Here is a 144,179-nt window from a genome sequence, read left to right as displayed (position 1 = left end):
GGGAAGCCAATCTTTTTATCTGGGTTTCAGATAACTACACAGAATTAAGAAAATATTTAATTTAAAAATGGATGTTTTGCCTTTGATTCTGAAAAGGAATCAGTTGTGGATTTTGTTTTCATTTATATTCTGATGTTTGGATGTTTTGTTAATTGAAATTCTAAAATGAGATAAGGGAAGCATCTAGCATGTTAATTTACTTTTTAGGTATTATTTTATATTGTTTAATCAAATATTTGAGGAATGACAATGATCTTGAATTGAAAGTCTAATGTTACCAGTGTGACACGTACAGTACATGCACCCTATACAACACATGCTCTGCTGAGGCTGCAGTAAAGTGGAGGAATCAGCTCCTCAGCTTTTTCTTCCAAATGAACAAAAAATATGTTTAAGTCCCAGCTGTTAGTTGTTAACTGTGACAATGTCAAGACTGTTCTTGTGTCTTTTCACCCACTAGGTCTGTTGTCCGTCTTGCCGCCAGTCTCTTAACTAAGCTAGTGGACAGCCTTGCCCCCAGTATTACTAGTGTTTTAGTGCATGGCAAGCAGGTAAGTGGACACACAGACAGCAGGGCCTCAGTAGTAACTGTCCCTTCTGTCAAATGATTTTTAGAAAAATGGCATGTCAGGACAATGATTTTAATGTTCACTGATTAGAAAAATGAAATTATAAATATATGATTATTAGCTCCTCATGCTGTCATCCTATGGGAGTTACTTAGCTGAGTTGCATGCTCCTATTCCTCATCACAGCTCGCCTCCACTGTGTGTACCTCAGCTGTAATTGTAGTGAGGCTGCAAGCGTGACCTGCATGACCACTAGAATCCCAATATGCACCGTGTCCACGTGTCTAGACACGCTCCATGAGCTGATTGATATATTGTGACCCGGGACTTTGTCTGATGCCGCTCCCTCATCCAACTTATCGCTGGATGAGTTTCGGCGCATCATTTCCTGTCAAGTGTTATTCAGAGATTAGCCTCCTCTCAAGAGTGTCAGTTATCTCGCCTCATTTTTACCCTTCTCAACAGTTTTAGGCATTTCATTATGCCAAAGTAGCTCAAGGTGTGAATCTGCATATAGATTGCCTACCGGAGGGAATGCTCCCCCTCAACATGATTGGAAAAGCTGATTTCAAATTTGAGATGGCTGTCTCCCACTGCTTACAATAGCAGCTCAGTTGGAAGAAGTAAGAGGCACCACCCCATTTAAGGCAATTCTGATTCAGGTTTGTGCTGGATTTCATCAGCTGAAGGCAAGGATAAAAGTGTGTCCTCTCATCGGGAAGATTGCTGAGGTGTAATTTTCATGAGATGGCTTTCACAAGGAACAAAACACAAAAGAGTAATCTTGGGATCAGTAATTTTTCCTTCTCACTTTTATGTGACTCTGGGAGAGGAGGCCAATTTCAGAGTTTTGCAACAAAGATACTTGTAGAGATTGTACCTCAGAGGAAGTGCTGTGTGCACATGCAGGTCTATGCATGTGCATGTGTCAGAACAAGTGTGATGTGCTGCTGAGGATTTTCTAACTCTATGTGGGTTTGGTGTGTGCTCTTTTTCCCTGTGTGTGTGTATGTATGTGTGTGTGTGTGTGTGTGTGTGTGTGTGTGTGCGTATGTGTGCGTATGTGTGCGTGTGTGTGCGTGTGTGTGTGTGTGCTAATGCCTGTAACCACCAGGTGACCCTTGGCCTATTCGGGCATGAAGAGGAGGTGATCTCCAACCCACTGTCGCCAGGGGTGATCCAGGGAATCATTTACAAGAAGTGCTCCCCTCAGGGTGGGGAGCGGGAGGCTGTTCTTCAGCAGGAGCTGGTCATCCACATCGGATGGATTATCTCCAACAACCCAGAGCTGTTCAGCGGCATGATCCAGATCAGAGTCGGGTAGGACAAAGTCAGGCTGCAGTGGTGCCCGACAACTCTTGTACGTTTAGTCAAGCAAGGTGGATTCATGCAGGATGTGCTCATGGCTCAACAAAACATGAAGCACCCAACACATATGAGCATCAGCCCTCAGTTCAGTTTCTTCTGTTACCCAATCAAAACATCAGGAACTCGTAGCTGTCAAATATCTGTGTCCATACCAATGAGCTCTGATGTTGGTTCTTACTCTAAATGAACAACAGAGCAGACTGAGATTTTTCAGAATTTGATTATTTTCTTTGTCTCAGATATAAATCAGCTCTTATTTGGAGATCACTGAATTCTGACCTGTTTCTCCTAAACCTCCCCTTCAGGAGAAATAAGGAGCAAAAGAGGAGATCAAGATCTGAGAAATCAGTCCCGTCCAGTCTGAGAATGACAGATGAAACTGAGGAAAAGCAGGAGATCTTGTGCTGTGCTTACAGGCTCATTTATAAGCCAGTCAAGTTTCTTTTAGGATCTTACTGTTGTCTTAAGAGCTGATTATTTCAGACAAGGTCAGAGCAGTGAGAGAAAAAAAAGACAATCTTAAGTTCTTAGGATTTGAGGAATTGATCTTAAAATGAGCACAACTGTGTTTAGGAGAAATAGGCTTGACAAAGTAGGGATCTTATTTTTTAATTTTCCTTTCCTCCGGGTTCAGACGTGGGTCTGAGAACACTGTCAGGAAAATAAAACCATGTTGGAAGAAGTGTTGTGAGGTTAGTTACAGTGTTGCATTTAAACTATGAACTATTCATATAAAAAAGTTCAGTTTGACAAACAACTCTCTGCTGTTTTCAAATGTCACCTAAATAATCCTCACGCTGTGAAGCGATGCTGGAAACAGGGACACATGAAAGCATTTTGATCATGTTCTTTAAAGGTGGTGAGCACCTTGAAGTCACAGTTAAATGGAAGTTAGAGCGAGTGTGTGACCTTGTGTGTACTGTGTTGCTCAGATGGATCGTCCAGGCCATGAAACATGAGCTGAAGATCCGGGCAGGAGACATGCCCCCCCAGGACATCTACCAACTGTCCCCCAGCGACATCAAGCAGCTCCTGCTGGATGTACTGCAGCCGCAGCACACTGGCAGGTACTCTTCAAACACTCTTTCTCTTTACCAAGAACATTATCCGTTTCTGTCATCCCTGTCGCCTCACAAACCCGTCATGTCTTTATCTTAATGCTTTTACTTGATGCATATTTTTTATTTTTAATTGTCTTATCTGCTGCGCTATGTTGTCTACTTCCATATCTGATTATCTGCTGCTGCCGCAACCCAATTTCCCCACGGGAATTATTAAAGTTATATCTTATCTCGTCTAATCTAATACACATTGGCTGCACGGACAATATCCTCTAGCACACTGGCTATCAACACTGTGTTTCGCCTGTCTTTAAGAATTGTTTCAACACTTTCACCCTCGTCTCGCCTCAGGTCTTGGCTGAACCGGCGTCAGATTGATGGCTCTCTGAACAGGACCCCTCTGGGCTTTTATGATCGTATGTGGCAGATCCTGGAGAGGACCCCCAACGGTATCATGGTGGCCGGGACTTACCTCCCACAGGTACCTCCCTCCCCTGACACTGCTGCAGGATAAATTCTTTGACCAGCACAGGTTAAAGGTGACACTGAGTACCATGTGCCACTGTACAAACAGCTTCGGGTATAGAAAGCTGTACGACGTTGCTTGTTTCAGACCAACGCAGTTGTCATTTTCCCGCCCAGCACCACCATTATTTAAATATTGAATACAGTTACGTTTATCTGAGTGGCCATGGGCGTGTTGGTCTTAAAATGAGGTGTGGTCAGGTGCGTTGTTGGCGCATTGCTATCTTGAGGCAGCGAGATTGTACAATTGACCAACAAAAATCTGGTCTTAAGTCAGTGTGCTGTTGTTTTAAAGGCACATTGTCAAGAGAGTAATACACAACTACAAACACGGGTGCACAGAGCGCATACACTCTGCCTGTTACACACAAGCAGAGTGTATTGAAAATGCATTTAGATGTTTGGATAAGTCGGGAGGAACATTAGAAAACAGCCTCAGAAGGTGGCAGCGTTCTCTGTGACATGTTGTGTGTTGTGCAGTGTTGTCATGCGTCATGGATGTCTCTTACATGAGGCTGTGCAGAGAGGCGTTCTCTCTGACTACCTGGTAAATCATAATCACCAGTCATCACCTAAATTTGTCCATAGTTTCATAACATATAAAATATTTCCAGTGTTGTGATTGGTGCTGTTGCATGTAAAGCTGTGCACAGTGAGCAATCCACCGAGGTGCAAGCGCACCTGGCTTTTAAAGGGAATGGGAGATGACACTCTGATTGGCTTATTGGATGTTTTGCCCAAAACACTGACCCATGAATAATAAACAGATTAATTACAACCATTCTGAAGCGTGGCCTGGTGCAGCAACTGTTTTTTTCACCATTAAAATAACAAAAGTGATATGGACATGCCCTGAATGCAGTTGCACTTCAAACCATGTGCTTTGAACTGAGCCTGAAGAGTGTTTCCCCCATTTCCCAAGTAAGTATCCCAGATAAAGTGCTTGACAGGTGTCTGCTTCATAATAACTGAACTTCATCTGTACTTCATTTTTGACTTGCCAAACAAAAAAATTACACACACTGTTCACCAGATAGCCGAGTGATCAAGGCTCATACCACATGGGTGCATATGCTCTAAGCAGGCGAGTCCCTGGTTTGTCTCCCAGCCAGCTGGATTCTTTACTGCATGTCATTCCCCTTCTCTCTGTCCCAATTCCTGCCACACTTCATATCCTAACTCATAATAAAGGCACAGAATGCCACTGACACTGTTTATTAATTTATTGGTGAGTAGGATTTGCCAAATACTTGTGAACTGTATCCACTTTGGTTCTAATACCTTGTAAAACAGGACAAAGTTATGATGCCTGATGATACATTTATACTGTCCACAAACACACCGGGGATGTCCACAGTGATCGTCAATTACAGCACCCAGCCGCCGACATAGCTTTTTTTTTATCGTGTCTCCGTAGCAACCCACGCTGTCCGACATGACCATGTATGAGATGAACTTCTCTCTGCTGGTGGAGGACACGCTGAAGAGCATTGTCCTGCCTGAGTACAGACAAATCATAGTGGAGGTAAACACACAAACACACACACACAGAAGGAGCAGAATCAATCAATAGCTTAAATCATAAGAGACGTGTATTGATTTTTAATCAACATAACACTGACTTTATTTATGCAAAATCACATATATCTGTTTAAGCAGTGCAGCTTGTCCAGAACCACTCACCCAGAGTGAGTCAGTAGCAGATCTCTACTGGCTGTGTGTCCTCGTGATTAAAAGATCAGCTTTAAAAACTCTATTGCTGATATTGTTGTTGTTTAGTTTGTAGTTTCTGGCAGCCTTGTTATGTCTCCATTGTTTGAGTAGCTGTTGATGGTGGTGTCCATCGTGCTGGAGAGAAATCCGGAGCTGGAGTTTGGTGACAAGGTGGATCTGGACAGTCTGGTGAAGGAAGCCTTCAATGATTTCCAGAGGGATCGCAGCTGCTTTGAAGGCATAGAGAAACAGGTAGAAGGTTTTTCCACGAGGCTGTCGGGTTAACTGATATTATAACACTTTCTCCGCTGAACACGACCTGTCTACCTCAAAATTATCTCATCACCTCTCTAAATTGATGTGCTACCAAACTGAACCGAGCTTCCGTTCCGGCTATACACTGATAATTTAGTGAAGGGGTTAGTTTAATTAAATGGTGTTTAAAAGGCCAGGACTGCCATTTTCCAATTCAGTAGAGCCTTATTAGATTTGTGAGATTAAATGCTTCTGCATAGCCTCAAATTCCAAAAAAGCATATTCACACCTGCAGACTTTGATTCATTTACTACTAAATAGCATTTTCTAAGATGTTTCCTTGTCTGTGGCTCTGTTTTGTTTGTCCCAGGATGATATGGAGGCTTTCTACAACACACCAGCAGTGGGGAAGAGAGGCACCTCCAGCTATCTGAGCAAGGCTGTCATGATCCAGTTGCTGCAAGGGGATGTCAAGCCCTGCAAGGACGACCCGTGCTCTGTTAGTTAGATTTACAATGCTTTGACCCCTGATCCCAGCCCTCTGCAGTGCAGTCATGAAATTCTCCACAAGGACTACGGTGTCCATCAAATGTATTCAGAAGATAAACTCTAACCTCTGCAGTCCTCCTTCAGCACTTCACCCACTCTTGCCAGCTACGTTTTTGCTTGAATTTTGCCCTAACAACAGCAGAAGGTGTAAACAGAGGCTTCAGCTGTGGTGCATGATTACATCTGTGGTTTGCTCCAGGCATTAAAATGCATCCACAGTCATGCTTAAAAACAAAATGTTAATCATTGGGGGAAAAACTCATGAATCACCAGAGACCAATTTGTTTATTTATACACATCTTTGTTTTGTCAGGTGTCTGGCTCTCAACAGTATTTTTCATCTAAGTAAAGGTTTTAATAGCGTTATTTTTGATAAAATACCACATAACCAGTAAATATTGATACACTGTTCTCCCAGCCCTTATCTGGATACCATAGATTAGCGTGTCTGCACTTTGTTCCAGGGGTCAATAAACTCAGTAGTAATACCTCAGTGGCACCTAGAAGCTTACTTTATCTCTACACATCTGTTTTTTGTTGAGTGCAGTCCTGACTGTGTTGTGCAGGTTTTAATAAGGTCATTAATAACCATTTGCCAGTTAGCTAGTTAACCACTGTTATCTTAGCCGCTCGGCTGTGAAAAGTATTTTCCTAAAAAACATCAAAATGAAAACTAATTGAGGGAAAAGCCACACAGGTGGTAATAGTTTGTGGTTAGCTTAACTTAGCTAAGCATAAAAACAGTAAACAAGGGGAAACAGCTGGCCCGGCTGTGTGCAAAGGTAAAAAGGGATGTTAAATTAAGCTCACCTGCTGTAGCAGCATACAGATGAGGGTGGTATCAATCTTCTCATCTACTTCTCTGTTAGAAAGTGAATCAGCATGTTTCTCAATTTTCGGGAAAGAAATCCATTTTAAATGTTCTGTGTTCTGTGTCAGGTATTTAGAAATAATGCCCCTAAGAACCAGACTCAGACATAACCGTTCATACCTCACCAGCAGTGACAGACATAGCATTTTGATGTGCATGAAAGAGTGAATCAGTCAGAACCAGGTCATCTTGTATCATGAGAGATGTTGGTACACTTGGCTCCCAGGGGCCTGAAGCATGTGTAGCTTATTACCTGAAACAGAAAGTGGTTAATTCCGGCATTATTTCATATGATCTCTAAAAATAAATGTATGGATCTTCATCGAAGCACAACTTGGCCTTGTAAACCTCGCTCAGACTATCTGCATATCTTTGGCATTAGACGGTTTGAGAACCACTGAACAAAATATAAAATTGAGATTTTTTTTTTTAGTGTGTAATTATTCTGCTCAAAATCCACACATGTCAGAGTTAGGTGTTTGTCGTACTGTGTTGAGTTTCTCTTATAAGAACGCTGTGTCCTCTTTGCATGCACAGTCTGCTGCATGACAATAGATGCTGTACTGTTTGCCACTACCATCGTGAGGGTTTTCTCTGAATGTTTTAGGCGACAAAATAGAGTTTCTGAGAGGTCTGTTTTGCACAATAGGGCTCTGCATGACAATGACTGCTGCTCATCTGAAGTCTTGGGAGCGAGGACCCTGTTTTGTTGAATGTGGGCAACAGAGAAGACGGCTGTACTCCTAGATAGAGATGATGAAAGACTCATTCTGACTTATTTTAAAGTGTGCCTCTCTGAATACCGTCACTGTGATCACTATTCCCCACCTTGCTGCTGTGTGTGTGTGACAAGGAGTATTTCAAACTCAGTACTGTAGCTTCAAAGAATAAAGTTATCATGGAAACTACAGACGTGTCACTTTACTATCAGCTTCAGAAACTGGATTTGTGGATGTGTATGTAAATAAGTGCGGTTTGCATTATGCAGCAGCTTCTGGAACATCTTCTCTCCCCTTGTATCCCACAGTTATGTGACTATCAAACACAGACATATAATTACTGCACATAAAGCAAAAAATCTCCTGCTCCTCAGCTAAAACTGCAGCAGAAATGGAGCATGACTGCCACGGCCCTGTAGGGTGTGTTTGGCATTTGTATCGGATCCTACCAGTTACACCCACTTATGTTGCCTGAACCCCTTATCAATCTGCATCTAACCACCGAGGCTGTATGTGCTGCAACGCTGACTGACTGACTGGCAGAGAGAGGTGGGCGAGAGCCAGAGGAGAAGATAAATGAGCTCTGCTTTGCGCTCAATATATTCAAATCAACCTGCATGCTGGTGAAAGGAGCTCTTGCCTGTCTTGTTGAATAAATCTCTTCTTCACCGAGACAAATCCAAACAAAATTTGTTTGTCTCAACATTAAGCAGGGGGTATGAAAAAGGGTTTGAGTTGTTTTCATATTTATGTTTTATTTCACTTTTATATGTTTGTGTCCCGTTTTCTTCTGATTTTAGAGATTTCCTCTCACACACTAAAGTGAAATTCCACTAACTTTACATATAAAAGTTACTGGTCATGATCAGAGGTGGTCAAACTACACAACTCCATTACTTGAGATAAGATATAGATACTCTTGGTCAAATATTACTCCAATTACTTGAGTAGGAGTACTGGAGAACTTGCTTTAAAAAAAAAAACTAAATTATTTTAAAATATCCTACATTTTCTAATGTGGACTCATTGTTGTATTGTTCCACAGAGCATTTACAGAACCTAACAACTCTGAAACTACGTACTGATTGCACAGACTTACTTGTAGAAGCTGTAGAATAAAAAGCTTGTAAAATAAAATACAAATGACAACTACTGAAATCAAAGAAACGCTAGAAATCTCAACAACATGCTTTCTCTTGGATATCTAATTTCTGTAGACAGTGGTGAGGTTTGGTCCTTTAATTTTAAAACTTTAAAACTTTCTGTAATTCTAGAAATTCAGATAAGCCTGTGGTGAAGCTTCTGTCTCATCTTTATGTAACGTAGCCATCGTTAGGCCAATGTTCAAGATGAGCTGTTGAATAATGCAGCAGCACAACATGACTGATGGCTGTGACTGTTTTTTTTCTCCTGTAACAAACACAGTGTATGTTCTGTCACATTTTAACATTTTAATTTATTGTTAAATGTTGAGGTGTCAAAAGTACAACATTTGTCTTTCAAATGTAGTGGGGTAAAAGTGGAGTACAAGTTAAAAAAAAATACTCAAGCACAGATACTCAAAAATTAAACTTAAGTACAGTACAGTAAATATACTTAAATGCTGTACTGTTTAGAGTGGGAACCATAAAAGTCTGGATATCTTGACTTCTGCTGCTTGTGACAGTTGTTTTTTTAATCTCTCAATTGTGAGTCCATTTCATGAAAGTGCCAGTGATGTGAGTTACCTCTTTATTTACATTAAAGTCCTGACTACTTCATCATATTTTAAAAAGCATTCAGATGCAATAAAATACAATAAGATACAACGAAAATAAGTGATTATGTCCCTGATGTAACATATTTCTGCTGAAGACATGTAGCCTGACAGTTTAAGAGTTTATACTTTATCAGTCCACCAGGAGGCAGCAGAGTTCAAGAAATGGAGCTGATGTGGTCTCAGGCCTCTGAGATATTTAATTTGCACTAAATAAATCATTATAATTACTGAAGATAAGTCCATGATCTGTCTCTATATAACCAGAATACCCTGGCTCCATTATGCAGAAAAGTTTTGTTTTTTTTCCTTATCTTCTCACAGTTTGCTATTACGCCTCTAAAGTCAGTTATCGAATCAGATATGTGGTTTGTAAATGGATAAAAACATGACAAAAGCGTGGTGCAGAGAAAAACATGAGTTATCTCACACAGATACTGATCAGTGGATAAATCCTGAAATCATTAAAAACAACCACACATTTCTCTGTGCTGCTCACAGTCAACACACCGCACCTCAGAACGGAGGTCATCTTTCACCCCAGCCTGCTTTGTTATTTTCTGACACGGGGACACAAGGGGACACAAGGTCACACAAACAAGTGGGAGCTGCTGTTTGGCCGAATAAGGAGGGACCAACCAGCACTATGCAGCACAAAGATAACAGGTTTTAGTGGACTTACAATATTTTATGACAGGACTGTGGCAAATAAAATAAAAAGAGAACCACAAAACTGATTGTTAGATTAGATTTGACAAGACAGGCTGACAAGACAGGTTCAGCCAGCTAATCAGTGAAATAAGAGGTAGGACCGAGGTTTCACGGTGATAGATATATAAACCACAAATGTGGGGAATCATATGCTTATCTTGTCGCTCTTTATGCTGCTTTCTTTCCTTTTCTGACACACACACACACACATTGTCATATATACACACATGCCACAACAGTGCAACAACCACACATCCCCCTGGAAGCGTGTTGTCAACATGGAGATAACTGTTAAACAGCCCAACACAGATGACACACTTATACTTTATGCCCTGACTGATTGTTGAGCACAGTCTTCCCACATCTGCATCTCTATCGCTCCTCCTGCCATGATACAGCAGGACATCTGCCGCCTCCTCCCGTGGCGTTACCTGGCTTTGAGATGTGGGTGATAGATAAAAGCAGATAAAACAACATAATAATGTGTTCAGTCTGCAGACAGCCAACCACCGGGGAATTTCTACAGCTGATCCACAGGTGGTCGCTGTCCACATATATCATCAGTCAACATAAAACGCTTTGTGTCTCCTTGGATACATTTTAGCCATGTTGGTGGTGTGAGATAAAATATCTCAAAAACTGTGGGCTGAACCCTCATGACTTTTGTAACGTCCTGATTGTTCCTGTAGCAGCATTTTTGATTTTGAGTGAAATGTCTCAACAACTGTTGGATCAGTTGCCAAGAAAAATTTGCTAGACACAGTAATGTCCCATTCAGGTTTGTCATAACTTTGGTGACCCGCTTACTTTTCATCTAGCACCACCATCAGGTCAAAATTTCAATTTGTGCAATACTTTCGCAAAACTTCTCACATTCTCACTAGCTTCAGTTGGGCTCAACAATTAATTGAAATATTATTGAATATGGCCAAGTGCAATATCCAAATCGCAGGAGGTGTCATTTTTTGATGAAGGTGAGATGTGTCACAACATTCCATAAATGAAGCATTTTGGTGCCACAGAGATGCCCTGGACTACAAATCATAATCTCCAGCACAAAGGAACATGCTTGTCTGGTACAGACCCGACAAACATCACATCAACATCATTTTTATATTTTTTTCAGTCACAATGAAATTCAAAAATGACCATTCCAACTGAAATCATGACTCATATCGCAAATGCCATATCTGCCAAAATAATTGCAATATGATTTTTATTTTTTTTTTATATTGTGCAGGCCTATAGCTTCAGCCAACTTTCTGTTTCTGATTAGCATGCTAACATGCTAAAGTAAGACTGTGATACTAGAAGATCTTGCTGACATGTTAACATACGGACATTAGCATAGCATAATGACTAAGCCTACAGTCTCACAGCTGCTAGCATTGTTGAGGACTGCCAGGGTCAAGCTTTGCCATGTTGTCGTTGACGCTGATGTTGAAAAAAGCGTTTATAGTTGTTTCGAACGGTCACAGGAGAAAGCTGGGTGAAAAACCAGTGTTCATAGAAAGATGGAGAACATAATATTGATTTTAAATATGCGGTAACAGTGCACATTTTCACAGTCTCTCCTGAACAACACTCACAGTGTTGCACTGTAAACACAAAACGTGACAGGAATAGTTGCGAGCTTGGGAGTGATTTTCAGACACCACTTGCTGTCTCACTCACTCAATCCTGAATGAGGTGAAAGTTACAGACATTGTTGGACGTGGACCCACTGACTCTGACATCAGAAAGGTTTGGGGGGAGGGGGTTTCTGAAACTATTCAACCATTCAACAAACAATTCTAATGAACTATACTGGCCTCTTTCTTCTTGTTTTGAGCAGTAAGCTCATACATGATCATTCTGTGGTTGGAAGAATAATAGGTTAGGATAGCCTTGACCTTTGACCTCCTTAACATTAGTTGCTTGTAATATGAAACACTTTTGTTGCAGTGATTCAAAAGGACTCTTGATTGTTGATACAAGCACAGTCACCACAGCAGCTAAAGATGACATTGTATTAATTTGTGCACAGATTGTCTTCTGAAGGACAGCGGGACAGCAGTGCATTGTGGCCCCTCAAAACAGTTTGCTTGTGCTATGACACACTGGTGCTGCTGTGGTCCCATAACTCAGTGTCTGTCATCAAGAGAGCCAAGGTGACACACATCTATCAACATCTCATATCAGAAATGGCATCGAGCCCAGACACACACGCACAGACCTTGACTGGTAAGCCATATTTTCTCTCTAATCATGCTTGAACTAATGTACGACATGAGACAATAAAAGTACTTCACATTGTTGAGCTACGCATAGCGTAGAATACTGATTTCAACATCAGTCCATTAAATTAGCTCAAAACATTTGAGCTGATGGCTTTACTGAACCCTACAATTTGAATCATTACCAGAAAGAAGAGGTGTTGTGGGAACATGATGGGATAAATAGCAAGGTGTGTGATGTGATCAAAACCTGTGTAGAATAATGGTGATGGTGTTCGATCCCAGTGCTCAGGTGTAGGTTCTGGGGGAATTGAAGCCTGTTTCCCTCTTGATATGTTTTATCTGACTCTAACCTTCACTCTAACCAGTCTTATCTTGTGGTGTTTAACAGATGTTGGTTTTTGTCCTCAATAGAATAGAAATGTAACTAACTTTACATAAAATACCATAAGTAGGGCAAATGAAGTTCAGATTTACAGATGCTGTTGCCCTCTGAGAGTGGAACATGTGACCAAATGTGAGCAAATTTGCTCTGTGGAGGCACCACATTCAATACCAACACTCTAGTGTTTTGGGACTCCATAACAAACATACTTAGCTGCATATTTGGGCACAAATCCATTGGCTAATTAAAAGGAAACAAGCTCAGTGCCACTTTCAAGCTTGTCGCCCATTTTCTGTGAGAAGGCTGCCCAAATTAAAGTATCAAAAGCAACTATATCAATTGCTTTTTCACAATTGCTAATAATTCCCGACATGCAGATTGAGCTACAATGACGTCACGCAGATAACCGCTCAGTCTCATACATTTCATTTTCTCCCATAAAGAAGCACAATCAGCTCCCATTGATTCTCTCGACAGTTATTTCAAGCCTGACTGCCATTCTGAGCAGTTCACTTATAAACACCAGTTTGTTATAGGTATTTTGTGCATTATAACATGTGCATGCTTGTGTTGATAATGATGATTATTACCATGACGATGAATACTCACCTCTTGTACAGCTTATTACTGAACAAGGCCTCTGATTGATAAATGAATGCTGTTGATGGGAGAATGAGCAACGAATCGTAGAACAAACATTATGTGATAGATGGTTACACACTTTCCAGGGAGTGGGAACGTGGTCTCAGACTGTATATTCTCATGCACCATTATACTGAATGAACCAGGGGTTATACACATGCACAGAAGTGTGAGTAAAGTGAAGATGACATGAGTTACCTCCCTGAAAACAAAGTCTGTTCAGTCAGCTAACGGGTGAAATAAGAGGTATGATGGAGGTATTATGGTGACAGATAAATGAACTGCAAATGTGGGGAAAAGCCTCTGAGATGAGTTGGTTTGTTTATAAAACAAACAGAAAAAGTTTGGTTTTATTCCAGAAGCTGCAAGACTTATAACAGCCGATGTGAAATAGCTAGTTTACTTTATAAATCTTAATAAGTGCACATTTTTGCCATAATGTCTCTGCTTATCTCCTTTGTGTCTCTCTTTTTTCATGCTAACATTTGCTAATTAGCACTAAACACAAAGTACAGCTGAGGCTGATAGGGATGCCGTTATTTCTACAGGCATTTGATCATAAAACAAAGTTTGGAAATGTTGACCAGATGATGGCGCCAGAAGAGGAATCAGAGGATCAAAGCTATTTCAGTTCATCCTCTTGGGAACATCAATGTCTTTACCAAATTTCATTACAAACCATTACAACCAATTATTAAGCTTAGTCTGGACCAAACTGGTTGATCAGCGGTGCCATTCACAGTTTGACTAAAAGCTGCCTTAAACAAACTTTTTGTGTCAGATTTTATCTTATTTGCAGTGTGTGTGTGTGTGTGTGTGTGTGTGTGTGCATTAATGGTTGCTAAATGTAAAAGGGAGTGTGTGAGATTAATGACAGGGATAACAGATCCTTCCATTCACGTACTCCCTGTCTCCCTTCTCTGTGTCTTTAAGGAGGCAACTGTAGGTGAGATTAATATGAACATACAAGCAGCACCTTTCAGTCTGGACACTTCCCAGACAAGTGTTACCCTTCCTGGGGAAATTTGACCCAAGCGAGGGTTAATGCTTTCTGCACATTGAGAGAGGAGGATGGGAGGAGGTGAGGAAGGAAGGTGGAGAAAGATGGAGATGAGGACATGGAAGAAGAGATGTAGAAGACGGAAATGTAAGAGAAGGTGGCAGACACCCAGTATGACAGAAGGATGATGCAGGGTGACAGGACTTTTGAAAGAGTAGGAGAAGGAAATGAGGAAAGAAAGAGGAGGAGGATGTTAAGGACATTTATGTCCAACCTCCTGCTGTGTCTGTATCTCAGGAGCAGCAGTGGGTCAGGCCCGAAGGCGATGGGAAATCTGCAAGGAGACTGGGGGAAGAACCACAGCCCCTGACCCTGTCAGATAGAAACCCCTCGCAGCGGGAGGTTGACAGAGAGGAAATGGGAGAGAAGAACAAGAGTGAATTCAAGCCAGACAGAAGCCTGGAAAGAAACCCGGCCTGCCCCTCTGTGAGTCGGGGAGGATGTGGTGAACACAAGGGAATGCTACAGTAAATTTTATGATGAAGAGGAGAGGAGAACAAGACACCCTGAGATATGGGGGAGGAATCTAATTCTATAGCGTTTTTCTTCAATGTTGAATTACTGCTGTAGCAGAATGCAATAAAAGGTACTGCCCTCTTATGTGCAGTGCTTTTGTTTGAGGGTTCCTTCATTCACCAACTTACTCTATATTCCTCTAAACAGACACAAAGCCCAGTTATAAGTTCAATTCAGGTCTTCTGGAAGGTCTTGGAGTTCAGGGTTCAGCGTTTTGCTAAAAGGCTTTTTGGCAGTGATGCTCCTTCTATGTCTTTGTTCAAACATGCTACTGCACTGACTTTTCTTACTCAGATAGATATACAAAAATAGTTTTATTGAATTTATCAAAGAAGAATCCTGAAAGTCTATCAGACCAAACCCTGTTTGTGATGCCATGTCATTTTGCAACTTCAGATCTATTGAGGACCAGTCAGTTTTGGAACATGAGCTCTATTTAACTGTACATTTTCAATGTCATAATTTTAGGTAAAGATAGGTTGAAAATAAAAATCATGTATGAAAATTTAAATGTGAACTTCAAATCATATGTGCAATTTGGACACTTTGTAACTTGTGAAACTTAAAGTTGTACTCATTAATAATTAAGAATATTTTTATATTAACATGTTTATGTGTAATGTTAAAGTTGTTGCTTGTATTGACAAATTCACAGAGAATTCTCTGCAGTTCCTCTTTGATCTATAAGCAATTTAGTTAGGTTTGCTGGCACACGAATCAACAGCTTTGGTTCGTTTACAGCCACAGGAAGCAGATGTTTTCAGCCGAGAAAAAAAAAAAAAAAATCTGATAGGTCCAGTGTAAACTCCCTGCCCAGCAGCAAACAGCAGACAGACAGAGTCAGGGAAAAGCTGGTCAGTGGAGCCTTTAGCAGCTAAAGACCCAGATATTTCCCTCAGGAATTAGTCAAGAAAAAAAAAAAAAACAGAGGTAAAAGAAAAGCAAACACTGGACTTAACATCTGCCAGGTGGCTAGAAACACTTGATTTTTCAAATGAATGTAAATGTTGCTGCATGTCTTCTCAACACAGTAGGCAATTGTTAATATGTTTGATATTAATTTTACAAAGTGATAAATGTGTCTTTGTTGTGTGTTGGGTTCCTAAGTTTGTCTCTGACTGGCTGTAAAAAAGGTTAATGAAAAGTAAAAGTAAATCTCACATATATACTAAATGAAAATCAACATGTTTTCGCAAGCACACATACTACAATATATTAGATGTATACAGAGGAGACCTTTGCCTTCTTTTACTGAACCTTCACCTCCTTCTATGTGCACGCTGGCTCTGCTACATTAAATAACCGGTGCAAAGCCCACAGAGCAGTTGCTTTACTTGCTGTGGCACACATCTGAAAAAAGGGCAGCTGAACTGTCACCTTTTCCAGAGGTAAAATAGCTGAGGTTGCCCTCTGACCCATGAGGTTAAATGCAGCGTTACAAATACAGTATGTCTCCAGAGGAAAAGAAAACAGTATGGCAACATTAGTTCAGAGTTCAAGCCTTATACATTTCAAAAGCAATAGCAAATCTTTTATTCAGTGTTATAATTCATTTATTTTTTATCAAAAGTAAGAAATATAGAAGAGAGAAAAATGCAATTCCACTTATTTATAATGCAGACTAGTTTTACAAATCCTTGCTAAGAATATAATGTCAGTCACTTTAAAAAAGGAAAGACTCAGTATTTTAAATCTTTAAAGTAATAGTATCAGATAAACAACAAAGATGAGAAGAGTTTTTTGCGCCAGAGTCTGGTGTGCCCTGCAGGCAGAGTCCAGTTGAATGTGCACACAGTGGGAGTGGTTCTGAAACGAGGGATACTGTTCCCCCCTCACCCTGACCGTGCAGTGAGTCTGCCCTATAAATCCTTCTCACCCTGGGGCAGGATGGGCTGTCTGCCAAGCTATCTGTCTTCCACAATGCCCACTAGGAGGGTGACAAGCTGCTTCAAACAGCGTCACATCTGCTGGTGTCATGTTGATGCTTGACCAACACAGCTGATTATACCTCTTTTACCTTCACTTCCCCTCTTCTTCACGTCACCTTTATCTCTGCCTGTCAGTGCATCCATTTGTCTGGATCTGACTGGCTGTCTGTCCCTCTGCTGCATTGTCTGGCTCCTCAACTCACTGTATATATTTCTGTTTGAGTTGAGATATGATAACGTTTTACTGATCTCTGTCCGTAAACTGAGTCAAGCAGTGGCAAAAGTAACAGTGGGGAACAGAGAAAAAGGGATAAGAAGAGGATACAACATGAGTCAAATACAGGTGCTGTGCAATAAAATGCTATTCAATACAATACCCCTAATAAATACCATTCAGACATTTTGAATTTTGAATTCTTTATGCATGTAGCTTATTTAGGTATCCATCTCATGAATATTATTCAGATTTTAAAGCTATAAATTCCTTATTTCTCCTAACGCCTTCACTTCATCCCTCTGGATGAAACCACCATTTAAATGCCTCAGGTCTAAGATCTCAAATCTCTCGTGTTGTGTGTCTATTCTGCAGCTGACCCAGCCTCTCTGACTCAGCCCATGGTGGCCAATAAAATATCTAAGAGATCCTTAAAGCAGTGTGTAAATATACCCTGCCTTTATATTTATATAAGGTTTATCTCCTAGCAGTACCAAAGCAGGTCACAAGATGGGGATAGACAGCAACAAACTGACAAAGGCAGATAACTGCACCCTATAACAGTTTCATATTGCATGCTGTCTCACACAGTCATATAATAAAACAAACATTGATAAGTTTAGGAACATAGACATACACTTATAGGCAAAAGACAGAAAATATACAAATAAAAAATCGTGTGATACTGAAATATGATCAGTGGTGTGAACAAAGCTGAGTTTATACATGTGGATATGATTGTTGAATTTCTGTTCTATGCCAGTGTGTAAATATGTGGGAAAACAATCAACGCTGTTTTCAGTAATGACCTCACCTGTAAACAAACTGGACAACAAGCCATCCCTTGTGGACTCTGCTCTACTGAAACATCTCTAAATATTTTAGTTTGAAGACTTTATAACACACAGAAAATATCACTGCATATTATGTTATTGCAACATTTCAGAGAGAGAAAGTCCTTTTTGCATAACCTGCTCTCAACTAAACTCAACTCAACAGCTCCACTCAAAATCAGGAACTCCTGTGTCGATTTTCCACAAAAGCTCAAAACCAACAAGAAATAAGCCTACAATGGAGACAGCTGGAAGATCAAAAATGCAATGGTACTGTATAAAAATGTTGTCAGTTTTGATTTCTATAATTAACCTACCTCATTTTGCTATGTCATGAATTGCTGGTATGCCAAATGGCTTGATTTTGCACATTATTACAGAAACAACAACGAACATGAGGATAGACATACTCCAAGTGTAAACATGACCTGATTGAAAGCCAGCAGAGCATATCTGAGCACAACTATATCAATAAATGATTAATGATAAATGATGATATATGCTGATGATGATGATATTTTTTGTGAAGCTGTTTATAAAGGCATGTCCAAATTTTTTGCCCTTTACTCTACCCCAGATCACCCTTTGATATTTTATATTGTGTTATTGAATTATATATACTTAAGAAAAAACAGATGATCTCTGCAAGTCTCCAAACCGACAGAAGAGGAGGGGTGGGTCCAGTTTAGGGACCTCAGAATTGCATCTCTGCTTTGTTCAGATGAGGTGATCTTCTGGCTTCATCATACCATAATCTGCAGCATGCACGAAGACAGTTTGCAGCTGCGTATGAAGCAGCTGAGACAAGAGTCAATACCTCCAAATCTGAGGCCTCAATTATGCTTTCTAGTGGACACGCACATGGACAGCTGTGGACACCTCGGATTTGTAGTTGTTGTTATTATACCTCTTTCTAGTCGGCTTGGAGTCTACTTGGACGAGCACATGTGCAGCTGGGGCAGTTGTAGTGGTAGTGGCTGTATGGACTAGAACAAGTCCTTGTGGACGCAACAAATTTTAGGGTACATGGACATCTGAAACGAAGTTTACATAATGTGGACCCGAGCACACCCTCATGTACTCATGGATGTGAAAAGTACAATACCAGCTTAAAGTCATGGTTCTCAGCTGGAAAATGCTGGATTGGTTCCTTTGGGTTGGGAATGACTTGCTGCTTCAAGTGAAGGAGTTTCTATGGGTCTTTGATGAAGGTAAAATGTAGTCTGAGATCACGACCACATGTCACTGAAATTAATTTCTTTAGTAAGGTGGCTGGGCTCAGCCTTAGAGGTAATCCCGCTGAGCCAATTGAGGGGGTTCGAGCATCTGATCATGGTGCCTCTTGGGTGCCTTCCAATGGATGTTTTCCAGGCATATCCAACTGTCAGGAGACCCTGGGGTAGAGTACTCTGGAGAGACTATATAAAGCTCATCTGGCCTTGGAATGCCTCAGGACCCTCAGGAGGTCCTGTAAACATTGCTGGGGAGAGGAACATCTCAACTGCCTTGCTTGACCTACTGCCACCACAATCCAACACCAGATAAGCAGCAGATAATGGATGAATGGATAGAGGATTGTACACCATTAGTTCTTCTCATGAAAGACCGCTCACAAAATCAGCATTGAAGGCACTGTACCACAGGGCTCAGACCTTGGCGCCCGATTATTTAATTAGTAAATGCTCTAACTGAAGGCTGTCATAACCAAGTATAGCATTTTTTCTCTTTTGATACCTGGATTCGCTCATTACCCACAATAGCAAAAACACTGGCTAAGGTACAAGTGTCATGGAAATGACAGTAATGAAACACCTTCTTTGAAGTTTTCCAACATAAAATATTTGAAGTGTTATCTGATCAGTCTCTTTTCCCACGGCACAAATAGCACTGAAACATGGTTCTGAGACATTGCTGATATTTCAGAACCATGTAAAGAGCTGTTTGTTGTGGATTGTCAAAAGATTTTTTAATTAGATTTCAAACACACATGGGACACTTTAGACAAGGTGATAAAAAACTTAAAACTGTGAACGCTCAAGCTAGTTTTCTTGCTAAATAGTTAGTTCAGCTTTTACTATTGTGTTACATAACTTGTTTGCTGTATAGAGTTTAGAAATAAACTCGACAGTGAACCTGAACTGATGTTTTTCTTTGGTCAAATTAATGAAAAATGACTTCTCTCCACAGTGAATCCTTGGAAATGAGAAAACACACCAAATTTGCATCTCTTGCAGCCTGAACATTTTAAGTACTTTAACTTCCTGGTCCTGTGCACCCTGAGAATTGTCAGCTGCTAATTGGTTCTTTAGTGTGTATCAAAAGCGTAGCTGCTGTATGTGTGCTCTAATAACGGCTTCATTATACACTGGGTCTTTGCAGTTCACTTTTGTTGGCTTACAAAGCACTGTTTGCCAACAAGGGTGGCCTTGAGGCAGCGGCACTGCTATGAATAACTGATTAAAGGGCCATGTTTACACTTGGGTTGTATGGTTGCCTGTACACTGCCAATACTGTGCAGCTTTTTAATGAAACTAAAAATTACTATACCGCTCAGTGAAATTGATTGAAATTTTTTTTTACCCTCCAGTTCTGCTAATTAGAAATAATTTGAGATAATGTGCGGTTCTTTTTCAGAAGCTTGAATAAAAAGAATTCCTCTATACTGCTCCCACAAAAAGGAGCTGCAACAGTGCCGAGCATTACCAGAGAGTGATGTTTGAGTTTTCCTATGCACAAGGTCATATATTCATTGATAAAAAATGTTTGCCAAGACTCAGCCTTGTGGTAGTGTAATAATGGTAGTTGTAATTGCTGTAACAGCCAGACATGAGTGTTACACATGATTGGTGATGCTGAGCCTTGACGGATGTACAGATGACAGCTAGAGATGTTTTTGAGACTGTAACCTAATGGTGTAGATTGCAATCATTTGCAGAATAACCTGTATGTGTGTGTGAATATAAATGCGTAAATAGTCTTTCTGTACCTGACATGACCTGCAGTTTTAACTGCAGCCACTCACAATCCAGCACTCCTCCTGGGGCGGTGAAAAAGTACAGACACATATTGTCACAGGCTAATGGTGGCTAACATGAGGAGAACCACCTGCTGGGAATAAACATAATCTACTGGCAGGAAGCTAATCGCCTCCTCAAATGAGCTCCAGTTGGAATTTATAAATAGGATTAATGAAGACCAACTCAGATAATGAGCCTGTTGAGTTTTGTCTCTATTTTGTGTGGAAAATCTTACAGGATGTGTACAAGTCAGAGATGTGCATGTTTTTATGTTTCCTTGTCAGTCGTATTGTGTCTTGTTGTGTTGAAGTTCTGCAACTGTCTCTCATTTGTAATCCAACATGGCCGACTGTTCACCAGTTTAACAACAGCTAATGGTTCCTGTGTGCTTTGATGTCCATGAACGTGCTCATTTTTTGGTGAATGTGAACATGCTCCAGAAAGTTGTGATAACGCACCAAAAAGCTGCCAAAACAACATCAGAAGAAGAAGTGCACCAGAGGATTTATGCATCCAATGTCTAGTGCTGGCAATTCAAACAACGCAGCTCCTGCTACAGCTGAAGCCAGTTTGTATGAACATTTGAAGGACTTTTATGAACAAATCAGTGCAGCTTTCAAAGGAAAAAAAAAAATAATGCAAATTCTTCCTGCCAGGTCTGAAAAAACATGTCAGAATATCAGCCACATCAGTCACAATTTGAAATGACACATTGAGTTGAAGGACCTGACTAGTCTTTTGAAGTATCTGTGAGTGAATAACGATTACAAGAAAGGGTGAGACCATGAGGCAACAGCTGCAACGTTCCTCCACCTGAGTCAAACTCATATACAGCATATACACATAAAACATAGATTCACATTGTTTTTTCTCGGGTTTTAAAGGTACTCTGAACTCTGAATGTAATTTTATAGTAGTAAACAGTCATTGATTTAGTTTGTGAAGCTGCAGTGATTTACGGCTGTGGATAGATGGGTAGGAGGAGGTTTGACTGAAAAAGAATTTTAAAAACTGGAAGAAATGAATGTGAATTAGTTTATTTTGATCTGTGTGAACTGAACTTTGAGGAAGCTCTTCTGAGGTATGAACTTACACAACACTGGCTGTGTGTAGATTTGTGGTGTGCGCCTGTTTATCTCGACACTCGGGGCAGACGAGGGGAATTCTCTTATCCGAAGGGGATGTGGACAACCACAGAACGTCACACTTAAATTTGATGGTTTCTCAGATCATGTTTCTCATTCATGAAACAGTGAAACCTTCAGATTATTTTATTTTAAACGTGCTGCCTGGGAAAGAAATTGAAAACACAGCGTGCATCACACGTGAGAAGAAAAATGTATAAATTAAAACACTACATAATAAAAAATTAGCAATGTCATTATGAGCAACCTATCCATGTTTCCTTATGTTTATGTTGCTCCTGTTTTAACTCTGCTGTCAGGACGGATGGCTGCTATATTTATGTATGTGTATTGAAATGTTTGCTTGTATGTATGTGCTAAAAATGTGCAGCACATATCAGCCTCTGTGGTGTGATGGGGTAAATGATGGAGATTGGAGAGATTGGAGCCTGCATGTGTGCGTGTGTGTGTGTGTTTGTGTGAGATGATGAAAATTGCATGGTTTGATGCTTGGTGTGCGGGTGTGTGGGAGGATGTGAGCGGTCATGCTTGCCAGAGCACCCTCAATCCATGTAACCTCTCACTGTTGGCTCTCCACCTTCAGCACAACTTTTACATACAATATCTATTCCACGTCTCCAAGACCAAGGACTTTGCAAAGGCTCATTATTGTATCTGTTCTTTGCTAAAGAAAATTAGCAGCAGACCCGGAGCGAGGGTTATGAGTCTGGGCGTTAACACTCCTTCTGAACAGATTGATCATTAACAAAACCTGCTGTAAAACAGAGTGTAAACACTCATTACCCCAAGCGATGATTGAGTCATAATTTTCACAGGGATTTGAAGAGATATTAGGTGGAAGTCTGGCATATTTAAACTCAATCCCTGGTTACAGTGAGAATAAATCTGTAAAATTTTCTAAACTCTCGGCTGCACACATACACACGAACACACACGAACACACAGACACTACAAAGTGTTCGCCATCAAGCGCCAGCATGCCTTCATGTATACAGTAATTTAATAAGGGTTGCTGCAGGCGGCAGCTTAGCTGAAAGGAAGGACGCTGATTTGGAAGAAAATTCCTTGTTGTGTTAGATGTAATGTATTAGTGAGCATTGTGAGATACAAGTTCAACTTGAAACTTGAGCTTATAAGTTACACAAACACAGGAGGCAGTCTCAGGCTGAGCTTGGCTTCTTCACTTCCCTACGTTTAAGACTGGGAGGTGGACAGACCAGGCTGCTCACATCACTGCTGCTGCGGCATGAACGGCTGCAGAAACAAAAGTCATTAAAAGCCATTATGTGCTCTTGCGTACTAGCACTTCTCACACGCTGCTGGTACTCTTTTCTGCTCTCTCCATCTCATGTTCTGGGTGATTCCTATATGAACTGCATTACTCAACATTACTAGCTTAATCAACCACAGAGTGTCCACAGGGATCACTGAGTGCCAGTCTGAAAACAAGAGACTGTCACATGCCTCCTCTGATACTGTAGGTGTGGAGTAACTCTACTGCAGATCCGAAGCCTGTTAGGTTCTACACACACATACTTGTACTTCTATCTTTGTGAGGACACTTATTGACATAATGCATTCCCTAGCCCCTTACCCTAACCTTAACCATCACAACTGAGTGCCTAACCCTAACCCTGACCCTAACCTTAACCTAAACCTAATTCTAACCATAACTCTAAAAGTCTTAACCCTCAAAATGTGATTTGAAGGTGTCTCAAAAAGTGAGGACCGGCCAAAATGTCCTCACTTTCCCAAAATGTCCTCACTCTGTTAGTAAAATACTTTTTTTGGTCCTTACTATGTAGCAAGTACAAGTACACACATGCACACACACACACACACATGCACACACACACACACACACACACACACACATGCACACACAGGAGTACACACATACCACATAAATAAGATACAGCATCAAATTAATACTTTAAGTACTTTTTCCCCACTTCAAGCATTGGTTTTTACACACCAGAAGTGATACATATAGGAAAAACAACATGCATTTAAAAAAAAAATTGAATATGTTTTACAACAACCTCTCTGTTTCTGACCAAATGTGATGTGGTTCACTGGAATGGCTTTGAATATAGTGGAATGTCTGATTCTTTCTAATTCTCTGCTGTACTTTCTGACAGAAATTATAAATGCAATGAGTATACAAGCAAGTGTGTGGAGGAAGAGGAGGACAGATGAAGAGCTTAATTATGATAGCAGTGGGTTTATATCCAGCTCAATTGTTTGCAGACAAGTGACTTTGTTTCCAGCCAGCTAAAGCTAGATACTCACTTACTGCTAATACTATAATTGTATTCATTAGTTTAAAATTTATATTGAATAGCGTGTTAAGCCAGCTTTCCATCCAAATTTAATTTAAATGCAAATTTGAAATGGATTTCCATAAAATAAGCAAAACACAATTTGAATTAATGTGTGTTTCCATCCACTCCTGTTGTGTGACTATGAGGAACTGAGCACATAGAGATAAACAGTTGGGTGCCATTAAACCACCACAGAAGAAGAGGGTGTGACGAGATATTGTAATTAAAATGACTCCAGTCAAACCTCAAATGAACAAAAAGCAATGTGGAAAACATGATAGAAATACAGCATTGATGTTTGTTTTATCACACAGAGCCAATGCTTTCATCTGCCACAGGTTTTTGTGCCTGCAGTGACATGAAAGTTTCACTGGATATTTAAATCACAGGCTTTATGGATGATATGAGGAATTATTTTTAGTCTGTTTCCATGCACTTCGTCACATTTTGTAAAAACAAAAATTTTATGTGCTAATTTAAAATGCACATAAAAATGGGTGTACAGGGTTTGTTACTTTGTGATGATGTGCTTACTCTAATGCAATGAAACTACCAACAGCACATGGTAGAGGTTTCATCCCTGCACCAAGCAGTCAAACTTTCCATTATTCTTTGCTTCTTCTCAGAATGGGATGCTCCCAAAATTAATTTTTTCCATCTTGTATTTACAGAACAATAAGGTCTCTGTTTTTGTCATCATTAATGTTATTAATTACACCTGTGGTTTTCATATGTTGCTATGAAGGACACCTACCGGCATGAAAAATCCATTAAAACGGATGAAGAAAATACTATTTAGTAGTATTTTTTAATTCTATGCAGCCTGAAACATCTAAATATACACAATGTAAATTTTTTAAAGGCTAATAGTTTGCAGTTGTGTGCATCATTGGCATGTAAACAAGCATCAGGCCTAAGATGATGTCATGTCTCAAGCTGTAAGAGTGTGTTATTTTGCTTTCACGCTGTGAACTCAAAGAAGAAGAGGGATGCAGAGATTCAGCTGAGCAACAGAATGACCACTCATTCAGTCCAATCAGGGCGGAAAATCGAGAGACAAGAGACCCCTTCCCCACTGGACTTCCACCCCAACACACACACACACACTCACACACATCACCCCCCCCCACACAAGCACACTTGCACACTGATGATGACTGGCTTCCTGTGGCCCTGGCAGCAGTTGAAAGTGGTCGGTGAGATCAGACGAAACGAGTTAGGCCTCTATTGTAACAGATGACTAGAAGAGCCATGTCACCACTCTGAAGCTCCCTGCCACTCCGCTGTGGGATGGGTGGGGCTTGTCAAAGGATGAGCTCATGTGCCTGGCTGTTGCTCTTGTTGTCATTATTTACTGTTGCTGGTGTTTGGTTGCTGCTGTCATGCAGCTTCTTTGTGGACAGGAGCACACATCAGAAACCATGAAAAGTCTGTAAAGCCACTGCTTTATGTGTCACAGTCAGACACTATTAATGTCAAGTTCGCCTCATCCTTTAGAAGTCCCAGGCTCCTATTGTTTACAGCTCCATACTGCTGCCTTGACTAATGTCATCACGATGAACGCATTGTTGCTTCTGTCTCTCTTTGAGTGCCATAAACTGAAAAAGTTACTCTACATGAGCTGAGCAGATACACTTTATATCTTGTTAATGTCACATCCAGATGAGTCACATAACCACCAGTAAACAAAACCTTGAAGTACTATCATCAATATTCTTATACTGACAATGGATCAAATGCCTGCATGAAATATGCTCATAGTGATGAACACCACGGAAGATTTTCCTCTGACACTGCACTTTTTGATGTTTTTTAGGTCATTGTTTTATGTCCTGCAGTTTTCTTGAGTGAAAAATGCTTGCATGAACCCGCTGTCCACTAAGTTAGCTAAAGGAGGAGTGAATACTGGACTTAAATTCATGCTGTGGCCAGAAACCTGACTCTAGATCAATGCTAATGTTGCTTTGCACCTGTTCACTATGTAAATAAGCCACCATACAATATGCTCACCACCTAAACAACTTAAGAAGATGATATAATGTAAATGTTATGACTGTAGTATGTCACTTGTATTGCCCCAAACACTGGCCAAACATTTACAGGATAGGAAGATAAGATAGGAAGCCAGTATGTCATCACACAGCCTCCTCAAGGATGGTAATATTAATGACCAGTGGCTAACAGTTCATTTTTCTGAAATACTGAAGTATATCAGTCTGAATCTGAACATCTGTTTGGCTCATTTCATTGCTGCCTGATGCCATTTGCATTTACCAGTGAGTTTTACCAAGCTACAATAGTAGGTCACACTGGCTGTGCTTCACTCAGAAAACAGCCATCCAATCCCCATTCTTGCGAAAGCTCCTGAGAGCTCGTGTGTGACAGGAGACAGGAGTTTTTGGTTCTTGAATCTACAGATATATCTTCATATTGACATCTAAACTTCAAATAAAACACATGAAAAGTGTAAAATATGGGACCTTTAAAGGTGCTTGTAGCTAATTAGCACTTCATCTTTCTGTTTCTGGTCACAGGGCTCTTATAGAAATAGGAATAACATGGCCTTGTCACATTGATGACATTATTACCTTTGTTAGTCAGCCTTATATAATATTATAAAGAGACAACCTCTGCTCTCTTCAGCTGACTTGGCTGTAGAGTGTATGTAAGCCTCATACTGATATTAAATCACTTTCAGCCCAGACCACTGCAGAGATGAAACCTCCCACGATGTCGTAAACCTTCAATGTTTCTCACTGAACATCCTCTGAATTCCCCTCACATCTGAATTAAAATCTGTCAGATAGTATGTTCACATACTTTACACTGACAAGGGTGAATGGCAAAGTAATGACTAGATGACAAACGGTCAACTTGATTTTTTTTAACACAGTATTTTAATGTTCATGAGTGCTTTGGTGTCTCAGTGCTGGTGTTAAACAGAGTGAATTGGCTGTGGAGTCATAATTGAGAACTCATCTGTGAAGTCTTCTTTAACAGCTGTCCTGGCTCAAAGCATTACAGTGATTTACAGGCGAGAAAGACACATTTCCCTTGTTCTAAAACATGACTTTCAGATGTGCTTTTCAGCAGAGACAAAAACAGGACAGAATATCTTCATTTTGTATAATGAATGCGCACAGATTTTGCCCACAAGGGTAGTTTCAGAGTTTTAGTAGGTAAATGTATCTGATCACTTTCCTCTTCTGCAGGCAAACAACCCAAATCTGGTGAGGAGCAGGGCCCAAACTAAACTGCTTGGTCTCAGCAGTTTGAGTAAGATTCAGCAACTTTACCACTGTGGGTACGTGTGCTTGTATTTAATTAGCTAAAACAGTGCATTGCTTAATTCTCTTTTTTTGTGGTGAAATTTGCACCAGATTGAGCTGTTTTATTGCACAAGCCTTTGTTTTTTGTTTTTTGCCACACCCTCTGTCAGGCAGTGGCCTCAGTGAAATGAAAGACTAATGTCCCCATGAAAGCAGTGTTATTTGAACTGAAATCTGCTCTGGGTTCAAACAATGTAAGGAGCTGGATTGGTGGTGGCATGTATCGTCAGGTGTAGGTAAGACATTGGAAATCATCCCATGAAGTCTGAAGGTTTAATAGATGCCACAATGCTCCATTGGATTACTATGAAAATGGTGCTTACAAGTGTGGAAATTTGTGATCGCATGGTCAGCATCTTAAACCCCTATAGGCCACCAGGTGCACCACAGCTATAGAAAGTTAACAGGGTGAAAAGTCATTTATTCAAGAGCACAATGATTGTAAGGTGATTTTGCCACTAAATGTTCTAACAGGATTGTGGGCTTATGTGCATTTGATCACCCAATCCTTGACTTTGCTTTGTGTCATAGTAAAGTATAGATCAAGTGGCAACCCTCTATGACGTCATCCGTTGGTTTGAGCGGCTGCAGCCAGCTTGGTTTTTTGAAACCAGGAGAAAACATATTTGGATGAGAGCTGAGGAGGAGTGAGGGGTGGATTTGACCTGCTCTCTATTAGGTAAGAAGTAGGGCAATTTTCATAGACTTCAATACAATCAGACTTCTTTTTGCAACCAGTGGAGTTGCCCCCTAATGGTCATTAGATAGAATTCAAGTTTAAGGCTCCCCCGCATTAGCTTCACTTGGTCACATGGGATCCTACCTGGTTGTGTAGATGTTCTTCCATATCACGGAGATATACGTATCTATCATATGACTTCAGACATATTTGAAACCATCTATTTAGTGTGGGTAAGCTATATAGGGAACAACAATACAAAATGTTAAAAATGGAGATGAGTAACATATGTTTTTGCAAGTTATTGCATGTGCTGTCATGGTTTAAGTGCATAGGCCTATGTGTTTACGTGTATGCGTATAATGCAACTACGTGTTTACATGCATGCCTGCTGACCCCAGTGGCCTGCCATATTTCTGGAAATGCATGGGGGAACCCCATGACCCTAGTAGGGACAGAAGGTCAAGACAGAGTTTTTAAATTTGATTACATTAGTGTGGATATACAGTAAATGTAAATACTTGTCCATTCCAGTTACAAGACCTTTGCAGTCACCATAGTATTTCATTGTTGAAATGTGTGGGTGGATGTCAGGACGCATCCCAAACAAGTGCATTTAGTCCTGCTTGCCACTCAATTGGCACTCGGCAAGAATTAAAATAACCTAACCATCCTTGTAGAAATACAGGACCAAAACACTCACCTTAGAATTAACTTCCTTTGTTGTCTCTTGAATATGGTGCTTTTGGCTAATGCAAGTTGTGTCATCAATGAGCTGTGCCCCCTTACTATTCACTGCCATCCCAGCATTTCAAACAAAGACTTTAAATTTGGCAACTTTGCAAAGGCTTGTTCTGACAGTATTATGGTGGCAGGTGTTTTTGCTGGCTGCACTCAGTTTGGCCTGGCTGGCATGTTGTGTATCAGCAAGCAGGGGAACATGCTGGACATCAAATCTCTATCAGCTGAGGATCAAAGAGTGGTAATGTGGCTGAACTTGTGGGAACACTGCCTGTTGGGGATGGACTGAATAAAGGTGTGCTAGACTGTATATGCAACCAGTGTTGATGGAAAAAAAATAAAAACTTAATTCATGTCTTCACAACTTCCACATGGCAAAGTCAGCACAGCGGTCTTTTCATTTGGATTCAACCATGCAGTGTCAAATGGAAAATATACCAGTCTACATTGTTTACCATGCTGTTAGTAGGCTAACAGTTGCCGCTTTGTTTTCTTGCCACACAAGCCTCCGATTGAAGTTGGTAATTTGTGAACAGCACATCCATCCTGCACAAGTCAGCACTGTACCATTGGTGTTTTGAAGTTTTTCTCGCTGTCATTGCCAAGCTTGATCAGCATACTGTCCTACTACAGAGCCTTCAACTGTCACTGCATCTGCCCATTAGTGTCACAACATGGTAAATTATGCATCTGTATTAATCCTGTGTTTGCTCAGAAAATGCACAGTGTAGAGTTGGAAAGTATTTATTTTTTTAAACATGAAGAGGAAATCTCGTGACAAGCTTCCCTGGGGTGCAAAACAACATGATGATGTGGTGGATCCTTGACTGATATTGTTTCGATATTGTTTTATTGATATAAATCAACGCAGCATCTCATTGTCTCAAACAAACTCCTCAGATTCAATGCCCGCAGGATCGACTGCCCACAAAACAAAAGCAAAAGAGGGGAGTGGAGGAGGGGGTTTCTTTGTACCAGGGAGGTGAAGATGAGGAACACTTGTTGCCTGGTGCTGCTCTGTGTATTTTGATCTGTTGCTGATTCATTATGCCAGCCCAGGGCTTCATACAGAGGATGGGGAAAGCTGTGGGTATTGTATATTTTTTTAAAGAAACTGCCTGCAAATAACGCCACCAACAATCTCATGTGTACCTGTTGGAAGTTTCATTTTACCCCAATTTATACGAGACATGCACAGAAAATAGTCTGTATTTTCTACTATTGATTCACTTTGCTTTATAACTGACTTCAGGAGAACTTTCGGCTCTTGCCAACCCAAAGAAATCCTTGAGCTTTAGCTTTTGTTAACTCAGCAGGCTTGAGACCACATAGTGAAAAGACTGCATGGTACAGCAATATCCTCTGTATTGTGTAGGTTGAGTACTGTCGGAGACAATGAAAATGGTGTGTGTGTGTGTGTGTGACTATAATCCCATTTGAAATGATCTCACCTCTCTTCAGGTCACTTCATTATTGAGGCCCTCCATCTTTTGTCCTCTCCTCTCTCTCGCTGTTTTTCTTTTCATTGAAAAAGCAAATTGGCTTACCCACACACACACACACACCATCACACACACACACCAGTGAGAAGAGAGGAGATAGAAAAGTCAACATCGCCTGCAATAATCCAGTGCTGTCCCCTTGGAGGATGGGGTGTCAGGGGTTTGTCTTTGCCCATTGTCCAGCCGTGGAGGCCAGAGACAGGGGAGGGTTTCCAGCTTCTGCCCCCAGACAATGGGCCCCTTGGAGGGGGCCAGGACTGACAAAGTATAACAAGGGCCTTAGTTCAGATAGAAGGGGTCAGAGAGGTCATTGGACCCATACTTCACACCTCTTGTTTGACTTTTTGTTTTTGGCTGTCAGAAAACTTTTAATAAATTTCAACCTGAAGTTGTCTCAGGTGAAGCACAGGGGCATGTGTGATTAAAAAAGTTCAGTCAAACATGTTGCGATCAGAGATCACTACCCCAAGATATCCTCTGGTTGAACCAGTTCTTCTCAAAGAGTTTTTTAAAAAAAGGTTTTTCCCAATTCAGAACTTTAGGTTTCAATTCTCCAGATATGATTGTCTTGCCAACAAGACACTATTTAACATAAAATAAATGACCTCCCTGTGGTTCAAAGTTCTCTTATGCTCTCTGCTTCCCTTCTACTTTGTGGTGCATTTTACAAACAAGCAATACATACTTATAAATACATCAAAGGGTGGCCCTTCCACCCTCAGTCCGTCTGCAAAACCACAAATTGAGATCCATGTGCAGAAGTCAGAGGATGAGATTATCCCTGGAAAGACAGGTTCTAAATACAGCAGGCTGACATGCCTTCCCCCCGATGCGCCCTGGTGAACCTGCTGGTTTTTCTGCTCCTGGACACTTGGTGTATTTTTACAGGAGATGTTTACCCTCAAAACGCTGGTTGAGCTGTAATTTTGGGACATCCATCCGTCTCCGTGTCTGTCTGTTGCTCTCTGGGGGAGGAAAGAGGTTGTGGCTGCTGACCACTGGCACAGACCAAGGCTGAGCTGCACATGCGGCTTCTCCTCTATTTGATACAACACTGGTGCAACATGCATTCATCTTGGACGCGGTTGGGACACAGCTTCTGTTTTCTGTTGAAAGAACTGTTGCATGTTACTGATCAATTTATGAAGGCTGCAGTTCTGAAGCATATGAATTTCAGTCCAACAACATACAGTTTTGTTCTTCCCTGTGACACGTGGAGCATGAGTCATCTGCAGAGTCCTTGTGTCACTGCTTTCACATAAATTATGCTGCTTTGATAACTACAGTGATTATAGTCACAGAGATATAACAAAAATCAGCACATTTTATACTTAATTTGGGGCTTTATAATTAAGTTTTGAAATAATATATTTGTAGTGCTGACTGGCAAACAGAGACTCAATCTAACCATGGGTCAATTTGTTTATTTCCCACTGCTGTAAACCTGAAGAGCTTACACAAAAGATGCTACTATCTTCCAGTCCTTGTCCCTAATCAGTCCATTTTCATTCCCACTTTCCTTTTTTGAGCCAGCAGTTCTGTGGTGCCACCATGTTGTTGTTGTGCACGGAAGCAGGCTATTTGTTTTCTGATTTTAAAAAAGAAAAGAAAAAAAAAAAACAAAAACATAGTGAATTGTTCTCACTCAGAATGAGCTGAAAAGTGACCTAGATTTCTCACAAGAGAACAATTTGAGTTAATTGGTAGTAAACCATCAGTTCATCCATCAATTCATTTTCTAAACCACTTATCCTTTTGTGAGGTGCTGGAGAATATCAAAGTATGGACTGAGCAGGAGGCAGAGTACACCCTGGATAGTAGGCTGTGTATCATAGAGCTAACATATACTGCAGGGATAGAGTCACAGTGTCCCATAGTTGGCATTCAGGTTGGTGGCCCCTCTGTTTCCCCATGTCTGTATGAAGTCCAAAGACCTGTCAGTATGTTGAAATAATTAGAAACATTTAACTTCACACAGCTTTCAAATGCATCGTATAACTAAGTCAGCTATTCATTAGAGACACTGCAACAGATTACAGAGCACATTTACAAAAACAGATTTCAGTGACAGATGTTGCTTTTGTTTGTTCACACAATCTAAAAATTATGTGCAAAGAGTTAACATCAGAGCCCATGAACACGTTATTTAGTGGATCATGAAATATTTTGTCAATGCTTATCAAACCCCAGAGTTCAAGTCAGATCCTTTCTGGGCCAAGGTCTCTGCAGAAATCATTTCAATTAGTATGTATGGTGTAAAAAAAAAAAAAGACATGGTGAGCAGCAATTAGCCTATTTTACCATGCCATGCCATGACAGCACAGCTACAGTCCTGCACTCTGTCACGTCCCCCCAAAAAGTGAGTGGACCTGACTTGGCCTGAAGGAAGAGGGTGGGGTGAGGGGGGTATGGGGGTAAGGGGGACACCAGGGGTAACTTTGGGAAATCCCACTATGCAGGACCAAGCCAATGGTCCTGCACTGATGGCGAGCTAACAGACAGTGGGACATGTGTTGCCTGAGATGGGTTTGGGGTGGACATGTTGGGGAGTGGGAGGGCAGACAGGAGGGACATTGGCAGGCAGGGCAACCCAGATGGAGAGAGATGAGAGCTGCCAGTTGTCACGTTGTGTTTGTAGCATGGTGGAAAACAGAGAACCACAAGTCTGAGGCTCCTGGCTGGACCTCATTATCCCACTGGGCTCTGAAGTGACTCACCAAGGCAGACTGTCTCACTCTCACTGACTTCATCCTCTTTCTTTCATTGTATTGTCTGGCTCAGTGTACTTGCATTATTTTACTTTTTCTGTTTAATCTTCTATATGTACAGAGATAGACAAAATACCTGAAAGAGTATTAATTAAAAAAAACAACAAAAAAAAAACTATACAACAAATCAGTGTTGCAAACTGTGGGTCATTCCAGATTGTATGTTAAATAAAGCTTTTTGTTTTTGAGATCCATTATTATATACAGCATGAGTCATACCTGTGTGACCCGCAAAAATAATGTAATTGTCATAATTTTCAGACAGTTCTCCCGACATTTACAGGTCCACCTGCAATTTGCACCGAATTTCATCTTTTTTTATATACCTCTTTTGTCTTATTTGACTAGTATAGCTAAATGACGTTCACCCTCATATTACCCATCTTTTTTAGTACTGTCTGCTTCAACCACGGTTAATGAAATCTGTCTGGTTTAGCCCACTTTAAATACCCAACATCCATCCTAAGTGGTATTTTTCACTGCTACAGTCAGGAGGGTAACATCAGTGCTTCTTGAAAAGATAAAAGGAAACATTGACAAATGTGGAACTCGAGCATCGGCACTGTGGGAAGAAAAGAAGTTAGCTTAACACCCAAAAGTTTGCTGGGAAGTTAGCTACTCTAATACATCTTTATCCATTTAAGCAAATTTTCAGCTTCTCTCATTGAGTTTCATAAAGATGTGAAACAACTGTCATGAAGAAAGAACAGTTTTGAGAAACCAAAAACTATACACCAACATTAACAAGAGATATGACCACAGTTTGGCATTAGGGCTAAATGTTTGCTATGATAGCGAGGTGTGCTGACATATAATTTGGAAAAACAAAATGACTGAACAAAAAGTAAGCTTTCCACCCCTCTTTACAACTTCAGAAGCACATTAAAAGAAAATATATATTTAAAAAAATTATAATTTTCCCAGGTCTTTTGATTGGTTTGTATAAGCTAACATAATGTACTGTGTTAGTGTAAATGCCTGTGTATCTTTGTATATGTCTGTATATTTGATGCCTGAGCTTGATGAAACTTTCAGATTCCTTTTATGTGTGATTTAACTGTTTCCAAAGAATAGCAAAACAAAAAAAAAAAAAAAAAAAAAATTAACAATTATTATAGTTAATTGCAATTAATCGCATGTTTTATCACATGACTAAAATTCTATTATAAGAGGGGTGGGGTCACAAATCCTCCTTTACGCAGACCAGGGGAGAAGCCACTGTTCCATTTAAGTCTATGGGAATATCCTAAGATTTCATCAAATATGATAAACTCCTGGCCCTCTGTAACTGGGTGCATCATTTTCCTACACTTTGTCATGATCTCCAAACCCCTCTGACTCATTGAGACAAATTTAGACATTTTTGGATACTACCTTGAAGAAAAACAAGGATATTTTAAGTGTGCACCTATCTGTCTGAAGTCTGCAGGCCTGTTGCTGGTTACACATAACTGTCTGAACCAGAAGCTAATGTTAGCATGTCTGATGTGTAATTATGAAGATGTCTGATAATTTATTTATCTGTAGATAAGCTCTGGGTAAGTTATATTTTTATTTTCCAACTCATTTGATCTTCACCAATTAGGATTCAGACATTAGATTTAAACACTTTATGTCACCCGACACGCCCCTTTATGCAGACAGGAACCATCCCCCTTTTGCTCCCATAGACATGACTTGCCATGAAGTATCTTGCACATATAAAATCTTTGTAGGAGGGGTCTGTGGCAGCTTGACAACAAGTAAGGGTGCATCAAAGGGTCAAAATAGTTGCAGCCAAAGCTTCTAGAATGTAGCTCCCTAGAATCTGTGGTAACAGCGGCAGTGACGGTGTAAAATAAAGAATCTTTGGTTGCACGCGATTAACACGATTAAAAAAAAGACAAAAAAAGGCGTTATGCTCAGCCCTTAATCTCATCGCGATTAATGCGTTAATGCTGACAGCCCTAAAAAAACACATACATAATACACTGTATGTGTCCTGAAGGTCTAACCAATTTAGTATATACATTTCCCACCTTATAAAACATTTCTCAGTCTTATTGGGGGATTTTATTCTATGATTACATTGGCTAGGGTACATTCTAATTAATTACAATATTTTATAAGGATATTTAGATAACCTGCCATGAATATCTTTGCTACAAGAAAATAAGTTTGACAAGGTCAGTAAAGACTTTTGGGACAAAATCTCTTTAGCTGCTTAAGTTGTCTGTGGATGAGCCTCATCAATATTTATAGATCTGTGGCCTTGCTTTCCTCCACCACCGCATCCTTGCCACTCTAAGCTCCTGTTGTTAAGAACTCAGGAGGAGACACAAACAGACACAGTGGTGTTGGTGAGAGAAAAGGTTTATTGTAAAGGAGTTTAATGAGTTTACTGGTCTTGGGATCTGATGACAGGGATTGTGATTTGGTGGCAGCGGGGGTGAGAAAGGGTAATGGAGAAGAGTGGCTGGCAGGGGTCAGCTTGGGAGCTAGGAGGCAGCTGGCAGGCAAGACAGGCAGGCGGGAGATGATCCTGAGAGAGACAGGTTAGCATACAAAGTGCCTAACTCACAACTAATTAGCCTGGAAACGTCTACTACCGCTGAGGCTGAAACAACAGTCTGCCGAGGAATGGATGAGGAGCTTAGTTGGTGGGGTTGATATACTGTACTGCAGGTAGATGAGCTGGTGGGAGGCAGGTGCACAGGTGATCAGGGAGCCAGGAGCCAGGAGAGTGAAGAAGTGAAACCATGCCAACACATAGAAACAGACAGAGAGATAGACAAGGGAGCGCTGGGAACACAGGGAAGTGGAAAACACAAGGAAACACTGGGGAATCAGCTGGGATACAGCCACAGCTGTAACATCTGTGCAGTACAAAGTCAACTAAACACATCAATACCAAACAATGGAAAATATTCAAGTCTTGCAGGTAACCATGACTTTAGGGGTAGGACACATTACAGCCTGCAGAAATTCTTCACTCCCATGTTTGTAATGTAGATCCTCACAGACAAACAACGAATAATGAATCTGTTCATTAAAACATTGCTCATGGCAACTTTAAGTAGACGGTACAATATGGCTTTCATGCTAGTGGTGATTATTGCTTGGCAAGACCTTCAGCCATTGTTGTGTTTGCAAGACAAGAGGTTATAATACACCCACTCTACAGCGCTAGGTCCTCAGGGCAAATTGGAGGCTGCAGTGAGTCACTATCAGAGAGAGAAGCTGGCTGGTTAGCGTGCTAACTTCACTAGAAAGTAGTAGACATGACAGGGACAACAGTTAACACTGACATTGCTTTCCACCAATGGAGACAGCTCCTGGTGAGTAAAGGAATGAAATTAGTAAAGGAATGAAGTTTGATGCTGAACTTGCATCATTTCTTCTAGACTGGTGAGTAAACAGTTGCTAATGCTCACGCTGGCTATGCAGCAATAGCAAAACTTACAAATAGTGCCTTAAAGCCATGTGGTCTTAAACTGTTTTAAGCCAAAAGATGCAATAAGCTTGAGACAGATGACAACAGCGACAAATGTACCAAAGAAAGTCAACATGATAATACGTTTTTTAATACATGTATATTACTATAATAAATACCATCATGTCTCTAGTCTGAAATGAAACATCTCGTAGTGTGGCCTTGGCTTTAGAGGAGGACATGTGGTTCTGTGACAGTGTCCTGACATCATCTGCTTTGTACAGATAACTTCAGTTTTATATTTCAATGATCATAGGTCCCACTGAGGACCTCATTTGGGGTCAGCTATAAAACACCTCCTGTCTGTAAAGCTTTCTAGAAAACACAGCGATAGATGGTGCAGATGATGGAGACTTGGCTCCTCGTATCTTGCGGATTGTAAATGATGAATCCAGTAACTGTAACAGTAACAGTAACGCCACCTCTGTCTTCCACCTGTCTTACTGATCTCACCGTTGACTTATCTCATGCAAGTTTAAACAGCTTTATCTCGCATTTCAGTTTACAATAATAAATATTAGGGCCTGTATGATATAATGCCTCTAACCCTGTGAGTTTTTTCCTCTTCCAACACAGAGGGAGCAAAAAGACTTGTTGCCTAACAGAAAGAGAGCAACATGGCCATCCCTTTTGGAGGTCTCTACACAACTGTCCAATATCAGTCCAATATTTGCTGACATTTTATCCTTGGATTAATCCAACGCATGAGAAGAATATCTGGAGTCTCTTCAGCCCGCTGGATGTTAGATTCTCTTCACCAGCCAATCATGTGCATAGCTCTCCAGCATTTTGCTCTTGGCAGGTGGCTTGAAGGCCTGGTGGGAGCTTTTGGGCCTGTGCTCAACAGGGGAGTGAACAGCAACAATTGGAAATCATGCAACATGTCACGTTGTTTATGCAACTTTTCTACAGGACTTGTTACTGTTTCAATAACAAATTTGTCATAAATAATGTGAGTGATGCAGTTATTGACCAACTGATGCACCAAGCCTAGTGTTTCTCATTCTACACTTGAGTGCCCAGCAGCTGTTAAATCTTGTTGGTTCCCTTTTTTAAAGAGAACAGCAGCTTGAAGTCTGTTCTTTAACGCCTGTCAAATACTGTACTCCATCTCTTGACACGCATCTATGTTCACAATGTTCCAGGAGGGAATATCAGTGTTAGATGAACCTACACTTCTCAAAAGACACCTAATCAAGATGAGTGATGAGTGTTGGAGCAAACAATTTCACCACTGAGAGACTAATCAGCGCAATAAGCTTTTCTTCATTTCCTTTTTGGTGGGTGTCAGTTTCTATGCATGCAGTGTTTACTTCCAACAAGCAGATTGTGTTGTAAATGATGCTCACACTGACGCTGTGCTGCCATTACCAGGAAGAAAGCAGTCTCCTCCAGAGGTCCTGAAAGGACCTAGACATGAATGGAATAGTGCTGACAAGGAGGTTTTGCCAAACATTAGCTCCTTTTATCACCTGTCACCTGACGCCTGCAACTCTTTGTCTGTGCGCAGTCATTACGCAGGTATCTGAAGCCGCCAGGGCGCCGTGTGACACAAAACAAACGCCCTCTGTTATTCTTTACCTGCAGTTCCTGGGAGAAATGGAATGAGGTAATGCTGCTCCGCTTACATGATATGTGCTCACACAGATAAATGCTCTCTCTCCTTCATAGGTATACACACTCACACACATAAGTTTGGAAACTTCTCTTTAGACATACACATGCATGGATTGTTTGTTGGATAAATAGAGGGGGGCGACTGTCCCTTAACAACAGGACAAACGCTCCTCAGTGAGTCTGCAGCTGCTGGTTATCTCCAGCTCAGGCTTGCCCTCCTCTTGAGAAGAATTAAGGTATCAAAGGATTACCTCTATAGTCAGCCTTGTAAATATTTTGGTCCAATAAGGGTTTATTAAAGGCTTCCTATTTTCACTGGCGAGCGAATGAGGGGAGGGGTTGACAGCTGCTTGGATTTTTCTTTCATTGGCGTAGTTTTATACCTTTCAGCCTCACCGTCATCCTTTTCATCACTGACACAATACTTGGCCAAATACACCACTGAGTCATTTCTTGACAGATTTTCTGCCTCTGCCAAATGCTGTTTGTGTAGCTACAGTATCTGTGTGCATGTGTGTGTTTCTGATCTAGTGGAGGCAAAAGTAAACATGAGTTGGTATCTGAAAAGCAGCATGTAGATTTATTGCAGTACTTTTGAGAATACACTGTTTACAAATGGGTTTTTTTTTCCAGTTTTCTCTTTATGTCAACTAAAAACAGTAAACTGTGTCTGTGCTGGTGCTGAAGATCAAACGCAGCCAAAAGTTAAATATCAAATACAATACACGTCAGAATATTTTATAAACATGATTTCTGAGAGGCCTTTCTGTCTGAAGGAAAACAGTGAGTCAGTCAGTGGTTTTGTGGCTGAGCAGAATCTCACAAACCTTTTAAATGTGATCTATACTTGATGCATTGCATGATATATTAATAACATCAGGGTGTAACTGTAGAATGGATTAAAAACATGGTTGGTGAAAAGGTATTTCTACAACAACAGCTTTAATCCTGCATGGGTGGGCCTGAAAGTGTTTATCAGGAAAACTGGAGCTGCTTTTCAAAGTTACGTATTAAAAGAAGCCAACGTTACTGCAGGGCTGAAATGATGCCATTAATGCACTTCCATACATCTGCACTGTTCTGTCACTGACTGTCTTGAGATGACACTGAACTATTTGTGACAATGAGAAAGACAGTAATCTTAGAGGGACAGAATAAACTCCATCCATAGAATTGCACCTGAAAACACATATCTCATGACCATTCATTTACAATGGGCATGTGCGTTCCGGTGTAAGCGGGAAGCAGATTGTCTGCTCTGCAGTTGGTTAGTTGCAGGAAATACTACAAAGGAGGAACAGCTAAGACAGTTGTAGCATTACAATGCAGAATTAAACTGCACAGTAAGGTCAGTAACACTTTTATTTATGTATCCATGTTACTTTCACCACTGGTAGCTGAGGCTGAAATGACCCAATCAGGGAGCAACAATGGTTTTCTGCATCATCATTTCCACAGGTCTCCGTTTTTGCCGTCCAGACTACAACACAACCCTGAAGTTTTCAAACTGTGGCTGCAGAGCACGTACCATGAAGGCGTAGTCCTAACCACAGCAGCCACGGGTTTGAGTCCGACCTGTGGCTCTTTGCTGCCTGACATCCTTTCTCTCTCCCTGACTTTCATGTTGATATCATAATAAATAATGTAAAAAAAAAAAGTGAGGAACCATCTAGGACAGGCTTGCATGGATGCAATATAATATATGTATCATAATACAGCCATGTGCACTTGTTGTTCATTGCTTTTAACCTCAAAAGTCACAAATCAGCGAACAACAACTGTGTCCCAGCCAGGTTCATCACTTTTTAGTGTCCCCTGGAAACACTTCTGTTGTGTGGTGTGTATTTGCAGAACACTTGTGTATTTGGTTGTGTTGTGTATTTGCAGCACTGGTGTTGTCAAATTGATGATGATGTTTTCTGAATTTGCTTGTGTTTTGTGTATTTGCATGTGCAAGTTGCAATGCATTGAGCTCTCAGGGCCACCGTACAATAATGTCAATCAACACACAATATCACACACAAAACTTCTCACCCCAAGTCAACTCAGTCAACTTTAGGTTAGTGTGATGACAGTAGAGCTTTCTGTCCCTGTAAATGAAACAGCTCTCTCATCTTTGTGGTGCAGGATGGTTTACTGGATCACAACAACTCCTCAAGAAGGAATCTCTTTGATACAGATCAGGGAGACTTTTCACAGTAACATAGCATCTGCTCTTTAAAACAAGGTATTGGACATTGTAGTGTGTGTGTGTGTGTGTGTGTGTGTGTGTGTGTGTGAGTGTGTGTGTGTGTGTGTGTGTGTGTGTGTGTGTGGGAAGCCTGCCACATACAGTGAGACCCCAGGGCAGCAGCAGACCGTATCTAATGGGAATTAAACAGCGTATTAAAGCGTCACCCAATCATCTCTCTGCCCAGCCCTGTTACAACAGTTGGAAACTTCCTATACTTGGCAACTGGACAGACTCAAGCTGTAGATCACATCCATGAAGGAGGAATGTAAAATTCAAGCAGTTGCATGCCGAGGAAATTCAGTGAATGAAGAAGAATGGTGGTGTGTAGAAATACTTTGAAGACAAGAAAATTCAAAATTATTAAAATTGTTCCTTTTGACTGTTTTTTAAGACAGTGTTCAGTCTTGTAGCCCACAGTTAAAGGTGTCGAAATGAACACAGATGTCATGAAGTTATATAAGTGATAATTCACTAAGCTTAAGTATAGGAGAGTAATAAAAATCCACCACACTGCTTCTTTGACTTAATAATAAACTCTCTGTCTCCCTGCAATACCTCTCAAGGCTCAGTGAATGTGACATTCAGCTACGGCATAGTTTTCTACACAAGCCTGTGTTACCAGCAAGCCAGTGCATTCAGGCAAAAATGGAAAATACAAAAAAGAACATTTCAGTGTTTCACTGTGCACTGAGTGGACACTGTGTTGTATGAGTTGTGATTAAAATTGTGATGCTGCAGATTTTTAAGGTGTTGAGAAAACAAATGCAGTTACATTTTACAGATTTCCAGATTCTATCAGCAGATCAAAGTTTTCAGTTACTGATGTAATATCTCAAATTCTACTTGATGGATCAACTCAAAATTTGTAAGCACCATGTTTCCAAGGTGACGGATCCTAATGAATTAGGTTTTAGTGCCACCAGCAACTTGACCTTTTTGGTTATTATTGAAATATCCTTGGATCTAACTAATCCAATACTTTAGTTTATGACTAAATACAAAATGGAAAATCTCCTTCACAATGTTATTTTATCAAAGTTGTTTCATGTTATTTAATTAATTTAATTATTTAGAGTGAACCAAAAACAACATGTTTACAGGCCTTTACACCAAAACAATGAGCTAAAAGATGCTAAAATACTCTGCAGAGCTGAGGAACACTCAGAAGGGCCCTATGATAATTCTCTGTGGGTTTCACATTGCACACCGTCTTTGTAGAAAAGCACAGATTTAAACATTTCTTTAATATCTTAAGTGCACAAACTTGTTTCATTCAAACATTGTTCATTTAAGATTTACAATAACTCCTGCCACTCTCAGGCTGGAGATAGACCTTGTTTATTCTGAACTGAGTTAACAGTTAACAGTAATGTTGGACAACAAATACCATGCCATTGATTTACTCTTCTTTCTTTTATTACATCAACCTTTACTTATTGAGCACTTGTCAAAACAGTGTTACAAAGCGCTTTACGAGACAAACACAGCCGGGTGGGAGTGTCAGACAAATGTGTTCCACCAGGACTCCTCTTTACCTGGGTATTTGATACTGGCTGGGTCAATACTGGAGCACCAGAGCCATAAAAAACTTCTTGTTTGTTTTGATTTATGGGGTCTTTTATTTTCCACAATCTTTAGAACTATGAAGCATTTTCACACTTAAATTCTCAGAAACCAGCTGTCAATCAAACAGAGGCCTATTCCCTGGATCTTATGTAGATGAAGTTTGTTCTTTTTTCTTCTTTATTATTTTGTGTTCTATTCTTATCTTGCTTGTTCTTCTTATGTTTATTCCAAACAAACCACGCATGCATCTCCTCCTTTGTGTAAGCTCATGTTCATAGTCAGGAGAGTTATTCATATTTGTATTCACAAAAAGTGGTTGTTTCAGATTCTATGTATTGGGAAAGGAATAGTGTGTACCTGTATGTGTATCTGTGTGTGATGTGTCTGAGTTGGAGCATGCTTCACACATATTTCACAGTGATTTTAAAGCACACAAGTGAATCTGTAAATAGTCTGGCCCGGTGCCATGGGAGCAGCAGCCTTTCATTCTCCCTGGCGACAAAGAAACATGAAACACACACACACACACACATACACACACACGGGGCAGTTAGCACCTCCAGTGGCAAAGGCCTACTTGACGTCATCAAAGAAATCCCAGGTGCTGATGGGATAGGAAGTGGTCTCTCTGGCTGTCCTCTGACTCCTGGCACCAGACTGACAACTGATGACATCTCCCTTTTCACATAATGATCACCCTTGACTTCAAAGTGAAAGTAGGGGAATCCCACCACACACACACACACACACACACAAACACACACAAACACACACAGACAGTGGCAAGGTGTGAGATTATTATGGCTGTAATTTCCCTTTTTGTAAAGATTCTTTAGATGTTGAAATCTCAAATACAGGGTTTCAAGGAATCCGTGTCATTAAAGTCACATTATTTGAAACCTGAGATTTTTAACAACACGACAGGGTACAAGTGGATGAATGAACATATTGATATAAAACAAGTCTGACTCAATGCATTGTGCAGTGTTAACAAAAATGAGCAATTTCATGGTCTTCGGTATACCAACTGAGAAAAGCATCTCCATTACAAATAATAAACATATATAATCAAAAATTTTAAAGTGTTATTTGTCCCTTGTAATTAACTAAGCTCCACCCCCCTTCGATACTGTTGCTACCCATGACAAGGTTTCTATTCTTGCATGGCACTTATGCAGTTTACTGATGATGGTGAAACAATGGCTCCTTGAAGTCAGGCAGAGGTAAACAGAGGGAAGCATTTCTCGCCTGCAACCACCAATTTTCCCATCGGAAACAACAACATCAGCGGTGATGATAACAGCTGTAGGTGTTAAGCTAGTTAATTGAGTTATCTGTGAGCATGTTGAAAACCCGCCCTGGCTGGCATTTTCTAAAACAAGAGTCGTGCTAAAAGACAGATAAAGGCCAGGTCATACTAGACAGGAAGTGGTTTGTCAAATCAAGTGTTTACCTGGTCCAAGCCGCAACAAAGGCTGTGCGACAGGCCTGCTGTCACAGAGAGGGTGGAGGTATAATATTGTTTAAAAACAGGGGTAATGGAGCTGGTTTCAGTAGACATTCATAGTGTCGATTGTATACATGAAAAGTGCCACAGATAGTTTGTAACAAATAAAAAAAGAGAGCTAGAAAGAGGAAAGCAGACCTCCACGCTGCCGGCCAATCACAGCATGAGTTGATTATAAATGTCTGGTCACTGATTTCAGAAAGTTAAACAAACGGCTGAACTCAACTCAGCCAACACTGTTTATCTGTCTCTGTCCACAGGAACAAATACTCGATGAGCATGAGTCATGGGTTTCTCATGAAAGACACACTATAGGAGAACTGTCGTCTGCTTCTTGACGTGAGACAAATAAGTCCAAGTTCCTTTTCATAAGCGTGTAATCTGAGGTCAGATTGTCACTGTACAGCCATATAATCTAAACTGTCCTGTTCACGCCAACTTGGTAGCTGACTGATATTACAGATGCTGCTTCAGAACTCTAGATGGACCATCTGTGAGCTAAACTATAGCTTTTCACGTCTTTGATGCTGGTGGGGGGTGGAGAGAGATGCCAGGAGGCCTGACTGCAGAGGAGCTGCTCAGGAAAAGATGAGGCTGCAAATGACACTGACTACTGCTGGAAACACACACTCACAGAGACATATAGTTCCTGCATGCATACAAGTTCAGCGTGACCTTGATTCTGGGGCACCTGGCGAAGTCTCCATCTGCCAAACACAGATTATCTACAATAATAAAAAGCCAAATAAACTTTCATTCAAATCTCTTTTCTGTATGCACATTTTTCAAAATCCTGAATAGTCCTTTGGTCTGTTTTGATCTGATTCTGTATTGTAATTTCAAGGTTATCACGCTCATAGAAACACACGTGTCCTGTATGTGGTTGGCCTGCACTCGGTCTATATCTGTTCGCATGGAAGAAGTAATCACACAGGGCCGCAGAGGACGAGATGTGAGTGACAGGCAAACAGCTGCTTGCCACTGTGGCAACCACTGACACAGCCAAAAATAATCCTGAAAGAAGAGACAGAAATTCATCCCAAAAAGTCCCACAGATACAGGCAGAAGGGAAATTATACGGTCTGAAATGAGGACCAGATACAGGCAGAGAGGACGGGACAGGAGAGAGGAGAAGAGCAGCGTCTGGCTTTGGAGCCCAGGCTGGAAAAAGCAGTGCCACATGACAGGCAAAACAAACAAACAAAGGCAAAGTGAAAGGGGGAGAAATCAGGGGAAAAGCTGACATACTCCTGAGGTAACAGCTTGCTCCTCTTAAGGCTTCACTGAAGTGTTTGACTGTTCAGTAAATAGGCCCTGCATCTGATTAGAAACAGAATGCAGCCACTTTCTCCGCCAGCACTATACCTAACATTGAAGGAGAGGGGTCCCCCATGGGTAACTCTGTGGCGCAGTGTTTTGAGAAATGTATGGGTGATTTCGGGCCCAGGCTCTAAACCAAGAACTCTCTCAAAAGGTGGAGCACTTGAGTCCAGACGTCCCTCTCCCCAGCAACGTTTTCCAGCCCTTCCTGAGGGACCCTCAGGAGTTCCCAGGCCAGAAAAGATATAGAAGCTATATCCACACTAATACATTTTAGTTTTAACCTTATGCTATGTTTACGCCTGGCGTACAGATGCTGCCTTCACACTATACTCCATAGAGTAGAGTCCAAGCCCCTAAAATGGCTCTGTTTTAGTTTGAAAACTGTGGACAGACAGAAACTGAGACCTTTGGAGATGATCACCCGACTGACACCCACAGTCGCTCCCTGATTGGGTCGTATCAGCCTTAACTACAGTGGTGAAGGCAACATGGATAATTTATTACAAGTGTTGACCTTGTTGTCTTTGCTAGCAGCTACTGTACAGTTAAACTCCGCATTTTAAGGCTACAACTGTCTTTGCTGTTCCTTGCCCGCAGTATTTTCTGCAACTAACCGACTGCAATGTAGACAATCTTCTTCCTGTTTGAACTATCACATGCATGCCCAGTGTACAGGAATGATCATGAGTTATGTAATTTCAGGTGTGGTAGTATGGAAGAGCTGTTAAAGCTTGCACTAAAATGGTTATCTGGATGGAGATCGTTTTTGTTTTAAAATGTATCAGTGTGGACGTAGCCATAGTCTCTCCGGCATGTTCTGGGTCTACCTCCAACGGAGGCATCCTGGTCAGATGCCCAAACCACCTCAGTTAACAAAATACATGAGAAATGAGAAACTTGTCATCCTTCACATTTTGCCCACATTTTTTATTGTTCTCCACCAGGTTGGGATCCAGTGGTGGACTGCTTTTTGGCACAAAATAAATGGTATTCCTGCATAAATCTGGATGAAAGAAGAGAGCTCCAGTGGGAACTAAGCAGGATGTCGAAAAAAGAAAAAAAAAAAGAACACTTTACTTTGAACATTATTTTGTTGACATTCAAACATGACGCTAAGAAATAGGATATTGATATTTAAAGCTCATTTTGGCTCCAGAAGAAAAGTCAAGGTCATTAGGATTAAATTGTCTGGGGATTGTGAACATCTGCACTAAATTTTGTGTCAATCCGTGTGGTAGATGTTGAGCTATTTCACAGGATAAGTGAAAACATGAAGGTGGCACTACATGCAAATGAGGGGAACATCAAAGTGTTTGGGAGTCATCATCAAAGATGTCTGCACCAAATTTCAATAGTCAGTAAAAAACAAAAATTTCAACCTTACAGCAACACACAAAACAAAACAGAGCTGATTGACTGAATATGTTTTACATAATTACACTTTTTTTTTTACAGTCATATACTGATGCAGACCATATTTATCATCATGATAAAGAGTTTTGAGAACCAACTTGCATAAGTATTTTCAAGCCTTGCATATGTTGTGTGTGTTGAGTTCAAATATGTCTGAATATGAATTTATTATTTTACACGTTCCTATTGTTTTATTTGAAGTGTTGATATTCATAGATATATTTATGGTTTTAAGAACCAAAAACCATCACAATGTAGTTTTTCATCTCCTCTCTCAGGCTTCTTTCTGGAGCTTTTTCTGAGTGATTGAAAACAAAATAATATAGCAGGTTTCACGTAAACACCCAGGGAAACCAAATCCTCCAAGGGGCTTGGGGCATGGCTGAGAGTTGTGACTGCTTTCCTGTGACATCACAAATTTACAGAGGTCCTGACGGCTCGTTTTTAAGGCTCAGTCTCTGAATACAGACTGTGTGCATTTCTCTGTGGACTGAGGCTTTGATACTTTCACTGTATTAATATAGAACCTAGACCTGCTTTATAATCAAAAAAGACCTGGAAATCTCATTTTATACAATATGGGACCTTTAAAGCAGTCTACTAGTTCTGAGATACCATCAACTTGTCAAAGGGTCTCTGGTTCCTCTCGTGTGGTGTTCCCAGGACAGAAGGTGGAGGGATAGATCTCATCTCAGTGTGGTCTCTAAATTTACAATCTATTTCCATCCCTGGGCAGAAAACCCAAACTGCTTATATTTCCAGCTGCAACCAGATATGTTGTATTGCTTTTGGGAAACAAACAACAGACCTGCCTGACAGGCCATGGTAACTCAACAGCCAAAATGGGTGGGTGGGTGGGGGTGTGGGGGGTCACTGTAAGACAGGGAGAGGGAGAGGGAGAGACTGCTAAGGGCTCTAGACAGTTGATTTAGCATGCCATAAATAAGCACATCGTCTGTCAACACAGTGGCATGGTGCAACGGGCTGTGGTGTGCTCGGGTGTAACGCTGCTCAGATTTAAAAAGATCTGTAGCCACCATTGACAAACACAAACTACATTTTCAGAGGAAGAGAGAGACGTGCAGCGAGAATCCGATCAGCGAGAGACAAAGGATGATAACCACATCTCCCACATTAGAAAGTACCTCTCAGCCCACAATTCTTTCCACTTTCCAATCTTAATGTTGCATGTTTCCCTGTGGCTCTGGACTCGGAAACAAAAAGGTGGTCCGAAGCAGAATAATCAGGTAGTCGGCCACAGTGTCAAACATGAGCATGCTTATACAACAACTCAGGGACCTGCGCTGTGATCTGCGGAAACACTGTGGTTGTGTTTTTTCACTAACTGTACATCAAACTGTGCAGATGACAGTGCAATTACCCTCCAAAGTACAGTGCAGGAAATTTCCCAGCAACCTCAAATCACTGACACTTACGCTAACACTTAGGCCAAGTACAGAGCCACCAAAATTGCCTCTTATATCTTAATGACAAGCAGATGCTGTAATGAGCCAATGAGGTACAATGTCATCATAAGGGTGTCTATTCCCATGAAGAGTTTTGTTCCGTAATGTCACATAGTTATTGAATGCACAGTATTAAAAAACAAATATATTGTAAAGGATGTGAAGGCAAAGTTCTCTCTCACCATGCCTTCAAAGCAGCAGGCTCAAGTATATCATGCACTTCCATTTTCCTGGCATGCTTTACTGCTATTGTACGTGCTTAACAGTGTACTAAAGAGAAAGTGCCATTTTTTTTACAGCCTCACTATTGTTCATCTTTCACAAGTTTTTCAGGACAGAAGCAAACGCCAACCCTATCTGGTGTAGAGTTGTCGATGTAGCCCTTAAAACCAAACCTGGCTTTATGTTTATTACAACGACAAAGAGAGCAGCACAACAATGAGACAATAACCTGTGATTGAGATGGCTTCACCTCCCTTTTCATTAAGGGAATTATGTTCAACATCCGCCTGGGAGTAGAGTGTATATTGCTACCTTTCAAGAACACAATGCCAAAGTTTTTTTTTTTGCCTCTGGATCTCTAATGAAAAATTGATTAGCTGCTTCCCCGACACCGCTGCCAAAGCGCTCAGGATGCTATGATTACGTCTCCTGCATGCGTTGGCATGCTGTGAGGAATGCACAGCCTGTTTGGGATGCTTACAGCAACAGTTTGTCTCTTACTGTGACTGGTTGCACAGCAAATCCCTTCAACACAGACAGTGGCTCATTTGCTACATTAAGACATTTCATATGCTTACAAGCTGGCAGCTCTGGATTCTCCAGGTGCTGTAGGCATGTGGTCCAGCAGACGTTTGAGTGTCTTAACAGCCTGTTTGCTTTAAAGGATGTTGTCTTGGTTTTCATTTCATCTTGGTTTTCCATTTGATTCTACCTGCTAGACATTTCTGGATTACCTCCCACTGATATGGGTGCGACTGGTTGCCGGGTTGGTTGTCTGGATTGATCAGTCTCTTTCCTGGCTGGCGTTCTTGTGTTCTGGGAAGATTGGAGGCTGCACTGTATGTGGGTGTCAGTGTCCCCAGCTGTGTTTGTATGAGCCCAGAATTCCTTGGAATTCTGGCCATGTTGGATAAAATCAATGCCTCATGATTTATGGACATTGTCAGTGCCAGTGCATAAAGTGTTGTGCCTTTTATGTAGCGAGGGAGTGGAGGGTGTTTAGCACGTCTGACTTATAAGATAAGATAGGTTTATTAAATTCACGTTGCAGCAACAAAAGAGACAGGCCAAGAGGTAAGGGAAGCAGATAAAGAAAGCAATGAATGAAATAAATACAATTTAAATAAGAAAGTAAGGAATTTAGCAATGATATCGTAAAGCTATGACAGGCTATACTACAATATGTTAGACTATGTAAGAGAATTACTTAAAGAAACTGAAGTGTCTGGTGAAATCATTCAAGCTCAACATTGCAGGTAGATTGGGGAGATGTACAGGTCAGTGTTTCACTCCTCATAGAGCCTGGTTGATCATCTCATCTACATTTAATGGGACTTGCATTCTAAAAATGAGAATCAGGATAATGCAGACTTTTTATATCCTGTGCTTTTGTACTTATGTGTTCTTCTTTTGGGTAGGGCTTCATTTGTATACGTTGCTGTATTGGTATATGATACTATTAGCAAAGCTGTCACAACAGTGTCCCTGTCACTCCCTGTTCTCATGTTATTAGTTTCATAGAGAGATGATTAAAAGAAATGCCATGATGGGTGATTTGGTCAGTATACTCTAAATGCGCGATTAAATAGCGCAGACATTCATAAGCCCCATGAGAATATTGCAGGGTTATTAAGGTGATGTTTTATTCAGGCCGTGCTTTGTGCTCTGCCAGAAAAGCTGGCATGAGCTGTGAGAAGCCTTATTATGCTTGGCGGAGTGTGAATATCTGTGTAGTGAGCTGGCTCTACACTTCAGCTGTGTGTCTGTCAGTGCATTCCAGAAACCCATCCAGGTGTTTGCCAGCCACCAGGATGGAAACGGCTACTGCTGGACCACCTGTTCACAACAATTTGGATTACACACGTGCTTTAACAATAAGAGCCAGTGACGTGTGCACAACTTGTCACTTGAACACAACAGATTTAATTATATGACTCTTAAACACACAGACGATGTGCCATTTTGGCTAGTTCAATTGACTGGTTATTAATGCCGCTGCCAGTGTTGGGTAAAGCTGCTGTCAGTAATCTAAGATTTTTAAGGTGAGTGATGCAGGAAAGGGGTAAAGTTCGTGGATGCAGAAAACATTATATTGCAGACACATTTACTACAAGCCCTACATGCAAACATCTTAATGCCTGTTGCTGTGACACTAAAGTTTGTATTTGTTTTATATCATTTGTCCTCGTTGTGTTCTTGTTTTGGGCATGGGCTTCATATAAATGTAGTGCTGTATTGTTTTTGTTGGTATGTTGGTAGCCTACAGTTTGATGAGGACAAAATATTAATTTTACCCCTATTATAAAATGTTTCATTGACAGTTCCACATCTGCAGATGAAACACTGCCTAAAATGATCTGACACACCTCAGGGACTCCTGCATGTGGTCATGTCCGAGCAGAGCAGTTAAATCTGCATCCTCTCTTGGTTGTGCGTCTTTGCTGCCAGTTGTTTACATGCAGCCCAAACACAATGAGTAAAACTTCTGCAGCACAAAGAAGATGAAAGAAATGAAACATCCTGTGTATAATATTTTGTGGAGACGGAGTCAGTGTTGTACCACAAAAAAAAGCAAAAGTTGTCATTGTTCCTAGACTGACCAAATGTGTGCGTGTGACACCCTCATAATGACTTGTTTTGTACAGCAAACATGTTGGTTTCAAGCCAAGATTAGGTAAAAGGCATTTGTACGTATCTATGGCTTTGCAATGTCTCCATTTCTTCTTCTTCTTTATTAATTTCACATCATCTGGACTTTGAAGGTGAGACAACAGTGTGCTGAGTCAAAGAATGTAAGCATTGTGATTTTAGATTTAACATCTCATACTTCTGGACCTCTGGGCCAAAACACAACATTTCTTGTTATGGCACCACCACTAGGTCAAACAGTAGCCTGTATTTTTTTGCTGACTATTTAGGCTATCAATTTGACTGATATCAAACTGAATGTCTGAACGGCAGTGGTGAAGGAATTAAGATCCTTCTCTTAAGTAACAGCACTTGTAAATGTAAAATGTGTATTTTACAAGCGTACCACATAGTTATTTATATGTAAAATCTTCCTCCTGACTTCTTAATTACCATCCTAGCTGTCAGACAAATGCAGTGGAGTGATGCTGAACTGGCAACATTTCTTCTAGACTGGTAAGTAAACAGCTGTTAATGCTACAGCTGGCTATGCAGCAATAGCAAAAATACAAATAGCTCCTTTGAATGTAAAATCTTCTTCTTTAATAACTAGCCTAGCCAGACAAATGTAGTGGAGTAAAGATTTCCCTCTTAAATGTGGTTATGTAGAAGCATGAAAAAACTAAAAATGGAAAAACTCAAGTAAAGGGCAGAAAATTATACATTAAGTGTTATTATTGTGCTGAGTCACTCTCCCCCACTGCCAGTTTTTAAGACATAGATGCAATAGCATAAGTGACAAGGGTGGAGTGAAAACAGTTGATAGTGTAGTATTGTCTGCAGGCTATTTTCTGTGCTGTATTTCAGGTCTTTCTCATCACATACTTATTTAAATGAAAGAGCTGAAGTAGACACGCGTGTGATGTGTGTATTTTTTGCTCTTCCTCCTCCTACCACTGCGAAGCTCGAGAGTCACTGAACTTTCAAAGTAGAAATTTACGAGCGGCACCCGAAGGCAGCAGCAACCCCGCTGCTACCAAAGGGAGAATCTCTTCTTCTCTTTTATCTGGTGGTAAATGATGCTGCGCGCTGATTGGCTGCTGCCCGCTGACTTGTGCTCCATCCTGCAGGCCGACTCTCACAGAGCCGGCTCAGTGCTCAGTCAGCGCTCCTCCCGGTGACCCACCACACCGCTACCTGCTGCACCTCCTCACACACACTCACACACACACACACATACACACACACTCACACACACACACTCACACTCATGAGTGCGCTTCCTGTCTGTGCGCGCCACCGGCTGCTGCAACCTGCCGGCTTCACCTGAACCAGCAACGCGGGGGACCGAGCCACCAAACAATGCGTGCAGACTACATTATGCGTTACCGCAGGTTATTACTACTCTTGCGCTGTTGTAGGAGGTAACGGGGGAGGTGTGAGCTTGCATGCCATCATCATGGATTGCCTTTTTCTTCTGATATGGACTTTACCCATCCCGCTGGTCAGCTGCACCTCAGTCAAGCTACTCTCCACCCTGTTGTCCTGGAATATTATCAAGGCATGTTGGCATCTGAGTATAAATGCACACACTTAAACTCAACACATGCAACTTTTTGCAAGTATGTGTCTCTTTTCAGCATGATTTATGTCAACCACAAGCCGGTGCTTGTGGTGAAAAGTAAGACAAATGATTGCCATCCCAAATTAAATTCATATTTCCACAGGGGAACTCCATTTATCACTTGTTGGCTTCAAACTTCTTGCACTGTTTGCAACCTGTTGCTACCTGTCCATGTATGATTTTTTTTTTTTTTTTTTTTTTTTGCAGACGCTGCACATTTACTGCTCACACACCTCCCTTAGCGTTTCGGCCAGCTATTCTTCCAGCGACAGTCACGGATTAAATCATGGTGAGTGCTTGTCTTTTGGCATCAGTGGATGTTTCCTCCAGCTGGCAGGATACCTTGAGAATGTGAATAAACTGAGATACAAGGCAGTGGTGGGTTCAGTTATTGGACCAGGGGTTCCCAAGACCTTAGTCTTGAATTATACTGTTAGTAATATTACAATTTCAGTGTTAAATGGGGAGACATGTCTACAGCTTATGAGGTAATAAAATGTTTGGGACCCTTTAGGGTTAGGGTTATAATAAGGGTTTATAATAAGCTTACAGTGCTGCAGTGAATACTGTGACAAGACCAATGAGAGCAGTGCACACACATTCCCTCTTCTCTGCTTTGTCCTGTAGAAACCAAGGAAACAAGCTGAGGTGATTTACATACGCTGATTTACTGAGGGAAGAAGGGAGAATTTCTCAGGTTGTGAAAAAAGCATCCTGATTCTCCCAGCACTCCACTGAAAAGTTATTTTCTGAACAGAGAGTCATGTCCTTTGTCAAATGAACAAAGCTTAAAGAGACAGGGAAAAAAGCTTAATGTTAAAGTTACAGTTCCTGCCTTCACTATGGTGCCTCTCACTGCTCCCCTGTATTGAAGCAATACAGTAATTTTACATTTTATTTGACTGGAACACAACGACATCTGCATGAAATCAGAACATTTTATATTTACAACCTCTGGGTTTGAAGTATTGACCCATATCTGACATGCATGGAAGTATGATGTTGGCGTCATGGCTTCTGTTAAAATCCATCTGTGATCCATATGACTTGTGGCGCTCTGATTAACAGCTGAGCACTGAACCTCTCACTTGAACTCAAGCTTGTTTCAGTAACAGGTTTGTTTGCCAATGACACTTTTTACTTGAAAGTAACCTGTTTAGATGTTGGTGATGTATCCTGTATTTCTAGGTGCATTTCTATGTATAACTGGTTAAATATAAGACCATGTTGAGCTGCTTTAATTGCATCCAGGACGTAGTTTGATTGCAAGAAAAACTGACAAGCAGTAAATGTTAGTGAATAAAGATACAGCTTTCATTTAAAAGGGGTAAAACAATGTCACACTTGCTACTGATATAAGCAAGAGCTAAATGCATATGTTAGCCCTCCTCCTTGGCCAAATATTTTCTGGAAAATTTTAGAAATAACTAACTGAACCAGAACAAGATGAAGCAGGATGTTAGGTGTGTAGTCAAAGAGCAAACATCCGTCACAAACCAACTCCTGGAGTATCTGAGTACTGTAGTATTGAGATGTTAGCACCTTTTTGATGTAACTTCCTTTCCACTTCCACTTCCTTTTACTCCTCAGACTACGTCTTTGTGACCCCAGTGGAGGTGGACTCGGAGGGAGTATACCTGACCCATGATGTGACCAGGCGAAGCCACCGCAGCCGGAGGTCCCTGTCCTCCTCTCTGCACTACCGACTCGCTGCCTTTGGGCGGGACATGCACCTGGACCTGCATCCATCCTCTGTGGTTGGTCCGGGGTTCACCGTGCAGACGCTCAGCTCGGATGGCATCTCCACGGTGATGGATGATGCAGGGTTTCACAACTGCCTGTATCAGGGATTTGTCCGTAACTTGTCAGCATCCTCGGCAGCCATATCGACGTGCACCGGACTGGTAAGTGTCTGCCAGTAACTTCTTGGGTCTTGAGACTTTGCAAGTTTTTGTTATGTGAAAAATTCTAAAGTGATTTTATAATTTACTAAACTGATTACATGGTTTCTACATGGTTTGAGAAAATGTATCATCCCTTGGGTTGATGAAAGCTCAAAAAGCCTAGCAGGAATGCTTTGTTTTCAGTTTCTGAAAAGTTTAGAGGACATATTAGAAATAAAAGGCATTCACCCAACAGATTTTGTGCTCCACCCCTACCTCATGCTCCATGTCCGCACAGCATTGTCTCCTTTAATGACTCAATTGTTCTGATGCATCATTGTGTGCACAATTCAGACCTTGGTAATATTATGGGTGAACTGTAACATGACATCATTACCCATGAGTGTAAGCATTGGTTTCTAAGGCTGTGTCCTGCTCTTATTTGAAAATTGGGAGGAGTGGAAAAAAGAGAATGAAAGGATAAAAGGAAGTGAGCATGAGAGGAGAGAGATGGTACACTGCTGACATGACAGTCCATAATTCAGTGAAACTACCCACTGACACCCAACTTATTGATCAGGAAGGGCAGTCACAGGTAATTGTAAAAGTTTCACTTTGGTTTTCGAAGTGTGATGGTGAAAGGTCCAGCTGTTCATACCAGCACCAGTACAGTAACTGTCCAAAAGTTCAGGACTGGTTGTGTTGCCTTGTGGAAAAATGCCTTTGTCACATTTTCCATGTCATTGCCTTTGTTTACACATCTATGCTAAGTTATGGTCACTGCTATTTCCATTTTTCCTCAGTCACCACACCCACTGGTGCGAAGGAATATTAGAAGGAATAGCTCAACATTTGGGAAATATGCCTACTGCTTTCTCTCAACCTCATGTCTGTGTCTTTGGTGCAGAGCAGGAGTTAGCATGAATTTAGCTTAGCTTTAGCCTCCGTAGTGACTTCCGCACTCTGTATGTTACTTCATGAGTCTGCCGCATGGCGTTCCCTACAAAAAAAACCTCACGAGGAAATGTTGTTTTCTGATGTTTTTTAACTAATATCCAGAAGTGGCTGAACTAAACCAATATTCACGCAGTCGGCTCTTCTTCTTCTGTGGTGCATGCATTCAGTCTGCTTCGCGAGCTGTGACAGTGACCAGAGCAGTCTGCAAATATTTGCCTCAAGAAAACATTTTATCTGTCTTTCATTTGTGAGGTCAGGAAGATATCTTTGAAGATAAAACCTGCAGCTGTATAACAGGTAACACAAAATATTAAGACTCGACCCCCAAGGTCGTATTAACATACTGAGTGCTGAGGTCACAAATGGGGCTGACCTAGCTCAGAGGCAGGAAGCAGGGCAAACAGTGAAAAAACCAAACAAACTAACAAACAACAGCAGCAACAAGAAAAGCTTACCAGAAACTGACAAATGCACATGCTGTACCTTGTACCATACCATAAACGTACACATTTGTTGGAGGGGAGGTTTGTTACGTAACTAGCTAACCATGCTAACCATACCTGCACGTACTGAGCAGATTGGCAAACTGGACCAACATGCTACTTGTCCTAGTTATTTCAGTTTGTACACGACCAGGTTAGCTAACTGTTTCACTCTGTCGTCAGTCTCTATGCTCAGCTACTCAGTTAGCTTGGTTAGCTTTGTAGCGCTGACTTGACTTTACTTCTGAGCGAAACCAAATCACAGAATTTGTGGGGTTTGCATTAGACCTGCTCTTACAAGTGATGGTTGACTTTGATTGATTTGCACTCTGTAATTACAACATTATCTGCTTTCATTTGTGGTTTATGAGGTGCCTGGACTCTACCTGCACACACACATTCCTCGACACACCCCACACCAGCCTGGACCAGACGGACACCCTGCACTCCATAAAAGCCATACCATCCATTTATCATCTGGCCTTCATACCTCCTCTTACGTCCTCCTTCCCTGCTTGCCCTGCTCTTTTGTCCTCTATTTGTCCTGCTTCTACATCTCCTCTTGTTCTCAGTAATTAAAGCCAGGGTGAAGTTTGAGCTCCCAGGCTGGCACTGCTAATCTTCACATTGTCCCTTTCATTAGGCTAGCTCCCACCCACAATAAAACACCACTGACCCGTTCTCTTAAAAGTGCTGGGGGGGGGGGGGGGGGGGGGGGGGGGGGGGGGGGACGACAACGACGACGACACACAATGTGATTGGGTTGTGATTGCATTTGAATGGGCCTTGATGAACACTTTGATCTATTTTTTACTCCTCCTGAGCGTTTGCTTAGACCCCCCCCCCCCCTTCCCCTCCCAAGTGGGACATTGCTGGTTGGATGTTCACTCAGCCAGTTAAATTCACTCATGTCTTTACATCTTTGGCAGATAAGCAGCAAAAAATCAAAGGTGAATGAATAAAGTGAGACCAAATAGCAAGTGCATTCATAGTGAATTCTGGCCCTTTCTTTTAGTGCATCAGTCTGTGTGTGTGTGTGTGTGTTGTTAAAATGCTGCAAGGCTTAGAACAACAAAAGCAGTTAACCCTTGCTTTTCATCCGGCCCTCTGCCCAGAACATTTGGATTAAGTACAAATGAGGAACGGGCCATTCAAGCCTGCTTGATGTAGTGACGAGCTCAAGGAAGAGATTAAGGTGGGATTAAAAACAACGGCAAAGAGGAAGTAGTCAGTATAAAAAGAGAAGACAAAGAAATGTGGGAAAACAAGAGAGAGAGAGAGAAAAGCAAAGAGGATGAATGAATGAATGAAATAATGAATGAGAAGTGAGCTGGGCTGGGAGCGCAGCACTAGAGAGAGTGCTGTGCAAGAATAATGTGAGCTCATTGTCTAGGGTGGAAGCTCCCAGGGAGGCTGGATGGTCTCTTTATAGAGAGATGGAGAGATGGACTCAGTTTATGTCAAAGAGCTTTGGAGAAGAAATGGGGTGAGAATAAGAAAGAAAAATTGCTCTCTCATTCTTCATTTCATTGTCTCCTTCCACCAGAGACGAGGAAAGAGGAGAAAGGGGAAAAGAAAGTGTCTGAAATAGGGTTTTTGGACTTGACCTTGCTTGTTAATAGCACAGAGGTGTCAGCACCAGCTACTGGGCCAAACCGAGACCAACCTTCTTCATTTTTTAAACATTCACCCCGGCCCAGGCCAAGCAGATGGAAGTGGGATTCAGCTGTTTAAATGAAGACCAGGGCGAGGTGGTATTAAGAGCAGGGCAGGATGGATGGGTGACTGGTAGAGAGGGATTTTCTACTGTAAATCCCCATTAATTGAACATGGTGTTATTTGCTGTCTTTTAATTACTCTCTCTGTGTCCTCATGAAGCACCACGCTCATGCTTTCGAGTGAAATGAAGTTGTCTGTTTTGCTTTTGCATGAGAGATGAAAGGATGTCGTTTCAGATGTAATGCTCTCTGATTTGTAAGAGTGGTGGAAGGGGAGGGGAGTGTGGGGTCCTCTTTCTTTCTTCTTTTGAGGGTTTCTCATGTGAGGTCGCTTTGCTGGTTGACCCCAATCCTCTCTGCTCGGGCGTGTGAGGATGGGTGGAGGGTGGAGGGGCTTCAACCTGGACTCTCACAGGTTCTTACCATATAGTGCAAGTTCAGAGCTGCTCAGCACTCGTGTGAATGCAGAGTGGAGAGGTGATTTACTGCTCCCCTCTGTCCTCCCAGCCCCTTCCCAGGATAAGATTCTTCTCTGGGGTGATGAGGGCAGATCTGAGTCCTGTGCTGCACTGTGCTGGTCCCTGGGAGAAAAATAGCCTTCTCACTATATATACTCAGAAGTTTTACACTTCTGTTTGCAGCTTGTGAATGAATAAAAAACAATGCAGCAGACAGACAAATACGTGAACGATTAAAATATTTAGAATATACAACTCTGAGGAGGTTGACTTTTTAAATGATCAATAATTAAAATAATCCATCACAGTTTCTGAGAGCTGAAGACGACCAACGGTCCAAGACCAAAAGATGTTCCATTGACAATAATATAAAAAAAAATACTAATAGCTGGGGATTAATTTACTATCAACAAAAACATTAATTTGGAAATAGTTTCAAGCATGTATATGCTATATTAGTGTGTACTGCATCATCTTTACACTCTTTAAACATATGGAGAGTGGCTAAAGATATGCAATACCTTGTGGGAAATCTGCAGATCACTACAATTTCTTTCCTATGTGTTGTCTGAACTACCACTGTCTGCAGAAGTCAGCATGCAAATTTGGGATTTTTATTTTGTTGTCACCTATGCAACCACATCTAAGACTCACAGATGATGTCAGTGTTGGAGTGGTGCATACTGCAACTATTTTATGATAGTGTATCATCTTCTAATTATTTTATCATGTTTATAATTTGTGTTGAAGAAATGCACTTGCTGCAACATTTTTCTCTGTTATGGCTGTTTGAAATCATTGCTCATGACTTGGCAGTGTGCACTGAAACACTTGAGAGTTGGACACACCCCAGGCGTCAGGCTGCCTGTGTCAGGTTGTGGCAGAGCTGACCATGATCTTTATTGTGACCTTTCCCAAGCCTCTGGGGGCCAGGCCAGGCCAGAGACAGGTTGGCTTTTTTGGACACTGAGCTCTGAGGTTCAGAGTAACCAATAGGTGCAATTCAAAGGATCAATTTTCCTCTTCTGTTGCACTTTTGAGCCCTTAAGTCACTAAACCAAGCACACTGTCATTTCATACGGCGTGTTTTCAGTGTGTGGTTGTGAGTAAAAGATAAACACATGTTTTTTTTGTTTTTTTTAAACCATGATTTGATTTCAAATAAGTCCAGGACACGTCTCGAATGTGTGGTGGAAGTTGGCCCTAAAAGACCAGCAACCCCCAGGTGTTACAATTTATAGCTTCAGTGTGTTTGCACCGCTACGTGTGAGAGGAAAGTGTCAATACACACCTCCTTTATTCTCTCCTTCAGTTCCCTTCATCTTTTCAGGCAGCTCAGATCAAACCTGCCGTCTGATGGCTGTCGTTGACACGGTGCCGCATGTTGTGGCAACCACCGGTGGCTGTTGTACAATGGCAGCTCAACCTACGACCTCTGTGTGTCTCCACCAGGCACGCTGCTCCCTGTGGTGTGAAAAAGGCCTTTGCTCTTTTCCCGGGACTTGTTATTGATGCTGGTTTTACTGTAGCCTCTTGTTTTGTGGTTGTACAACACATCACAATACAGTCACAATATACGAGAGGTTTTGTTTGGAAAATGTGACAGCCTGTCTTGCAAAACCGTTGCTGACATCAAAGAATGTACGTTCTTTGGCTGTTTTGTGAAGCTGAATATGTATTTCAGGAATAATTGAGGATTTAAAAGTCAGTTGTAGTCCAAAGCTGCTATATGGGCTTTTGAAATGACATTCAAATACCTGAAAAACTGTCTGTAAACTACATCTGGGAAATAAAACTATTTGGCCAAAAGGCATACATTTAAACACAGCGCTGTTGCACTGTTTGAATATTTAACATATGTAGATGTTTAAATCCCATTAGACTTCTCATGCAGCTGAGACAGTATATGATTACCCATCTGCAGGGCTGGGAACAGAGACAACATATGATGTGTGTGTGTTTGTCAGTGTGCTCCAAATCCCTTAGGCTTTTGCCGAGTTAAAATGACACTTGAATGACCGATTTCCAGACAGCGCTCGGGCCATTTGTACCTGTCCGTTTTCTGTAAAGGCCAACAAATTGGAACGTCTCCCCACTACAATGTGCCTCTCCGGCTTGGCCATAATTCAGCGACTGGGCTGGGCCACAGAGGAGCTCAGAGCTTGGCGCTACAAGAGGAGAGTGGCCCGGAGCCGTTCCCTGGTGGTCTGCACGCTGACAGTGATGTAGTGCCCACTGTTAGATGCCAGTGGGAGAGGGATCGGGGGGGGTTCAGACTCTCAGCATGGGTGTGGGATGCTTTGTGTGTACGTGTGTGAAAGGAAGAGAGAAAAAACAGAAAGTATGTGTATGTGTGTGTGTGTTTGTGCGTCCTTTCTAGTCTATGCAAGGTCTTTCTCACACAAGACTAATGGCTGGTGTTGAAGTCTTCAAGTAGATGCTGCAACTTCTACAAACAGAGCCTATACATCAAGTCTGACCTACTATTGTCCCCACTGTGTTACACTGAGTGGTGCTGTGGTAAAACAGTGCAGGCTCACAGTAAACGTGGTTGATAAGGAGTAGTAGTCAGTGATAAAGTGTTACAGCTGTCACTTTTCAGTCTTTGTCGACCAGGTCTGATGCTAATGCCAGAGTTCACGTGTTAGATAAATGTAGTGCTGTTTCATGTTTAAGGCCTATTTGTCAGTTGGCATATAGGAACCTTTCAGCCCCACGTGTTACCTCACAGTAAAGGACACATGGTCTTCATTCCCGTTCCTCGGAAAGCAAAATCTGGGATTAATGGCGAGGGGGGTCTTATCTGATGTTGACCTGCTTTTTTTTTTTAAGTGTGTCAGACTGTTGTCAAGGTTAGGATGGTTTTTCTGGCAGCTATGTAGAATTTGATTAGGAGTTTCTCTTGGAGGAGGCTCTGTCTTAAGTCAAGCTGTGCTGTGATTGCAGCAGGTCACCACTTGGGCTGCCTGCTCATGATGTCGAATGATTGTTGCAGTAAGACCGCTGATGTTTGTCAGTGTACTTAAACAGAGTATTGTTCTGATTGTAAAGGGAAACTGGGTACACTGTGTTACTACTACTGTCTACTATGTCTCTCAAATGACTCGAGCAGCTGTCTTTAGAGGTGCGAGAGTGTCATCAAATTAAGCTGCATGATAAAAAGTAGCTGTTGGAAATAAAACGGTATGAGGAAATGAAAACATATCCTGGTGCATGATTAATAGTCACTGTAAGAGTTTGATTTGAAGCATGGGATAGCCTATCTATTGGTGCAGATCTGCTCTGAAGTGGATAGAGATTTTGTTCCGTCAGTGCCAACACCGAGGTGAACGGTGCAATTCAGCAGTGATTATAAACAGCAGCCACATTGGGAACCTGGTGGATGCAGAGAAATAAAAATATTTGGTGGACTGGTCAATTGTTTCAGGACGGCAGCTGTGATTGTCAGGTTTTTAGTTATAGAAAAACTGTGTGAAAAGACCACCCCTGCGTATGTGTCTAAAAATGGCTTCTCGCCTGTTTTGAAGAGTTCTTCTGAAGAAGAGGTCAAACAGCTCAAAGGGAAAGTCTGATGTTTTCCAACCTTAGTTTTCATTGCTTGTCTCTGAATCCATCTGAAACACACTAACCCTAACCCAGGTTGAAAAATACTAATATTTCCCTTTAACTCTCTGCTGTCGTCATCACAAGAAGCTCCAGTGACATATGCAAGGGGCTGATGTTCAAGAGATTCATAGTTATCAGCTGTTTATACCAAAGTTTAGCTCTGTTACACCTTCGATAAACTGGGAGCCAGGTTGGAGCCAGGTGGGATAACAGACGTTAACCCATTCACACCAGCAGAAAACATGGATTTCTGTTTTGTTCAGATGCAGGTTCAGAACATTGTGTTTGTGTTATTAGCAGATAGTTTATCTTTCAGTATTGTGTTAATTTCTGGATATGTTCAAAGTTTTTGAGACCTGGGAACTTTGTGCAAAGTAAAATCAGTTAGACAAAAAATTCTCATCACTGGCTATGATGACCTGTAGAAATATGGTTTTCCTATTTCCAAAAGTGTATCTTTTTGCTTCCTTTACAACGTACAGTTCATTCAGCTCCTCTGGGTGTTTGGGTGTAACTTCCCATCTCTGTCGCCTCCACCTCTCCAGCCCCAGATGCTATCACTGAGGGCTGGTCAACCTTTGCTGGAAAATTAAAAAGTAACTATCACACACATCCCCAGTACTTTTGTGTGTACTTTCTGCAGAGTTAAGAACTCTCGCGTCATTTGCATCACAGCAACACTGTATTTTGAAGTCAGTAAAAGTGTTAGAGCTGCACTCTAACCCAGTTAGAGAGCAATTAACATCACTTTGAAGAAGGTCATTTCCATTTGTATGAACTGGTGTGGGAGTTGCCCTACTGTTTCCTGCTGTGTCTACATGGGATAACGAGTGGGACCATGCCCAGAGGCTGCAAATGACAAAAGACTCATCCAGCTCCATCAGTTTCTCTCTTTGTGTGCGCCCACCTCTGCTGCCTTGTCAGAGGGTGTCAGTAGGTTGTTCAAAGACAATTAGTGAGGCCAAACAAGGACAGAAAATCCCTGGGCTATTGACACATTGTGATCCTAATCAGTCATACATGAAGAGGGTTATGTAGACATGCTATCACCAGTGGAGTGACAGTAAATGGCTTGAATGGCTGTGAAATACAGTCATTTGAAGCTAACGGAGGAGAAATCCAGCCAATGTTATTCCCTGTCATTGCTGTTCGGCTCTTGTCTTCTTCTAATCCAAGATCCAAAATTACCATCTCTTCTCTACCCAGTTCTTACCCCATTTTAAAGACACACAATTTCTCTTGAGCAAACTATAATTATTCAGATTATGATTCTATTGAATAAGTTAGATGCCCGAGGGGCCTCCTCTGCCCCTGGATGATTTTTTTTCTCCCCTCACCACACACCGTGTTCACATGATTCTCTGCTGAGCTGGAGTGCAGATGTGGTTTAGAGCTCGGTAATCACCGGCTTGGGGCTTCTCGCCGCTCAGCCCTAGTCTTTAGCAGCATGTAAGCACTTACTCATTTGCCTTATAATATCATGGTGGGAAACCTTAAAAGAAGCTGCAGTTTATACAGAGACAAGCTAAAGATGCCGTCTCCCCTGACATAAACAATTATGCTGCCAAAGACAGAGCTGCTTGTTGGAGTGGCTTGTATTGACTTTATCCAAGGAAAGGAAGAAGTCCTGAGGGAAGTTTTCCTTATGTTGAAAATACTGACCTGGTTCAGCCTGTAATCTGTGAGGATCTGAGTATGTGAGAGTCAGAGAAAGGTGCGAGGCTACATGTAAATGTGGGTGGAAAGTAAACTGGTGTTTAGCGCAGAGTCCTCATCCCTCTAATCTAGCCAAGTCTTACAAGTGTTAATGTACAGAGATAACTAGAGGTCTGTGGCATCATTGCCTGCCGGCCTCTCTGGTGTCTACAGACGCCCTGTCGCCCTGTAGAGCCCTGTGAAACTCTACACATCTATCTTCTGCTTTGCTCATCATTAAAGGTATAGGCTGGCACCTCAGCATTGTGTTTTCACTAAATGAGAAAGAAAATTTGTCATGAACACAGTTATAAACAGAGAATAATGCATTTAAATATAATCTGCAAGATGCTTAATATTCAAAAAATAACATGCCAAGAATATAAACCTTTGAGGCAAAACTGTCATTACTGTGATGTGTTCACTGCACCTGCCAGAGATCACCTGTGGACCTGTGATTGTACCTATTTTTACCAACTAACTGCAAGTAGAAACAAGTGTTCATTTATTACTGTTTTGCAGGTATTTTCCCGTAGACCTAGAGGCACATTGAAGGTGCACCCCAACAAATGACTATGCCACCTCCACAAAGGTGGTTAGAGCAGCAGATGCCAATTTGTCCTGACTTCTCTCACAGTCCCTAGTATTAAAATCCCTGAATTTGATAATGCATTTCCATCGTGTGATTTATTAGACCCTCCTTGCTTGGTAAATGTGCACATCTTTCAAACTCCACAACCCAGCTCACAGTGCAGACCTTCAGTTAAAAGTGTGATGAGACAAACCTGATGACATCATCAGGGTTATTTTTTTCAACCTTGGCAAACTCCCTCCACAACGACAGCAGACAATGTACAGCTGTTTCCAGAGGCTGAGTTGTACGTCCCATGATGAGTAAATTGACCTTGATGTGTAAAATAGCTGGAGTGACCTTATAAATGATGCATTACCACAAAATTCATCCAAGTAAAGGATTATGATGCCCAATATTCAGACAAAAATGTTAAGTACAAGCAGAGACCAGTTCTTATTCATAAATGCGAATGAATTGTGACCACAAAAGTTGAGGTGCAGCATTGCTGGACAAGGCCTATCACTGGAAGCTGGAAGATGTGATCCAAATGACACGCAAAACATACAACCAGTCACATGATGGTGCTGACAGATGGCCAGGAAGTGACAGATATGTAAAAATTTAAAGAATTAAGCCTGATTTATATGTAACACAAAGGGTCAACAGGTGTCCCACCATAAATACCTACAGTGTAGGTTTGGATTCATGTTATCATTAGTATTATTATTATTATTGCATGTTATCGGGCCATGTCCTGCAGTAATTGTTGTCCCCATAGTGAACTGCTCGTATACTTTATGATACCAGCAATGGTTGGAAGCTCCTCTTTATCTCATGATTGAATAGGAGACATTCATGCTCTTCCATTCACTGGGATAGAGTGCAATGATTGTAGTGGGGATGGATATACTATATGAGAGTTTGTGAAAAGCAGCAAATTACTGAACCTTTCTTTAACTGTCTCCTGTTGTCTACATTAGGAACAATCTCCATCTGCATCAGAAACTGTGCCGCCCATTCACTGTTCTCCATAGGTTTCATAGCCACGTCACAACCTCTTCATGCAGGATGATGAGTCCACCTTTACATCACACTTGAAAGGTTGAAATGTGGTGTTGATTTACTGATGCTGTTCTGTTAGAGCTGCAGCAGGTGGTGTTTTATTCTGAAAGGCAGGTAACTCTTATTTTATATTAGTTGCTCTGTCTTTGGTATTCATTAGGACATACAGTACATGCTGACAGAAGAAAATTAAATCTCTGCACACACACACACACACACACACACACACACACACACGCACACACCGCCATTATTACCATGCCTGCAGATGGAATTAATTTCCTGTCATTATCATCTGCTAACTGCTGGAAAAGAAAGTGGAGAGTTGGCAGATGTGGTGACGCAGCGAGAGAGAGAGAGAGAGAGAGAGAGAGAGAGAGCGAGAGAGATGTGAGGCTTGAGAGCTGTAAGTTAATGAAGTAACTTCAGACAGTTGGGCCTTTAGTTTTATTGTTGGATTGTGGTCGTTGCCAGGTTGGGGTCATTAATTTCATCTTTGTCTGATGGCAAATGATACGATACGTTCTGCAAAGTCTCAAGCAGAATCAGTATAATCTCATATTTAAAAAGCAGATTTTCATGTTGTCTTAATAAGGTCTGTGTGATGTTCCAAGGGTGTTGGTTGAAGGGAGGAAAAGTTATGAAATTATCTCCCGGTGTTGTGGGCTGATTACACTGATGTCAGTTGACAGAGGGAGCTGTCAAGAAAATAATTAATTAAATGAAAGTGTTTCATTTTAAAAGGGGAATACTTGATGAGGTGTATGTTTTCACAGAGCAGGTTTGTTGTAAATGTCAGACTGAAAGACGGGCAAACGAGAGACGACAGTGGTGTGTGCTGATGAGAGACACCCCCTTTGACCTCTTCAAGCTCTGTTTTGAATTCCAGTCTATTTTGGGAAGGTGTGCTCGGTTTTGCCAGGGACCATCTCTCTCTCTTAATTCAAGTAAATCACTGATTTGATATATTTTATTCATAGCCTGGGGGAATATTTTCTTTCCACCTTGTGCTCACAGGTTGAGTCTCTCGCAGCAGAGCGATGCCGCTGGAGCAGGTAGCTGTGAAGCTTGCTCGAGGTTGTTTTGGCAGGTATCAATGCACTGGGGTTAAAGTCGTTGACACTGCACAACGAAACTCCCAACGACTGGACCACGTGGAGCTTTCATGTAGTCAAAATAAAGAACTTCCTGTAAAACTTCCCATCGCCCCATGGAAGATTGATGCAAGCAGGAGGTGATTCATGGACAGATGAGAGATGTGCTGTGCAGATGGGGAGTTAAAGAGATAGACGGATGGTTGGATGAAGGGATGGATGGACGGACGGATGGATGGTTAGAGGGATGGATGAGGCTGATGATGGCAGCCTGCCATGTATCCAGGCACTGTTTTGACAACAAGAGCTTTGCCATGGCCTCCCTTTTGTCCTGTCTCTGTTTATTTTGCCACCTGCTAGTCTGGGGGGAATGGGGTCAGTTCAACAGGAGCAGGGTCCTGTTGTGCACACACACGCACACACACACACACACACACACACACACACACACACACACACACACACACACACACAGGCCAGAGGTCACTGGGTCAGTGGGTGTATGCGTGTGTTTTCAGTGACGTGTGTGCTTATGGCTGTATATATATATATATATATATATATATATATATCATTGTGTGTGTGTGTGTGTGTGTCTGATTGATTGCACAGCTATTTTGTGTATATTTGGTGGGTTGTGGGGTGAATTAGATCCCGTGGTCATGTTTAAGGTTCAGTGGCTCAGTCTCTCAGTTCAAAGAGCAGTTTAAGCCACTTGATGAAAGCAGGGAGGTGAAGCCCTGAAGCTACCCTGACTTTAAGGCGGTGGGCAGTCATAACGTGCAAACGAACAATAACTACAAACATAAGCTGAATCTCCTCAAGTTTAGCCTTTTCTGCAGAAGTCAAAATAGATGTTATCTATATGCTAACTATAGTGCATCCATATATGCATGTCCACATGTTTATGTTGTTTTCCAGTAAAGATGACACTAGATGTAGTTGACTGTATCAACCCTGCAAATAAGATTAGTCGGTGTATGGGAATAGAGTGAAATAGTGAATTAGATTTAAAACATTTTTAAAGAGCGCTCTACACTGGACAGATTTGATTTTGGAAACAAAACCAGGAACACAATGTTGTCATTATATGAATATGTCAGCAGCAAGCACTGCAGTATTTTCTGCTTGGAGTAAATTATGTTTTGAAGTAAAGCCCTAAACTGGACTGAACTAGTTTTGCACACAATTTAGATTTTGTTATAATCAATTAAAAACAAAACCCAGCTCTGCATAAATACAGTAATTTTATGCTCCTCTGTCTTCCAGCTAAATTTGTCATCCCCTCCTCTAAACCAGCTGGATGAACTGTGCACATCTGCCTAATATTAGGATAGAGTGTAGGTCCTCGGTTTAGGTGGGGCTGGTCTGGGTAGATTTGGAGGTGAAATGTGTGTTAGCCCTCTGGTTAGAGCAGGACGGACTGCTGGTTTCAGCTACACTTATATAGCTCACTGTAAAGCCCAGGTGGTGGAGATTGTGCTATCAAATACCAAACGCTAAATATGTAACAGTAAATACTGTCTAAAAATGTATCTGGAAGGATTTCTGTCAGGTTTTGTGAGTAATTGTTTTTTTTAAATGTATTGTCCTTTTGTGTTTGTGTGTGTTTTCCAGTCAGGTCTGATCCGTGTGTCTCAGGAGGAGTATTTGATTGCCCCACTACCCCAACACCTGGCCGAACAGCACAACTACAGCGTCCCCAGTGGTCACCACCCACACGTTGTCTATAAACGCTCTGCAGAACACATTGTCCACAGAAGATCTACCAGCCCCTCTAGCACCAGTTCTTCCAGTCCTGAAGATCCGTTCTTTCACCATCATCATCATCATCATCAGCAGCATCATCACCATGATTACCAGCATGAAAAGCTGCAGAGGCAACACTTCTGCGGACGCCGCAAGCAATGTATGTAAGGGAACCTTATATTCCTTATGTTATCCTTATATTGTGTATTAATGTTGAGGAAGTGAAGTTACACATCTCTCTGAAGTGAACACCATAAATCAACATGCATCACTGCTCTGCATATGCATACATATGGTTAACATGCCGAATTTAATTCATAATTTTGTCATTGTTAAGTTGAAAAATACAAACATATTATTCAGTCTTTGTTTTATTAAAAAAAAAGAAGTATCACTGTAAAAAATTTAACAGTTTTACAGTGACAGAAAAAAAACTAACAGCATCATAGTTCTATTAAAATTTGAATGGAAGTATATATTTTATTTTCCTGTCAGTGTTGCTTCTGAACAGATATTTCTGAAGTGATGGGTACATGTCCATGTCCCTTGATGTAACATATCAAAAAGAAAATTAGATGTAAAGATAATAATCATGTGAGAATTTAGAGAGGATGTTTTTTTACTTCAGAATTGATGGTTCAGGATCACAACACAACACTATATATCAAACAAAGATGTAGTGAGACATATTCTGGCATATAGAAACATACAAAACAGTGAGAAAATCATTAGTCACAACATTATATGTACTTCAATGACATATGTATGTCCCAAATTTAAAGTTTATCCTGATAAAATGTTTTTTCTCATCTCCCAGGCTTTCTTTGTGCATCATGCATGTTTAAAAAAATCCATGTCTTCTCTCATCATACTAAACAAAGTATTGCAAGGTCGTCGATGAAAAAGAACAATAGGAAGCTAAATGAAATGTATTTGTATATCGTTAAGGTGGCACACTGAATGAATTTCAGACTGACAAACAGTCCGTTTTCAGCACAAAGTAGTAAAAATACCACCGTTAAAATGGACATGTGAAGATCATTGCTTCTTAGCTTGGTTTTGCATAATACACTAAATACCATCTTAACTGTAATACAAAATCATGTAACAAAGAACATTTTCATACCATTACTGTACTATTATCACCCCTTCATAACACAATGGTGTTTAATATTTTACAGTGCAGTTCACCCTAAACCATTTCAGTCTCCTCATATGTACATATCCATTATGAAGAGTCTTTTACTGACTTTTATTTGACTGCAAAATATATTTATGAAAAATGCAGTATATTCGAGGCCATTATTAGAGGACTACACCAGCTGCTCAACCCTCTGCCGAGGTTAGTTTTATCTTTCCTTCTAGTGGTGAGAGGGAGGAAGCAGCATGGGGAGTGAATTTCCTGTCCTTTCAACACCCTACTCTACTCTTATCACCTGGCACGAGCCAGGAAAAAGACAGTTCATTCATTTGACCCTCACTGCCAACTTCTCTCTCTCTCTCTCTCTCTCTGTCTGTCTTTGTATTCCATACTCCCTCTGTCTCCCCTCCCTTCCGTTCTTCCCTTTTCGCCCTCGTAGACGCTCCCAAGCCTCCCGCTGAGGACCGTTTCATCATGCCTGATGAGTTTTCGATGCCCAAGGTGGAAGGACCAGGAAGGGCAAAGAGATCGCCCATCAACTCCAACAGGGTGGGTGGTCTGAATGTGGAGACCCTGGTGGTGGCAGACAGGAAGATGCTGGAAAAACACGGCAGAGACAACGTCACAACCTACATCCTCACCGTCATGAACATGGTGAGAGGTGGGAGAAGAGGAGGGAGGAGAAGGAAAGGAGGAGGTGGCGTGTAAAATACTTGACGATAAAGGCCAGAAGACGCACCCAGATGTGTTTTCGCTGATGAACTGCGAGGCGAGGGTCATGTGATTGACAGTGGTAGTTAGCTAGCACTAACCCTAGAGTGCCAGGCTAGCATGCCAGCATGTTCACTATTTTCCAACCCAAAGTGGAATACAGAAAATGGAAAGTCATTTATATTGACTGAGTCCTGAGAATTAGTGTAACTTTTATAATTCCTTCTCTTACAAATGAAAAAGAAAATTCATAAACGTTAAAATGTACCCTTACACTCAGGGGTTTTGCTGTTACAGCATTTCTTGGTCTAGTATGACCACTAGCTTGTGGTGGCTAATATTAGCAAACTTTAGAAAGCTATTACTGCAATAACAGACATTACTGAGTCAGTTTGCTTTCTTTGTTAACCCATCTCTCTTGTGAGACATTAGTCCATAATTATTACTGAAGTAGCAAGCTAGTAGCTAGCCTTAAATGTAGTTTTCAAAATCTGATTAATTATAAGTTAGTCTATATCTGAACAATGTTTCTCTCATAATTATGGCTTTGACATGTTAAAATGTTTGCCTGTATGGTATTTGTCTTTAACTGAAGGAATTAGTAAGCTGGTAATGCCACCAAAAAGTAGCCTGCTGATGCTGAGGCAGGCACGTGACCCTTACCTTGCAGGTCGTAGAGATCCTCAAGAGTCTCTGTGATTCTGTGCTCAAAAATGTTTTAAAGGCACCAAAATTTTGACCTTAACCCTCCTTAATTTTGGGTGCAACTAATTTTCAAGATTCAGGAAGTGGATATGAGTATTAGCCTACATGAACAGAAACTTTACCTATTACAAAAAACACTTAGAACATGAGCAAATCAGAAAATCATGAATGTTAGTTCTGGCACACGCGGAACATTAACTAACTTGATTTCCCACTCTTTTGCAGGTTTCCAGTCTGTTCAAAGATGGCACCATTGGGACCGACATCAACATTGTGGTGGTTAGCTTGTTACTACTAGAGCAAGACCCAGTGAGTGGATTCACATAACAATTCAGTTCACAAAAACCTGTTGTTTTGCACTGCACACTGGTGATTGATGAATTCACTCAATCACTCTCTCCCTCTGTTTCTCTGTTTCTCTCACTTCACTTCCAGCTGGGCCTGACCATAAATCACCATGCTGACCAGTCCCTCAACAGTTTCTGTCAGTGGCAGTCGGGTCTGGTGGGGAAAGGCGGTAAACGTCATGATCACGCTGTTCTCCTCACCGGACTGGACATCTGTTCCTGGAAGAACGAGCCCTGTGACACCCTGGGTAAGACCGTGCTCAGTGACAGTGTTCTCTGTTGAGGGAGCTTTCAGTATTTGTGACAACTTACAAATCCTTACAAAAGAGGCCCCTGGCATGTAGACAGGTGCAGAGGTGATACTGTGGGTGTAGACGTTATAGTGGGTAGTGATGGAAATTTGACAGGTGCAAGAGGAAGAGATGAGTATCCCAATCACACATGCCTAGGAGTAACCTAAATGTGTTTGTGTTAGTTTCTGGCATTTTGCCTTTCTTGAATGGTGACAGTGTAGGTACAGTCAGAAAACATGGAGAGAGAGAGAGGGGGTTATGACCTTCACTGGAATTCCCCAGCTAGAAATGCAAACATCACCTCAATCAGCTGACACTCTGGAGGAAAAGAGCTCATTAAAAAGTATCCTGCCATGGTTGTCTGAGGAACAACAAATGTGGAAAAGACATGCGTCTGGATAAGAAAGTCTGCAACAAATTTTGAGCAAGTACAGTCCACCGTGTCTGAAGTGACCAGTGTGCTTCAGGATGAGCTTAGGTTCAGTCCACACATGAATCTTTAAGCTTGTCGGAACAAGATGCAGCTGGAACAACAACAATGCAGCCAACTCATCTTGGCTAATATCACGGACATATTGCTTTCACACGACTAAATGCTCATAATCTCAGGGCAGCACTTCATCTCATTATCTCATTAGCTGCTGGGGGTAGATAAAAGATAAATGGTGACGCATCAGTAAAATTATTTAACTGTCATAACTTGTGTACTGTCTGTAAAAAAGAGGCCTTTTGACAAAGACCAAAACAAAACTGAGGTGAGACAGAAGTCAAGAGCTGTTGGCTTTGATAGTAACAGCAACATGTTTAGTCAGTGTTGTTGAAGTTTGACATCTGGCTCTTTAAGTCACAGACACATTCATCACCCACATGTCGTTGTTCCTACTGTATGTGTTCTTATAGTTTGGGTCCATTGGGAGAAACCGCTCCCAGAAAAATTACAGTAAATCCCACAGAGGGATCATTTATCTGTATTACGCAGCAGTAGTCCTATAAACTGATCAGCTTTCAAAGTCTGATCAATCTAAAAAGGATAAAAGAGGAAGCACGTTGTAGGTGGTGTGAAATTCCGCTCTAGACAGTTACAACACAGAGGAAGAAACAAGAGAATTTTATGTCACAGATCTGAAGTTGGATTTTGTTAACCTCTGGCTTTTTATGCAGGTGGTATGTTACAGTTAATGACCAAATATCTCCTACTGCTGAAACCTTATCTTTTTCCTTCTGTGCAGGTTTTGCCCCCATCAGTGGCATGTGCAGTAAGTACAGGAGTTGCACCATCAATGAGGACACAGGACTGGGCTTGGCTTTCACCATCGCTCACGAGTCTGGACACAAGTATGTTTGGCAAAAACTTTACTGAGATATCACATAAATCCTGGATATCCCTTTCTGAATGCCATAGTTGTAGAGCTGCTTTCTCAAAGTTGACAACAACACTGACGTAAAACAGATGAAACAGTGTCAGATGTTTGTGACATTTTAAAACAGTGCACTATACTGGCTCTGTGCTGCAAGTGGATGTAATGAATCTATATTAAATGAAATGAACATGGTTTGATTTAAAGAAACAAATACACTCTGTAATAAAAGCATTACGTTAGAGCACTACTTCATCCACTCCATGGCACCTGATGAGAGAATAATGGAAACTGCCCGAGGCGGCACAACCCTCGTGTTTTTGTTTATACGTTTCCATTGAGATAGAAGCTTATTTTTGATATTTGCAGATTTCATGTTGCTGTAAAAAGTCTTCTGTTTGTCTTGCATGCCCACAAAACAAACTGGGAACAAATTATTTTTTATTAATTCACCCGGGTGATAACATGCCAGAGTATCTAAAACTGACAAATTAACAAAGAAGTAATTGTTAAAAATATGACTCAGTGTATAGTGACTCAATTTTACCAGATATATTTTCATTGTATTACATAGTAAAACATAAAAAAAGCTTGATCATCATTAGAGAAACTTTCAGTATCTGTAAAAATCTAATAACTTCAATTTACCTGTTGCTGTTTCTCATTAAAAAGTGTTATATTTTGATAACTTACATCACTATGACACTATGATGAGGTGTGAACTTTGTCTTAAAATCACTTCTATCTCTTCATTTTTCTCCAGCTTTGGGATGATCCACGATGGGGAGGGCAACCCTTGTCGTAAGACAGAAGGCAACATTATGTCTCCCACTCTGGCTGGAAACAACGGGGTCTTCTCCTGGTCCACCTGCAGTCGACAGTACCTCAGCCGCTTCCTTGGGTTAGGCCTAACACACGTACGGTGTTGAATGTGCTCGTCAGTTTTTGTTGCTTTCTTTCTGACTGACGCGGGTGGTGTGCTATGCTCACCAGAACAGCCCAGGCATCCTGTCTGGTGGATGAGCCCAGGCAGATCGGTCAGTACAAGTACCCTGAACAGCTTCCCGGGCAGTTGTACGACGCAGACACTCAGTGCAAGTGGCAGTTTGGCTCGAAGGCCAAACTATGCAGCCTTGATTTTGTCAAGGTGAGATAAGTATGAATTATAAACATAGTCTTCATTCATTGTCATTTTATTTACTTTTTTTTAAAGCTGCTATTTGTAAGTTGTGCTACATAGCTAACGTTTGCATTAACAGCTATTTACTTACCTGTCTAGAAAAAACACTGTTTAGCTTCACACTTCATTTCTTTACTTGCCGAGAGCTGTCGTCAGCAGTAGAAAGCAACGCCAATGTTTACTCTTGTTTCTATGACGTCTTTTCTTCTACTAAAGTTAGCAGGCTAACCAGCTAGCCCCGGCCCTTCTTTTCTGACAGCGTCTCACTGTAGTCTCCAATCTGCCCTGAAGACGTAGCGCTGCTCAGAGGGCGTATTACAACCCTTTGTCTTGTAAAAGCAACAATGGCTGAAGCTCTTGTCAAGTGACGGTCAACACCGCCCGCTGCCTAGCAACAAACACCAGACAGACCAAGTTAGCAACTAGCCCATGAACAAAGTGGAGCATTTAGCCGCTAATGAGTAAAATATTTTGAACAGGACCGAGTGGAGAGCAAAACAGAGAGTGAATATTTGAATTTCATTCATCAAGTTGACACAAATACACTAAAGAAAGAAGAGAAAGGGATGGGGGAAGGATCATTCCTACAATAAGGTCCTTAAACTAACCCTGCCTTGTGAAGTTACATAGAGTGAAAGTTGAATAGTCCTGGTTTAACATGGACCCCAATAATTGTAAATCAGTTCCTATTCATGTGTCTCTGCCTAAACCGAGATGCACTAGATGAGTCTCCAGTAATGAGACGTGGCACTCGGATCATACAGGGGCTGCACTTGTATTCTTTGCACCACCACCAAATTGGCACGTTATTAATTAGCCAGATATTTGCAGACCAACTTAAACCCCCCACGTTTGACCCTCCATTAAAATGCATTCCATCCTTTGAATGGGGAGCCCCCCTCCCGTACCCCCTGAATCCTTGTGGTCTTGGTATAAGCCTTTATGTTCAGTGCGTTCAGTGATGTTGATTCACATGTAAATGCTGTTTAAAATACTACAGGTTTTCCTCCTGCAGGGCTGTAATTGCTGGGAAATCGTATATGTGACAGATTAGCACAGATGACATTGCCTTGGCTATTCATGACTCATTCATGACTCCAAATCCCTGCTATGTTTCCCTAAAAGAAGATCAAATACTACATCTGCATATCTTAGACCTGTGTGCTAGTCAGTGGGTGGTACATCAATCTACACACTGATTGACTCTGGATTTGGGACTGCCTTTCACACTTTTACACCCTGTTTTTATTTTCTGTTTGGCCCTAATGGGCTCACGTAGAATGATTTTCAGGATGGTGGTGTGGCTGTCAACCACCTGCTCCGTGTCAGAGATGTGAGGACAAAGACTCAACACACACCAGAGCTGTGTCTCCTGCTCTTACCCTCCCTCCTTTCTGGTTTCTCTCCCGTTGCCAGTTGCAGTTGGGCGGGTTGCCAGACCCTGCCGCCTGTCTCTCGACCTCGGCTCTCCCTCTGTGCTCACTCGCTCACTCTGTCTCTGTATTGTTGGGTCAGATGACACATACAATTATAGCCCGTTTCATTAAAGGAGTACAGTGATTAGATTTGACACTGAAGCTTTGTGGAGAAGCTTATTCCCGGTTATTGAAGTGGTGGGGGCTTATCTACCAGCGTGATGGTGGTCCCGGCAAGAAGCAGGTGCTGTCAGGTCAGGGAAGAGGAAAGAGGAGAGGAGCATAATGCCAAAAGGTGCCAAAACTGATGCAAGTTGAAAACATCCTGTAAGTCTGTGTGTCTTCTTTGACAGGACATCTGTAAGTCGCTGTGGTGTCATCGCACAGGACACCGGTGTGAGACCAAGTTCATGCCCGCAGCAGAAGGAACCAGCTGTGGTCCAGACATGGTGAGGAAGGTCATCTTGTTCCTGTGAAGCACAGTAGCCAGTCACTCAGTCTGATGACTGACAGTTTTACCCACTGATGCACCAATTAGAAACCAAGCATACATTTTTATAATAATAGTAATAATAATTAGAAGAAAAAGAAGAAGAATTTTAATTGCTATTAATATTATTATTGTCATTAATGTTATTGTTATTATCATTTTTTCTTAAAAGCCTCCTGTGGACAAGTGTTGAGAATTAGCACGTATGCTCACACACTCAAGCAATGCATCTGGTTAGTCCAATGTAATTGTGATGTCCATGTCAAATAAAATCCATATATATTTTATTTAGATACACAGTGCAAAATGGCAGTAAAATAAAATAAGTACAAGGGCACTCACAGAGCACAGACCTCTGCCAAGGCCAATGTCAAACAACATACACCAGACTTCAGAGGAAAAAAATTCATTCATAATAAATGATCCAGGTCTGCCCCAAAATTTAATGGGTTCTTCCCTGGCTGCTGCCCCATCACGCCACCAAGTTCACTGCAAATGTGTTCAGACACAGGTGAAAACATAACCTCCTCGCCAGAGGTAAGTGATAAATGGACAAATGTCGACCAAACAGTGTCTCCTTTGGATGCATACAATTGATAGGTTTTGTATATGAATGGGTATACACAACACAGTCAAGAGGGCAAGAAACAGATGCTGATCACTGGGTGAAAATAATGAAAGATGGGTAAAAAAATGATACTTTGATTATAATTTTGATAAATTACAACTTGGGTCATGGGCCATCATTCCTATTGGTAATAATAACATTGTACTTACCAAGTTCATTGCTCAGATTTGGTGCAGACAGAGAGAACATTAGTGGTCAGGTGATTTTAAAGGGACCAATTCAACATTTTGGAAAATAAAGTTCCTGCCAAGAGTGGATTGATACCACTCTCATGTATGTACAGTAAATGTGAAGCTACTGCCAGCTAAGCTTAGCTTAGTGTATTAACTTGCTGGAGTCGATGCTGGTTCCCTGGCAACCTCATGGTGACAACACAATTTCAGATAGTCACTGATACCAGTCAAGACATAGTCTAGCACGACCCACTCATAAAACCACAGCACACACACACATATATGTGTGTATACACATATATATAAATATATATATGTGTGTGTATGTGTGTGTGTGTTTTGTACATATCAAACAAACAAACTAGTTAATAGCATTTTCCCTATGTTTCCAGTTTTTCTGCTAAGCTAAGCTAACTAGCTGGCAGCCTCATATTTACTGTAAATACCAGACAGTGGTATTGGTCCTTTCATCTAACTCACTGTAGGAAAGAAAATAAGCATATTTCCCTGCTGGTCCTTTGAACAAAGGTTAGTCAGACTAAATGAGGACAAACCTCAAATTATTACCCAAATGATCCATTGTAAACATCCATCACAGTTTACAGACCCACTTCCTGGTTCAACTTTGATCTAGTTTAAAGCACCTAGTGTACACAGTTTTCCTGTGTGATGAGGGATGGTTTAGATAATCTGTCTAAACTGTTGGCATGTTTACAGCCTGTCTGAACATCTGACTGCTCATTTCTTGCCACAGCTGCCTTTGTGGTGGTGATGTCATGGTATTTCCAGATCACATTAATTACTTAAGTGAGCAAAATACTTTAATCGCCAATAAAAATAATTACTATAAATAAAAGAAATAAGTGGTAATAAACTACAATTGTCCTTTAGATTAATGTATTCTCACTTGTCTGGGCTAAAGCAAATCCTTGCAACTTAAAAAGGCAGAGAGGAGAGGTCAAACTAGATTTGGACACTTACTGATTTAAATGACAATTACTAATATCAGTAAAGACTTTATTAAGTATCCATCCTTGCTGCTCATACTTGTTTGTACATGCAGAAGCATTTTTGGACCGTCAGTTCTCTCAGCTGGACACAGAATGGCTTCACCCCTTCACATATCGAAAGCTGATATTTAGAAAGAGAGAGAGGTGATGATGTGTGTGAGTGCAGGGTTTGGCTTGGATCGGCTCAAGTGTGGTGCACAGTGTATCTGTGCATGTGTCTTTTGGCTGAAGCTGGAGAGTCCGGGTGCCCAGGTGTGGTGCTGGGATTTGTCCAAACCAGGAAACTCAGGCAAAATGCCTGGGCCAGTACTCAAGTTCTGATAAGAAAGCCATTTCTGTGTGTCTTCTCCTCTTTCATTTCCTTCTTTCTATTTTCTGCAGTGGTGTCGGCGGGGTCAGTGTGTCAAATATGGGGAGCATGGTCCCAGGGCGGTGCATGGCCAGTGGTCAGCCTGGTCCCAGTGGTCCGACTGCTCCAGAACCTGTGGAGGAGGGGTCATGTACAGGGAGCGCTCCTGCACTAGCCCAAGGTACACACATCTGCACATACTTGCATAGTCTTCTAATCTGACTCATCAGCTCCTTTTTAATGTTTATAGATAGATTAAGTAGCCGTGCAGATGATGAAGTGATTCATGTTGTCATGTGGCTGCTAATACAGTGAAAATCTGAGTTGAGGTTTGGGCCATAAAGTAATTCTTGAAGGCCTCCCGTCCTAAAATTCTTCCTTTCTGAACACCTGAAAGTGCTGTCTGCCAGGTAGCTGTCAGCAAAGACATGCACGCACATACTGTCCATGCACACACACACACACACACATGCGCCTGATAACGGCTCTCATCAGTCAGGCTGACAGTCCAGACAGACAGACTATCTCTCCCTTTGCTCCAGACGAGGAAAACCTCCTAATAGCATGCTCTTTTCTCTGAACGCTGCCAAGACAGTCGGCAAACGTCCCCTATTGCTGCTCACTCACACAAACATAATTCTAGATAATTCTGCAGACCCAGATCCCACAGTGCATATCTCTTTGTTAGTAAAAGGGCTTTGTGCATGTCATTACACTCACGTGAAAGGTTTTAATGTTGTGTTTCATAACAGATGCACAGCACAGTCCCATGTTGGTCTTCCCCACAACATTTAAGAGATTTATTCAATGTTTTCAGGACTTTATTTTACTTTCATACAATATAGAATAGATTTTTTTAGGTCTGATCAAATAAATGATTGTCTCTGTGTGTAGTTGGTTAGCCTACCCCCACGACACTGCCCCTTTAAATTTCATACAGGACAATTGGCCTGTCTGGGATATTTAGAGAAAGGATTAATTTCCTGATTGTTCATGCCTTTTATTCTGCCTTTACTGTGAAGCACTGTATGTGTACACTACATACACTACATACACTAAAAACACTCTTACACAGATCTTTATAAACACTGACATTATGGTGCAATTATACGCAATGTCTGAACAAGAACAACTGAAGGGTTTAAAATAGTTTCCTTGAAGAGTGTTTATACGAGCAATTTCCTCCATATTGTAACACAGGGACACTCATGATGAGGATGGTGGAACCAATTAACTGTGTTTTTATTTTCGCTTGTGGGAGCAACCAAAGAGAAAGAAAGTTAACACAAATTCGTAGACAGCAACTCTGATGTTTTTCCTTGTTGTGTTTCTATCCAGCTGTTGAGTGGATTTTAAACTCTCTGGATATTTAGTAAAAAAAAAAAATACAGACAAAGAATTGATTCAGTTTTCTAAAAGATTAATGTGGATCTACAACAATTAAAACAAACAGCATTGCCACATAGGACTTAAATTCATGCATGAGCACACACACCCACACACACAGTACAACTAGACTCTCATACCGCAGCAAGTTCCAGGAGGATCTTGGCTAATCATCCAAGGCCGCTGCACCACACTGATTGGTGGACAGATCTCAAACTTCATCACAAAGAATCTGATGATTGGTTTGTTCTGTTAACGATTGCCGTCATTTAGGGATTAGTCATAGCAGGTGAGATCATATTGGCACGTCACATCCAATCCTACATGTATGAACACAGACTCTTATGCCTCTGTGTGTGTTTAAGTGTGGGTGAGATGATTTTGTCATGATGAAGATACTAGGGACACAGTTGCTCTCTTAATTACTGCTCTCCCTGTGTAAAGTCTTTCAGCCAAGAAAATGAAGAAAATGACTTCATAACATTATCTTTTGTCTCACATGGTCATTCACACAACCTCCATGGTTGAGTTGGATGCTTCAGCTGATATTTCAGCTGATTCAGATGCTTTTATCTCATGTATTTTCAATTTTCAATTCGACTACTTTCAATACTTGTACATTAACCCAAAGTTTCACTGCTTTCACTGCTTATTCTCTATTTTAGTTCTTCTGCTTTCTGTGATTACGCTTCAGCATCTCAGCTCCTTTCAATACGCTTCAACTGATACTTCTAACCCTTTCAAGTGTCAGGTGTTCACTTTTGGGAAAAAAACACAACAAATTCCTCAGCTCTTCTAACTTCCAAAATTTTTACTGTTTATACCCGAGATACTTAAACTGCCTTCAGTGTTTACTCTTCAGCTGACACTTCAATGGCCTTTGCCTTTCAGTTTACACACTGGAACTTGCACTAATTTCTTTCAGAACTTCAACCTGCACTTTGATGATTTCAGCTCCTTGCAGCTAAATCTTCAACTTGTTCCAGCCCTTTCACCCCCATCTGATTATTTTTTCAGTGCTTACATTTAATCTGACGGTTCAACTTCTTCCAGTGATTGTATTTCGACTGCCACAGGAAGTGGGTCTGCTATTTTTCTGCTGGAAGCAGATATAGATTTTCTTCAGAAAATGCGGCCGTTTCCACTTGACATTTTCTTTTTTTTTATTATGTCCACTCCATTAATGAGTCCATTCAGACATTCACAGACGTCTACTACACTGTCCTCGTTACCCTACACTGGCTTCATCACTGCTTACTTAACAGCCGGGCAGATACTGATGTGGCTGCTCTGTCCGTCACAGCTGACTTGTCTCCTAATCCCTGTGAGGGATCAAAGACGTTTTCAGAGGCAGACCGGCCCTCATATGATACACATTATACACCATGACTGGCAGACCAAAAAGGGCCACAGAGCCCTTTAAACCAGGTTAGCTGTCAACTTCATTTATCATTCCTGTGGCACTAAAGAGTGCTTTGTAGCAGCTGCTGCTGAAAAATGGGTTGATGCTGCTAAACAGTGAGTTATGGAGTCAGCGAGATAGGGACAGGATGTGAAGATGTTGAGTGTGAAATTTTAAATCCAATAATGTCAAGTCATGATATCATCATCAAATTACATACAATGGGCCAACCAGTTGTCAGGTCCCTAAGAAGTTCAATGTGAAAACAATGAAATTAGACAGGGGTATGTCTTAATACAACATCCCTTTGCTACCCGACCCCACCACCTCAACACACACCTCCACCACAAGAATTCAGCCACCCAAACACACTTTTCCCAGCTGCTCCTTGTACCCCTGAGTCACGTTTTAGTCCCTGACTCATGAGTGTGTTTGTCCCCAGTAATCTCTGCGATTATTTTGGCAGGGCCCCTCTGCTCTTAATCTGAGCAGAACAAGAAGGATTAGCCTGAATCTGACGGCTTGTCTCTAATGTCATCTTCACCCCTAAACCGAACTGTCTGGACAGTCTGGGGTGTCACTGTCAGATCTCTGGAAAGATCAATGACGCAATGACACATTTTAAAGTTCTTGTCAAACTTGCAGTTTACAGTATATGCATAAATTACATGTAGGTTTAGCCATATAAATCCTGAGTTGTTTTAGGTTAGCTTATAGAGATGACAGCTTTTTGTACATCTTCACCTCTGCTCTACTGGAAGATCTTTGCTCAGCAGGAGCAGTCTTAAAGATGGTTCATTTGATTCAGCACAAACTCATCCATTTTACAAGGCAAGCATGTATCTTTTGCTCAGTCTTGTAAAAGAGTTCTTTGGGATCTGCCAATTACATCCTTCCCTTCGAGGAGTTGCTGGATGGAAAATGAATCTTCTCCTCTTCCCTCCCTCTCTCCCTCCATCTCCCTCCTTGCTCCTCCATTCGCCGTAGACCACCTGCCAGATCAAACACAGTCAACCTAATCCTCACCAACAAGCCTGGGAGATTAGGTTCGCGATCTTGACCTGGTTTTGTAGGGAGCACATTTTGTCACACACTCGATTTAAAGGGAGTGGGGTTAGGGGGATGAAGAGGCGATGGTGCTTAGATAGACCCCTGTTGGGTGGAGCCTCTCGGTAGACTTGTGAAGGTGTTTTACAAGGGTTAGACCCGCGGCACTGCAGCAGAATGAGGATCTGTGTGGGAAGTCATGAGAGAGGCAGGGAGAGAGCAGGTGACCCAAGAAGAAGACAAGACTAGACATGGTGACCTCTGACCCACAGGAGTTCAGTCTCAGCTTCTGCTGCCGGGCAGATTTACTGAGCTCCCGGGACATTTAAGCATCCTTAAGGGTCTTGAGGGCTGCGTTGGGGCTGGGTGTTGAGACAGAAGAGGAATGACTGAAACACAAACCGAAAAACTTGTCATATCTGGTTTCTGTCTTGTTCTTGGAAGTTGATTTACAATTGCAACAAAATGATCCAGGAAGAGGAGACTAAAGGGTGTAGAAGAGAAATGAGGAGTATTGTGAAACTCAGGGCCAGATGTCCATAATCCACGAATTGCATTCAACTCCCTCCACAAGTAAACTGTCCATCTTCCGTGCTCCTCTGATCAGAAGGCCTCGACTGATGGAGTATACAGTGTGGTTCCCCCAATGGCCTGCTATAACTACATTACCATATGGACTGCGTATGTCTGCCGCTAAGTCTTAATAGGATCAGGACTATGAAAACCTGGGCCAAATCCCTGCACCCCCCTCACCCAGGGAAGCAAGATCAGCATGGAGCAGATTTACACACATACACACACACCTTCAATGAAGCTCCATCATTCTTGGCAGCTAAGTCACCCTGTGATTGAGTCCAGGTCTGAATGGAGGGGATGAACAGTTGGAGCTAAAGAAAAATGCAGTGAAGCAACATGCATTTTTGATTCTGATTGTTGCTAACATTCATTTCATGCAGACACTGTTACAGGAAATTCAAAAGAACTATGCCTCTGGTTGCTTTCTCCTGTTTACTGTTCGTATTAAGGCACATTTTCAGTTCCTTTTCCAAAGCGTTTTATTACACTGTAAAAGTTAGTGAATTGTTTTTATTAGACATGTTTGATCAGCATGGTTCCACAGTCTCTGTGTGTGTCTATGTGTCTGTGCTGGCCACTTTGGTAAATGGCTAAACTCAATTTTCTCTGTTGGTGGTTGTGTTGGAATGCCTGGAATGAGTTTAGAAAGCCTGGGAAGTCTGTCATGGCATCCTAATGTTCACTAAATGTCAAGACTCTGGTCTTTTTTTAGCTGGTGGTGGTGCCTTCATTTATTCCTGTGGTTGAAGTGTTGCTGTAGCATGGTGTATAGAAATACCTGACATGGTATCCAGGCTTTTCTTTCACAGCATCTACATGAGCTTTAATCCTTTTGCACTAAAACTTTAAACTGCAATTTACACTCTGATTAGGATCATATACTAACAAATGATATGGTGTCATGTTCATGTACTAAAGAAACTTATCGTTTTATTTAATGATAATGTCTTGGATACCGCTGTCCTCCAACATGACTCAATTTGGCTGAAGCTCAAAGGAAAAGTTTGGGATGTACAGTATGCTTATTCATTTTCCTGCTGAGAGTAAGATGAGGAGATGGAAATCAGTCTCATGTCTGTTAAATATGAAACTGCAGCCCACAGCTGGTCATCTTATCTTAGATTGAAGACTGGAAACAGGGTGAAACAACTGCTGTCAGTAACTTCATGTTTGATAGACAGACATGAGTGGTGTTAATACCTAACTATAAGCATTTCCTGTAATGTCAAACTATTCCTTTCAGATGTAGTCTGCCACACAAATATATCTGGATATTAAAACTGTGTCTCAAATGTATTTCATTAAATTGCATTTTTGGTTATTGTTCCCTTATGAGCAGAATTGATCTCCTCTGTGGTATAAACATCAGGACCTCAGGGTGTGATAATATTAACTGGCTCAGCGATGCATTGATAACAGAACTGTGCTAATGAGAAAAATTGGATTTTTCAGATCTGTAAATCTTCCTTTTCTTCCTTGTCTTGTCTTCCACTCAGGCCACAGAACAATGGTAAATTTTGCTCCGGCTCAAGTCGGCTCAACCAGCTGTGTAACACTCGGCTGTGCCCTCTCAACACTGTGGACTTCAGGGCCCAACAGTGTGCTGAGTATAACAGCAAGCCCTTCAGGGGCTGGTACTACAAGTGGAAGCCCTACACACAAGTGGATGGTAAGCTGGTCAACTGATTAGACCCGGAGAGAACAGAGTCTGTTCAGTCGTCCGAGGATGTTGTGGATGTATTTTTCCTGCATCCTTCTTTCGAGGTTTAATGATATTTAAAAATTATTTTGTGAATTGAAGAAGCTATATGGAAGTTTTGCTATTGCTACATAGCCAGCGTTAGCATTAGCAGCTGTTTACTTACCAGTTTAGAAGAAACATTGTGAGTTCAGCATCAGACTTCATTCCTTTACTCACCAAGAGCTGTGCCCAGCAGTGGAAAGCAACACCAACGTTAACTTTTGTCTCTATCACGTCTTTTTTCTACTAAAGTAGACATGCTAACCAGCTAGCCATCTCATCACTTTCTAATCGTGACTCACTGTATCCTCCAGTCTGCCCTGAAGACGTATCACTAGATATCATCATTAGAGGATGTATTATATCCTCTTGTCTTGTAACTTGTAAACACAACGCTGCGACGATGGCTGAAGCTCACAAACACCCACTCCTGGCAAGAGACCATGTTGAGCGTCATAGAAAACTTACAAAGAGTTCCTTTAAATTACACTACTTCTCGAGGATTATGAAGACATCCCATGTGTTACTGTAGTCTTGGCACATCATGCACAAGAAAAGAATGTCATTGTTCAGAGAACACAGAACGACTATAGAAACACAGAATAGCAGATTGTTCAGAGCAAGCTTTTTCTTGTCTTAATTCTGTAGATCTTTTATATTCTGCACCCTGCTGTACTCGGCTAGCCCCAATCTCTTTTATAAAGTGTTTCTGTAATGCCAACCACTATTTACTGCTGCAATGATTAGGGCCAAAAAGCTGGAGGAAACTATCATTCTGTGTGATGTACATGAGAGACATGTAGCCACCTGCACCCTCTGACACAGTGGGGATAGATTTAAAAAGGAAGCCTGCAGGCCAGCTTTGTTACATAGAGCGAGGGGGAGAGAGAGAGAGAGTGAAATGAAGGAGAGCCGTGTGTTTGGCTCTCGTCCCAGGCCTGTTTAAGCTGTTGATGAATGGGAGGTGATGTAGAGAGGAACAGATTCTGAACTGCCTTCTGGGACCTTGGGCCAAGTCACCTTCACCATCATTTATTTTAATCAAAGATGGCTGCAGAGACTTGTCTGTGATAACTGATCTGAACTACAGAATAAACCTGTTGCCCCACATGAATACCCCTGGGTACATTTATAGCCAGTTTCTGTCTTTTCCAATTCAGTCTCAGCAGAAGATGTGCATACATACTGTATGTGTAACAGGTTGCAGAACAGTAGCTGCTGAAACTTTACATGTTGGTCATAGTCAAGCTTAACTGATTTTATTCCTACGCACTGTCAATTCTGTTGATTCTAACTTTGACACTGTTGCTGTTTACATCTGCATGTTCTCTGTCCAGATGAAGACATCTGTAAGCTGTACTGCATTGCAGAGGACTTTGACTTCTTCTTCGCCATGTCCAGCAAAGTCAAAGACGGCACCTCCTGCTCTGATCACAAGGGAGATGTCTGCATTGATGGAGTGTGTGAGGTACAAAGGCTGTTGAAAGAAAGTTTCAGAAGCTTCAGAAAGGATTCAGACCTCACACTTTATTGTACTGTAGATTTAATTTTGAATGGAGGTAATTGTCATTTCTGTCCATCAGTCTACATTGATTAATCCATAATGACAAAGTGAAAACGTATGTTTTTAGACATTTTTCCAAATTTATTGAAAATTAAAAACAGAAATCTGTCATTTACAAAAGTATTCAGACCCTTTACTCCACATCGTGGTCAGGTGGATCCACTTTGCTTAAATTATCCTAGAGACGTGACTAGAACTTGATTGGAGTCTACCTGTGGCAAATGGAAGGGATGGACACAGTTTAGGAAGATACACACCAGTGCATATAAGAGCGCACATTTCATACTACATCAGGACAAACCCCGAGCCTAGAAATCCAAGGAACTCGGTGTAGACCTCTGTGATAAAAATTCTGTGGTGAGGCAGATCAGGGCAAATGTATAAAACCATTTCTAAAGATTTGAGGGTTCAGGAGCACAGTGACCTCAATAATTGTGAAATGGTAGTTTGGAACCAGCAGGAACCATCTGGCCAAACTGAGTAACCAGCAGCAGCAAGCACAGGGAGACTGGTCAAAATTAAGAGAAGAATTAACAGAGAGGTCTTTGAAGAACACCTGCTCCACAGTGCACCTAACCTGAGACTGGGGCAATGGTTCACTTTAAGCATGACCGTGACCTGAAGCGCACATCCAAGACAATGCTGGAGTTGCTTAGGGACAAGTGTCTGTCTGTCCTTGAGGGTCCCAGCCAAAGCCTTGACTTAAACACCACAGAACATCTGCGCAGAGGCCCGAGGATGAAACTTCCCATCCAATCTGTTGGAGCTTCAGAGTAGACCGACAAACATATAACATGTAATGAAGAGTGCAAAGAGTGAAGAGGTCTGAATACTTTCTGAAGCCACTGTAAATGTAAACAGAGACAATTGAATATCTTGTCCTGACAAAAAGTTTGAGTATTTGTATACTCTTACAAATGTAAACTTCAATAGAGTATAATAGCTATAAAGTTAATAGCTGTAAACTGGGGGTTTGTTTAAAACTGTGCAGTTATACTCGCTGTCCTTTAAATAATTCTTGCCAATGTGCCATCAACCAGCTTGTTGGATTCAAGTTTTAGAGCAGGTTTTAAAAGTGTAATGAGAGATGGAGAATCTCCTTTACTTTACAGTCGACTTCATTTTATTGCAAATGTGTCTTTTTCCTGTGTTTCATCTAATGTGAAGAATAATGCTGCATCTCCCCACCATGCTTATATTGTCCGTGTAATCCAGATCCTTGGTGCAGTAGTTATGTGAAACACCAAATGTAAACACAGATGGAATTACAGTTACCTCCTTATTGACAGTTGACATTGATATATCAGTTAATTCCATTGACAAGTACTTTAAAAAAGAGCTGGTCATAGAGTTTACTAGTATCTACATGTTTATTGTGGCATTGATGGTATGACTGTGTTTGTTGTGTGTAGGCAGTGGGCTGTGACAAGATCCTGGGCTCCAAGGTCTCTCTGGATGCCTGCGGAGTCTGTAAGGGAAACAACTCCACTTGCAAGTTCTTCAAGGGCCAATACACCCTTCAACACAGGGCTAATGGTAATCTTGTCTCTGTCTTTGTTTGTAGTTGGTCTGTACATGTTACTTTTTCCTCAAGACAAGGGGAGATTTTTAATGGTTAAACAAGGACAAGAACTGAAATCATGCACATACAGAAACTTCAAAATGGTCTGATATCTCTTCATGCATGTGCAGTAACACACATACACAGCACCAGAGATAAAGTTTGGGTAAAGGAAGGATGATGCTGTGTGTGTGCATAGGTAGCAGGAGTGTGTGATGAAACACACTATAAGAATCAAATAAATTTCAAGCAGAGCAGCAATAAACAAATATCTAAGCATGATTCAGCCTGGACTTTCTTTACTTCTTGTTTTCCTCCAGAATATTACTCCATGGTGACCGTCCCAGCAGGGGCACGAAGCATTCACGTTCAGGAAGTGGAGGTCTCCACCAGCTACTTGGCTGTCCGCTCCCTGAAAAGGAAGTACTACCTGACAGGGGACTGGACCGTGGACTGGCCGGGAAAGTTCCACTTTGGTGGAACCGTGTTTGACTACCAGCGCTCTTTCAACAAGCCGGAGAGCCTGTATGCTGCTGGACCTACTAATGAGACGCTAGTGTTTGAAGTAAGCCGCCGCTGCTGGGTGATGTCCGTTTGTGGCAATTGACAGTGACAGGGTTCCTTTTTTTTTTTTAAATGTCTGAACATGACGAGGCTTAGATGAAAAAAAGTTTGGGTGCTAGGGAGAACAGGGGTGGTTGCAGCTGTCTGCAGTGCTTCTGTGGGGGATTTATTGTGTTGGGTGATTGGTTACGTCAGGCATGATGTGCAGATGGCTGGGTGGTGTGGAAGGCATTAGAAAGAAACTAGAGCTTTTGCAGGTTCAAACAGCCCAGTTTTTTCCAGTGTCCGCACTGTGGTGCTGGCAGCTCCAGAAAACTCCAAAGCAGTGTGGAGAGCAGGTGAAAACGTAGCAAAATAGATGCGTTTTAAAGCAAAAATGTAGTAGTGTGGACGTAGCCTGAAGCTCCTGCCATCTTTTGCTTCAATGAACCCTCTTTCAAAGTCACTTAGATCTTTTCCTCCTGCCATCATGGTACAAAATCAGAATCAACTGAGCCTGCTCAGCATTTTTATACATGCCGCAGTGCGTGACTGGAGGTTAACTGCTTGCACTGGGTGCATTCCTTATATTTCTTTACTCACTTATTCAGGTTTCTCCTTTAATTTGTCACCTGCCTGTAACTCAAAACCTGGACAAATAATAAAACAAAAAATCTGCATGAGCAGATACCAATATGGGTAAGTGAGAAAATATGTTTTCTGTAGTTTGCTTGAGCCGACCCTTTAAGCATCATTAGAATGACAGGGAGAATAATCACACATCAGAGAGAGGGAGATGTGGCACAATTAGTCTAAATCAGCATCTGGGCCAGTTTCATTTTTCAGATCAGTCTCACATGGCAGAGGCTTGCTCCTTGTTTATAAGCACTACAGTTACTTGGTACTGCAAGCTCCTGTGTAAACACAATCACGTGTTTTTCCATGTACACATATTCAAAGCCATGGATGTGCCCCCCTACCCCCCTGGCCACTGACCTCAAAAGTGCTTTGTTCCAGCCATGTGATTTGAAGCTAATAGAGCAAATAAAATCCCGAAGTCAACTGCCCTTTAGAGGCAGGGAGGAGAAGTATAAAATCGGATGGTTGCTTCGAGTGAGATGTTCTCTATAGTACAGGATGTGATTTATGAGCTGATGGTACATTTTTTTCCCCCCACATTTGTAATCAGTGGCGCGTCAGAAACCAAAGCTTCGAGGGGAGGGCGAGTCTTTACCCGTCCTGAAGGCAGCAGCAGAATGTGATGCCGGACAGGCGTATCCTCCTCACAGCAAAACTAATATTTGACAAGTGGCCGAGTCATTCTCCTTATGACTCTGTAGGTTCAAATGAACGGTGGGTGGGGGAGGTGTGTGGGATGTTCTTCCCACATAACTTTGTCAGCGAAAGCATTTATTTTCTCCTGAACTCTGACCTCTAGCTGTGGAAACAGAAGTGAAAACCAGGTGAAGAGTAGACATTTTTTCCCCTGCTATCATGCTTGAAGTGATAGTCATGTAAAAGCTAGTCTCTCCTCTGTCCCTTTTCCCCAGAAACACTGTGGTTGAAGCAGGAATGATTGGCCTGTAAATTCATTTGGAATACCAGTGTGATATTTCCAAAGTGTTTGGCTGGTCACCCGTTTGACCCTCAGGAAATGTCTGAGTGTTTTTTGTAGCTATTTTAGAAAAGAGGCTTCTGTTTGTGGTCAGTTTAGTGGATTGTTGTTGTAGTTGGCATTTGAACAGCCTATTCTTGTTTTCTTGTGCAAGATGGATAGATTTCATTTTTATTTCTCAGCAAGTTTTGCAATAATTTCTGCATTCTGCAATGCTACAATCTTACTTTCACCAAGCACAGTATTATTTGGGGATAACAACAGTTAACAGTTTTATTTACAACTTGCATCATATTTTAGTGGTGCAGGGAATGTCTGTCTGTTGGATAATTTTTCAGTCCGCCACTTTGGTCCAGACTGAAATACCTCAACAAGCATTTCACAGAACAATATTTCACAGATTCCCATTCAATTTTGCACGGACACTTCCCAGGGAATGAGTCCGAATGACGTTGGTGATCCCCAGACATTTCCTGCAACCAGCAGGTCAACGTTTTCACTTATCTAAAAAAATACCTCAGCATATTCATGGTTCCCAGATACAGTCGTAATACTTGTTATGACTAAATACCTGCAAAACTAGTGACATTCCCATCAGCCTTAGCCAAACTTTGTGTTTACTGCTATCAAATCATTGCATGCAAGTACACTAAATTAAAGGAGCTGTTTTTAAGTTTGCTATTGCTACATAGCTAACATTAGAAGGAGCGTTGCAAGTTCAGCATCAAACTTCATACCTTTACTCACCGAGAGCTGTCTCCAGTGCTGGGAAGCAACGCCAGTATTAAGCCTTGTCTGTATCACGTCTTTTCCTCCACTAAAGTTAGCATGCTAACCAGCTAGCCCCAGTCCGTCTGCTCAGAAGGTGTATTATAACCTCTTTTCTTGTAAACGCAACAATGCCTGAAGCTCTTGTCGTACAACAATCATCACCACCTGCTCCAAGCAAAAAGCCAGTGTAGAGTAAACCCTTCAAATATGGTTAACATTAAACCTACATGTTAGCACTGTGATCGTGAGCATGTTGCCATGTTAGCATTACAGAGTATTCATCTCAAAGCATCTCTGTGATTAGGTTCAGCCTCACAGAGCTCCTAGCATGGCTACACTGTACTCCTGCTCTTGTAGTTTTGGCCTTTGTTCCATTGTTGGATCCAGGAACATAGCAGTGTCAATAAAAAAATGTCAGATGGGGGAAAGAAACACGAGTAGTACTTACTGTGGTTTTCATGTGCAATGATGGGATTATTATCAACATTTTCACTGTACTCACTTCCAGTTTTGCCGCTAAATAAAGTGGTTTGACAATCTATTGATAATCTTAACTGCTGGTTTATGTAAAACCTGCCTTATTGTCTGACCACTGGTATTCTTGCTTTACCCTTTGTTGTAGCGCTGTCACTGTGGCCCCAGATCTCACCATTTTCTTTGGTTGAGTACAGTGTTATCATAACTGGTAGATACAATGGCCTAGATTACACACATAAATCTCAAATTGTAATAGGGATAAATTACGGTATCCTTTAAAGAATAGACTTGGCTTAGTCTCACAGTGCTCCTGCTGCTGGTCTGTGTCTCAGTCTTACATCTGTCCAGCAGAGAACTCAGCTGTAGCATGCTGCTGATCTGCAGATGACACGACCATAATCTCTATAAGTATGTCCTGTAATTACAAAAAGGAGAAAGAGGTTGATAGAAAGAGAAGGATAGGGAGAGATAGAGAGAGAGAGAGAGGGGAGGGAGAGTGAGATTAAAAGATTAAGAATTCTGCAATTGAACTCTTTGGATGTGAGAAGTTAAGGTCAGGGCACTGGGACTTCAACTGCAAATGAAAAGAGCCAAATGAAGGAAAATGAGTAGGGTTTTTTTTTCAGTGCTGATCTTCATCTGTTTCACACATTCTACTTAACTGGCTCTGTCACAGAAAGACTGAGAGAGGGTGCAGTGCGGGGAGGGAGTATGCACCGATCACTCCCAGACCCTTACTCAGCTTGAAACACTCAAAGAAAAACAAATGTTGAGGAGTGTGAGCGTAAACTGTGACAAGGTGTTCACATCTGCACAGCTGCTCTGCTGGTAGGGAGGAGGAGGGAAGGGGAGTGGGAGTAGTTAACACGAGCAGGAGGAGGGAACAGATATATCAAATGGCTGCCTCTGGAGGTCTCAGTGGATACCAACTAGGATTATTCCGCCTACATTGATGTTCTTGTGGGATGGTGAGGCGAGGTCTTTCCAGTTCAGGGCAAAGCATTGTGGGTCCGCAAGTGAGATTGACATCTGTGTCTGCTACATTGCAATTCATCATCATCATCTGACTTGATGAGTGGTGTGGTGGCTGGGTTGTGAAAACCAAGAGACTCTGCGGTCTGATCTTGGACTGTAAGAAGGCAGACTCACATAACTTAAACTTGAAAAGCTCCCCGTGCATAACTTCTCTCCAGGAAATTTATTTCTTTCAATCAATGCGATTTTTCTTTGAGTCTTAAGAACAAGAGTTGATATTTGTAACCATACTACAGAATAAAAGCCATTCAGGAGATGCAAACATCCGTCATTAATGAACATTTCTCCAACTAAGGCTACATGCACACCACCATGTTAAGTTCTTTTGCTATGTTTTCTCCTCTATGTTGCTGCCTCTAAAACTTAGACTTCTGGAAAACGCTGCTGACCCTGTTTTAGTTTGAAAATTTTGGGGTTGTAGTCTGAATGGGCAGAAACTGAGACCTTTGGATAAGATAATGTAGACAGCTATGGCTCATGATTGGGCCTTATCGATCGCAACTATCAGTGATGAATACAACATGGATAACGAATTACAAGCGTTAGCGACCTTGTGGTCTTTGCTAGCAGCTGGTGTGCAGTTAAATTCTGCATTTTTACACTACAACTGCCTTCATCTTGTTAGTAGTATTTCCTGCAACTAACCAACTGCAGAGTAGACAGTCTGCTTCCTGTTTACACTGGCATGTGCTTCTCCGGTGTACAGGGATGGTCATATGATATGCGTTTTCAGGTGTGATAGTATGGATGGAGAATGTTTCTGCTACAGAGCTGATACAGATGGAGATCGTTTTTGTTTTAAATAGCAGTTTTCAAGGTAGGTAGATTTTTATATGTTGTGACTAATATCAAGGCAATATGTTGGTGCTGCTGTTGGTTTGCTTTGACTCCAAGCAGTCACAAGGCCAGAGTGAGCTTTGTCTGCAAAGTGGGAACAAGCATGAAGTCACTGTTGATGATGTTGTGTCAATGTTGTGGATTTCTTTTATTCATATTTTTTGGTGATGTTTAGCCTCTATTAGATAGTGGAAGTGGAGAAAGACAGGAAATGTAGGGAGAGAGTAGGAGAAAGACATGCAGCAAATGGTCCAGCCAGCTGGGAGTCGAAACTGGGGACTCACTGATCAAGGCATGTCAGCCTTAACCATTTGGTTATCAGGTCGCCTCTTTTCTTTGTTCTCATTGGTTATGATGTTCAGTCATAAGCCAGGAGATGGGCTTTGGCTGCAGTTGTCCCAGACTGAAGAAGTGGTGAGGAGACAGGGTTGGACATGTCTGAACTTATTGTCTGAAAGTTATTGTTACTCCTGGCACACAATATTCACACTGTGGTGTGTTAGGTTTATTCAACATTGTGGATAGCTTAGGAAAGAGAGATCATTTATTTAGAAAGCCTCGAGGCTGCAGTCATGTGTAGGTCCTCTATTAAAGGGACTGTTGTTGCTGAACGTTGTTTTTGTAACTGCTGGTTCACATCACGGGAGGTTGTTTGGCAAAGGAGCAAGGATGTTGGTAAGAGCTGGTTTGCTTGGATAAGCATAAAATCCCGGTGTGGTTAGCAGTGGCAGTTGTGTCATGGCATTGGGTTTGGGCTTGGTTGGGGTGGGTAGAACCAGCAAAGGAAGTGTGGGTGTTAAAGTGTTGCTGGATGGCAGTTGGCAGTTTTGTAGAGGCCACAATTTCAACATTTTTGACTAGACATCCTTAAACACTGAGTTTGCAAACATTAAACCGTGGTTTGGCTTGTGGCTTATGACCGTGAACGTGTTAGTAACATGGCTGAGGTAAAGAAATGCAGCCTTTGAGCTAGCAAACATGGATATAAACATTTTGTGATTTGAAATATAAAAAAATTAGCTTTGCAAGTATCTTATGAACAAGGAAAAATTTTACACTATATTTTTAGACCTCAAGCATGCTTTTTCTATATAAAATAAAGAACAATGCAAAATCAGCCTGTTGTGGAATTTAACTAATTGTTTGGCTTATCAGTGCCTGATGGTGTGAAAAAAAATCAAAAGCAAACCTGTTTCTGCAGTTTGACTCCTTTACTGTCAGATTTACATAAAATTCTGTCATCAGTACAGAATAATCCTACAGGTTTGCAGTGCAGGTTTTAGCATGTAAGCCTCAATCAGTTACATTCAAGCTTGTGCTGAGTTTGGAATGACAACCCCACAGGTAACACATACCAAAAGGAGACAAACTTCTTTTACTGCAGGGCCCTAAAACATGTTTTTGTTTACATAATATTTTAGTTTATATAATGCCGAATTAGCTTTTAGCAGTTCTTGTTTGCAGTGTATTCATAGATGTGCAGATCACTATCACTAAATTACCGTGATACTGAGGAAGAATTAAAAACAGGAAGTTTCCCAGGCAAGTTCTGGAGTTAAGAAGGAGTGTCTCGTCTCTGTGATTTCTAAGAGATTAAGATATTAAAAAGTGTAAGACTCACTTAATCTATGACTCTGAGAAGGAATGTGATCTGTGATGCAAAGTTCAGCAACTGGATGCTAAGGCTAACCTAATGCCTAGTACCTAATTCCCTCTATGCAGCTATTGTTGGTGAGAGGGCCAAACTACAAACTCCTGTTGTTTTAGAACACTGGCATGCACCTGTCCCTTTCACCTCGTATTTCTCCCCCTGGGGAGCCATACCTTACAGTTCAAAGCCTCTATTTTAGTGCAATATGGTAAAGTATGTACATGGCCGTGCCTGTGTCTGTCACAGTATCTTCATATGTCTACACCATGTCACATTGATTTGTCCTTCCAGATGCTCACAAGTCTGCGTATGCTGTGCCTACATATGCAGATGTGTTTCTGACATTAGACAGCTCCTCTCAGATAAATGTTTCTCTTTTTGCCTCCTGTCTGGCGCTGGGCCGACCGTACACATGGAACAGTTAACAAGCAGCACGAGGGGATTGGTCCAGTCAGTGGAAGCACCCCAGGACTGTTGAATGTGGATCGAACCCAGGAGGTGCTTGGCTTTCTAAGTTGGATAGTTAATGGTAGATTCCTTTGTACTTCAGGATATACCCCAAAGAAAATACACTTGTCAAAGCTCATTATCGCAGATACTGATAGACTGGTATGTTTGTCAGACATTGGAATGGATGTTGACAGTTGGATTTAATACAATTTGCCAAATGGATTGAGGATTTGTAACCACCCAACCTGAACTAAATTGAGGAAGGCTGTAAAAGAGACATAGTTATAATGAAGACAATCCAGTGCAGTGTTTTGAAATAGTTTAAAATGACACACTATCTAAATGCGCCTCAACCTAAATTCTTCACCATGGCGGTGAATCCTCACGAGGTTGTTTTAATGATAGCCTGATGCTTCTCCTGTAATGGGTATGTCTGCTCTCATTCATCCGTTTGTCTCTGCTCGACTTGAATATCCAAATAAATCTGCAGAGCAGAAAAGGTAACTCATCACCAGCCAGTATAAAGGATGTGGTGAAAAGAAGCAAACTCTCAAAAGAAAATGGAAATTGTCCCTCGTATGTTCACTGTACTGTCCAAATAAAATGACCTTATAATATTGTGGTCAGCCAGTTTGGAGTAGAAAGGGAACAAAGCTCTCCTTAATGTTTCTACAGCCTTCTGGTTAGTGGGTAGTAGATCTTACAGCTCAGTGGAAACTGGATAGACTGCCACGTTGTCAGGGGTTTTACCTTTAGTCCATAACAGACCATTTCTTTCTGCTCTTCTTTCACTGCAGTGCTGCCATGTACCTTTTTGTTTATATGGTGTAGACATACATCATGCAGTGCTGCCAATTACAGATTGGCTCACAGACAGAGGATATACATAATACTGTTTGTGGGGGAAGACTTTTTATTTAGAGAATACATGGATATAGAGCAGGCATGGTCGCTTATTTAATACTTAAGATTTGCTCAAATGTAAAATAATGCAGTTTTTCTTAGTTTAATGTGATTTTTAATTTGCACCATCAGTCAGCCAGAATTTGAGGAACCCCTCTAGAAAACTGTGCAAGGCATTTGTCATTATTTCCTATAAATAAAACAATAGATGGAAAAATTTAATTACAGATTTATCAATAATGATCGTAATTATTGGTTATCAGACAGCTGAAAAGATGAGAAAGTGAATGAGAACACTGACAATCACCAGTCAGTTGCTCTCTAGCAAAAACTCTCTAGCTGTACTTGTTGTCCACTGGCTTGTCTTAAAGACTAATGTTGTGTATTATGGTTGATGTGGGAACATGTGATTTCTTCCTACAGCAGTAGCTTGGCCGAAAATATTGATTTAGTTGGACCTGTGGGATATAATGTGTGCAAGAAAAAGGGATCTATAGATGAACCAGAACAGATTTTTTTCTCATATTTTAAGATCTCATTAAGACATTATTCAGAATATTTTCCTACGGTCAGTTTTACACAGTGTATCGATAGCAGGCAACTGCTTTTGTTAAGTGTTGTAGCAGCATGTGATAGTTTGAGGAAACATGGTGGTGGTGGCAAGCTGCGACATTATTTCTTCATTTAAAGCTGCAATGATTTCTCCTATAACATTATAGCAAAAACTGTTGCATAAAAGCAACGTCAGACCTGGAGCTGCGGCGACTGCAATGGTCCGAACATCTGCAGCACTGAATATGCATTTAAATCACATCGGATTTTCTAATAGCAGAAACCCAAAAACATTTTTTTTTACACTAAGCCTATAAGCTATTTGCACAATGCTGTTACATGGTAACAACAAACAAACTGACTTGGCAAAATACAGCGTCCTGTTTGATGCTACATCCCAGCCAAGCATACTTGTAGCATTTAGATGAGAAACATCTACCTGTTCAATAAAAGTAATTTAGGCTGACATACAAGTTCGTAATAGTTAGAGCTGGAGATTTGGAGGGGTTCATTTTGGGTTAGAAGATCCTGAAGGTCCTGGGGCCACGGCTGGAGCGGTTGGTTTTGGGTTAGAGAAGCTGGAGGGTGGAGGATCATCCCCTGGCCTTGGCGTCCAAGTTTTCCTGGGCGTCTGTTTTCCGTCTAATCTTGTCTGTTCCTCCTTTTTCTTGATGCCTGGCCTCGTAAAAAACTTCTCCAGAGAGCTCTGTTTTGACATCTTTGCATTTTTAATAAAATGTCCTGGCCTAACACTAGCTAGCTTGCTGTGATCTGTCACTGACCGCCAATTGAATAGCATAAAGGCAGCACCTGTGCCAATGCCTGTGCCAAACTTTGAACTTTCCATTAGTCTATTTTTCCAATTCATTTTTTCATTCATTCAGATAAATCATACATTTGATATGATTGTGCTGGGTGTGCCGGCTTTAGATTTCAATGGCAGAGACTCATTTGGGCACACCCGTGGCTGTGCGGGTGCTTTTGAGTACATACTGGTGGCCTTCCTCCTTTGAGGGGAGGAAGATTGCTGGTGTAACTCCCAAGAGCAGCAAGGAAAAAGTGGTTGCAGTGGATGACTCCCAGTGTAATGTGAACAAATGAAAACCAATGTGATGCATTCCCCGGCTAAATAAAGGTTAAGAAGCCAAACTACATTCACACATGTGACACCTTTCTGACTGACAGTGTTGTTGCCTGACAGATCCTCCTGCAGGGAAAGAACCCGGGTGTGGTGTGGGAGTACACTCTGCCTCGCACTGAGAGGAAACCTGACTACAGCTGGGGTGTGGTGCGCTCTGACTGCTCCGCTCCCTGTGCTGGAGGTGAGGCTGTGTGTGTTTGTGTTTGAATGTGGGCCAGTGCATGTTTGTTTGGGGGATAAAGCTAGAAGATCTCTGTGTGTGTACATGTGTTGTGTGCATTAATTGAACTTTTGCTAAACCCTTCCTTTGAACAGTGATTGTCCATCCGTAGCTTAGCAACTGTAACTAGGCACAGCAGTCCTGTAAAGCTTTGGGCTCACCACATGTTGAAACTGTGTGCGTGAGGATGAAGGAGACCTGAGTTCTGAGGAACGTCTTTTGTCCCAGCTTTTCCAAAGACAAAAAATGTAACGACTGGAAACAGTGTGTTTATCTCCTCTAACATGAGCTGCATTCGTTGGAAAGTCCAGCTAACTAGCTTACTACCTACAGGAATAATGTCAGCTGCTATGTCCTGCTCTTTCTTGGATTTGTGGATGTCTACACTCAGACATACTCAGACACTCTATACTTAAGATAGAGTTACATTTGCCAAACACAGCTGTTATTCAAACAGTTTTACATTAGAACATTAGCTTTACATGTAAACAACCAAAAGTAACATTGTGAATGTTTTCCTGGAGAGAAAATGTGCACCATTATCCCTGTTTTTAAATGGTGCTTTCTGTGACTCTGCCTTTGAGTGTGGCCATTTGGATCAGGTATAAACACTTGACGTCTGACGTGGTTAGACAGCATGTCTTACCAATAAGTTCTGATGGAGCATTAACCGGCTCTTAACCTCAGTCTTTTAGCATGAGATCATGTATCATGCATATTTAACGTCCCTTTTACAAGATTCTTGTTTTAAAACAAGTCTGCTAGAAACATTAAAAAGTCAAACGGGAGAAGACATTGTCAATTATGTCTTAATGGCTGAAAAGTAGCTCCTGTAGCTTGTTATAATAGCTGATAAAATGACAGTTGTCATCTAAAAGTAAAAATTGACAGACGACAGACTGAAACAATGAAGGATTTAGAGAGGTTGATTTGCTGCAGTATATGTAAATTGCATATGTGCGAACAGTCAATTTGACAGGCATAGCAACAGTGACTAAGGAGGGTGGAGCTTAGCAAAGGGTCAATTACAATAAAAGATATTCAGAAGAATGTGCATCTTCATGTGTGCCAGTGTGTACTGTGTCCCCAAGTGTATGATTTCATCTGTATGTTTGTGTGTGTTTTTGTATTTGTCTTTATGTGTGTGTGTGTGTGTGTTTATGTGTTTTTGTATTCTGAACAATTCCCTTCTGCTACCGTGTGGTCCAGGAAGTGTGTTAAGGCTAATGAAAAGCACCTTTGTCACTTGAGAAGTTCAGATTCTGCAGATCCCAAAAGACTCTCAGCAACCCCCAGCTTACTTGTCAGTGGATGGATGTGTGTGTGTGTGTGTGTGTGTGTGTGTGTTTGTGTGTGTGTGTGTTCTGACTGTGGGCATTGTAGCTTCACTCTAGCTTGTCTCCAGAGGCAGCAACAGTCAGCAGGCATGCAGACATACTGACTTAACCCAGAGATCTTGATCTACGACAGTTAGAAAATGTAACTGAAGAAGTCAAATCACCTGAAAGAGCAACAACAACCTCTATTTTTCTCTCTCCTTCTTTATTTTCCAATTTTCCATCAGGTCGTATCTCGACCAAGGCTATCTGTCTGCAGGACCAGAAAGTCCAGGTTAACTCCACCATGTGTAATCCCCTCACCAGACCGACGCTGGGATCCCATCTCTGCAACACACAGCCCTGCCCTGCATAGTAAGTGCTGCTGTGTGTGTGTGGGTCGGGGCATAGGTGGCATGAGTGTTTATGTTGCCAAATTTTCAGGAACCTTTGGCGCTGTTTTTATTTCAGGCAAACACACACACACACACAGTGTGGCCAGCCAGCACTGTGTTCTCTGTGCTCCTCTCCTCTCTGCTCACTCTCTAATTTTTCTTTTTTTCGTTCCATTTTCCTTTTCTCCCACTCCACTGTCCTGTGGAATCTGTCTGCACTCCTTGCATTGCAATGTTTTCTCTGAATGTCCACCAGATTTTAATCACACTGCCGTGACAGAATCATGAAGTGTTTGATTTCTTGCCTTCATTTTTGTGATGTCCATTTTTGTTCTACCAAAAGGCTCCTGGTGGATAGTAAGCAGACCTCTTAGTTAACAGTAATGGACTCTCTCAGGCTGGCAAATCTCACCCAGTTTTAACTAGTAGATGAACCCAGACCCAACAGTTTAAAATATGCTAAAAATATTTTACTTTTGTCAGTAAAGAACACTTATTTTAAGTATTATCTTAAGCGCTCTTAACTTGGAAACTCAAATCGGAAACTAAAACTTGCCTTCTCAGCTCTGGATCAGATGAGGTCAGAAAAACAGGGATTGTAGCCACCAGTGACAGTAACAGCTGTTTACTTAGCAGTCAAGAGGAAACATTGCAAGTTCAGTGTCAAACTTCATTCCTTTACTCACCAAAGCTGTCTGCAGGTAATTGAAAACAACACTAATCACGTCTTTTCTTGTACTGAAACTAGCGTGCTAACCAGCATAATAGCGACTCACTGTATCTTTCAGTCTGTCCTGAAGACGCAGCACTGCTCAGAGGGCGGATTATAACCTCTTGTATTGTAAAGACAACAATGGTTGAAGTCAAGTCACATCACCACCACCTGCTCACCTCAGCAGCAGAGGAAACTTACTCACCCCTTCAAGTAAATAAAAGAAATGTGAAATTTATGTCTCTAAGTGAGAATGACCGGCTTCAGATACTCTGGTTGTTTCCTGCTAATTAGCAAATGTTAGCATGCTAACACATAAATCGAAGATGTAAACGTCATTGTTAGCATCAAAGAGTGGCTAGCATGGCTGTAGACAGTTTGTCTAACACCTAGAGAAGTTTACAGAGTTTAGTTGATAGCTGGTCAAACATTTCTCTGGTGGGTGTGGCTCTGTTTTGGAATTTGTAGTTTTGACCTCAGTATTTCTAAAATCCTGGCTGCAGCGCTGTCAGAAACATTTTGTTTCAGTCTGATCCCCAGGTTCTACCAACTGGTTGACTGTTTTTGTCTGAAGTAAATACAGGATGATGTTTCCAACTCTGCACTGGAATTTTTTCTTTAGCGAACACTTGAGAATAAGAGAGCGAGAGAAATAAAGACATAGCTAAAGGGAACAAGGGAGACATCAAAGGCGTTGTTCCTTTCTGTGCATATCATGTATTTCTCATATATTCTCAGCCCAGAGCTTCTTCACTTTCTCAGTAGCCCATGTTTTATCTTAGTTGCATAGACATTGTACTTAATAGCTTGCATTTAAAGGAGACTGCGTATTCAGGAGCCGCTGCAGCAAGCAAAGGAGGAAACCAGGCTTAAGTGCAGTGGAGTAACACGTTGCAACAGCACTGAATAAATGGCCTCTCTCCTATGTAGGCCTTTGGCTGAGGGAACTGGAGCTAGCTTGATTTACTGCACTGCTCCAAAGAACGGGCAGGGAACCGTGTCTTGGGTTCAGTGAGAGTGTGCACACATACACATAAATAGACACACACACATAGGGCACGATTACAGTTCATATATGTACACATTTTCCAAACGTATGATGCTGAAATAATGTACTCTGCATCCAAACCATGAGGTCAAAATAGAAATACAAGCTGCTTGTGTCCGATGTTAATGATGTTGTCATTTTGTCAACCATCAGCCATGCTGCAACTAGTCCAGACTGAACTTTCTCCTGTGTCAGGGGGTTGAACAAGCCAGACAACTATCAGTTACACCTCCAACATTCAGCCTCTGTTTCCCAACAAGTTTCCCACCACCCGAGAGGGCATTTCCTGCCCCTAATCTTGGGCATACCATTTCTCTTATCTCGGCGAAAGGTATTAAACAGCCCTGTTGCGTGTCCTGTCCCCCCCCCCCACCCTCTTTGCTTGAGTGAAGAAAGTGGTATAGTCCACATGAATAGCATCAGTGCAGGTTGTCCATCCAGGAAAGTAAAGCAGTGTTTGACACCCACCGATCTTATTATACAGTAGCTGACACCATTTCTCAGCTGGTTGTGTGTACAAGCCAATTTATGGGCGCTGCACAGGAAGACCATTGAGTTGAGTGAGCAGCACGAAAGCTTTAATGACTACATCAAGACCTCCATGATGTATGGGCACACATTGGAGAGCCCAGCAGAGAAAAGAAAAATTGAGAATGAGGTGGAATGCATGTGCGCTCTGTGTTTGAGTGTAAGTGTGCCTGACAGAAAAAGGAATGTAAAAGTGGCTGCTTATCTCTGCGGTGTGTATCTCGGGTGCTGACAGGCCTATCCATGTTTTATTGTGCAGAGACGGCTGGATTCCCACGGGGCACAGCCAGTCTAGCCATGCAGAGGCAGTCAAACTCCCCCCTCTCCATACCCTAACCCCCTTCACTCCCATCTACCCCCTTTTGCTTTAGACCCATTTTAAACCATCACTCCCCATTTGGGTGTTAATCTGTCAGGGAAAACAAAGATTCCAGACTGTGGTCTTGCAGCAATTTCTGAACATAAAAGGGGGATGCATGGAGGTTTAAAAGACATTAGTTCAGTCTTCCAGCCCAGCTCAGTCAGGCAGAGATACAGTCAAAGAGGTTTGTGTCCTGTCTTGCTCTGTCTGCTTCCCAGCCCCCATCCTCGGCTCACACTACCTCTCCATCTTCTCTTCCTCTCTAGTTCCATCTCTGCTGTTTGAAGTTATTTTGCTCTTTCTCTTGGCAGAGGCCATCTGTAGACTCACTTACCACAGGTTGGGGATTTCTCTGTGTGTATCACACAGCAGCAGCATATGTAGACAAATCAAAGCGAGGCGCATTTTACCTGTGCCAGAGGAACTGTGTGGAGACAAAAGATGTATGCACAAGATGCTGACCAGAGCCTGGATTTATCCAACCTGTAAGAATTAGACTGAGGAATTCTTTGCAGAGCCAACTCTCAAGTAAAATAAAATCTTTGCTGAAAGTGAAAAATAAGATACATTTGTGACTGCAGAAAAGTGTAAGAGTAGCATTTATGATGACCACATGAGTAATCACATGTGTGCTCAGAACGGGATGATGTGGTAAACACAGAAACAATTAACAACTGAAATGAAAAATTATCATCTTTAAAATATATAAATAAGTAAAAAATGTTGTTGAATGGGAAACAAAAAGATAACCCAACTGGAGAAGGAAAGTAATTGTGCTGCTGGTGGATTAGGCGGGAGAAAGAATTAAGCATCATATTAACAACAGCAGGTTATGAAGATCCACAGAAATAGGTTGCAAATCGAAACAAAGTTTGCTTCATTCTTGTTGTTTGCACTAGTTGCACAAAGACAAAAAAAAAACAAACAAAAAAAAACATGCACAAATGTGCAATGTTTCAGCATGACATATATTGCTGCATATCATGTCTCAGAAGGTGTGTACTCATCTCTGTTTCTGTACTGCAATCCTCTGGAATTAGCTCTAACCTTAAGGGGCTGCTGAGCCTCTGTTATGTTTTTAGGTAAAGACATGGCTTTAATCTTATGTTTGGTAGTAGGAATAAATGTGAAGGATTTTTACTTTTATTCTTCACTGAAGTCCAACATTTCCCTTCTAGCATTTTGATAAACACTGATCCAGATTTAGATTTGTACAATTAACAGGGCTTTTTCACAGCTGACATGTTGAGTTGTCATGGTAGCAAAAGCACAGGTGTTAAGAGCAGTGACTCAAGTAGCTGCCCAGCTAATGCCCACATGTAGAGAAATCTTGCTGTGCCCCAATTCATGGGCCATCATCCTATGAAGGACACAGTTTACGAAGGTGTGGCCGTCGTAGACCGTGAAGGCTGAACCCAAATGAGATGGTCTGGCCTCTGGAGGAACTCTTCTTTGTGTCCCCAGCTGTGACCGCTTTGCCGTTGTGTTGCAAAGCACAGCCTGGGTTGCCTAGCAACCTTGACAACATTTAACATTTTTTTTACAAAAACTTGGTGTAAAACTATGTCTTATATACATTATTTTCTCTGTCGGTGTTGTTTGCTGCCAACAGGTGGATTCTTCGTGGCCAAAGAATCCACCTGTTGGAGCCTTCATTGCCCAGGTAAAGCACACCGCATGTAAAGGATCCTTGGAAATGGGACAACCTAGTCAATCCACTGTGACACAGTCAGTCCTCAAATGCAGCCTCTGAAGGAGGTGGCCCCTGAATTGGGACACAGCTTTTGAATTAATGCAACATTAGTACCAAGATTATAGAACATCAACACTGCAAACAAGTAACAGAAAGGACTACAGACGTCAGAGGCTGTAAGGAGCACTCAATGACCTTACTGCAGTGAAAGGAGAGAAAGGAAAAATACAAGGAAGGAGACAGAAGGGCTGTTTTTACAAGCAAGATGAGTACAAACAGGAAGTACACCAAACCACACAAATATAAAAATGTAAAAATCTGAGTTTCACAAAACCGTAGCCTCATAGAGTCCTGATTAATATGGGTATAGCAACCTGTTGAGCAGATGTGGTGATTTTTGTGTATAATTATGCAGAATAAGTTGAAGATATTTAGAAAACCACTGGCCTCCGATCAAACTCAGTAAGAATACAGGTTCATTCAGTGGCATTGGCTAGTCTGCAGCCATACAAGTACTAAAACTGCATGGGTGAGCGTTGCAGAACCTCCACTGCAGTAATGTACTCTCCTACCTCAAAATATATCAGTTATTGAAACACTTCAGAGATACAAATTACAGCTAGGTCAGTGGTGGTTTGCAGCGAAGCAAAGTGGCACTTCAGCCACTTTTCCCCAACGTTATATTGTTATTTATAAGCCAGGGAAAACAGAGGGAAAAAAGCAAACAGTCCCCAAGGCAAAAATCCAAAACCAGCTCTTTCGGGTCCCAATGGTTCACATCTTCCCCGTTTCCAAATTGTAGCTTAGTCCTTCTGCTTCATTTGTCTGCGGCATTTGAAAGAGAATGAAAGCATTTTTCTTTCCCTGAAGCAGGTCGGCGGCGTGAAGGAATGGTCTTTGCGGTGGCATGTCGTCTCAGAACTGGACTGAGCCATCTGCCCATCTCTCCGTGTCCCTCTTCTTAGCCTGTGGTTGTCAGACCACTCATTTGCTGTAATCTCCCCCTTTAGCGCCCCTGCCAAGACAGAAGCTATTTTTGAAACAGCAGTAGGCTTTCATCAGTGGTGAAGCAAATTTGAAAGACACTTAAGGGGAGGACAGGAGAGGCTAAAACAGACTGGACTAAGAGAAAAGACTTAAGAAAAAAAGGGGGAGAGAACAGGTGAAAAGAGGAGTGAAAACATAGAAAGTGGAATGAAAAGACAGGAGAGGAGAAAGAGAGAATTGAGGGGTTTTGGACCACATCTGTTTGTGGCCTTACTGTATGTTGTATATTGCGGTTGGCTCTGGAGACCTGGGAAAGCTCTTACGGAGAGTTGTATATGCAATATGGTTTCCATATTTAGTTTCAGATAGGAATAGTACAGAGATGGATGGATATGGATTTATATTTCATGTCCTGTGTATTTTTTTGTATGTCCTTAATTTCCAATTTGCACAATGACAAAGATCAGTGTGTCAAAATATTGTATTTTAAAAGCAGCAGGTCCAGGATTTAGTTGATACTAAGAAAAGTAAGAAAAGCCCAGCTCGTTCAATATTTGGAGCTTTTAACCACTTAATAATACACGGCCCTCTGAGGTCTTTGGCACTCACTGGTAATATATGGTGAAATTGTGTTTTTCTGTGTGTGTGTTTGGGCCCAAAATAAGTGCAGCAGATTAGAGTTGGGACCTGCGGATGGCTGTCCTGATTAGGAGCTCGGTCATGTGGCTGCTATCCTGATGACAGAGGTTACTCTATAGCAGCTCCATATATCATGTGCAAAAGCCTGCGTATATAAATCACCATTATATTCAGTCACTTTTACAGCTGCAGGCTTTTTATTAATGCTATTGTTCACTGACATCTCTCTCTCTCTCTCTCTGTCTCTCTCCCTCCACAGCTGGGCGACAGGTGACTGGGGGCCTTGCAGTCGCTCGTGCGGAGGGGGCCAGCAGACGAGGACACTGCGCTGCCTGAGGAAGGTTACCTACCAAAGAGAAGAGGTGGTGGCACACTCCCTCTGCCCCGTCATCTCTCCGGCCCAAGTCCAGCCCTGCCACACCCAGGCCTGTCCCCCCGAGTGGAGCACGGGATCTTGGTCCCAGGTGGGTTTGTGGAAGAATGTGAACACCTGTTAGCCACACTAGCAGCGTGGCTTTTGGTTGGCTCGTTGGTCAGTCAGGTGGGTCCACCACTTCGATCTAGTGTGGCTGCTGGTTGGCAGAGTTTGTAGAAACTCTATATAAATCCACTAGAAGTGTAAAATGTAATTAAATGTAGACTGAATAGTAGCCATGACTCTGCTCATATTAAGCTATAAACACACTATCAAAAGATTCTCCATGGATGCAGTGTGACAAGACCTGGTGTTAATAGGGTTATAAAATTCTTGTGTTTATAGTCATTAATGTGTTTATCTGTAAAACACGACTTTCATATGAGCATTTCAAGAAATGCAAAAGAGCAAAAGATAATAAGAAAACGGATTTCAGTGATGATGATGACAATGAGACCTCATGTTTTTCTTAAATCACACTTTTTATTGTCAGGGTTTACAGGTTATGTGCTCTCTGTCATAATTAATTTATTGGCTGAATTTCCTGTTGAGCAATGAGCTCTAGTCTAAAACAGAGTGACAGTGTGTCTGCCAGTGGGGAGATAAACACACACACACACACGCACACTCGTTGGGTTTCCTATGCAAGCTGTCAGACGTTTCACTCAAACTAAAACAAACACTCTGCTGCCCTCTGTTGGGCATGTGGACAACAAAGAAATAAATGACTCGGATTTAATAATGACATCTGTGACACCTGCTGGTTGTTGAAAAATCTCTTTAGTCTTCTCCCAGATAAATTATTTTCTCTGGAGATTTAGTTTATGTAGTTTTAATCTTAATGAATTACACCTGCACTTAGTAACCAAATGCATCAAAACAGAAACACAAAAGTGATCGATCATGTGTGATCATTGTTTGGTTTGCAATCAAAGCTCCTCTTAGGTGATTAGTGCTAAATGTTCACTTGCAGGATTTAATGTATTTACTGCATGGAAATGGAAAGACAGATTCAGCTAACATTTGAATTGGCCACTTAATAGTGTGGCTGTTAATCAAGTATGACTTTAAAGTTCTGTGTACCCAGAGTGCATCAGGGTGTACAGTATTAGTATCTTGACAGCAGATCAGATAGTTTGTCAAACTCTCTGCAGTGATTAGCTGCTGTGACCTGCACAGCTGGGACATTCAGCTGTCGTTCAGCCATCAGTCTATAGGACACTGGTGTTGTGCTCTGTTTTGGAACAGCAGTCCGGGTTCAGTCTGCGGTCATGCACAGACAAGGCCAATCTCCCTGAAAAAGATCAATTGGACCTTTCAGTGACAAAAGGACAACTGGGACGTGTGTATGTGTGTGGTTGTGTATGTAAATGGATAGGGACAGATGTGTTTGTGTTTTATGTTTAATAAATTAATGTGATGTTGTTGCATAAAACTGCCTTGACGGCTGTGGTCGTCGGTCCCAGTGGAGCAGTTTGACTCTGTTGTCCATCTCTCTGCAGTTCATGTAGAGTTTACAGCAGCGGTGTCTGCTGTCAGTGGAGACAGTGATGTGCTGGGGTCACATTCATGTCCGAGTTATTGGTTTACTGTACTTAATGTTAGGCCATAATGTGCTGTCATCAAACCAGTGACCTTCTGCTTGCTTGTCTACTACGTAGTGAATCACAAATGCACCCACAGTGACTCTGGTCATATGGCCCATAGCTGAAAAATGATGACAGCTGAAGGTTAAAACAATCAGTACCAGGCTTAGTTAATACGTGTGTATAGTCATTAAACCTTTGTTTACTGAATCACTAAACTCCTGATGATGCAGTTTTCTGTGTCTCTGCCACACTGACTCCTTTTCCTTCCTCTTTTCCCACTCACAGTGCTCCAAGACCTGCGGCCGCGGACTGAGGAAGCGGAGCGTGTTCTGCAGCAGCACTGATCCTGGGGCCAAAGCGGTGGTGGTGCCCGACAGCATGTGCAGACAGCACCACAGACCGAAAGCTCAAGAGACCTGCGTCCTGCGGCGTTGCCCCAAAAACGAGAGGCTGCAATGGGTCCCCACCCCCTGGGGAGAGGTAGGATCAGAGAGACATGAAGATCAGGGAGCAGCAGCATTACGAGTGAAATGTGTTGCTCTCAGTTTAATAATTTTGAGGGAAGATCCACCCTCAGGCCCTAGAAATATGTCAGAAGAAACAGCCTTTGGTGATGCACCTTGTATATGTTAGTCCATGTTGCTTGGTGCTGTGTGTCACTAACTCCAAATGTGGAAGACATGACATACAAACCTGGAAATGGAGGAGGCAGGTGGGGGAAAAATGACTGAAAATGAATAACTCAATAAAGCACAGTACATTTTACACTAAATAACTTGTGGAATAAAGATAATAGAAATGGTACTTTTCACTGTACTGCAAGATTGTTTCACAGATGTTAAAGCAGCTAATGTTAACCCTGTAATGCCCGACCCCAGAAATAATGGACAGAAAATTCTGATTTCTTGAATCTGGAACCTTTATTTGGCCCTTTCGCAAAATTTGAGAAAAAAAAATTACAAAAAAATTATTTGCATATAGGTTTTTCCAAATTTTATACACGATTTTACTACATACTAAAATGCAAAAAATTATGTAATTAAAACTTGCTTCAACAGACTAAGTGTTCATGTTAGAATATTACTAAAAATTTCAAAGAAAATGTCACTGGAAAATTGTAAAAATCGCAATTTTCTTTACCTTGATCCAGTGAGTTGGGAACTATCTGAAGGTGGCCAACTTGGATTGTCCCATGTGCTGTGTTTGAATTGTTGTAGTGATAAAGGGATCCACCAGGGGTTGGAAGACAAGTATCAGATTGGATACAAGAGGGTTTTGAGTGAAGTTTTTACCATAAGGTGATGCAATAGGTCTCAGAAATGCTTGTATCAAATTTGATGCATTTGGCATTATAGGGTTAAAACTGTCAAATCAATTGGCAACAATTTTTGCAATGATCTTTTCATTAATTAAATTAAATTAAATGTATTTTCTTCATTTACCTTTTTAACATCGTAAACATTGATTTCCAGTTAAAAATCCTTTATCAGAAGCTGAGCTTTTTTTTTTTTTGTGGTGACATGGTGACTACACTGCTGTGATTAGCTGACATTTTATAGACTAAATGACTAAATAGCCCAGTGAAAAAATAATGAACAGAATCAGTAATGAAAATAATTGTTAGTATGCAGCAATCATCACAAATTACTCAATATGATAAACAGAACACTGAGAAAGTTTTTGTCTTCAGACCATCTCAGTTATTCAGTGAATTTGATAATTGCTGTATTTATGAAAACCAGGCGGTGGACCACCACTCATCTCTAACTCTCCCAGAGAAGGTGCAGGTCAGTCTGCTGAACCATCCACATTATTTTACCAGTTCTTAACAGTTTAGATGGTGAAGGGTTCGGTGCCAAGAATTTATACTGTCAGATTACACACTCCTTCAAGGACTTGCTCACAGTTTCCAATATATGCAGTCTTACTCTAAAGTTAACCAACATCCTAAAAACATGGAGACACATATTTTATATTTTTAAACCTGAGAAGTTAAATTGATGCTTTTATGCTGGTGACAGCAGCAGCTGGAGGCGTTATGTTTTCAGGTTGTCGTCCATAAATTCGTCCCATTCTTGTGAAAGGGATATCTCAGTATTCTTCAAATCTGGTGCCAATGTTCACTTGGACTCCATGATGAACTGATTAGATTTTGGTGGTGAAAGGTAAAAGGTCACTGTTTTGGCCACAACCGAAGAATTCATATGCTAATTATGACAAAATGTCTACTTGGATGAAATGATGAAGTCATGACATTTTAAATCCAAAAGGTCAGAGGTCAACTTCACTGTGACATCATAATGTTCTGCAAAAACACTTCTGTGGGCCATTATTCAAAGCTGTAACTCATGAACTGAAGGGGAGGATTGTGGCCATATTTCCTGCAACTTGACTGGTTGGTGCAGGAATACAGCCATGAATCTGTACAACTGTATCTCACACTGTAATCGTGCCATTAATCACCAACTCAGATAGAATAGTATTTTAGCATCTGAGCCAAAAAAGTGTTGAATTGGTCCAGTAGTCCAGTAGCAGAGAACCGGAGGTTTATGCACTAAATAGTTCATGTTACTGAAAATGGAATGAAACAGGTCAGTGTAAGGATCAGGTTTTCATCTTATAAAGATAAAACACAGTGAAGTTAATTCCCAGAATACACTGGGATTTGGATTTTGAAATGGAGCCAGACACATTGACACACACACACACACACACACACACACACACACACACACACACACACACACACACACACACACACACACACACGTACAAATAACCTGCATGCTCATTGAATATAATGACTGAAAGATACTCAGTAGAGCACTCAGTATTTTGGCTCTGTTTCTACAATCAACAGACTGTCTGGTGTCTGCCGCTACGGGATCCCCCAGCATCACACACACACACACACACAAACACACAAACACACACACACACACACACACACACACACACACACTCTCATACCCACACTCACAGAGTTCATTTTCTAAAATTGTCCCTCCTGCCTGAACCCTTTTTCAGTGCTCCAGGTCTTGTGGCTCAGGCATCCAAAAGAGAGAGCTTCGCTGCGGGGAGAGAGACTCACAGGGAGGGTACGTTCCTTCAACTTCACATCAAGACGTCCCTCACACTTTAAAAGATCTGCACAGATACTTAAAGCCCCGCTGTGTCATCTGTGCTCTATGTCCTCTGAATCTGAATTTCAGTGTTTTCAAAATTGGAAGCCCTCTAGGAAAAGTCATTTTGAGCTGACAGCCTGTCCTCTCCTGCACAGGTATGTGGAGTTCCCCATACGGAGGTGCAGGAATGTGGCCAAACCTTTTGTGGATATCCAGCAGGGCTGCAACCGAGGTCCGTGCCCAGAGCTCCCTCGGGTCGTCCCTGGCAGAACAACCTCCAACGCTGTGGTCTTAGGCTGGTACTCCTCTCCCTGGCAGCAGGTGCATTTGCTCACGCTTTGATCCAAAAACTGTCTGCGTGACAGACGGACATGTGTACTCCAGCTGAAAGTCTTCCAGTTTGGAGCTTTTCTCCCACATGTGACACACTATGTCATGTGTGATGTGCTCAAATTACACAGCCAAAAGCTGATTTTCTTTTACTTTGATGTTTTGTAGAAAACTGGATCCTGGGGCCATGTGATGCATTAGTGGATGCTGAGAGGATTTGTTATTGTAGCCATGATGACACTTGTATCACACATCAGTTACCTGGACAAAAACAGGGGCAAGCAGTAGAAAAGCAGATTTTATTCCTGATTTGGAAGAAGGCAAAAGGAAAAAAAGATGTGATGGTTGTGTATGTGTATCTTTTCTCTCTAGTTCCTGTTGGTACAAAAAGCCCATTTCCTAACAGCAACTGTCCAATCATAGCTTGATAACTAGACGGGGCAGGCTGGTCAAGCTTTGGATTTCTCCACATGCTCCAGCGGTGTGTATGAGGCTGCAGTAAAAACAAAACTCAGCATTCAAAGAGTTTTGAGACCGTATGCCCTTTTTCCAAAAACAGGTTTTCTTTTAAGGCTGACTGACAGTCAGATAACAGTATCAGCCAGACAGCCTGATGTTGTCTACATCTGTTTGAAATCAAGGACTTAATAAATTACAGAGAATTTTGAGTGGTAAATAAGATGAGAAGAGAAAGCTTAGTAGGTGAAGCAACGGTAACTGAGTAAGGAATCAGTGAGCAGTCAATTGAAAACTGAATCAAAGTAGATAAGTTTTAGTGTGAATGTAGACTTAAAGGTCCCATGTTTTACATTTACACTAGTGTTTTATTTGAGGTTTTGGTACCCATAAATATTTGTTATTTTAAGAACACAAAACCATCTCAATGTAGTTTTACATCTCCTTTCTCAGGCTTCTCTCTGGAACAACAGGTCAGTGAGAGAAGTCCTGAAGGCTCCTTTAAAGGCTCAGTTTCTCAAAACAGGCTGTGTGCATTTCTCTGTGGACTCAGCTCTTTGATACTTTCACAGTATTAATGTAGAACCGAGACCTGCTTTATAATCAAAAAAGACATGGAAATCTCACTTTATACAATATGGGACCTTCAAAGTAGTGGGAAGTTCTTCAAAAAGTAGCTAGTAGCTACAAGTCAGCCCACTTTGTGATCAGTTGCTAACAAATACAACAAATCTCCTGAAAAGGGCTCTCAGGTTCACAACATTTATTTTCCAGCCCACCATCTCTCACTTCATTGATTTTTGTTTACCAGGCCTTGTTCTCTGGGAGGCCCTGGAATAAAGAAGGCAGCACAGTGTCTGTGCCAGAACTCTGATCAATACAGGACATATGACCACGAGTGGCTCCTCTGTTTCCCTAAAAACCTCAGATGCAGACTGTACAGTGTAGGTGGTGCTGGTTCACAGACTTAGCTCGGTGCTCACCAACATTGGCTGCCTATGTGGAATAGGCCTCAGATGTTACCCAAAAGCTCCATTCTGTTACAGAGGCTTTCGGGGCAGGTTGTGTAGTTTATGTGTTATATCATCTATTATGCAAAAAGTCTTAAGGGCAACCTCATACAGCACAGAGTCATATTCTGCTTGATCTAGAGCTTGTGATCCCTGTATGTTTCCACCAGAGAAGATATACACTGACAGCTCGCTGGAGGGCGAGTACATGCTGGATGGGATGTTTGTTTTCTTCATCTGTTCTTGGTCTTTGTATGGACTTTTCCTCCATCCGTTCCCCTGCCTCCTCTGCTCTTTTCATGACAACTCTTTTCTCTCCATGCGCTGCAATGTTTGATCTCGCTCTCCTATTTATATCCCTGCGCTCCTTCTCATTTCTCTCCTTCTCATTCTTTTTGCCTCTCTGCTGTTCCTCTCCTGCCTCTGTCTCAGTGCTCTGTATCCTGCGGTGGAGGGGTTCAAACTCGGTCCATCCAGTGTCTGCGGCAAGGTCGTCCCGCAGCTGGCTGCCTGCCCCACCAGAGGCCTGTCACTTCGAGGGCGTGCAACACACACTTCTGCCCCGCCGCTCCCCCGGCCCCAGCACAGCGCCCTGGCCGGGTCACAGCTGCTGGACCAACACTAAAAGGTAAATTCATCAGGGGGAAAAAGACAAATTCTTCAAGTTAAATTTACTCATAAATATGCAACTACAGTGATGGGTGGAGTTGGCATTCCCTGTCTTTAGGAGTTTTTTTTTGCTTTTCTTCATTAAGACAAGCAACTCAAGCTCGTTGGCATGTCCAGCTGAAGGACAGACACTGAATGAATTTTTCATTTAAGTGATTTATCACTGACACCATTAAACATACTGCAGTTTCAGCTTCTTAAATGTAAACTTTTACCGCTTTTCTCTGTTTTCTATTATTATAAAATGAAGCGCTCTGGTTGGCAAAGCTCATTTGTCAGAAAAAAACAATCAACATGAAGATGTCATTTTGGCTTCTCGGAAATTGCGATGACCACTTCTCACTACTCAATAACATCTGTTTTGGCTGAACAATCAAATAACCAATTAAAAAAATAGGTACACAAAACAAATGAAAATGAAAACAGTTGTTAGTTGAGGTGTAAAAATTGCTGCTAAATGAATTTTCCTCTTCTCTGTATGCAGACGAGCACTGTGTGGACCATTTCAGCTGGTGCCACCTGGTCCCCCAGCACGGCGTGTGCAACCACAAGTTCTATGGACAGCAGTGCTGCAAGTCCTGCTCCAGCAAGAGGCCGTAGAGCTCTGACACATCAGTGTCTGTGGCCTCAAGCCTCTGAAGGGAACAACACCACAGGGGCCATTCTCACAAAACACAGAACGGTGCTCAACAATTTGTGTTTTCTTCCTGGAGTACTTGACTAATGAATTTTGAAAAGAAGTGAAAGCGAGGACTCGTGGACTTTTTTGTTTAAAGAAGGCAATGTAGCTGCTGATGCTCATCTCCCAAAGCGGTGTCATCAAGTCGGTGATCACACTGAAAGTGGAAAGACAGCGTCTGAAGACTTGTTGATGTAATATATACATTGTCATATTCTGGAGCGTTTTCTTTTCAAAACCTCTGAAACCACAAGCCATCAAGAGAGCGGGAAAGGACAATAGCATTATCAGCTTGCTTATACTGTATGTTGTATATTTAAAGGCGTCTGGTTTCACACGCCTTTGTTTAAATTATTATGGTTCGTAATATATGATTTACATTTTGTCAGGTGTACAGTGGATCTGTGACATGTTATTTTTTCTGTGTTTGGATATACCATAGGTTCGTGCCAGTCACCCTTTAATTCACGTTAAGAGATTTTATGAAGCATTAGTAATCAGTCGTCAGAGTTTCTTCTTCTCCGCTTGTCTTGTTTGCTGCTGCTCAGTCAATGACACATCCTTCCTGTTCATTCCATTCATGTAAACACTATGATAACATGCCTCTCCGTGTACGTAAAACATTTTATTCAGTCACGCTGTTAAGTGGTCATTTTTATCTCTCCTGTATCGTTATGGTAATACAACTTGATGATCTGTCTGCCTTTCTTTTCTTCCCTGTATTCTCTCCGATACCCAACTCAAAACAAAATATGGCGTCACTTGACTCAGACACAATCGTTTGCACTAATCATAAAAACAGATCAGGTTTCACTGCACCCATAAGCAGAAGTTCTCATTTTGAACCATCTAAAACCAGACAACAAAAAGAAACTGGGGTAAATTAGGTTGAAATCTTTTAGATGACTGTATTTCAGTGTGAAGCAAATCCTATATTGAAATTTAGTCATGGAAACACTGCTTAAACAACAGTTACATTTAAACTACAGGTCAAAATTTTTTTGTCCAGTTATAATCTTGACATCTAGATTTTTCGAGAAATGCATAAAGTCATTGCTCTCTGGGCTCTGTCACTTCATTCAGTCTTTATTTACACAGGATGAAAAATGCTAAAAAAGTGGTTGAGTTGAGCTGTGATGGCTCAAATTCCCTGAAAGATACAAAAGAAAATATCAAATGAGAATGAAAGGGGGTTATATTTGTTTAACAGATCCTGAAATAAGTAACACAAATAAAATAAATGAATGTGTTTTGAATGAAATTACAAACTAATGTCTCCTAGGCTGAAGTGAAATTCACTTTTTGTATTTCATATACAAGATCAGTCTCTCACATCATCTGGCAACTGGAGCCAGGTATTATTTTGCACCTTTATTACCCATCAACTGTACAGTTAGAGTGTTTACTTAAATCAATCAGCTTTTGAGAAAAGCTTACTCGAGCTGCACTCCGTCAGAGACTTCTCTTCAAATGTAGCTAATTATCCTCAAAGCTACTTCAAAACTGTTATTTCAAATTCCTCCAAATGTGCCAGGTGATGTAAAAATTTGCATTTAAACATTTGCAAACTAATTATTTTGTTCATTACACACAACTCGGGAAAAGGGAGGATACAAGAAAGTGAAAGATGTTAATCAATATGTGCATGAAAGCAGTCTGAGGTAGCCAGTTATTGCTTGTATTCATACACATATTGACCACATTAACATCTTTTACAATTTTACATCCCTGTTTGAGTACTTTTACTGACCATGACCCTTGGGAAGCATTTTTCTCCCGTTTTTCTTTTTTTTTGTGCATTCATATAAATGATGTGCAAATTTTTTTTTCTAAATCTGCAAATCTATTTTCATATTTCAATTTTGGCTCGGTCTCTTGATCCAACATATAAAAGCAAAGACGTACAGTTCTCATGTTATTACACTTATGAGAGACAAAACACATTTGTGATGTGAATTATTTTATTTGTGCGTAGTTCATATTACTTTTTGACTGTATGAAACAAAATCAACCCCATTATGAAGAATTCAGTGTGGCTGCTGGAGATTTACAATGAGAAAGGGGACACTTTGTGACACAACTTGCAGTTCCTCTCAGTTCTTGTGTTTTAGCATCTTTTAGCCAGTTGTTTTGGTTTTACAGCCCATGACTCTATACTGACTGACACTATATTGATTCACTCTGTTACAGGAGGCAGAGACCATTAAACCTCTGATAAACCCACTGTAGACCAGTTGTTCAGCACCAAACAGCAGATAGACATTCCACTACTCTCTCTCCTTCTGTATCTGTAATTGCTATTGCTCTAGTTAACTAGCCTGACATTTAGTATGGGGTAGGTGAGGTTGTTTTAAGATAGAGCCTTTTTTTTCCTGCTGTGATTAAAAACGCTGATCAGAGCAGTGGATGAGAATCAAAACATTAAAGTTGCCGTAAAACCAAAAAAAATAGAAAACTAGAATTACCTCCTCAAGTTACATCCCACTTTATCCAGAATCATGAAAAATATTAACCATTTGTGTGAAATTTTCTTATAATTGCTGTGTTGAGTTATGCCTAAAAAGTGTTTTGTGCGTTCAAAGTGACCTTGATCTATGGCCTTTGACCATCAAAATCTAATCAGTTCATCCTTGAGTCCAAGTGAATGTTTGTGCCAAATTTGAAGAAATTCCCTGAAAGCATCACTGAGATATTGCGTTTACAAGAATGGGACATATGTACAGACAACTCAAAAATGCATGCAAATGCAAAATAATAAATGCAAAATAAAAAAAGAGCTTAAAGACACAAAAACACTCAGTAGAGCTGAGGTGAACTGCAGAGTTTGCTGATAGAGCTCTGTGGGTTTATCCCTTAAAAAAAAAAAATCACATGCGCATTTAATCCATTTTTGTTAGAAAATACTGAAAGAGCAGCATTAATGTTTTATGCAGCATTAATGTTTTCTTGTATGCTTAACTGCTTTGCCCTTTGCATGAACACAGTGATTATTATGCCCAGTTTAATACTCAGTGGCCTCTATTTGTCTGGCCACTCAGTGGGAATCTGCTCGAACCATCATTGGCTTCTTTGGCAACTTTAAACATTTGAGAACTTTTTGCCCCCTCAAAACTTTCAGAATTTGAAGCATGCTGAGACTTATGCTCCTAAACAGTGTTTTTCTTGCGGTGATTATGCCACCCTTTCTGGCACTGCGGGGGCTGCGATTGCTCTTTAATCAACCCGTCTGCATGAATCATGAAGCCTGGAGTCCCCACATCATCTCGGCTGCATGCTGTTTACCGGCATGCTGTGAGCCAGACACCACAAGCTGGGGCCCACTCACTCACACACACACACACACACACACACACACACACAAATATATCGACTCAGGCTAACATACACACCTACTGTATAATGTGTCCATGGAGCACAGGGCTGGGTGTGAAAGTGTGTATTTGCTGTGCTTGAATTTGTGTGGGTGAGAGCATGCTTGTGCAAATTGTGCGTGCATGCATGTTTTGCATGCTTTGTGAGTGTGTGTGTCTTCAAGGGAGAGAGAGAGTGTTTGTACACTACATACGTATGTCCCAACAACCCGGCTTATGATGTCTAACTCTCAGTGGGACAGCAATTTTACTGCTGAGCTGATGTGAGAATTTCTATTTCTCCAGCATCCTGCTTTTCAGTTCCAGATGGGACTCAATTTCCCCAGTCAATATTGGTTCATAATAACATATCTTGATTATTTTAGCATGGGGAGCCACATCTACCCTGAGCATTACTACAGCAGAGACATAAAGAGACCAAGACTCGAATAAAGAGACAGAAACTGAGGGATATTTTTATTTGGTATCCTTGCTTGAATTTTGGATCTGTACCCACATGGGTCATGAATCTCAACACATTTTTATTACCAACAGAATTGTGTCTGTAGCTTTGAGTATTGAAAAGTGCCCTGTGAGTTGGCATCAAACGCTTGGCCTCAGATTTTTGTTTACTTGCTAACTTACTCAGTTGAAAAAATAACCCCTCCTCAAAAATCATTATTTTGTGTGTTTTAGATTTTATTATTATTACTATTTATGTTTAAATTGCTAAATAGAAAAGGTTTAGCAGACAAATACTCCACAATTTGAGGTACCACAAGCAGTTTTATTATTGGTACAGAAACAAAGGTGCAATATGGTACTGGTATGGAAAAATTAAAAACACCCAGCCTAACCTGTGTTGAGATCTTGCATGGCTTGACAGCTTTTTATAATTACATGAGCAACACGTAGCAGTGTGTGTCTGTCTGTGGGTTAATCGTTCTACAAAACTGGGCCTGATTAAAACATCTGTACTATATAATGGATTACCAACCATGAACTTGACTGTTTTGGATTTAAGTGAAATATACCTGGTAAACATCAGCATCCTATAACGTTAGCATTTAGCTGATAGCTCTGCTGTGAAGCTCAGTCTCACTGAGCCGCTGGCATGGCTGCAGATTTTTTAGCCTTGTTTAAATTCCAAAGTCATCACATCTGTTTTCGTGAACAATGTAACAACCTTTCTCTTTGGACAAGAAACCTTGTCTAAAACAAAATAAGTGCACCAGTTCACCCTTTTTCGAACGAGGGTACACAATGTGCACACTGAGCCAAAGTAGATGCCCTGGTTTGTCAACTCCAAAATAGGCCTGTCTTTCTTAATACCTTCTCTAGCCAGGCTGATCGATGCAGGTATTTCTTTCCTGTTTTCAGCATACTCTGGAGGTCCATCTTTTTTTTTTCCAGTTGGGAAAGCACCAGTCGTTGTCAGTCCGGCTGTAAGTCAGGGCCCGCTGTTATTTCCAGCTCCGACATTCCTCCACTAGCCAACTGTCAGACAGCCCAGCTAAGACGGTCGTTTGTGTGCACTTGGCGTGCAGTGAACTTTGATAGGACCCCTCGCAACTGACAGTCAGCCTAATCACATCTTAACAGAGTTCCATCTTGGTGTGTGTGTGTGTGGATTGAGGGAAAGTGAGAGTGATCTCTCTATTTCTTGCAGGGCTTACGCCGAGGGCAAGCTTCAGAACAAGTGAGAGCTGTCATATTTCAACGCCACCTCTCCCATCAGTACCTCAGTATCAGGCAGTGTTCACTGAGCATGTGCCCACACATACAAAAAGATAACAGACACACACTCTTGCCCCTTTCTTTATTTTTTTCTGGCTTTCTCCCACCCCTCTCTCTCTCTTTCACACACACACACACACACACACACACACACACACACACACACACACACACACACACACAACCTTGTCTTACTATGTCCCCTACTTCCTTTGTGGGGGCCCATTAATGCATTCCCTAGCCTCTTACTCTACCCTTAACCATCACAACTGATTGTCTTACCCTAACCCAAATACCAAGCCTTAACCCTCAAACAGCCATTCAAACTTTTAGTGGACTACAATGAGCTCCTGGTTTTCGGACCCCAGGAATACAGTAAAACAAGGCCACACAAACACACACACACACACACACACTCACACAGACAATGTGGCTGCCTGCACAGGGGAGCACCTGGTACTTGCTGCAGGGTGATTGCAGGTGGATCACAGCATTGGCAGGGCTTTAGAGGTGTGCGGCTGTGTGGGAGTCGCAGTGTGGGGCTCATTTGTTGCTGCCAGGCGTCTCCTCCAACGTTAAGAGATCTGCCCCTCGCAGATCTGTGTGATTAACAGCTCAGAAGACGACTGACAGCTCTGCGTCAAGCCAAGCCTTTGTGTCTCTGTCACGCTGGATGATTGAAGAGTTGGGTAAAGACTCGTGGATATCTCACTCGCGCCCAACTAAACCTCCCCGGCTCTCCTGAACCCTCGCCCTGATCCTTCCCCATCACACACTCCCAGTCCGCCTCTCATTAGCCACCTCCTCTATCCATCTCTGTCTGTTTTTTTTTAACATCGTCTCCACCGCTCCACTCTCTTTTTCTCTGAGCACCACGTCATCCTCCTCCATGCTGATTTCTCTAACTCTCATCACCTCCGTCACCTCTCCCTCATTCCTCTAATCTCATTACCCTTGTTTACGCTTTTGCAAACTCTGCAAAGTTTCTAATGTTTGGCTTTTCAAGCACCCAAAGCACTTTATAGCCCCACCTGCTGTGTGTTTTGTCTGCACTGAGTGTCTTCAGAGAATAAGTCACAGCTGGTTTCGATGTGAGTCTTCAAATTCAGTTTTAAAGGGAGAGCCTCTTTTTTTCTTTGTGAGTACTTAAAAAATACCTGTGATCCTGCTTGATTAAGAATCTGTTTTTATTGATTGCTGGTTCACTTTGCTCTCTAATGTACCATCTCAGTTTGTCATACTGCAGCAGGAGCAGCATTACTCCCTGTTGTTGTTTGAGTAGCACTTTTACAGATCATAATCCAACCTATTCAATTTTGTCTTTGCTGATGACACAAATGCACGAACATACTAATCAACATTACAGAGCATTTTCCTTCTCTCGTCCTCCCACAGCTCATGCTTATTGTTCAGTCCCTTCACAATATGGATGATTTCTTTCTTTTTCCTCATACGGGCTCACTCTTTCTCTCTCTGAAGCTTAAAGGTACACATAACAGTAGCGTTTCTAAGCATCCCTGCTCAGATCCATTGGGTAAAAGCTTTTACTTTACGTATTTTCTCCTTGAGGCTATGAATATTATTGATCGGTGTGTTTGCTGCAACTCGCTCTCATCTATCCTCCTTTGAGTGGCTGGTTTCTTATCATTTTCCCCCTGAAATGTACGAATTGATTAGGGGTCCTCGGGGGCTGTGTAGGCACCAGCTGCAGAAGTGCCCACCTACATGTTAACCCCACAACCTTGAGGAAACAGCGTCCAAGTAGTTGCAAAGGGGTCCTGCTTTTTGTGTCTTGTCTTTTCCTCTTAATGCTGTGTTTGTTCAGTGTCTGTCGGAATTTGAATTAATCAGTGTAAAGCAGAAAGCTCATGAATTTCACTCCTCCTCCTCCTCCTCCTCCTCCTCCTCCTCCTTGGACATCCATTGCTTGGCTTGATATCAGTGTTTTCATATAGAGCCATATAAAGTGTGTTCTATACATGCAGACACATATATACACATGTGCACGTAGGTTGCCTTTCAAATGACACTGCTCTGTTTGTTCTGGGAAAGAGCTGATGCTCAAACATGGAAGATAGAGCGCTGATCAGTTCCCTGTCTCACCACCAGAGGGCAATGCTTACCCATTGATTTCACAGTCTGTCTCCTTCCACATTTTAAATGCAAATTACAAACAACATAAACAAAGAACAACAGCAAAAAAGAAAAAAAGAAAAAAAAAGCATAAATCATACTTTCTCACACCTGAGATGTATGCGAATAGATCTCACATGATTTCCTTGTAGCCCAAACAAAAGTACTGACTCCTCTGACCTCTGCTGCCTAGTTAAGCATTATCGCAACCACTACTGTGTGCACATTCCCAATCTCCATTTTGACAGGCGTCAGTTCAATATTTGTAGCTCAGACAGTCATATTTTATTGATGAACTGCGTTCTCGTGCAGGCCACAGGGAATACAATTGCACAACAGATATGTAAATTCCAAAACCTATCAATTTTTCAGACTCTTTGGTCCGCAATGCCAGCTGCATCTCTGAGGCGATCCTTCATTTTTTGCCCCTTGTGGATAAAAAGATGAATAGGCGAAAACAAGCCGGGCTTGATTTTTGGACCACCGGTGATTTCCTAAGTAAATGAAGTGTTCTCCAGCATGTTGAGGGCAAAGCTGAATTACAAATAATCAGGGGGAAACATCATAAGGCAGAAAGAAACAAGGTCAGAACTATTACCAATTAACTATTACTTTCTTTTGTGCAAGGCAAGCAACAAAAGTGTGAGAGTGGGAGGGGAGGGGAGGGGAGGGGTGGAGTGAGGCGTTCTCCTTCATTGTGGAAAACAGCTAGGGAGTGTGTTTGCAGGTAATTGGCCAAGGTTACACACCTCAATAAATCAAAGACACACTACTGTTTCAAACAAGGACACAGCAGTGGTCACATTAGAGCAGATACATTATTTTCAGACACACACTTTAGTCGCCGCCATCCTCGTACATAATGACTGCACTTCCCACAACCGGCTAGCAGCGCTCCCCATTACTTGACGCCCCACTGCATGTGCGGTTGCACTGAGCGACACACACGGCAGATGAAGAGCCTCCACATTAGACTCGCCTTGAACAAGACTCTCATCTCATTGAGGCCTTTATGAGATTGAAGAGATTGCATTTTGAAAAGCGAAAGGCCCTTCTGCCCCGACTAAACGTCTCTGAAGTTATTTCTGAGGGAGATTTTGCTTTAGTTTCAACTCAATGGAGAGAATTTCTGGATGTTCAGAATTGCTCTGAAAGGACAAAATTCTCCATCACTGTCGCGTTAAGTTGATCTTTGGCAGCTCAGATCACTTTAATGGATCAGAAGCCCTTGATAAAATTTTCATGCCGGGCTAAAATGGTATCCCACAAACTGAAACAAAGTTTAGACAAAGTTAAATTGCTGTTGTGTCTCATCCCACCTCAGCCTCACAATGCAGAGCTCTGCATTGTGAGGCGTCATTTACGCCCATGCAGAGCTCTGCCTGGGGGCTGGGGTGCCTTTCAAATCAACAAAATCCACAATATAAGTTTTAGAAAATTGGTATAAAAAAGGCATGCTGTCTGGTGAACAGTAACGGCTGCATCTTGAAATCAGCCAGAAGAGCAGTGATGGAGGTGTTTTGTGACATCTCAAACAGCACAGGCAGAAGCTATTCACTGCAGTTAACAGTGTGTGTGTGTGTGTGTGTGTGTGTGTGTGTGAGCTGTTTTTATTGCTGCGTGTGAGCTTGTGTGCAGACATGCATGAGCTCATGTGTGTGCAGACGGCGAAGTTGCACAGGAATAAATCACAACTTTTCCCTAAGACAATAGTGACAATTGCAAGTAGATCTCGGCCCACTGAATAGTCTGTGGCTGTCAGGAACTGCTCTGGAACATGAAAGATTTGTGTATATATACAGACAGAGAGAGAGAGAGAGAGAGACAGAGAGACAGAGAGACAGAGAGACAGACAGAGACGGAGTGAGGGAGAGGAGTCTGACAGATTTCAGTGACAATGTGCCTTACAGCCACTTCCTCAGTGCTTTTTTACCCAGTGCCTCTGGTGAAGTGCACACATGAAAGTGAAAGTGGCATCACATGCAGCCAAATCGGCAAACGGCACCATTACAGATACAAAACAACTGTCACCTGAAGCTGAAGTCAGCGGATTTGATGGCTTCCCTCACCTCACTTTCAGCGGTTTGTTTACAGTGAACTTAAACGGTGAAAATATGACAAGCATAAAACCTCCCAAAAAGCTCTCTGACACACGTCCATGCATCTCTAATATCAACACAATAAATAAATCCCGTCTCACACATGACGCCCTTTATTAGATGAAGAACTCGTAGCAGCCTAGCAGAGGATTCGCTGAATATACCTCACCTCTCTTTTGTTCTCTCTGGAGTTGTATCAACTTCTGTTGACGGCATTCGCAATTGCAATAGATACGAATCCAAATGAAGCAAATCAATCAAACCAGCTGCTCCTCTTCCCCCCCCCCCTCAGCCTCTCCCACCCACCTCCCACTAGCAGAGAAAACAGCTGCTGTTAAAGTGGAGCTAAAACGGGAATGTTTGCCTCCACTCAGGTCGGGTTTCTTCTGGAGAGCAGTGGGGTGTGAGCAGGGGAAGCTGGAAGAGGTGGGCAGGTGTGTCTGGCTGTGCAGGCGAGGTTCAGTTTCCTAGTTACCTTTGCTACACCTCAGCTAATCATCCAACTCAGTGGTCGGTCCACCCGCCAGGAGCCTCAGATACCTCGTCCCTCCCTCCACCCTCCCTGTGTTGGCCTCAATTAGTGGGGAATTAAAGTCCTGCTTCATGGATGGGATTCATGGGGGACGCTGCTCCTTAATTACAGCAGCTCTCCATGTGCTGCTGGGGACTGATTGCAAAGCAAGACATCCTCCAACCCAGCACCTCCCCAGCCCTGTTTGGGGGTGTCTGCAATACAGCGTTGTTGAAATCAGTAGGCAGATGCAGATTAGTTATTCAGCTGATACAATGGTGCAGAGCTACAAGTGTCGCTGTAATTTTTTTCATTTTCTTATCCTGCTGCCTACAACAAGTCCAGGGAGAGCAGAGCCTTTCTGTTTTTTTTTTATTATTTAATGCAGAAACAGTAAACAGCACAGCTGTGAAACAAGTTCTGTTTTAAGGCCTTTTTTTATTTATTTACACACACACACACACACACACACACACACATATATATATATATATATATATATTTTTTTTTTTTACAGTTTTACAAGGCTTGCATAGTTAACAGACTTTTGGATAGCAGAACTTTCCTTCCAGCTTCATTTGGACGCATTTTCTCCGTAATGGTTCAAATTCATTTCTTGATTCATGCTTCTCTCAAAACTGCAAATACAAACCCCTGTTGTCAAACTACACTCACTAAACCTTTTGACTCGTCTTGGAAAATCAAACAATCACCTCAAAACAGTTTTATCTGTGCTCAAAATCAAACACTGTTTTCAGATCACACACAGAGCCAATCAAAATAAAAACACTACTGAGCATTCATTACACACTACATGAAAAAAATGAAAATACGGTGTTCAGAGCATGATGCTTCAAAAATGTTTATTGTTTGTAATACAGTAAAGGCATTTCATGTTTTCCAAAAGAAATATCAGTAATTCAGTAACAGTTCAAGTATCGCCTAAATGCTGCAAACAATAAAGTATTGAATGTCTGTTCATACAGTAAAGCTTCAAGATGACAAAAGGCAAAAAGGACAAAGACAAGTGAAAAGCACATTACACTGTAAATGTAAATGCAAAATCAAACAGAAGTGATTCATTCAGCCTCAGCATCACGTCTTTGCACTGGGTCAGGCCAGAGGACTTCATCTACATCACAGGCTGTATCCTCTCTAGCCAGGCAGCAGGGGAAAACCCTCTGCTGTGCTGGATCCAGCCTTGGCAGGGCTCCACACTTGTGTCACCACAGGCCAGCTCCATGGCCTGTAGGAGCTTTTCCCTGGTGTTGGGTTGTCGGTCAAACACCTTCCACCGCCATGAGGAAGGTGAGGAAAAGGGAGCACAGCGGAGGCAAATATTCAGGAATCTTTGGTTGATGTTGAATCATTCATGTACCAGACAGCGTGGTGAAAACTGACATTATCCCAAATTATAACCAAAATGACAATCCAAACAAACTCTTTAAGAGAAATAGATATACTTTTGAAAGTGCAATAGGAAGACAGACCTATGCGGTAGATTGTATGTACATCTGATTTACATACATTACTGTGATGCAGCTACACAGTACCATGTAGTATAGTATTGTACTGTAAACAGTACTGAATGGGACTAAATCTACACTTACTTGCACATACTAGTTGACCTCTGACCCTGAGTTGCTACAGGGGGCTCTGTGGACTTGCACCCTGTTGCGCTGGAGGACACGGTCAATGGTGGAGAATGACACTGCTGATTCCTTCAAAACATTGTCTCAAACAACTCGGTGCTGTATTTCACACATGTAATGGCATTGTTTTGAAGGACCATATCAACTATGAGATCATCTTGCTGTTGTGACAACACCAGTCTTCCAAGGGGAACAAGTTAGTGCTGTTACAAAATGTATGCATGCATGCAGTAAAAACAGTGATGGACCTTTCCTCTGCTTTACTGTATGTATGTACAGTGAACTTCAATGACATATATATATAGGGCTGTCAGCATTAACGCATTATCCCGATGAGAATAAGGACCGAGTATAATGTGTTATTTTTTAAAAACCGTGTTAATAGCGTGCTGCCAAAGATTCTTTATTTTACACCGTCACTGCTGCTGTTCCCACAGATTCTAGAGAGCTACGTTTCCGTTCTTTGGCTGCTACTATTTTGACCCTTTGATGCACCCTTTCTTGCTGCCACAGACACTTCCTACAGAGATTTTACATGGTGGAGCAAGATACTTCATGGCAAGTCATGTCTATGGGAGCAAAAGGGGGACGGTTCCTGTCTGCATAAAGGGGCGTGTAAGGAGACCTAAAGTGTTTAAATCCAATGTCTGAATCGTCGTTGGTGAAGATCAAATGAGTTGATAAATAAAAATATAACTTACCCAGAGCTTTTCTACAGATAAATGAATTATCAGACATCTTCATAATTACACACTGCTAGTTTCGACAGACTGACAGTCATGTGTTGTCAAGCAAGAGAAAACTGTTCTGAAATGAAAAATAATAGAATTTTAGTCATGTGATAAAACATGTAATTATTCGCAATTAACTCTTGAAATTTAGCCTTTGACAGCCCTAATATATATATATATATATGTATATATATATATATGATTCCTTTACTCACCAATATATATATATATATATATAGAACGTCTTCTTTGAGCCTCCTGATTATGGTGACCACATCTGTTGAGATTGGGTTGTACTCTTTGTCCTTCTTCCCTCATTGTCATTTCATGAACAAGAACATGGTCTAGTACAATTGCTCAAATTTCATCTGAGATCACCGTCCTTGGTCGTGCTCTTCCTTGTCCTCCTCCTCTTCCTCCTCTTACACACATTCTTCCTCCTCTACCTCTCAGACTATTTTCCTCCATTGTTTCTTTCAAACTTCAGCCTACAACAACCTGTGCACTCTCTTATATTGGTGTCTTCACATCATGAGCAACAAGTGTGAACAACTTTGAGTGGTTGTGTGTAAGCTATGAGAGCTGTGCTGTGATTGTGTTTAACTTCTGCTACCTGTGGTTGCTGTTGTGCGTGCAGTGTGTTATAATCAGTGAAAATGTGTTGAGAGTTTTGCAAAAAGAGTTAATGAGATATGCAACTTGTGTCTTGTGGAAATTGTTGATGTTTTTGCCAAAGAGTGATTGATTGAATAAATGGCTTCAGGCCACTGAGCATTTGGTTCAGAGAATGGGGTTTTGTGTTTTGGCAATTCAGAAAAACTAAAGTTATGTCCTTGTCTTAGCTTTTTTTTCTTTCAGTTTTGTCTTGTTTTTGTACCTTACCCTCACTGTTATTTATATGTTTATTAAACTGTCTGTCATGACAAAAGCCTAGAGATATAACTTGAGATACTTTAAGTGATAGTGCGGGTTATTTGACACGCTGTGTAACTCAGTACTCAGTACTCAGTGTCACTTAGTCTATTATCTGCAGCAGATGGGAGAAGCAGTCAGGAACATGAGAGTGTGATGGTGATTGACACTTGACAGTGCTGTGTCTGAAGGGCAGATTGGAGGCTACAGTGAGCCGGGGCTAGCCGGTTAGCATGCTAACTTTAGTAGAAGAAAAGAAGTGATAGAGACAAGGGTTAACATTGGTGTTGCTTTCCACCACTCAATACAGCTCTTGGTGAGTAAAGGAATGAAGTTTGTCGGTGAACTGCAACATTTCTTCTTGACTGGTAAGGAAACAGCTGTTAATGCTAATGTTAGCATATGTAGCAATAGCAAAACTTTCAAAAGAGAGAGGTTTCAGATATGAAAACGCCTCTATGTGTCATTATAAAGAGCATGGACATAAAAACTCTTTGAAAGGTTTTGTCAACTTGGAGTCTTAAAAGGAGCCATGAAATTCAAAGGTCATGCAACATTGTTTAAGAAATGTAATTTTAAAACACATTTTCATGTTTTCTAAGTTAAGGAAAACATTTTTTAAATTAAAATGTCTTTAATTAAAGTGAGCACTGACTAAGTAATACAAGAAAAGTCTGTCTGTCTCGCGATCCCACTGTGAGGTTCTGACCCTAAGGTTGAAGCATGATGACATATGGGAACACTAGATATAAGGACAAGTTGTTTCAAATGATGATATTATGTGAAATAAACATATTTTAATGGGTTATATAAATAAGAATAAGACTTTTTTCTTAGCATGTCAGAACCATGTGTTTAAATTTAACCCTGGAATATGCTTTTCATCTCATATCTATGATGGGAAAGAGACATACAAACCAAACATTAATTCATTTCAATAAAAGTGTTACTGTGTGTATTTCACAGTAACACTTTTATAAAATATTTTATTTTCATTGACTATGCTGCCATTAAATGATACTAGAGAGTGCTGTATCCAGACATAAGATATCAGCTGAACCTACACTTGTGTCCTCAGGGCCTTGAGCCTGTGATAGTTTGATATGCATTCTCTATATGGGAGGGCACAAAATTACACAGCCTGTTTCCACAACCCACATCTCAGCGTGGCTTTTTGTGAAAAGGTTGGAATAATTGCTCTTTGTCTCTGCACCTGTGTGATACCAAAAACCCAGAAAACCCTCCTTGAATTTCTATGAAAAAGGCTCCTAAGAGCCACTTGTGAGAGAGGAGCAGCAGCGGGCTGAAGTGGCTGCAATATTCTGGAATTAGAAATGATAGCTGAATACTCAGGGAGGCAAGTGGGTACACATATCCTTATGTTATTTTTACATTTCATTTTGAAAAGTCAGAGGGAGAAGAGTGAGTGGGAGTCATCCATAAAGTGTATGATTTGAATGTTGCTGGTAGGCTACTGTCAGCATCCACCTCATATAAGTCTGAAAACTTCAGCAAGACATTAAGCTAAATCTAACAAACCTCATTTGTGTTGTCTTTATGCAACAAATGACAACCTTTAGCAATTCAGTTTTGAATTCTGAGGTATTATTTTCCCATCACAGCGCATATCCCCTTTGAATAGAAGAGCCTTTGGTGAATTAACTTTGCTATTTCAAAGGAGAGGCTCAACCCTGGCCTCACAAACAACAAAGATGGCCTATTTCTCATTCCCTGGGAAACCACATGCAGGCCGTATCCACTGCTTGGCTCTGACAAATGTCACCAGGCCACCCTTCACATTGGATTCTGCACTTGTATCAATAGTTAGGAAGGTTTCATAAATCAGCTGAGACAAGTTTTTCCCAATCTTCTCCGGGGTTAGATTTACAGTGGTGTCAGTGGCATGACGAATGAGTACCATTGTCACTTTTGAAGAAAAAAGGCAAAGAAAAATCCAAAGATAGATGGATATATGTTGAAAAGGAGGAAAGAGTGTTCGGGATGAAAGGGGGGGAAGTTTCAAGACAATACCAGATCAATTGGAACGTTTATTTATTTATTTTTTTTAGCTTCCCTCAACCTGCTGACCCCTGCTTAATCGCACACTGGCATGTTTTGATTCATGTCAGAGAAAATAATGTAGGTTTGTTGTGCGTATACAAGTAGAGTGTGTGACAGAGTATGTATGTCTGGATATCGTGTGAATAATCATCACAATCACAGATGAGCGATGGTGGAGAAAAAGCAAGAAAAACAACAGCTGTTGTGTGACTGTAAGCACAGCAATACATCAAAGGCAAGAAATAAATGCAACAGCTAATTGTGAGTATGTGTGTGCAGCATATTCTCAGACAGGAAATAATTCAAGGGGAATTTGAATGGAAAATAAAATATGGCATTTAATGAGGATGAGAATATTAAGTGAAAATGTGAGAAGGTTGACACTGCCCTTTTCCCAAACCAACAAGAACTTAATAGTTCAAGAAAATAATAGATTGTGCTGGTCTGATGTATCTTGTGTGAAATTAAAACAGTGCATATTCAGGTCAGTTTTCTTCTATTTACAAGCAGTGGTGGTAATATGTTAGCAACACAAATTATCCAACTAGTGACCAGTTCATTAAAGCTTTTAAATAAATTGAATTAAACACTTTGTTTCCCTTTAATGTGCTAAAGTGGTTACCCTAACATAATTGGTTGTTGAATATTTGTATATACATTGTTGAACATAGGTTGAAGATGAAATTGTTAATCAAAGATTAGTGAGATGTTACAAATACACTACCCTCTGTAGTGCGACTCTCTAAATGAAGTGCAACCCAATCTTCTATCACACAGGAAGTGTGTCCTTTTTTCCCTCTCAGAGAACCATTCAACAGAAACCCTTCATCAGAAGGGAGTCCGAGGCCATAGAGAGGTCATAGGCCCTTATGTGACTGAAAAGTGATGTCAGGGTAGAGCACTACAGTAACATCACAACAGATGGTGATAATATCGACACATGAACACCATGAACACCATGGACAGTGTAGACTAAACCAGTCAGACTGAAAACAGCGTCATGCTTTATGTTCTTGTCATAGACTGTATAAAAAAAAATTAAGACTCCAGGTCTGAAAAGTGAAGCCAATGCTGAGGTGCCTTAAACCTGTATTCTATCTAATGACCATCAGGGGGCGACTCCACTGGTTGCAAAAAAGAAAGTCAGATTGTATTGAAGTCTATGGGAAAATGTATCTTCTTCTCGCTTGATTTATTACCTCAGTAATATTTTCTTAATGAGTTTATGGTCTCCGTCTCTAGTTTCAAGTCTTCTTCAATACAAAATGATGTAAATTTTTTAAACTATGGTCCATTTAAAGGAAAATAAAGCAGGGTATGCATTAGGGCGTGGCTACCGTGTGATTGACAGACTGTACCACACACAGCGACCTGCCTGACAATCAGGATAGAGTACAGAGCAGGTCAGATCCACCCCTCACTCCTCCTCAGCTCCACCTTCTTGTTCAAATATGTTTATTTCTGGTTTCAAAAAACCAAGATGACGACGGCCAAATTACAAACTCAAGGCTTCAAAACGGCAGTTCCACTTAGTTCCAGTTAGAGCAACATATCTGTAAATCTTAAAGCTTATCAGACAACAAAACATTGCACAAGAATGAGTGCATATGATTGGCCACTGCAGCATCTTACCAGATCACATTGTGTTGCGTTGAGCCAGGTTGCACTTTTTTGACCCCGTGTTTTTTTCCCATAGTTCTCTGTGTTAAATTCAAAAGAATGAGAGAGCTGCAATGCTCCACCTTGAAGAACAGTTTGGCCTTGGCCTAACTGAGACAGTGAGAATGAGTGAGTACATCTAAACCCGCCACAGTTCTTAGCGCCAAATAAATGATTAAATCTAAATTAATTTTTTGGCCAATTAGGGGCAGTGCAACAAGCCATGAACACAACAGCAACACAATATGATCTTATAAAACTGACATGAGGAAATGTGTTAGCAAACAGTTGCTTATTTTAAGTCCTATTTCTATGTGCTTGTTGAATCTCACCATGTCTGCACAGAAAGCGAGGCTTGAGCAGCGCGTTGGAGCAGCAGCTGCGCCATGTTGGTTTAGAACGGAGGAGTGTTTTTTTTTTCACCACTCAAACAGCTGCCTTCTGTGGCCTGAAGTGATGCTATAAGAATAGTGAGAGTGACCCAGAGCCATAAAGCTACAGATACAATGAGCTAAAGAGAGACTCTTTGAAGAATTGACCCAGACCCAGGTTACCAAACATTCCATCAAATAAAGTACACTTACACTTAAACCTTGTGGTATTCATCCTTGGTGTTATGTAGCTAGATGTTCAGATATTCACTCTTGAAACTACTGCTTGTTTGAACTGAAGGGGATTTTGTGTGCTTCTGTGGTGGTGGCAGAAAACTCCTGATATCTCAGAACCTGATAAAACCCAAAACTATCTGCATCGCTATAGGGGTACTGGGTGATGTAAACTCTTAAAGAGAGAAATGACATTAGAGAAGAGTTGAGGCTGACACCTGCCTCAATCACAGAAAAATAGGAAGCAGGCAAATGAAGTACTGTTGCTCCTCCATGATTAAATGCTGAAATGAGTCATATTTGAGCATCAGCCTTAAAACAATCCAAAGGTGGCAGTTGTCACTGTGGTGTCAGGAGGGTGTAATGCCACTCTCACACTCTCTGTTTGTTACCCTCTGTTTAACTGTGAAAGCAGAAATGTTGAGGGTTTGGCAGTTCACACAAAAATGAGGGGAAGTGAAGCAGCGGGTCTGTTAGCAGCACAAAATTAAAATGTCATTATGTATCTCTATTCTTAGCCGAGACTGCTGCAGGGATCTCCCACATCTCCGGCTTTGTTCAGAGAAGTGGCGCGTGGTTTAACAAAAGTTCACAATTTCATGTAAATCCCAAAAGGGACCTGTGTGCCATTGTAATGTGACATGACTTCCAGCAGGATTCGAATATTGTGTTCACAGTGTATGATACACAACTCCCTCTAATAACAGTTAGAGCTGTGAAAAGATTTATCCAGACACGATAACAGTGAGGTATCAAGATGTCAGAACTGGGATTAATAACATAAAAGTGATTCTTTTTTGTTGAACTTTTGCGATGTTGACTGGAGATGGAATGTTTTATAAATGCCACTTTGAAATGGGATGAAAGTTTGCAGGTCCATACATCCATTAATCAGTTATTGAACAAAATGCTTGTGCCATGCAGAGCAAATGATCGAGTATGCAGCTTGAACAAAATGACACGTCTTTCAAGTCAGGAACATTTGCTTGGTTTGTAACGCACTGTTGTCGGTTGTCAATTTGATTCATTGTGAATCAGTTCAAATCACTCACTTCAAAATGTATTCAAATGGAATGAAAGGAAAATTATTGCAGGGTGTAAGGGTGAAGAAAAATTCTATTTGAATATAAATGCTATATGTGTTTTCATAATAGTGCATGTATTTCTCAAAATGGGCACTTAGCATAATTAGTAATGGTTTTGTAGGTCAATCACTAATGGAAGTGTTTTTTAAATGTCACGCAATTATAATTTCTTTCAAAGGTTGGTTGGGGGCAGAATGAGTGGCTCTCGGCCTCTGTGCCATTAGAGGTTTTGTTTGTTTGTTTGTCACTGGGTGACAGAAAAATCTTGATTGGTGTTTCCCTTTAATTTCAGGTGTGGCAACATTAAGGATGTATTTAAAAAAATTAATATTATGATGTAAAGATTACATATAGTTCTTTACCTGTATAAAGTGAACTCTCAACCTAGCATATTTTCTAGGTTATTTGTGTTTGTTTATCATTCTGTTTTTATTGGACAATCAAGCAAATCAACCAAGAGAAAAACATTTGTTTGGATTTTAACCGTTATATATCACAAGTTATGAACTAACTATGTAAAACTTTTTCCTTTTGACCAAATCATCTTAAGACAAGGTCCACTGGCTTTTTCCAGAACTTTCAATTGTATCTCAGTCTTCATCACAGTCATGGAGATCTCTATGACTACTTGTGATGACTATAAGATGCGGTTGAAAGCTCTGGCAAAAGAAGACAAGCGAAGTGAACCTTGTGTTCTGTTGTGTTTTTACTTACTCATACTAGGCTTGTACATTGTCATGGTAAAATAAGGTTTAGCAGGTATTATGTTGGCCATGTTCACGATGGTGTTAGCAAGCTAACATTTGCATAGAACAAAGTACAGATGAGGCAGATGAACACTGTTGAACAACAAAGAAAATAAATGAAATTTGGATCTGCTAGTGGCACTAGATGAAAAATGAAAGGATCACCAAAGTTACCAGGGTTCATTCCCTGGGCGCCATGAATGTCTGTACCAAATTTCGTGGCAATCTATAAAAAAGTTGTCAAGAGATTTCACTGATAACCAAAAGGAGGCAAAGTTAGGGGATCTCAAAAGTCGGTAGGATTCATCCTCTGGGAACCATGAAGTGCCATGAATCGGACTGACAGACACTGCCATACTTAGAACCACACAGGGCTAAAAATGGATTACAAAAAAATATGTTAGGGATGGGAGCAGGGTGACATGTTGCCCTGTGGTTGTTACAAAACATCTGTGCATCATGTTTTTTGCTTGTCTTAAAGCTATACCCTTGGGGTGGAACAACAACTTCCACCTTGCTACCGGCACTGGTGCTACTGGCAGCAGTTGTTACCATCAGCCTCAGCCAGCCAATCTCATGTCATGCTCTGCTTATACTGCAGAGAGCTCACAAAACCAGCAAGGTTTTTGTGCTATTTTCTCTCTATTACTATAGAACCAGGCTGTCAGTTTAGGCCTTGTATTTTCAGCTAGAGTTGAATCCTCCTCCTCCCTTCCTCCCTGTGTCCCCTAGGCAGTGTCGCGGGCGTAAAAGCAGCCTGTTGAGCAGCCATCAGTCTGCTGGCATTTGATCAATGCCCAGGTCCCTTTGTGCTGCTAAGCGACAGATAAAAGAGACTGTTATCAGCTCCACAGCATCAGCTGCAGATAGCTACGTTGCAGTGGCAGAGCGGGCCAATGGGGCAAGTGTCGAAGGGGAGAATCAGGGTGGGCAGGATGAGGTGGAGGGGAAGGGGGGACGATGGGGCAGCACAGCGTAGGTCAACGCCTTGATACAAGGTTTTACAGCTGTCACGAGCCCTCTGGAGAGAAACACGGGGTGAGGGAGATGAGGAGATGAGGAGAGAGACAGAGGATAAAAGGGAGGCAAAGATTACGGGGAGAAACGGTGTAAGAGCCATCCTGAACCTGCAGGAGAGGGAATTGGACGCTGTTGTTTGATTGAACTACGCTGTTGACTGTGACTGCGGAGAGCACACGCTGTCAAAACACGAGGCAGAAAGCACGCACACTCAGACTCAAGCAGAAACACACACATATTCACGCCACAACACTGTGTACGTATAAATATATGCACACACTCACATTACAGAGCATTTATCTATCCAAATGATGTATCTACAGCACCTTGTTATGACTAAATAAATACGACCCAAGTCACAGTTATCCCATCAAATCTCCTTTTCTGCCAACATTCACTGTCTCCAGCCCCATCAGACACTGCCCCCTCCTCTTTGAAGAGTCAATAAGGAGCATTGGTTTGTTTGTTTATGAAGTCTCTTTTCACAAAGATTTTGTTGACAATTTTGTTAACACCTTCTTCTGTTTGAAGGAGGCAAATATATTCAATTTATGGCACCACTTTGACTAAAGCAAACAAAAATCTTTATACTTGTAAACAGCCTAATGGATTGAAGTGTCCAATTCTGCACAGCGACGGATGGTACAAATGAGCGACACTGCAGAATAAAACAGATTCTGAAGCAGTGCGTGACAAGCAGAGTAATGACACGATGCTTGGAGGGCTTTCTTTTTTGATGTGGATTACTGGGAGCGACAAAGAAAACAATGGTATGACAAAAGGCTGACAAGACTGCAGATATCAGCTGCTATTAAAGACCCCGGAGTGCAGACAGAAATAGCTTCTCCCTCCCCTAATTTACTCAGGATGGGAGGTGAGGAGAAAGTTTCGAAAGTTGTTTCACAAGACGTCTGCTTATTTAAACAGGCAAAGGTTCATAGCAGGAAATAAATAGACACAAAACCAGAGAGGAATAAAAAAAATACAAAACAAAAAAAGCACTAAGATTCTAGTAGGGTTGACTTTACTGTGAGGTAAGGTAACCACTGCCTGCGGACCAGATGCATTTTAGCTAAATGTTCAAGGTCAGTGCAAAACTCAGTGACAAATACATTGTGTTTTCTGTCACTGCTTCACAATAAAAGTCGCCAATTCTTGTGGGATTCACAGGAAATGCTGCATGTATTAAATCTAATGTTACCCTTTGTGGGTTTATCTTGATACCAGCTGTACTTGTCTCCTACGGCCAGGTCACTATTATGTGTATAAGTACACACTTATCTAACAGGAAACAGTACATGTTTGTCACCATGGTTAGCACTGACTGTTCATCAAAAATATTATATAACCACATGTGTCACCAGCTCACTTAAAAAAATGAACCAGGACTGAAATAGTACTATTAGTGTTCCTAACTAAATGTACTTACATATTAAAAGTAGAAGTACTCACTACATAGGCTACTTTTTTAGCAATACTATATAAATACTGACAATTACTTGACAATTAAGTGTATGGTCGAGACCTGCTCTATATGATAACCTGTGATAACTTGTGTTCGAATGCAGCATTTTAATGTTGTAAATTGTTGAGGGAGAATTTTAACTGCTGCATGTGCTGCTGAATAGTTCAACATGTAGAATCATTTTGTTCATTCAGTTGATGTATTTCTGAAATTTTAATCTGGAAATTTGGTGGAGTTGAAATATAAAAGTAGCATAAAATGAAAATACTATCTCACTTGATTAAAGAAATGTAGTTACTTTATTCTGGCTGATCGAGTGAGAGAGGGAGAGGATAAAGGACTGTTTCCATGACAACCAGCAACCTAATTACTAAGTAGATTAACTAAGTAGTAGAGTAACTAAGTAGATTTACTTGCTCTATTGCAGTTTTGAGGTACTGTACTTACATTTTATGTACTGTGCTTCTACTCCACTTCTAGACAGAGGGATTCAGTCCCTACAGTTTCACAGTGAAACAATGTACAAACTACTTTGCAAATTTCTATTTTACATATATAAAATATGATTAACTAATAAAATATGATACATTATAGATGAAACTATCTAGCAGAATATTAAGTACTTAAAATGATCTCCACCTTTAACAGACCTTTAACAGATATATGGCACAGATAATACACTGGTACTGTGTATATTATCTGTTACAGAGTACTCTAAAGATCAGAGATCTTCCTCTATCACTCCCAATGTGAATGTTCTCACTTGGAGAAAGAGTGAAAATGAGGCACAACTGAAACCCAGTATCTGAGAAACATAAAAAAAAAAACACAATTAACATTTCTGTTCCCACCAGCAATATAACAAAGAAGGTGACAATAATTACCTTCCCCCAATTCGAAACCATAATATTCACAGTTGAAACTGCTAAATAGTTTTCAGCCACTTAGGCAGCATTTCCCACTTGAAAATGGGTGCAATATGACAGTTTGGGAGATCGTGTCCTCCGTTTATTAAGATGTGCTGTGATTGACTTTGGATGAGAGGTAGAAGAGATCTGTGGGGAGTCGGGGGTGGGGATGAGGAAGGGGGAAAGGACAGATGGGTTTGTATGTGTGTGTGTGTGTGTGTGTGTGTATGAGTTGATTGGTAAGTCTCTAATTGGTGAAGGTCTTTCTGCTCTGTGGCAGACTCCCTGGAGGGGAGGGTACCTGGTGTCACAAGGTTCCCGCACAGCCAAGAAACACTTCGAGTCTTGTGCAAATTCTTCTAAAGTCAACTGTCAGAGGGAGAAGCCAGGACACGAAAACACACTCTCATATCCGTCTGCTCCCTACAGAGCTTTTGTCTCTCTGTTTTCGCCTCCCTCTTGTCTTTGTCTCCCACTTTCTTTCTGTCTGTCTTGTACCTCCTATTGTCCTTGTCGTCTGTTTTCTTCTGTGAATACTAAAAGGCCTTGTGAGTCTGTCAGCAGGGAGCCCACACTCATGGCTGTGAGTGTGTGTCCACGTGTGTGTGTGTGTGTATGTGCTGTTCACAACTCAAGACTGCTTTATTTGTCCCAATTACATAGACAATTATAATGCAGTGACCGACATTCACAGTGAATTCACAGACTTAATGAATTAAGACTAAGTGTAGACGTAAAGTGTGCTCTCACTTCCCGCCCTCCTCATAGCCTCAGTTGTAAAGATTCACTGAAAGGAGGCAGTTTGTACCTGATGGAGGCAGTCTGAAAGCAGGACGGGGAGGGTTCAGGGATAATTTTACAAGCCTGTTTAATAAGTCTCTAGTCAAAACTGTGTGGTTTTGTGCGTGTGTGTGTGTTCCCTGCTTACAGTCTGTTGCGTTGCAGATCAGTTGCTAGACGATATGCCCATGAAACAAGCAGAGGATTAAACTTACAGAAGGACGGCATCATTAACTGTGTATAGTTAAATGTTAATGGGCGGACTGCTGCCTTTGAGCGCAGAAGGAGGAAGGTATAAAAGTGCAAGAGCAGAGAAAGGCTGAAGAGAGGACTCATGGTTTTTACCCTATATTTATGCAGAGAAAGTGGACTGAGGGAACCTTCAGCAACCTTTGACTTCACACTCACTCACATATTTAGACCTGGGAGCAGCCCCGAGTCTGCCTCTGCTGGCAGCCCCACCGCCTTAAGGCATTTCTCTGGTAGTCATGGAGGAGGGGAGGTGCATTAATTTGTTCACTTTCCCCAAATTCAAAATTTCTTACCTTGACAGGAGATTCAAACAAGCTAACTATCAGATCACAGAACAGCAACTAAAATTCTAAGATTTAAGCTATCAAGCTGAGCCTGAGCGGACATGCCGGCCTCACCTTCAGCGTCACCTTCAGCAACATTAAAGAGCACTAAAGTGGGCCTGTGTGACTTTAGCTACATGTTCAGTGACTGTTACAGTTTAAAGGTAAATGCTAAAACATCAAGCAATGGCAGGAGAAAAGCTGTGAAGTTAATGACCTGAATCAGCAATTTCATGCTAGCATTAGCCACCATACCCAAATAAAGCAAAGCAGCAAAACCCTCTGAATGAGCAATTGTTAGCTTGTGTGCTACAGTGAAAAATGTTCCTATCTCTAACTCTACCAAAAGTTACAGCCTCACTTATATTTAGGGCTGAAACGATTTGTGGAGAAACTCTTCTTGGTTTAATCCATGACGGCTCAGTTGTCACCAATAGAGATGAACAAGGTGCCAGACGGTTAGTATGACCATTTCAATTTTAATTATCACTATAACTGTTAAACTGTTAACTATTTAACACACGTTTGGTGCTGTAGCATCAACCAGCAACAGTCTCCCACACGTATGCACAGCAAGCAACAAGGGTTTATTTTGTGTCAGTCAAGACATGACCAAAGGCAGTGACAGAGCTGCTCTGGAGATTTTTCAGCCACCAATACCCTTTTTCAACAAAGTTAGTGGGTATAGGAGGGTTTTTTAAATGCGAGTAAACGCACAGATGCAGGAGTGAAGAGTGAGCTGGGTTTAATTTTGACAGATAATATTGTAGTAATATAAGCAATAAATATGTTATATTTTCTTAAAAAGAAACCAATTGTTCATTTGAAGTGAACTGTATTCTTTTCTCTTTTTTCTATTTTCTATATATTTTTTCTATAATTCAATTCAATTCAATTCAATTTTATTTGTATAGCGCCAAATCATAATATACATTATCTCAAGGCACTTTACAGGGTAAGGTCAAGACCTTACTTTGTTACAGAGAAAAACCCAACAGTTCCCACAACGAGCAAGCGCTTGGCGACAGGGGGGAGGAAAAACTCCCTTTTAACAGGAAGAAACCTCCAACAGAACCGGGCTCAGGGTGGGCGGCCGTCTGCCTCGACCGGTTGGGTATAAGACAAAAGTAGTTCTTATCCCATTACTTAACTGATAGAATAATTGATAGAATATACTATTACCAAAATAATCGGTAGCTACAGCCCCACTTGTATTTAAAGGTTTTAGGTGCTTCCTGTTTTTAAGAAAATGTGCTAAACTTACTAAAATGTTAAACACTTCATGGCAGCCCTATTTGGTGCACTCACTTTAATGGTTAATTCAATTGTAATGAACTGTGTATTTTATTATATATGATGTAGGAAATAAACTTGTCATATTGAGGTATACAGGCAGGTAAAGTGGGAACTGAACTTAGTTGGCGAATTTTACATGTGGCGTGGAAGAAGCAAACTTTAGCTGAAGTTTTCTACCAGGGATTTAGGAGGAAGTTTCAGATGGATGTTTGAACATGTCAGACAGACAGAGAACATTAGGGAGAGAGACTGTGAACCAGCAGCAGGAAAAAGTGTTTTCCAACATAAAAGATGTGGCAGAAAACTGTGAGCAGTGGAAAGCACATTTCATACACATCAGGAGATCAGTTACTGAGGACAACTCTCAGGTCTGGCCATCATAATGCAAGTTCAGAAAAAGGAAATTGAAACCATTTTTATTGTCATTACATGTATATTTTACTAAGTCATGCATTGAGCCAGAGCCAGAATACTTGTTGTGACTGTGGCTGTGCAGCAGTGAATTATTAAAGCAGCAGCACAGTGTGTTGTGGCTACTCACAGGCCACTGTCACTCTGTTACACTATGTTTTCATTAAGCAACTGCAGTTGGGTACATATAAATAAACCTACACCATCTCCTCTGCAGTCTCGGTCTTTACAGTGTGTTAACTTCAGGCTGTTTCTTTGGTGAGGTTAGAACATAACCAACCGAGACGCATTCAGAATATGCATATTTATGGCAGTTTGTGACTCACAGCCTTTTCCTGTTTGTGGTCAGCTCTGTGTGATGTACACACATAGTTATACATGAGGCTTGGCTAGAGATGCATGCACAAAAGAAAAGCCCACATTTCTGGATGGAAGGAGAAATGCACCTATTTTTAAACATTTTGAAAGACTTGTATATCAACAGGTTTTTGGATGTACTGTTTATCACAAATATTGCAACTCCGACCTTTTAGCTGGAATTAATTGGAATATGCATGACTGCATGTAAATGTTAATCTCCCACTAGGGTCTCTCATCAAAACAATAACAAAAGAGAGAGTTTGGTGGTGTCATTAGGTAGCGTGGGATCATGGGAGTTGTCTTCACCAGCACTGCCATAAGCTTCTCCTGGTTTGGATTCCTTCATTGTTCGTCAATCAGGATTTTTACCTGAAGCTGAATTAGCCACAGAAGTCTCCTCCTTGGACCAGGAAATTAAAACCAGTGAAAACACTGAATAAAGCAGTTTCACATTAAAAGTCAGGTCTCTCCCTCTCCATAACAAAGAGACCAGGGAATTAAAATCAGATACACAAAATAAAGCAGTTTTTTGTTAAAAATCAGTGATTTCCCAAAGCTCTTTGGCGGAGACATGACATCGTAGAGGGCCTAACATTTGCTCTTTTCTCTGATAATTTAAGATCCAGACATCCGATGACTAAAATCCTTCATCCAGTTAAAATGCATTGTTAAAAACGACCAAGGTGTAAAAAGTGTATCTATCTTAAAAATGTGGCTTAAAACTGGGCAAAAGTCCATTTTGAGCTTCTGGAAAGGCAACGACAACGTTGACGCACGTGCGTAAGGGATATGAATGCATGGACAGACGACCAAATGAAACAGACTGTTACCATGATTAAAATCACTGATTTCTCTAGGTTTCAAAATTGCTGGAAACATTTGGGATAATGTAAGTACTCAACTCAAAAAATATATAACATAGGCGTGGTCGTTTTCAGACATTTTAATGTGGAAAAGTTACATATTATAACTTTAATACTGTCAGGAACAGCAGTGATATAATATATCTTAATACAATATATATATTAGATCTGATCCCACTGTTAAATCTCCAGGTTATTTTGTGTTTTTTAAATGACCACAGTTGTTTTCACATAAGAAACCTCCATCAAACACAAGCGGCTAGTTAACACTGACACTTTTTTTCGGTCTTTCCTGCTTTGCCGCATTCTGTTTCCCAGTCTCATACTGTGGGTCTCCCAGACTGTAGCCTTTGCTATCCAGAGGGCTTGTTTGTAGCTTGTTGCAGGGTTAGAGTGATCATTTAAGTGAAGGGAAAGAGGGTGAAAAAGGACATGTTGCAGACAAAGTGTCAGCTGTGTGTGTTTGGGGAGACAGCTTTCTCAAACCTCCAAGTCTTGCATGAAGAGGCCTGCAGGCTAAGAAAAACAAGCCAGGGTGATAAGTGGTTAGGGCAAGTGTGTGTGTGTGTGTTTCTGGTTGCTGCCCTGTTTGTGTGTGTTAGCAGGCCACACATCAGGCGGCAGATGGCTAGAAATGTTGGAAACCTGGGAGATTGACAGGCTCTATCGTGTGCTGGCGAGCGCCCATCCACCACTTGTCCACCATGTGACACGGCCTGTCACACCACTCTGACACAGCAGGAGAGCGGTTGTAACACACATGCATGCGTAAAAAAAAACACACACACACACACACACACACACACACACACACACACACACACACACACACACACTCCAATTCAACTTTTAGATCAGAGGGTGAGAGAGGGGGATGAAGACACAGAAAGAAAGATAAAGACACAGAGAAAGAGAAATAGATTTGGTATTCACTGGGGAGAAGAGTGGAGTGTTGTTCAAGGATTTGAGGGCCATTTAGAAGAAAGAGCCACCTCAAAAATGAGCTGTTTTCTATTCATGAACTGAACTAGAAACTCCCAGTGTGAAGGGCAGAAAAAAGAGGTGCACAGCTGCTTTCTGACTTAAAGGGATTCTTAATTTGGAGGTCTGATATTATAGTGTGTGTCTCTCTTTCTCTCTCTCTCTCTCTCTCACACACACACACACACACACACACACACACACACACACACAAGCATCAAAATACACCAGCAAGCCCTGCCATTCCCTCTTTGCTTGCTTTTCTGTATCCTTGCAAGAAGTAATTCCTGATTGCCGCTGGAGAAGATGTGTACATCTTAATGTTTCTGACAGCATAGCATTTTTATCCAGGAGAGCAACCCACCAAATGTCAAGTGTTAACAACATTGTTGTGCTTGTAAATTGCTCAGTTTTAATGCCAGATAAATGCAGCGCGGCTCAGAAGAAGACTTATTTCAAAGGCTCGGTTCATAAAATGTGCTATATGCTGAAGGGCAACAAAGTTGAAGTCACTATTTTAGATGTGTAGGATTATTATTTCTCGCAGTACTGAGAGCTGCACGGTTCATATGTAAACAAATGTCAAGTGTAATGATTTAAAATGGAGAAAAACAGTCTTCTGGAGACTGGCTGCTTGAGGTGCAAAGATTGTCATAATGTACAAATAAGGCTCAGTTGAAGTTGGGGGGGTTGATGTTTGCACGTGGTAAAAAAAGTCATCTTTCTTCACCAAATGGGATTTAATGGGTGTCATAGCACATCAAACTGGATGTGAATAGAGATGAAATGGACCCTGATTGTCTAATGTGGAGCAAACATCATGGTGCTCATGGGATGATGTCTGAGTATTCAATGTTATGTGGCCACTTTTGCTGTAAATTTAAATCCTTTAACAAATAAAAAAACAACCTGCCAGCAAGATCAACACTGCAATGTTAGTTTTTTCCTCACCTGTGTCAGGCAGGTGTTTACTCACCTCTAATTTTTAAGATTGTAGTCAGTAGTGGGACAGTATCGTACAATGTGGAATAAAATGTGGGGCCTTTAAACTAAAACTTTACATTAAAGAAGAAGAATAGTGTTTCATAACCTCTGTGTTTGACAGCTCAAATTTCATTCACTTTTCATACACTCACTTTCACAGGCTATTCCTTCAGTCAAGTAGCTTTTTATCGTAGTTGGCACCTTTTAGTGGTGTAATGATTCACTGATTTAAATCAATATTGTGAGCTTAACTTCTCCGATGCAGCTGCATCGATTCAAACAGCCTGAATCTGGCCCGAGCTGGGAGAGGACCACAGCTGTGTGCAGGCTTTTTACAAACGTGACAGGTGGGCCGTTTCTGCCTGTGTTGTCAGCCCAGTGATTATTGTTAAACACACTCTTAAGACTTATGCACATGTTGTCAGATGTGTGAAATAAAAAAAGCATACTTTTGGGATCTGTTGCCTTGTATGTAAAAATATCAATGTAAAAATGTAAATTTAAAACAATGTTAATGATTGCAATCCATCACCAGCACTTTATGATATATAGATTTAAAAAAAAAAAAAAAAAAGAATGGAAAGGTAGAATGGAAAGTGGTCGCAAACAAATCAAAATGTCAAATCAATGCCAACTTTATTCTTGATGTTTGCACCCTGTTATGTGGAAAAGGGGATCTTCAATTCTCCAGTCACATTCACAAACAGTAGCAGGCTACACATAGCTATTATTTGTCATGACCAATGATATTTTGTACATGACTCAACATGTCTCTGGAGTACAGAGACGAAGGGTGAGCACAAGCCTTCGGTCATCTCAGATCTACGCTCACTGACTCTTGTCAGGAACACCTTGGGTAATTCCTCTCTATGCTCTCAACAACAGCCTCAGTTCTTTGTGGCATTGATTCCACAAGATTTTGGAAACTTTCTTTTAAGATTCTGTTCCATGTTGACATGATTGCATCACATCATTTCAGCTGCACATTCACGCTGCCAATCTCCTTTTCTACCACATCCCAAAGGTGATTTATACTGGATTCAGGTCTGGTGACTGCAAAGGCAGCTGAACCAGGGATGCACATGTTCAGCAACATTACTCAGATTGACTTTTGCATTCAAATGATGATTGAAAGTGTTCTAAAGTGCGACCAGCTGTGTTGACACAAGACAGGTTGGCTCCATGGATTCTTGCATGGTGTTGACACCAAAGTCTGACCTGACCATCTGCTGCCTCAGCAGAAATCCAGGTTCATCAGACCAGGCCACATTCTCCAATCTTCAACTGTCCCGCGTTGGTGAGTCTGTGTCCACTGCAGCCTCAGGCTTCTGACAGAAGAGGAACCTGACGTGGTCTTCTGCTCTTGTAGCTCATTCACATTAAGCTTCAGCATGTTGTTCATTCTGATGCTTTTCTGCTCACCACAGTTGCGGTTATCTGAGTTACTGTAGAGTTTCTGTCAGCTCCAACCAGTCGGGCCATCCTCCTCTGACCTCTCATTTGGTTTTATGTTTGTTTGTTTTGTTATTCACACCATTGTGTGTAAAAACTCTGGAGACCTGTGTATGTGAAAACCCCTGGAGATCAGCTGTTGCAGTTTCAGAGATACTCAATCCAGCAAATCTGTCAGCAGCAATCCTGCCACAGTCAAAGTCACTGAGATCACATTTTTGTGTCATTCTGATGTTTGATGTGAACATGAACCGAAGCTCCTGACCTGCAGCTGCAGGATTTAATGGTGTTAATGCCCTGCTGTCACACTTGGCTGATTGGATAATTGCATGAATGACCAGGCGTACACATGTTGCGCATAAAGTGCTCTAGTTGCAAAAAAACATCAGAAGAAGAAATGTGTTTTACAGCACTTGAGAATTTACTAAAGACACCTCTGGAGCCATCTTAAATTTTTTGGACCAGTTTTATATTGCACATGATAAAAAATAGCTTTTATCCTTAAATTTACAGTCACACCTTCATCCAAAAGTAACTTTTACCAGTTTGATAAATACACATCTGGGACCATGTTAAGATCTATCTTTCATTCCCTTTTACACAGAGAAGAACTCACTGTTTGAAGGTCTGAAATGCCTTGTCTTATTGTATTGTATTGTAAAAAACTGTATCACATCAATAAAAGACTGAACCACATAATATTCCAGCACTGTCTAGTTGTCATTTATCTCAAGCACATACACACATTGACTTCATATCAATACGTGTATTAAATCAGTGTCAGAAAACACAAAATCAAATCACATCACTAATCCATAAATGAATTCAGTCTGC

At 41.3% G+C, this 144,179-nt stretch overlaps 2 protein-coding genes across 6 annotated transcripts in view; both read left to right on the top strand.

Moving 5' to 3' along the window:
* phkb (phosphorylase kinase, beta) overlaps window positions 1–7,819 on the top strand; it is a 105,416-nt gene extending 97,597 nt beyond the window's left edge. For 2 of the 4 annotated variants that reach the window (XM_071489189.1, XM_071489186.1), the window contains 7 exons: window positions 461–551; window positions 1,684–1,889; window positions 2,870–3,004; window positions 3,350–3,479; window positions 4,941–5,048; window positions 5,348–5,488; window positions 5,862–7,819. In XM_071489189.1, the coding sequence (XP_071345290.1) occupies window positions 461–551; window positions 1,684–1,889; window positions 2,870–3,004; window positions 3,350–3,479; window positions 4,941–5,048; window positions 5,348–5,488; window positions 5,862–5,999 (949 nt within the window). In that variant the 3' untranslated portion in view covers window positions 6,000–7,819. The remainder of the gene's footprint in view (window positions 1–460; window positions 552–1,683; window positions 1,890–2,869; window positions 3,005–3,349; window positions 3,480–4,940; window positions 5,049–5,347; window positions 5,489–5,861) is intronic. The other 2 variants (XM_071489188.1, XM_071489185.1) reach the window with 1 other exon arrangement.
* Window positions 7,820–51,372: 43,553 nt separating this feature from the next.
* Window positions 51,373–113,665, top strand: adamts18 (ADAM metallopeptidase with thrombospondin type 1 motif, 18). Of its 2 annotated transcripts, XM_071489434.1 has the most exons (24): window positions 51,373–52,404; window positions 52,675–52,756; window positions 54,058–54,371; window positions 67,614–67,905; window positions 69,326–69,540; window positions 70,528–70,611; window positions 70,738–70,897; window positions 72,172–72,277; window positions 73,064–73,201; window positions 73,294–73,447; window positions 75,249–75,344; window positions 77,578–77,726; window positions 83,453–83,625; window positions 85,035–85,165; window positions 86,674–86,797; window positions 87,143–87,387; window positions 96,858–96,978; window positions 98,582–98,708; window positions 104,956–105,160; window positions 106,986–107,180; window positions 109,728–109,798; window positions 109,981–110,146; window positions 112,054–112,249; window positions 112,775–113,665. In XM_071489434.1, exons 1-24 carry the CDS (start codon window positions 52,303–52,305, stop codon window positions 112,888–112,890), a joined length of 3,762 nt encoding a protein of 1,253 aa, XP_071345535.1. In that variant the 5' UTR covers window positions 51,373–52,302; the 3' UTR covers window positions 112,891–113,665. The 2 variants fall into 2 exon arrangements, with proteins under 2 accessions (XP_071345535.1, XP_071345536.1); XM_071489435.1 differs by lacking the exons at window positions 51,373–52,404; window positions 52,675–52,756; window positions 54,058–54,371 and having other exon boundaries at window positions 67,712–67,909.
* Window positions 113,666–144,179: the final 30,514 nt, after the last annotated feature.

The sequence above is a fragment of the Trachinotus anak genome, unplaced genomic scaffold (genome assembly GCF_046630095.1).
Source record: "Trachinotus anak isolate AG129_WGS33_773 ecotype Australia unplaced genomic scaffold, CSIRO_AGI_Tana_v1 ptg000011l, whole genome shotgun sequence".
NCBI lineage: Eukaryota > Metazoa > Chordata > Actinopteri > Carangiformes > Carangidae > Trachinotus > Trachinotus anak.
The sequence above is the reverse complement of the archived record's forward strand: the minus strand, read 5'-3'. Positions and strand labels throughout refer to the sequence as shown.

Bases quoted from the DNA above. Each gene is read 5' to 3' on its own strand.
- adamts18 (XM_071489434.1), top strand. From the start codon at position 52,303: ATGGATTGCCTTTTTCTTCTGATATGGACTTTACCCATCCCGCTGGTC. The intron at 54,372-67,613 runs GTAAGTGTCTGC...TGTGTTTTCCAG, and splicing joins TATCGACGTGCACCGGACTG to TCAGGTCTGATCCGTGTGTC. The intron at 83,626-85,034 runs GTAAGCTGGTCA...TTCTCTGTCCAG, and splicing joins GCCCTACACACAAGTGGATG to ATGAAGACATCTGTAAGCTG.